Here is a 131,999-nt window from a genome sequence, read left to right on the forward strand (position 1 = left end):
GTTCAACACCTAAATAGACAGCTGGGGAAATATCAAGACCCATAAAAAGAGAATGTTACAGACTTAGATACTCTTTTATACATCAATCAATCCTTTTGTTAAACCAGCAACATTAAGATCTAGTGGAATATCTATTCATGGATGTAATGTCTCCAAGTCTTAAAAGTTTGGATGTATTGATGTAGCCTCTTTGTAATATATATGCTTTGTCTTCTGTCACGCTAGATAGGCCCAGTGGCGGAGCTAGGGGGTGGCTTAGGGGGCTTAAGCCCCGAATCTTTTTTCAAAAGCCCCGAATCTTTTTTTAGTGTTTAAATTCCCGGCAACTCTTATTTCCAATATAACTTCCCCTCGGTTTCTCTATAAATGTCACCAAATGCTCTATTACTGAGGAAATATATCCCTTATTTTCAAAGCCCAATATTGAAAAATAATTTGACTTGCTACACGATCTATGCCAGGTCTCTGGGCTATGGTGATTTCAATGGTTAGATTGATTTGTTTAGATCCAGTGAAAATGCTGCCTTGACAACGCTACGTCATGGCTTCGGTGTTCCAAAAAGCCTCTGTCAGAAGTCTGTCACTTTTACAGTCTGTGATAAAACACTTTGTGTCCATGTTAAAACGTTATGGATATTAGAAAGTTTTTCAAAAGACCACCCAGCTCCGTTCAAGCAACAGCATCGCCCAGTGAACTGACGGATGGTGTTGTTTCAGGTTGGTGATTTCACGTTAAGAGCTTTCTGTCAGTTAGGCAGGCTAACGTCAGGCTACTTGGCTAGCTCCCTAAATGCTTAACGTTAACGTTAAATGCCCTCGTTCGTCGGCGGAAAAGGCAAATTCAATACTCTCATAGGCTAGCTAAGCCTACTGCAGAATAAGAAATTCCAGCTCCCAAAACAAAGTGATCCTCGTCTTGTAATAAATTAAGCTACACTGTTTTGAAATGTCAGAAAAAAACATTTATCTGCCCATGTCAACTTTTCAGTGTCATATGTTGCATAAGCCTACCTTAAAACCTTGTTGATATCCTATCCACCACCACAGATCTTATAATCCAAGAGTCCACATAAATATAAAAGTCATGTTATGTTGTTTTGGCTGCCTAACTAATTATTAACTAAAAAAAAAAACATTACAATGATATATTGAGAGGAAAGGGCCCTTTCCATAAGTGTGTTAATCAAGCACCATGCAGTCTGCATTCATAATCTAGGTGCTTGATTTTATGCACCTGTGTAAAGGGGCCTGATGAAACCTATGAATAATCTTGCTAAATTACAAAATTAATATAATTTAGAAACGCCTATGTCAAGATGATAATGCATTCCTTCTAAAATACCCTTGTATCATGATGACTGGCCATACTGTAATTATATCATAATATTATGTATATTATAGTATAAGATATTCTATATATTTGTCACACAGATGAGATCAGGGAAGAGGAAGAAGGGAGAATAGCAATAATAAACAATAATGTCATATCAAACAATAGCCTAATGAAAATAAACAAATACTATAATATACAAACCATAAGAAACGCTTAATTAACTAAGTACATGCTAAACAGATATGAACAGATATTGCCTCTTGAAAGACCCAAAACTATAATTTTGTGTCACAGTGTAGTGCCAGTCAGATACCTTGAATCTGTTGAATGTTAGTTTCACATTTTTTAAGTCTCAATGTGTCCATTAGTTTACACAAAATTCACTAAAAGTCATTATTTAGCCAAATAACTTTCAGTGTCCCGCCGGCGGGACGGTTACCCCCCTCCCCCACCTCCCCCCAACATTCTAAATAATTTGTATGCACTATATTGCTATGTAGCATAGTAATGTTATACACCATTTCAAAGCTTTGACTCTTGGGAATCCAAAAATGACAACTTTTTTTCATGTACAATCTGTATAGTGCTTTACATTCTCAGATTAATTTTATTATGTCTCAATTAAATTTGATCCAAAATGCCCCCCTCCCCCTCCTCCGCTTTTGGTGATACCCTGACTTCTGGCTGCAGTGTAGCTGCAGCACAATAAGTAGATGCCTCATATTGGGTATTGAAATATTCACAAGAATCCATAGAAATTGAATCTTCATGTTGTATTATCCAATATTAGTTGTACAGATGTATAGTCTATCTTATACACACTAATTGAACCAACAAAGTAAATGCAAAAATAGAGACTTTTTATGTAATTATTCCATATTTTGTGTAGTCAGTCTATATCAGAACACCTGACATACAATCTAAATAGTCCACAAGAAACCTCAAAGTGTTACCTTTCATTTGAGACCAGGATTATACTTCTACACAAAGGGGTTCATGTGCATTTGATTGTCAGTATGCATTTTGGATAACAAAAAGTCCTATGGGGAGTATCCATAGGCATTTTACAAAACGCATGGGCATACCTTGGCAAATAATCTAATAAAATAGTCTAAAGCACTCATATTTTCATTCTATATTGATCAACTTTTGCACACAGCTGGTTGCTAGGGCTTAGTTGTGTTTCTAAGGGATATCAAGTGACCTAGAGGCTGAAATGTGGTCAGTTCAGAGATGCTTGTAATCCGGCAGAAAGAAAAAACTATATTCTAGCCTCTGTAGCTCTTTGTCAGTACATCACACAGTTATCTTGACTGCTTCCTACGAAAGCTACAGGTTCTCAGCTTTTTATAGAGGTCCAGCACTTGATGGTTGACTCCAAAAGAGGTGGGAACAATGCCCTTGTAAATAGGCACAGTGCAATTTCAGGCAAAAAAAACTTGACATTTTTACTGAGAACTATGTAGTTAGGGGGTTATTTAAAAAAAAATTAAATGGGCTAAGCCCCGAATGTTTACAATGTCTGGCTCCGCCCCTGGATAGGCCTACTGTCATTTGTGGCTATGTTTCATGTTCGTCTGTTGATATTGTCATTTGTTGCTATGTTGTTTGTCTGTTGATGCTTTATGTCCCACATGTATGTCTACATGTCGGTCTATTGATGCTATATGTCTTACATGTATGTACTGTTTATGTCCTCCTATCCTTAAATGAGCTGCCCAGGGATGCAAAAAGAATTTCAGCACAAACTGACAAATAAAAGTCTTACCGCATAGTGTCGTATTTTCTTCATTTCAAAGTAAGCCTATGGCATTTTTTCTGAAAATTCAAAATAGCCCCACATCATCACATACCCTTCACCATACGGAGAGATTGTGATGGTTTTATTTCAGTTAGCCTAATACATGATTTGATTTGCATTGAGAGATGATCTTATGGAAAGTATCCCATGCCAATCGTGAGATATGGTGAAGGGTATGTGATGATGTGGGGGTATTTTAATTCCAAAGGCCAGGGGAACTTTATCTGGATGCATAGTATCCTGGATCCATGAAATAACTGGCCTTTAAAAATACAAATCTGCCTGCCTCTATGGGAATGTAACATAGGTATGTATACTTAGCCCCTGCATTTTAAGGAAGAACATTTGTTTATGATACATACATAGATAGATAGATAGATAACACACACACACATATATACACACATACATACATAATTGATCCCCAAGGGGAGGTTCAAGGTCTCAGTAGCATAGAGACATCACACACAACATGCACTTAAAGCAGAAAAAATAATATGTACATAAAAAAACCTCCACTCTACAATAGAGACAGTAGAAGATAAACATGATACTAAAATTGTCAGGGTTGGCGGATAGGACCCAAGTGCAAGACTCCTCCAGGCAGAATTTAGAAAAACACACTTTAATGACTGACAAACAACAGACAGCACTTACAGGGTAAACACAGAGACAATCCGACAAGGTACAGAGACACAGGAGGGTAGAAATACACAGACAATTAACAGAAAGACAGAGGACTGGACGAAACCAACGAGACAATCATGGTAAACAGGTGGAGGGAAAACTAACAAGACAGGAAGCACAGACCAAATAAGGAGATGAGGCGGAGACAAAGACAGGTGACAGGCAGGTAAACACAAAGCACATGGGGAACTAGGCAAACAAAGCACAAACAGGACACTACGCAGACTGGCCACCAGAGTGGCACAAAGTCACTCCATACCGGCAGGATCCTGACAAAAATACTAAATATACTATATAAACTAAATCAAATATCAACATAGTGTGCTTAAGGATGATCAAGCATGACAAGGCAGGGACTGAGCCTGCCTGTAGCCCTCAGTGTGCAGCTGAGGATGATCGCTTCCTTGTTGTCCCTGTCAAGGGTGCCATGGTCGTGGACCCCTCAACAGACACAAGCAAGATGCAATATACAGTTGAAAGGGTGGGGATAGTGCAATATCAGAATAGACTGAGGTTTCAGATTAAAAATAAATATAGTGCAAGGCAGTTCAGTGCAATGATCATGTATTAATAATATTGTATATGGAACAATATTAGACTCAATTTTTTTTGTACGTGTGTATCACATTCTGAAACTGTAGAAATTATTTGTAACTGTAAAAATGATCCATACAAGTAAAATTACAAATATGCCCTACACTTACAGTACAAATCTATTCTACTGGTACGGATCGGTTTTACAGCTACAAATCATCCTACAGTTAAAAATATTTTACCATTACAAAAATATTCTACGCACTAAAAGTTGTCCTACAGTTACAAATCTTTTCTGCAAGTGCACAGACTTTTGCATTGCACCACCTTAGGGATGAGAAGCGTGTCATATGTATTGTGTGTGTGTGTGTGTATCAGTGTGTGTATTAGTATGTATTTGTAATTGTAAAAATGATTAACAAAAACATAACACGAACGATTTTAAGTATTATTCATATGTCCTTCACTTACAAATATATTCCACAGGTACTAAACCTTCCACAGTTGCTGTCTTTCAATTACGAAGCTATTCTGCCATTACGAATCTCTGCCGCTCGCACAAGTATTCTCTGCAAGTATACGAGTACTTTTGAGACGATTCTGGCACTTCCTGTTGAATAGCCAATGGCAATGCTCAGGTTTGGCTAGCCAATCGGGAATCTAAGTTCACTAACCAATCACAGAGCCAGGAGTGTACCAACGTGGGAGAGGGAGTCAAGTAATTTAGAGACGAGTGACCGTCGCAGGAAGTGCATCATAACAAAGGGACACCAGACCCTCTTGTAACAGCTGTACTCCACCCACCCCCTCCATCCATATTTTCAGCTATTGCCATCTGGCAGAAGATTGATGGTCCCAATGGTACAAGAAGTCATTTGTTCCCTCTGCTGTGTCCATCTTGAACCAAGGCAAACTAAAATAACTCCCCTCCCAACTTACTCATGTACCACCCAACTAGGGTGATGACGAGAATGATCAGTACTGAGAATTGCACTAGTATTTATTCATTCATGCTTTTCTTAATTCTTAAAGACACTTAATTTATACTTTATGTAACTATACAACTTAACTTATATTGTCTGTTTGCTGTGTTTTTGTGTTTTATGTCACCAGAGTGCCAAAGATGAATTTCCAGTGTATCTATCTATCTATCTATGAGGTCCACTCTGCTACATGCTGGTCAGTGTAGTCAGCAAGTCCACCGCTATAACACATAATTAGATTATCTTCACTTCAGTTGGATCAGATTCATATTCACCTTGGGGAGCTGTGACCTTTACACCTGAAAGTCCTGCCCCCACCACCACCACAATAAAAGAGTGAAAAGAAAGCAACTCTTTGATTCAACAATGTGGGCAAATAGCCTTAGAGTAACCACATCCAAGCTGCACACACTCACATGCAATCAAACACACAACTCATCAATATCATCCTCATCTATCGGGTCCTGGCTCTGAGTTTATGTGTAGGTGCTTACCTCGACAACAGGATGCCAGACAGGAAAATATATTTAACAATGCTGGTTTATAAAGGACCATGCATGTCTTCAATCATTGGTCAAATTTTATTAGCAACACCATTTCATCAAGGTAAAATCACAACACTAAAGGTTAATCACAACTCTCCTACTAAGACTACCTAATAAATAAAGTTAGGTTAAATAAAACATAGCATGGCAACATTAGTGGCAGAAAAGCACTCTGTAGAGCTCAAGTTGTGATAAGGCAAATGTAGATTGAGTTACAGCTTTAGAAACTCCAGAGGGCAACCCTGAGACAAGTGAGATATCTCTCTTCACAGCCAGGGGTGCAGGTCTCTGTCCACTGATAGTCTGTATGTGACTTTAGAACAGTGGTTCTCAAACAGGGGGTCGCCAAAAATATTGGAGGGGTCGCAAAATGATTTAAGACATTTTCTGAATTAAAGACATTTTTGTAAAGGCTTTAAGTCAAAAGCTGCCATTGACATAATGCCTTTGATGTTGACTACCTATGAGAGAAGACATTTTCTGCCTCTGCTTCCAATGTAGCCTGGCCCCCGCCTCCCTACGTACTTCCCCTTCATTTCTTTTCCCTACAGTACTCCGTCTGGAATAGCTCTCGTTCACTTCGTTTACTTCGGCAACTTGTCTCCAAACCAACCAGCAAACAGAGGGCATTCCTGAGAGCGATTACGAAAGTTGCAAGCCTATCGTTATCGTTGTGTCCCCCGTAGTTAACATACGTCATTACCAAACGTTAGTGATTGAACTCCAATGATTTCAAACTTCAGACAAGCGTCCACCAACCAGGAAATAAACGTTTGCCTTGCCTATGGATCTAGGCCAGACTCTCTGTGAAGTCAGACAGGTATCCAGGCTACTTTCAATGCCCATCTTACAACATTTTAAAACCAAATTCCGCTGGTTAGAGAAAAGGGGGTCGTGATACTTAAAAGTGTAAGACCCACTTCTTTAGAACAGTCAACTAACAGCATTCAAAGGCAATCAAGTACAAGAAGAAAATACAGTAAATCAGTAAACCATTTGAAAAATAAACAGTAAAGTGACAGTAAATCAAAGTGAGTAATTTGACAGCTGCTTTTACAAACCCAAATCAGAAAAAGATGGGATGTAAAACAGAATGTGGTAATATACAAATCTTGTAAACCCATATTTAGTCAAGTCAAGTCAAGTCAGTTTTATTTTTAAAGCACATTTAACATGCACAACCCAAAGTGCTCCACAAACAAGACACATAACAAAAAGACAAAAGATGCCGGATGGAGCGGCGTAGTCGCCAGCGTGCCTGTGACATCAAGACATGACGAAATACATTTAAAAAATAACAAACACAAAAGATGCCGGACGGAGCAGCAATTAATTAATTTAGCTACAAAAAGGACATAGACAACATATCATGGATATTTCATGGAAAATATATGTTAATTTTGAATTTGATGCCAGCAATATGTTTTAAAAAAAAAGTTGGGACAGGGACATTTTTACCACTGTGCTGCTTCACCTGTGCTGCATCATTCAGAGTTGATTGTGCCTTGCCAGATGTGCAAGATGCCCATGCTGTAGGCACTAATGCACCTCCACACCGTCATAGATGTTGGGTTGCGAACTGAGCACCAAAACAAGTTGGAGAGTTTGGATACTTGGATAGGCCCTCATGCCCAGATAAGACAGTGGTATTTCTGCATCACGTCTAAATACAATATCTTCTTTTGCATGGTAAAGTTTACACTAGCATTTGTGAATTGAGTATCAAACTGTGCTCATAGACAATGGTTATCAGAGGTTTACCTGAGCCCATACAAAGATTTTCATTACAGACACAGATCTGGTTTTAATGCAGTGCAATCTGAGGTCCAAAAGACCACGGCCATCCAATATTGTTTTTCAGCTCTGTCCCTTGTTTTTATACAGAGATTTATCTCTGTATATAAAATATTCTCTGAATATACATAAAATATATATAAAATATTCTCTGAATATTTTAATGATATTATGTACTGTAGATGATGAACTCCCCAAACACTTCGCAATTTCATGTTTAGAAGCATTATAATTACATTGTTTCATCTTTTGTCCATATACATTTACACAGAGTGATGAATACCTCTGCATCTTTACTTCTAATAGTCTTTCTGGGATGCTCTTTTTCATATCCAATCATGTTGCCAGATTCCCTAATTAGTTGTGAAACATTCCTCCTTTTATTTTCTTTACCATTACACAACTTTTCCAGCATTTTCTTGGCCCCATCCCAACTTTTTTTTAAACGTGTTGCTGGTATCAAATTCAAAATGAACATATATTTTCAATTAAATAGTAATACATATAATTTTCAACATTTGATATATTGTCTGCATACTTTCTGCATTTAAATATGAGTTTACGATTATCACATTCTGTTTTTTTTTTTGTGCATTTTACACGTCCCAACTCTTTCTGATTTGGGGAAGTATCTAAAGCGCTTTGGACTCACAGTGTGAGGTATGATTCAAACTCAGGCCAACTGATTATCAGGCTAGGGCCACCGGTGCAGGACGAAAGGTGGTGCGGGCAGGACCCCATCAGCACTGTAGACGGGGCAGGCCTTAAAGTCACAGGGCCAGTCCTTCCAGGCGTAGCGCAGGGAGGCCACGTGCTCGGCCCGGCAGCCCCACAGGCTTATGGCCACGGTGGAAGGGCCCTGTGGCACCATGGGAGCAGACATCCAGATCCAGCGATTCCCCGAACTGCACTGCACCTTTTCCATGGAACAACAGACCTAAGCCAGAGACAGAGGAAAAGCATGGGTGGGGTCAAGTGTGTGGTTTAGTGACCGACCTGGGTGGGTAAACTCGTGGTTAGAGGTACACTTTGGAACAAAAGAGTCATGTGGCTGGCCTAGATAGATAGATAGCTAGATAGATAGATAGATAGATACTTTATTGATCCCCAAGGGGAAATTCAGGGGGTCTCAGTAGCATACAGACATCACACACAACATGCACTTACAGCAGAAATGGTAAATATAAGTATAAGCATATAACCAAACTCCACTGTACAATAGAGACAGTAGGAGATAAGAAAAACTAACAACTAAATATACTATATAAGTTAAATGTAAAAAATCCAGTGTGCTTGAGGGTGATCAAGCATGAGATGCTTGTAGTGACAGGGCCTGTAGTTCTGTGTGCATGGTGAGGTGCTCAAGAGAGTGAGTGTCATGGTGAAGGTGCAAAAGTAGTCCAACAGTAGTCCTGTAGTTCTGTGTGTATGGTAAGGTGCTCAAGAGAGTGAGTGTCATGGTGAAGGTGCAAAAAGTAGTCCAACATTAGTCCACCAGTGGAACAGTGCAATAATAAGGTCTAGAGACCAGCATAAATAAATAATATGGACAAATAGGAGAGTAAAGTATAATGTAGACAAGGTAATATAAAAAACTATAAAAAAAACTATGTCAGTGCAAGAACAGGTTGAGGTAATAGGGTTACAGCCATTCAGTATTGTAGCAGAAGCCATTGATCATGTGTGCTAATACAGCATGAAAAACAGTGTAGCAGTAAAACAGTAGTAAAAACATTAGGCTGTGGACATTAGTAAAACAGTAGTAAAACAGTAGTAAAGCAGTAGTGGGCAGTCAGTACTCAAACATGGAGAGGGTGGAGAGAGTACTGACTGCCCACAATTAGATTCACCACTATTAATTTACCCAGGTTTGTCATTAAACCACTTGATTATAACACCTGATAAGTGTTGAGTGCAGTCTCTGTTTTGATTGCCATGGTACCCCTAAACCACTGCTTTCCTCCTCAACATTCCCCAGAAGTGTTACCAGAAGCGACTGGAAGCTTTAAGCTTGTCTGAAGTTTATGGGACAGAAGACTGCATAAGTGGTAAATATTGTCTGGAAATGTGATTTGACTCCATAAAATGATCAAAATGACCTGCAATATTACCAAGCAGTATATAATCTAATGGCACACAATGAATGAATATAATTAATTATTATTTATTATTTATCATTATTCAGTTTAAACATCTAGCAAAACATTGCAAAAACATGCTTTTTAGTTGGGATGAACCTTGGGATGACAATTTTATCCTTTTCTGGAATCGTAGAGAATATTTCAGACCAAATAGCACAGAACACAGTTGTATTGGGGAAACTATCACCTCTCTCTCAGTCACCCAACATATTTTCTGCCAACCTTTAGCAGAACCTCTGGTAAGTGCTCAGTAGCCATACAAACGGAACAAGTTGATGAAATCAACAACTCAGCTTAAGCAAAACACTGCACATGCTGAAACAGAGGCATGCTGAACCCCCCCCCCCTGCTGTGGGTCCTCAGATAATCACCCTGTAGCCTCCACTGAAAGGAAGACCTTGGAGGACCAAAAACAGCTCGCTCAACAATTTCCAGCTATGTACTGTACTGGAATGACACAAAAACAGTACAGACCCTGCTGAAATGACTTAAAGCCAATCACTGGCATCAAACTCTCTGGGATCTCAGCAGACAAATAGAGATAGCTACCTACCTACAGAGAACCAGCCAGTGCTAACACAAGAATATCCCCCCCTGACCCCTTGTGGACACTGCTGGAATGACTGCTGGAAGCAACCTACCTCAGCAGTCATATGGAGACTTTGAACATGTAGACACCAACATCCCACCCCAATTCCCCTAAATACCTATCACCATCCCCACCCCAGCACACGACGTTCCCTGCAAAAATGCAGAGGTTACTGCCAGTAGCCATGCAGCTTTTTACTAGCCCAAGAGCCATCAGATCCCCCAGCCAATAGACAGGCTGAGACCTTCAGCTGTTTTCTCAACTTTTAGATAGATAGATAGATAGATACTTTATTGATCCCCAGGGGAAATTCAAGGGAAATTCATTTTACAGCACCAAAAAAGTGTAGGTCACCTCCACCGCCTCCCCCTCACCATTCAGAAGGACTTTGATTGCAATATGGTTGTATGACATTTTCGGGGTCCCTGTTACATACATTCTCTGCCATAAACAAAGTTACTGACAGTAGTTTTGAGAAAATGCCAGGACCCAGTAAGCCTATGGCATTTTCTATTCCTGTAATAGGAAACCTCTATGCAATGTATCTATAGTAAATAAATAAATAAACAAACTTGCCTTACTATACCAGCCACTTTCATATTCTAACAGTATTTGGCTGGGGGCTAATTTCTTTCCACCTTCAAACATACTTATCTGGAGTGGCTGCAGTCAAACAATTGTCACATAGATCACACTGGTGCCACCACTGCCATGCATACCTGTAGGTTGTGTTGCTTTTGGGTGCCTACAAGGTTAAAAGATCTTGCATCTCAGTTTCTCCCATGAAACAGAATTCATATTCCTAAAAGAGCTAGCCACCCCCTAGCAACGGCGTCTCTTAACCTAACAAGAATACGTACCCAATTGCAACCCTCAGCCAAGTTTTTATGCCTAAGGGAAATATCTACCCCAACCCAACATAGCACTTCAGCTTTCCATAGTCAGTGAATGTTCTAGAGTGGTCTGTTTATATCTATAGGTGCATGTAATGGACCAATCTAACATCTTCCAAGTGTGGAACACTTACCTCAAATGTATCTTTGGCTGGGGTGGCAGAGACGTTCTGATTGTAAGTGAGCATTAGGTAGGTCTCATTAACAAAAACAGAACCTGGGAAGGGACCCTGGTAGGATATACCCTTTTCGCCATAGGCAATCGTCCGCGCACCAAGGGTCAATCTGTAGGCCACATCCTGTTTGAAACGTGGGTGGATGCTTTCAGGGAACCACGTCAGGGGAAAGAATATACTTAAATTAATCTTGTAAGCAGTTCATGGTGTTTGAGTATTTTAACATACCAGCAAACTCTAAATCTTATTTCGACATCTCAGAGAGAAATTTACATGTTTTTAAAAAGTGGGTCACATGGTAAAAAGATAATTTGGGATCTACCTCTACAAAAAAGAAAGAAAATCGCAAAATACACTATGAACTTTGGTACAACTAGAAGGCATGTTAATTGAATATGTGCAAGTTATTGTAATGCTGTCCTATACAAGATGGATGTCTACTCCATATACTTACGTGCCCCAAGGTGAATCAGCGTCATTTAAATCGAGGGCCACGGCCATGAAGGTCCGCTTCATGCGCTCATTAGGAACATAGCCAAAGTCGGCTGTCTGATGCCAACGGATCTCTGGGAAGCCGTCCGGCACATTATCCTGCCTTTCGGTGCACAGCTGGGTGTGGAACCGGGAGAAGGGTCACACTTCATGTTACATAACAAGAGTTTTAAGAGTGTAACAGGAGTTATGGATAGTGAGTAGTGTTTTCTGTTCTGATACTGATATGTTATACGACATCTGTACTACATGTTATCATGATTGCAATGCAGAAAGGGTTGAGTGATTGAAAGATATTGAGACATTTAAGATTTTTAGTCGCTTCTGTAAACACCAGGCCTGACATGAATACACAAAGCCTATATGAAAGGTGCTATATGTAACTATACTGTAGTGAGACAGAGAGTTTTTCTGAAGGACATGTAATAAATACTGCCTGTGACTGTGTGGATATATGTCTGTATGTAAAATGCATGCATGGAATTATAAAATGTCTACAAGTGAAAAGCCTGATACCCAAGACCCACCTGCACAAATCCAAAGGGGAAGTCTGGGGCAGTCTGGCCCCCTGAGCCCTGGTTGAAGGCCATCCTCCAGTCGTCGATCATGCTGGGGAAGGTGCAGTTGTACTTATCGCGGTTGTAGTAACGGTTGTTCTCACCTAGGACAGAGAGCGGGAGGATGGGGGAAAGGAGTTTCATTATTTTATTTCCACTGGATAGGCATTTATGTCTGTACTAAACTGAACTAAGCCTAGTCCTCTAGAAACTAAAAGTTTTTTCAGTGGAAATTTTCATTGCAGTTTTTTCATTTAGTCTAGGAGTAGGCTTAACCTGTGTGTGGTAAAAGGGACCCTTTGAGATTAATCAAGGCCTTGACTGCACTCAAGGAAATTATCACATACTTTAATTATCACATACTGCACATCGCACCTGGCATGACTATATAATACGAGCAGATCTACATATAACAGTGCACAATGGTAAAGTCTCCTATAGGACCGTGCTGGACTCCTGTCCTCATGCAGGTGCTGACCCTTGGTGCCCTCACCTTGATACCAGATGGCACCTGTGATGGTCATGTTGAGCAGAGGGTGGATCATGGCATTCCATGCCACAGAGTTTTGGGTTGGGATTGGTTCATCCCCTATGAAGTCGTTCCACATCACAGAGTTTTGGATTGGGATTGGTTTATCCTCTATGAAGTCGTTGTAACTATCAACAAAAAGTAACAACAACAAAAAACAAACAAAACGAGGGGTCAACATAATGTAATTTAATAAAAGATATTCACTATTCACTGAGAGCTAGTCTACTAAGCCTTTATCCCGGTCTGAGAAATCCGGTTATGCTAGATACTGTTCCATGTATACACTTTATACAGGTTTCTTTCTTTTTGGGGGCTTTTTATGCCTTTAATGCAACAGGATAGTGGAGAGTGACAGGAAGTGAGTGGGAGAGAGAGTTGGGGTGGGATCAGAAAAGGACCACGGGGCAGGAATCGAACCTGGGTCGCCGGCGTACGGTGTAGGTGCCCCAGCCAGTTGCGTCACGGCTGGGGCCTATACAGGTTTCTAATGCAAACGCAACTGCATTAAACCGGGATAATGTGAGCTAATAAAATTGTATTGTTGGAAACAAATATTCATCATGTATACAGGGATGTTAATAACCAGTTTTCTCTGTGTTCCTGTAAACACCATATGCTGAATATGATCAAAATCAGGATAATCCTCATAACCGGGATGCCTAAGTCCATGTAAACACAGTCAATGATGCTGATGCTGAGCTTTTGTATTATTCAGGGATTGTTACCTCTCTGTTGCCTGGGGAATTCCACACTTCTGGAGGGGTCTGCTGGAGGACCACACCTCCACGGGTGTCCCTCCCCAGCACGACTCCACCAGGCCGATAGGGTAATGCAAGGTCTGGTACAGGTAGCGTCCAAATAGCCAGCAGACCGCAGAGTATTGAGTGAGTAATTCTATAAGTCATACACACACACACACACACAAACAAACACACACAGACATACAGAGAGAGAGAGAGAGAGAGAGAGAGAGAGACAGACAGACAGACAGATCTCAATTTCTGGAGAAAGGGTATTACAGTAATTGCCTGAGTATTAGCCATATCCTGTATTTTATTTTTTTGAAGAAAAAAAACAGTGTTTTGACCACACTGGTACAGTACATTAAAACACACCCATGAATTAACCAAAGTTTATGAAACATTACTTTATAATGAATCTGAATCAGATTGTGATTTAATAAGAAAGAAGAATGATGATAACAAAATAAATACATTCCTATTTATAGCTACCTCTGTGTAGTCGGAAATTTGAAAAATAATTGTATAAACCTTGGTTAATAGTCGGAAAATTACAGTATAGCTGTGAATACATGCTGTGACCCTCTGATAAATGTCCTGTAAAGAGAACATTTCACTGAACCAAAATTTGCTGTTTAAGGTAACCTGAAAGGCAGCCAAAAGTGTCACTAAAATTGATGGAAAACACCAGACTGGAAGGCATAAGGGTGTCTAAACTTTATGGAACAGAAGAATGCCAATATTATCAGCAGTATATAAGATAATGTTACAGTATAGGCAGTATATAAGATAATGTTATAGGCAGTATATAAGATAATGTTATAGGCAGTTTATAAGATAATGCGAGGAGTTAATATGAATATAAGATATGAGTTAATATGAATAGTTTTAAATAGTTGGATGTTGGCGATGTAGAGTGATGCTGTCGCTACTAGAGCCGAAAAAACATTCACCGTTTTTTGGTGGATATGAGCAACATGAGCGACAGTGGGGAGGTTTGGATCCAGTGCAGGTGCGGTGAACGAGAAGGGGAGGGGGAAGCTTCAGTCTGAGCTACAGTAGATCCTAAAAGCTTGCCAAAGCTCAGGCCCAGTGTACTCATTGCACCTGTGTGGAGCTTGCAAAAGCTAGGGCCATGTGTCTTCTGCAGCAAAGATGAATGGACCTTGGCACTTTTGGCTGATTGTGTGTGGTGTGACAAAGTGTACTGAATCCATGATCAGACTGCCGTTCACATTATGTGGAGCAATTCAAGATCAAATTAATGATAGGTAAGATAACATTTTATAAGGCCAAAACTTGAGTTTGAAAGGTGTGACCTCGCCAGTACGGAGGTGAGTTCCTCATATTCAACTCATTTTAGGCATAGTGTAAAGTCCTCTATGGGGTTGTGGTTACTGTCAACAATGTGTTATTTGTTGAAAGATAAGTAATTTGCCATTCACACTTCCACTTATAGTGGAGCATTTGGCCAGAGAAACACATGACAATCACATGACACACAAAGAGATCAGCCAGTAGGCCAGACCACAAACTAACCACATCTACAGCAAAACGAAAACACAGCAGCAGACCAAGGGTGTGGCATCATGCAATCACATCTTAAATAAGCTTAAAACGATCTCTCCTGCGTGGTACAACATCCCCCCCCACACATGCACACTTCACAATCACAAACGTTACTTACGTGGTGTGGGCACAGACCAAGGCACAGCGATTCCAGGCAGGTCTGTAAGTTCAACCAAACTCGTCTCCTGAGCAACGTGGAAGAGGCGCACATCTGGGAACTTTGAGGCCATGGCCAGCTCTGCTGAGCTGTTATATATCTAATTTAACAACCAAGACACACGTTGACAGATTGTTGGTAACATTTTAGGGGGTTAAAATAATGTAATCCTTTCATTTTGTATAGTCAGTCAGTGTACCACACTATACATTGACCCTCCCTAAAGCCAGCCCATACAAGGTTGCTCTGAGCCTCTTGTGCAAATATCTCCAGGCCACTCTGAACCGTTCTGAAGTTGAACTGAACTCATTGTTGTTAAGTCTCACTACCGTAAGACCAGGCGAGACGAAAGGGTCCTGACCTGATGGACGGTGAAGACCATGTTGCTCTGTCCTCCACAAAGCCACACATCCCCAAACATCACGTCTGTGAGCATGACCTCGCCATCACTCCCACCCCTCTCCACAGCACTCAGGTTGTAAGGACCTCCCGCCTTCACAGGATCAAGGGTCACCCTCCAAATACCTATAAGGGACATCAGACAAAGAAAGAGGGAAAGTTGGTTGAGACTATAGACCCTTTCATCAATAAAAACAAAAACAATGCTTGAACGTTCTATTTGGGCCCCAATCTACTTCCTCTACATTAAGATAACATATGGAATGTTAAAAAGGAAGTCTTGTGGGGCCAACTATGATGCTGATAATGGAACTCTCTTGAAAGTGTCCATATTCTGTGTGTTACTTCATCTTGGGTACATACTACCTAAACAGTACATGTATAGAACCATTTGACCACTATCTTGTAGTGTACAGTAAACGCTAATGCGTTCTGATTCATCCTGGATGATGGGAGTTCTAATGACTGTGACGTTGGCAGTAACGGAATCTAAACAAGTGGTCAGCAACATCTAGCTGTAAAACTTGCATACATGTGTAAACAGCAATGTGTCCGGCAGACAACTTGTGATCGGATCACCCAAGACGCATTCTAAAACCAAATTAAAACAGACCCCCACACATAGGCACCCACATGAGTGCATTGTCACTTTCTGTAACTTGCTCACTCACACCAGCACAGAAAGGTTTAACTGACATAAACATCCGATAAACAATGGATTTGTATTGAGGGGTGCTGACAAAAATAGATCAAAACTGTAACCTATCGGCGGTGGTGTTTGGGGTTGTATTGAAAGCAACGGAACAACGAAAGTGAAGTCTGTCAAGGAGGCTATTGACACCCATTTCCAACGTTCCAAAAAACCAGGCACAAATCACAATTGCTGGCACAGGGCAGGCTTTACATGATGACATATGAATTTTAACACAACCAGTGGCTGCTCTGATGGTGACATGATTAAACAGTTCTGGATTTGTATTTTGTATGGATATGTATTTTTTTTTGAAAGTGAGTAAACAACTGCATTTACTGCATCAAGAAAGATTTGATTGCAGCACTTCTGAAACGATTCAATAAGAGTTTATAATGCACCTAACAGGGCTGGCTGTAGACATGGGCAGGGGTGAACTGTGCCCATCCAAACAAAGTGTAGGTTTAGAAATGGCATATAAACATGCAATGACATATAATTTCAATGACCTACAATTATAAATTGTTAATTATTATCAATCACAAAAAGCCTTCAATATGGAGAAACATCTGATTTAACTCCCTTTCTAACGTTAGTCAATTAAAGCCAACCAATCACAATACCGGCTATCATCTGTAACCTATAATGAAAGACAGCATGTTTTATGGGTAGGCCCTAATTAAGGCCTATACGTACACATGTAGCTCAGCCATTGAAAAGCGCCATATCTTGATGCCTATACCTTAGTGGGGTTTATTACAAACAGCTGATCTAGATTAGGAATCAGGATGCAGTAGCCTATAATCTAACAAAAACTGATATATTTTGTGAGAAAAAGACAAGATGACATAATATGTTTTCCACATCTCACACCTGTCCATCCCACAACCCTTGTTCTTGGTGACTGCTGTGAGACATAGATGGGGAAAGGATGATTGTAGCTGCGTTCAGCATACAGAGAGTGGACTGATAGAAGGTCACAACCAGTGATGTTGGAGGCTTTGGTGACAACTCTCTCTAATTTCCTCTTGGTGCGACTTTCTGAGCTCCCATACCAGACGGTGATTGAATATGAAATTATGCTTTCAATGATGGCTTTGTAGAAGAGCACCAAAAGGGTTTTGTTGACATTAAACTTTTTCAGTTGTCTTAGGAAATAAAGTCTCTGATTTGCCTTTTTGATAAGGTGGGTGGTGTTAATGTCCCATTTCAAAGCTGATATGTGAGCCAAGAAATGTAAAGGAGTCAGTCAAGGTTATAGGCTGTTCACATATAATAGACGGGGCTTTGGTGTTAGGCCACCTTCTCATGTCCACAACCACTTCTTTGGTTTTTGAGGTGTTAAGATGGAGCTTATTTTCAGTACACAAGATCATAGCCCATTTCACCTCCTTGTGGTACTGGGACTCATCATTGTCACTAATGAGGCCGATGATAGTGGTGTCATCTGCATACTTCAATACTTTGACAGAGTGATGGTGAGATCTCATATCATTAGTGTAGACGGAGAACAGAAGAGGAGATAACACACAGCCTTGTGGCGCTCCAGTGTTGAGGGTAAGAGGGCATGATGTTGACCTTGACTGATTGAATTCTATTCCTCAGGAAGTCCAGTATCCAGTGACACAGAGCTGAGTTGGTGTTCATGGCTTGTAACCTAAAGCAGTGTTTTTCAACCACTGTGCCGGGGCACACTAGTGTGCCGTGAGAGATCATCAGGTGTGCCGCAGAAAATTACCCAAAATGTCACTCACTGGTCCAGAAAAGCAACAGTTGCATCAAAGAATTTATAACCACATGCTCTCATTGATTGTATGATTGCAGTATTTGTGGTATGCAGGCATTGTACAACGGGGGCCCCATATCCAGTATTCACAGAATCATCACATATATCATAGTTGGCCCCACAAGACTTCCTTTTTAACATTCCATATGTTATCTTAACCTTTAAAGGAGTACCGTCACACCGGTGTGACGGGAATGTTGGGAAATGAACGTTCTAAAGAATATCTGGGTTCATTGAATTCAACATAGAATTTTAGAACCTTCAATTGTTGCGGAACTTGGAATGTTCAAAAACCTACACACTGCAGAGGAAGTAGATTGGGGCCCAAATAGAACGTTCAAGCATTGTTTTTGTTTTTATTGTTGAAAGGGTCTATAGAGTGAACTCCTAGGTTAATGGCTTCTTCCACAGATCTGTTAGACTGGTAAGCAAACTGGTAGGGATCCATAAGTGGTGATACTGTGGTTTGCAGATGGGAGAGTAGCCTACCACAGTGTTTCTCAAAGTGTGGTCCGCAAGCTATCCCAAGTGGTCCGCGGGCAGACGTGGTAAAATATAATATAGATGAGTTGTTTGCAATATTGAACCAACTTGTATGTAAATCCAAACTGTTCTGCAACACTGTGTAAGCTACGCTAGTTTAAATCATATGAGTCCTCTGACACAATAAGCAAGGTGCCAAGACAATAAGAAAGGTTGTTCAGTGAGTATGTCTATTGTGTAATATACTGTTGAAGTAGGTCTACTGTTTTTTATTTTTTAGCTAGGTGGTCCGTGAGGTTTCTATTTATTGGTTAAGTGGTCCTTGCCTTGGTCTGAAAAAGTTTGAGAAACACTGGCCTACCACACGTTCAAACACCTTCATAGCCACTGAAGTGAGGGCAACGGTCCCGAAGTAGTTAAGCCCAGTTGTTTATGTTGTCTTCGGGACCAGAATGATGGTAGAGGCTTTTTAACACTGTGGAACGACACACTGCTGCAGAGAGGTGCTGAAAATGTCTGAAAACAGCTGGGGAAAGCTGATCTGGTCCTGGAATGTAGGTTAGCTTACCAAAACGGCAATGCTGCTTTGCGATTGTTGGACTTTTGACAAGTTGTCGTCAATATTCTGTTGGTGCACAAGCAGTGCAAAGATTTTTAAGGCGGACAATCTTTGAGCAGTGTTCAGATTTGCTGTCTATCCGTCTTTTAGGATTTTCTTGGAGCAGATCCTCCACACAACTTCGGTAGCCTAGCCAGTATGTCTCTTAGCTGTCCACTTTCATCAGGCCATATAGGCTATAGCCTACATAATATTTTATATTTTTATGTAGAAAATTCTACATTTATTTTTGTACGGACACATGGTAAAATCAAATGTTTACCGCTCAGAGCACCTTTAAGGGGACATTGCCCAACCTACCTGTTACTGGATCAGCAGGTAAGACCGGACCTGCGACTGCCACTGGCACATTGCCAGACTCACTAATCCGAAAGTAAAACCAGTAGAGCAGGTTACAGCAGCTTTGAGAACCACCGATGGGCTGCTTAAAAATACCCTATTCAATTTCCTGGTAAACCTTCGTGGATGGGGGGCGAGAAGGTTACTCACCGTCTCTCACGGCACTCCTGAATGTCTTTCTGTTGGACAGCCCTGTCAGGTTGACTACAACAGTCGTGTTGTTTGTCCCATAGCCCCATATCACGGCTCTCTCTGGAGCCTTGTGTAGAACCATGTGGTTACCATAATACGATGCAAAACGAAGTTCACCTGGAGGAGAAACAGATCGCGTTGATGTCTACTGGCTTTTTCGCAGCATTTAGCCCATACCTCCTTCTAACTTACCCCCACCTCCAGACTAGTTACCACAAAGCTTAACAGGAATATCGATCTGAATGATCTGATCAAGTTTGTGAAGAATTAGGCTACCATGAACAGTATGCCTAGACTTGTCAGCAACTTTGGAAATAAACAACTAAATACGGTCAGCAACCGTGGTAAAGTTGGTTTTATATTGGACGTTGGATATTCGACACATTCGAAAAATCTATTCACTGACTACGAGGGTCGAGTTTGTGTCAAACCAACTTTAATGTGTTTAAACAAGGCCTGCCTATATTAAACAAAGCTTCTTTTGTCCAAAAACCAATGTTTTGATTTTATGAATTTTTTATGCTGATAAAAGATTTCAATGTATTATGCGGCTTCACCTTTTGACTTACCCATACTAAAACACATCTCCTGAACTCGCCTTACTGCCCTTTCTAGTACACAAAGCTTCTTTTTCCCTAAAACCTACTCTTTGATTTTATACAATTTTTAATGTTAAATGTTTCAAATCTATTATGCGGCTTGCCCTTTTGACCTACCCATGTCAAAACACATCTGATGCACTCGGATTACTGCTCTATATAGTACACAAAGCTTATTTTGTCCAAAAACGCAATTCGCATAATAGAGTAGGTTTTAGGGAAAAAGAAGCTTTGGGTCATTCCACGTCAATTCAACCAGGGGGATATAAAACATATTAATGTTAATAATGACATATTAATGTCAATGGGGCATTTTGCCCATGTTCAGGGTGGAAAATAAAAAAAAAGAAAGATTTGCATAACACAAGTCAAATTGGTGTTTTCAAAAAGAAGGGATCATGGAGAATAAAGAAAAACATATTTAAAAAATCTTTGTATATTCCCACAAGGTGTTTGGGTGCTCTGAAAATGATTACCAAAATGATTTTTCAGACTTGTGAGGTCTGCTGTTCAGACCCTGAAGGGATTTGTTTTCTGTTCATTGCTTCATTGATAGAGTGTTTCTACTTATCTCAGTAAGGAAAATAAATCAAGAGCCTATGTTGAGTACAAATATGTCTTCTGAAGGCTTAAACAGAGCCCAGCCAAAAACTCCAATAAAATTTGTATCAACTTTGAGGGACAGCTATGACCTTGCAGGATTATCCAGACCAAACGTGACGATTTTGCTACATCCTATTCCTATTTATGTACCAGCATGCAAATTTGAGCCTCCTACATGGTTTAGTTCTTGCGCTGTGGGCTTGTGAACTTTGACAAAAAAAGCGGCGAACAAAGTCGACACCCCCCTCCCCCTGTAAAACTGGCTGTATCTTGGAAAGTATTGATCTTACATAAGAGTAATTTTGCAGTGTGTCTCCTGGGTAACATAGGTACACCTGGTAATTTTTTCAGAATTTTTTGAGACCTAAGTGCGTGGGCCCTGGTTGAACTGACGTGGAATGACCCCCTTTGTGTCCTAGAAAGGGCAGTAAGGCGAGTTCAGGAGATGTGTTTTAGTATGGGTAAGTCAAAAGGTGAAGCCGCATAATAGATTGAAATCTTTTATCAGCATAAAAAAATCATAAAATTAAAACATGGGTTTTTGGACAAAAGAAGCTTTGTGTAATATAGTCAGGCCTTGTTTAAACACATTAAAGTTGGTTTGACACAAACTCGACCCTCGTAGTCAGTGCTAAATAGATTTTCCAAATGTGTCGAATATCCAACGTCCATCATAAAACCAACTTTACCACGGTCCGTCACCAGGCCTATGAGCAAAAGTAGAGATATGCAGTTTATTTTGGGTTCGTTTTGTTGACTAATCAGACGTTGCTATGATCAAAATATCCTTCAACTTTATGCACTCACCTGTTAATTTGCATAATGCGATCTAACTTTCACCATCACGGCTACTCACCAGATACTGCTACAGCTGTTAAAACGCTGATAAAACACACACATCCAGACCACAATGTCAGCATCGTGGACTCAGTTGGTCATTTGCTGAATCGTAATAGCCAGATAATTTCTAGATAGGTTCGTGCATAGCCTAGTCACACACAGAGACGCATCGCCTGTTAAAACAAGGAAGTATAGTAGGCACCAGGGGAAATGGAACACTATTATCGGGAGATTTCAAGCTCGAGCGGCCCCTCCCGGACCCGAAAAAACCATACTGGCTATAGGCTTATTGGGTGAATTGTAGCTAAGGACTACACACTGCGCACTGCATTAAAGTGTAGCCTACTGACCGAAGTATCTGAGACAGACTACCAGTGTTATGGTGTGACTTCCTAATGGTGCAAGGAAAACAATGTTTGGTTGATCTTTTAATGTACAAAAATATCCTAGACTTAGAGTGTAGAATATTTTATAAACAAATCCAAATGAGTTGGACATTTTCTATTTGTAGACAAGACAGGGATACGTTTGCTGAAAAAAATACTGGAAAACCTACTGGAATAATTGGGTAATCAGCCAAGTAGGCCATATATTTGTAATGAAGCGATATATTTGTAATGATGTAGCCTAGACCCAAAGCTGCAGCGTCAGGTCTGCAACCAGAGCAGTTTATACTGTCTGAGACATTTGGGAGAGCGCCATCTTGTGGGTCTGTTTCAAATGATGGCAAACGTGTCTTGGGAGGTCGAGGAGTGAGGACCACGACAGTACATTCAATCAATGACTTGTATTTTTCTAAATGAACAAAATCAGGTGGTCTTTGCTCTTCATCGCTGTCCTGTCTGCTCACCCCTTCCCCTTCCCCATCTCTGCTCTCATATAATCACTATTGTCCACTGCCAGGCCCGGGCCTATCCTGAACACTATCACCACTATGGTGCAAATTACCGGAGGAGATGGTTGTGTCAGAGCAGAGGAATTTTATCAGCGACTCTAAACAACTACTTTGCTGTACATTGTCCACATAAAACATTGGCAGTGGCACAGAAAAATCTGTATAATAAACACCCAAGGCTACATTCACTTTGCAAAACATTAACAGGTTTAATGTCAATCTGACTTCCTCCATCATGTGTGTAGTATGGCAAGAATAAAAACAAAAATGGCAAAAGAAAGACAGTCAACATAGAAACAAGTCTCTTGACCATTCCACTCCCAACTAACATTCAAAGCAGTGATAACAACAACATTATCATCAAAAACAGAAAACAGAAAAACATTTCATTTCCATTCTCGGCAATGCAAGTACAGTGGTCATTTGTCTACTCCAGTTACTATTGTAGTTCACAAAAAAGAGGTAAACAAAAACGTCCATCAGTCTTGGCATAGAGTAAAAGATCCATTATGCTTTTGGAAACGAAAGCAAGCAGACTGGCTGATGCATCATTCTACTTCTCTGACAACAAATCACAGTAATGGTCTATCTGAGCCACGAAACAGAGAACAGCCAGCTCCAGAAATCACCGGCCAGGCTCTTCATACAGGCCACGGAATGGAATCAGAGGCAATCCCAAAAGCCACTGGAGAGGAGCCCACCATGTTTGCTCACCCTTTCCTCCTGCCTTTCTATAGCAGCAGTGCACCCTATGAATATATTTGTAATCTCAACCCTTTAACTCTAGAGTCTACCCCAAAATGCTACACATGTATTAAGGATTGTGGGGAAGAATCACCTGCTTCCTGTTTTATTTAAGGCATTTTATGCCTGGGGATTTTTCAGCTTCCTTGGCTATATTCCCCCAAAAACAACACTGCACCACAGCCACTGTTACAAGAGGAGAGACTGTCCAGATATGTCCTCTATCAGTGAGCTATGATGACAACTCAACGACACTTCATGTAAATCCATCCTGGTTAATTAACCCTTTGTTTATCTATGAATGCACCAGATTCCATTTGAGAGGAACTGAAATTGTATATAAAAAAGAAAAGGCACAGCCTCATTACTTTTTTTGCCTCAGTTCCTCTAATTTGCATGCAACAACAAATACAAAGACTAAAAACATGAAGTCACCCTTCGTTTACACAAAAAGAACAAATAACCCGAAAGCGCAACAAGAAAACAATATTACAGGTGCATTTTGCACACCTTATACACATTGCCACATCTCTGATGCCTCCTGAACCTTGATCCACTTTGGTGTGGGCACAACTCTTACAAACTCTTTGGAACGCTAAAACCAGAAGCTTCATGCTGGTATTGGACACTGTGACGTTCAGATTTTAAGAAATGGTGTGTTCATGGACAATTATGACCAGATGTGAAAACCAACTTAAGACTAAAATTTGATTCTATTTCTCTGAGCAAGCAATGTAAGTTTAATTGATTTTCAATTCTTAAAAAAAAAAAAGAAAGAAAGAACTCAACAAACATGATGTAGGCAAGAATGTGTTCCTTTCTCCCAAAATCAACACCAATGATCAAATTAAATTGTCTCTCAACAGAATAAACTTCACACTGAGCACTGCTGGTCGACTGGCAGTTCACAGCCAAAGCGCTTGCGTGCAGCAATGACAGGACATCCCAACAATAACATGAAAAAATTAGTGGTATGTGAGTGTGCTGAATGGGGTTGAACGGCATCTGTGAGGTCCGCTATGCTCACTACATGCTGGTCAGTGTAGTCAGCAAGTCCACCGCCATAACACATAATTAGATTATCTTCACTTCAGTTGGATCGGATTCATATTCACCTTGGGGAGCTGTGACCTTTACACTTGAAAGCACGCCCCCACCCCATACACACACCACAAAAAAAAGAAATAAATAAATAAAGAAAGTCGTAGATTTAACAATGTGCTAGCTGCCCACACAAGCTCACATGCAATCAAACACACAACTCTTCACCAATATCATCCTCATCTAACTGGTCCATGCAGAGAGACTGGTCTTAGAAAGTATATGTTCCCACTTGAATGCCATTGGGTGTTTGTTTGGATGGCATTGTACTGTTGCATAAAAGCTACAGAGTGTTGTCCACTGGGGGCGACTGAAAGGGAATTGTTGCTAAGGGAATAATGGCAGGAGGGCTTGTAACTAGGGGCTGGTTGGGATGAAAGTGACCCTGTGTCCCTGAGTGAGCTTCAAGCTGATGGTAGCAGAGGCAACAGCATTCATGCATGTGGCACATGACATATTTACCCCCCATTTATTGTTGTTGCTTGCTTCATTTACAAGAAGAGGAAGTGGGATACCTGCTTTGAGGGTGGAGTGGTTTCACAGTACACACGGTTTACACTGAAATGAGCCAAAAATGCTATGCCACACATAGGCTGACAGTTGGTGCTGCGTTGATGTATGGCTAGTGAATGGCTAGTGTTTTCCCTCAAAATAATAATAGCTTTGCACACATTCATAAATATATGCTTTGCAAGTTGTTACTCCCTGCAAACACGTATTTGTTAACCTCGTCTTTGCTGCATTGAGTCCTCTATAGATAACCTCTGAATAAACCCTCTTATGTTTTGACCAGCCATGTTTTATACAAAGCATATTTAAATCTACAATCTGAATCAATATGTTAAAGCCCAGAGAGTAATGTACCTCTCACCAGACCAAAGGAACTAGGCCTTTTAGGTGCCCAGACTGCTCATGATTAGTCAATCAAAAAAAAAAGTAAATTAAGTATTTGATGGGGGAAAAATAATGTTCTGAACCGTGAATTGTCTGTTATTTCCAATATCCAACTATGGACTGTGAACCGTCTCACGAGGATTAAACTCACTTAGGACTAAAGATTAAACTTACCCTGGAATGTAAATATAATAATTATAGGTTCACTCATACTGTATCGCTGTATGAATATAACAATGAATAGCTGTGTGTTATTGTACATGTGTCCATATGTATGTGCGTATTTAATGGGAATGTATCATGTGAAAACCTAGCGTGCACTTCTGCTGGATGACAATTTGTATGACGCGACACACACACACACACACACACACACACACAAAGAACTTACATGAAGGATGAACAAATGAGCGCAGATGGGGTGTGTTTGGTAAATAACAAAGTTTTACTAGATAAACAGACCAGCCAAGGCCCTCTGAGGAAATATGGAAACCCTGTTTTTCTTTTTTCTTCCCTGACAAAGGGGGAATGAAGGAGGGATCCAAAAGAAAAAAAACAAACAAAACAAATAATATAATAATAATAATAATAATAATAATAATAATAATAATAATAATTAAGACCAAATAAGTACTATACAAGCACCTCCACTCTTACATGGTCCAGCGAAATGGCTTGCTTAAGACTGCGCCTGGATGTGAGGATGTGGAGGAAAGCAATACAATGGGTGTACATTACCACCTTCATATGACGTGATTCATCAAATCTCCTAAAACTGACGTGTCTGGTGACTGGGAGAGGGGACTCGAAGGAAGCTTCGAGACAGGTGGAGGTGGGGAGCTGATAGAGGGTGTGAGACTGATAGGAATTTAGGTTGTGTCTCTTTGCTTTGTCTATCTTTCTCGCATGAGATGAGGTTTGAACGATCGAGACAAAACAACATTTTTTAAAAAAAAAAAAGGTGGAGGGGACATTGTGAACATGCTTTGATATTTCATTCCAAAACATCAAACTATGAGTCCAGCTCTGAAAACAAAAAAAGAAAAAAAGAAAGTACAAAAAACACAACAGTCACCCGGTCCCATAACAACATTATCAACAACAAAAAGACAATATCTCCCATATGTCCACACCTCTCTGGCCTCACCCTATGGTAGGAGGATTTGGGGGGTGGGGGGGGGGGGTCATGCAGGCCAGAGTGACTCCCATAGGCGTACAGTGCTCCAGTCCCCAGACAGACGCTGGACGATGGGAGGTCCACAAACAACCAGCTTCAGGCAAGAGCTCGGGGGCTCGGCTCCTGTGGAAGATTCCTCATCACTTGTGTTGAGCAAGCACTAAATACCAACACACACTGGAGGATGCAGCTACCCAGGCAGGTAGGCAGGCGGGCTTCAGGAGAAGTGTGACTTACTGCCTGGGGGATCTGAGGTGAGTGTGGGGTTATATAAATAATGGGCCCCTGATTGGTCCTGTCTGTGCCAAAGGCGGCCCTTAGAGTTATATGTGTTGAGGGGTCAAGGAACTGAGGGGGTCAGAATAACGTTAAGGACGTTATTCGCATGTGCGTACAAGAGCCAACTTAAGGGGCGGTGAGAGTGAGGACATGGACTAGCATGCCCGGGACTCATGTTTGTGTGTGATTTTAGGACTAAGAGCTTTATACTAGACTAGAGGATTGCACTCTAGGGTGTGTGTGTGTGTGTGGCCGGTGACTGGGAGTATGCATGTTATAAAAATGTTATGCTTTCTGTGTGTGTGTGTGTGTGTGTGTATCTGTGAGCCATGCACGATGGTAGATTGTGTGTGTGTGCGCATGCGCACACGTCTGAGGAGCTTGGGGTGCATAAGGGGGTTACAAAACTGACCCGCCTCCCATTTTGCACGTTTCACAGGGAGGAGAAGAGAGGAGGAAAAATAAATGGATGCATGGTGAAATCCCCCTTTAAGACAGCACCAATCACTCTCTTTCCTTGCAGAGCCAAAGGGGGTAGGGGGGCACATTGACCTTTTCTAATCGGAAGGTCACGTTACAGCAGAAGAAACAAACTGAGCTGATGCAATTACTACCTATACCACCCTCCACTCCTCTAACTCACACTCTCTCCTGTAATATAATAGTCATTTGTATTCCACTTATAATAAACTTAGTTAAGTATAATAAAGTAGAAAAATATCAGATAACATATACACAGTTAGTTTTTTGTCATTTTTTGTAGTGACTGTTTTCTTCCTTTTCCTTGCATCTCTCTTTTTTCTGTTTTTTTAAGCATGTACATATGTGCTGGACCACTCATAATTCAGGTACAAAGTGTTTTTCTTTTTCTTGTTTTGCCAGTTTCTTTTTCACTTTTAGGTTTTCATATTGTTGATGTTCTGTCCATTCCATCTGTGGATTGGGGAAGACAGAGGGAGAATGAATCAATGAGGATATTCAGCTCAAAGTAAAAAAAAAAAAAAAAAAAAAAGAAAGATCTCTTAAGGTGCTTGCACACTGCCCCAATAAGTGCCATCAGTTGGGTCAGTGTGCACACCATCAGTCGGTTTATGTTGGTGCTTGTTAGATGAAGCTGTTTGATGTGTCTAAAAGAGTTTGATGTGTCTAAAAGTCATTCATTTCAATTACTGTCTAGGCAGTGTGGAACTGGCAGTTGGTTTTCTACACATTCTTGAGACTGCACCACCAAACAACTGCCAACTTTAGAGTCTGGGGTTTATTGGGCATTTTCTGGGCAGTGTGAAGACACTTAGGTTTTCCTTCACACTGGGTCAGTTTAACTAGACCATACCCGAGTGTGATTACTACCCCCTAGCCCGGACCCAGCTGGTCTCTGTTCACATTACATTTTTGTTTGCAGACCTGGGTCCGTTTATGTAATAAACACTAGCTTCTTTTTACCAATATCGCCTGGCAACGTCAAACAGACAGCATTTGAACTGCACCAGAGTTCTAACAAACCGTACCCCAGACCACTGTTTTCTAGCGGTCCCTGGTCCGCACCCGGGTTTGGTAGACTGCGTTCACATTGGCAAAATTCACCGGCTCAAACAAACTCGGGTGCAGACCAAATGGTCTACTGTAAATGCGCCCTTAAGTCAACAGTAGCTCAATCAGGACTTCATTTATGAAAGCAAAACATACTGATTGCATACAGTTAAGAGCAAAATTATTAATACCCCTGGCAAATATTGATTTAATGTTGATATTCTCTTGATCAATGTGTGTTCTGACTAAAAATGATACGGCCACATAGCTAAAGGCTGTAAGACAATGTGGCAGAAACATGGAATCAAAAAAATAAGATTTTCATATTTATTAACATTTCTTTTTGATTGAATGTTGAATGATTCATACCTTTTTTAAATGATCAATTATAATCATTTATGGACATGCCATGTTTCATAAAAATGTTTTTAAAAAAGATGAAAATTCTTTTTTTATTTCATGTTTCTACCACATTGTCTTCCAACTGTTTGGCATTTTCAGTCAGAACAAACTTGGTCAAGAGAAAATCAATATTTGATGGGATGAATAATTCTCTCTCTCTCTCTCTCTCTCTCTCTCTCTCTCTCTCTCTCTCTCTCTCTCTCTCTCTCTCTCTCTCTCTCTCTCTCTCTCTCTCTCTCTCTCTCTCTCTCTCTCTCTCTCTCAGCCTCGAATGTGTGGGTGCAATTGTGTGTGGTGTTTAAGCCTTACCCCCTAAGGCATGCTCCGTCATACTGAGGCAAAGAGATTCCAGCGTGGGGTTGATCTCCAGGTCTGTGCCCGGTACTTGGCATTCTGGGACACGGACGAGAAAATGCGAAGAAACAATATTAAACACAACACTGGGAAAATGGTGCAATTTGATGGCAGTGCTGTAAAATCCCCTTATCGTAACAACAATGCCCTCAATTGCCCCACCCCATAGAACCACAACTCAACCATGGGTTTAAACACTTCTGATATGCCCTGAATTCATAGCTGGCATTTGTAGCACAGACACTCTTAAGCATGCACTCGCTAAACACATACTGAAGTCTTCATGCCCAACTTATATTGGCGTTCTATTTGATTGGTGGTAAGGGGGAAAAATGCCCCCTGATACAGATCAATCAAATTCATCAAATCAATAAATCAAGTCAATGCATCCATCCCTCCCTCCCTCCCTGGTGTGGTTACCTTGCTGCTGGAAGAGGAGCATGGTCTGAGGGGAAGTGTGCACAGGCAGCGAGTGCGTCCTCTGGACAGAGCTGCGGCTCTGGCTGGGCATGCTGTTGCTGCCTCCCGGGTTGGCAAACCACAGGTTCTGTGGACAGAGAGCACCTGTTACTGGAGGGTACCACACAGGCCAGAGGGAAGCCTCAGTAGGTCCCAGCTCAGAGTCTCCCTTTAGCTCCTATTTGATCAATTGAGAGTAGCGCTGATCTGATTGAAAGTACCGTCATTTGCATATTTTATTATAAGGATAAATATTTCAGTGAGCCTGTAAGCTGTTAGCAAATGAACCTGTCCTTTTCACCTGACTGTGTGTGTGAGAATGTGTGCCCACCCTGTCGCCCCTAGTTTGATTTGGTGAGGCTAAGAGTGTTTGTATGGGTTAAGTATGTGTGTGTGTGTGTGTGTGTGTGTGTGTGGGTAACCAACCTGTCGGCCCTGGCCAGGCAGTGCCGGGTTGGTGAGGGTGTGTCGGGGCGAGGTGCCCCCCATGCCCCCTGGACTTATAATGTTCATGCGGCCTGGCGGCATCCCCCTTGGGGGCATCTGAAACTGCCTCTGCCCCCGCCGGCTCAAGCCCACACTCACAGAGCCAGCTGTGGGGAGTGAGTTGGAGCCGTACGCCCAGCTGTGTCACAAAGAGAGAGGGAGAGGCACCAATCAACACACAGGCACACATACACTTCACACAGTCTCACTTCTTTTCTACATCTGAGAGAGAGAGAGAGAGAGAGAGAGAGAGAGAGAGAGAGAGAGAGAGAGAGAGAGAGAGAGAGAGAGACAGAGACATAAGTGAAGGACTGAGAGTAAACTGCATATTGCACCATACAGGTTCAGACTAAGATCAGACAGAATTAGGGTGAATAATATAAACAGAACAGATAGAGAGAAATCAGATACAAAAACAGAAAACCTGTCCCCAACTGCATGTGACATGTGACATGTGACGTGTGTGTGTGTGTGTGTGTGTGTGTGTGAGACGTATTTGGGGGGGGGGTCTCCCTCACCCTTTCTGGCGGTACATGGGCATGTCCATCATGGCTTTCCTGGGGAAGAGGCGCAGTAGCTTGAGCACCTGCTGCTTCCAGGAGGCCAGCCTCTTCTTCTGCGTCTCGGTGAAAGCCTGTGGCGAGCACACGACACGTGCACCTTACTTCCCCAATCCCCACTACTCCCATCACATCAAAGCAGCTACCGGAACACCCAGCCAGCTACACTGGGGAGCTTCACCAGCCAAACACTACCACTCTCTTTAAATATTAGCATAGAATAGAAAAGAAAACCATAATTGTCATAGTACAGGACAATTAAAATGTTTTGGCTGCTCAAAGTTAGATATTAAAAAACACACTTACATAATATTAAAAAAACATATACGAATAAACAGATAAGAGGGTGTTTTGTAAGAGTCCACATGAAGCAATATTTTCATAAAAACATAAGTCATGCGATGATGGGGTCCACGGACATGTTACTCACCTCGTGGGCCAAGCACTTTTCAATGAGCTGAAGGTAACAGCTGATGTTTTCTTCGTCCGGTCTGGACACTAGCAGCTGGGTGCACACTGACCCAGCAAACAAAAACACCTCTTTGTTAGCGCAGGCAGACATGCTACATACTCTTTAACCAACCATCCCAAAAAACAGCCCAACAACCTTGCCCTGTTCAACAATCTCAAGTTGCCATTCTTTCTTTATCTAAAACTACACAATCCATAAGCCAACATTAACAATTAATGCTGGATAACAACATATCAGTGTAGAGAGAGATGAATGACCTCTGAATGGAAAGTCATTAAGACCCAAATATGGAGTAGAGTGGTCTAAGCTCAGGCAGCGTGTTAACAGGAATACAACGCAAAGGTTGTACACACCATTAGGTACACATAATAGGGCTACATCAATGCAGAAAGTGCATCAACATCAAAATCAATATATGTAATAATTTTTTTTTTTTTTATGAATGTTCATCAATTCTAACATTGGTCTTCTGCATTATTGAGTACTACAACTGCATAAGAACCATGTGCATGATGTCAGTTATCTTGCGTACTTCTGGCTCAAGTCACGACTACAGAGATTTTAAAACCCAAAAAAGGGAGTTCAGAATAATGTTAAGAATAATGTTCTCTCATCAGTGATGCAGCTGTGCATGGTGTGTGTGTGTGTGTGTGTGCGACTGACCTTTGCCCATGACGCGGGTGAACTGGCCTGCAATGTCTCCGTCTCCAATGGGCGCGGTGGAGGACTCGCCATCACAGGTGGAGGGGCTGTTGGACTGGAAACCCTCGGCCGGACCATCCTTGTCCTCCCCGCCCTTGGTGGGCACGGCCACTGGGTCCACCTCCCGGGCGCTGGGCAGGGCGTACACTTTGATGGGCGTGATGATGATCTGCTGTAGCTCTTGGAGCGCATTCCGCACGTTGCCTCCCTCCAGGATGTCCTGGGAAAGACAGGGAAAATGATTTACATTCAGCACACCGCAAGGCATTCAATTCCCTCTTCCCAACATGTAACCCATATTTTGACTGGAGAGTGAGGTGTCAGGCTCAATATGTCACCTTTTCTAAAGATTTCAGGACACTTTGCCTCTCACGAAGTTTCTGGATGCTCAGGGCAATCTTGTGCCGTGCACCTTTGGTCACGTTCTGCAGGAAAAAAGTACATGGCATCCCAATTGAATAAAAATACTTTGCATACCAACACGACCACACGCATTTCATATTACAAGCATGTACTGTATACAAGCATGTCATATAACGTGTTAAAAGGCTTACTTAATTCACACCACAATCATTTTTTGTGCCTATCGCAATCCAACCTAAACTTTGTCTAGATGTCTACTTAAGACGTCTACTTAACGGACGTCAGAGCAAGAATTAAGAATTAGGATAAAAGACATTGGCCTTAGGCTTCAGTTCATTATTTTATGGATGACTAGAGCCATACAGCTGAGGTTAATCAGTGTGTGTGTGTGTGTCCTGCCCACCTGAGACTCCAGATGATGCTCGGAGAGGGTCATCATCTCCTCGTAGGTCATCTGAGAGAAAAGCGAGGCATACTTGTGGAGCCGCAGGCTCTTCAGCCACGTGGGCACGTCTGTGAGAGAGGCAACAGGCTCGGAGTGAGGCGTACAGAGCTGCATACGTCTGTGCATATCCCCAGCCTTGCTATATGTTACAGCAACTTTTGAGCAAGAACCTAAACCAGTGAAATAAAGCCTGTGATGACCTGGGTCAGACATATTACTAACTTAAGTAAGCGGTCATAGATAGATAGAGAGATAGAGAGATAGAGAGATACTTTATTGATCCCAAAGGGGAAATTCAAGAATTCTTAAGGGAACATGTAAAGCAATACTATACAGATTAACTATTAATATAAAATCCCAAGTAGGTTTGCAATTGTGAACTTGTGAATGTCCTTAGTTGCTACAGGCCTGACCTTTCATGCCGCTGCCGTCCTCCTGGAAGGTGTTGCGCGCGGAGCCCTGCTCCTCGGTCTGCTCGCTGCCAGAGGAGGCCACGCTGCTCTGGGGGGAGAGGGGCGCGTGGTCAGGGCCTGTCGTGGCCTGACGGCTCCCCTGCAGCCCCTGGCCCTGCTGCTCGTCCGAGGGGCTCAGCCACTCGGAGCCACAGACCGGACCGCTAGGGATCAGAGACATGGAGCGCTTCAGCGGGCTGGGCTGGAGCTGGGTCGGCAAGCCTGGAGGGACCACAAGAACCACAGCGACCCGGGTGAACAGCTGGTCGTCAGCTTCAAAACATCTCGCTAGGGGGTGACTACGGGGGTTATACAAGAGTTCTGGTTCGGGTCTGGTCCATGTATTTATTATGACCGCCACGCAGCGAAGCTTCAGATTTTTTTTTTCTTTTCTTTTTTGCATGTCCAAATTTCCGTCAAGGATTCCCGGGACACTGAAAGACTGGGGTACACGAAACTTGGTGGGCATGTAACCCCACAGGGATAGCATGGAACCATCGTTTTTTGTTTTGATCTGTAGCCCCCCCGCTGTACTGGAAAGGAGGGTAGGGCAGACACAGTTTTCTGTGAATATCTTGAGAACCGTAGGGCCTAGGATGACCAATTTTTTCCGTATGTTTGCCTCCAGGGGTCATGTTAACCCATCCCATGTGCACACATGTGCATAAACAGATACACACGCACACACATACATTCACAGTAATCATACGTATGACACATACTCACACAGTAGACATATGTACGCATGCATGCACATGCACAAACACACATACGCAGGCAAACACACAAGCCCACACACAAACAAGCACGCACACACACACATAAACATAAACATGTACATGCACACATGCACACAATTCAAGAATTTCTCAGAATTATGAACAGGCAAGATGGGGGTGGGGTTGTATAAAATGAATTTTACATGTGAAATCTATGAACTAATCATGTTTTGGTACTTGTTGTCTAGCAGATACCAGTGAGAATTGAGTGTGGATAATGCAATTTAGTGAGACAGTTAGAATCATATAGGCCTTTCAGCGTGATTTATTTTTGTGGAAAAAATGTGCTGGACTGGGCGGCGGTCATATTTTGTACCGCTCGGCGGTACATCTAGTTAATATCTGATTGGACAGGGGAGGTGCTGTGGCGCAAGTGGCCACAGCAGCTGCCTGCTGCCTCGCTGCCTTTAGCTATCGAACGAGTCACTTGCCTTAGCAGGCATCAAGGTACCAGCTATGAACTTTTTTTCAGTCTAGTAAGATAGCAACACAGAACGCTGTTGCCAAGATACCAAAAAGCAGAATAATGTAACATTCTTTCAGCTCACAATTAGATCGAATTAAGGAAGTTGAAGGCAGCATGAAGAATAAATCTGTGCTGCCTTCAAAATTCGGCAAAATTAAAGTGTCTTAGAAGGCAGCATTTTATAGAAATATTTTATTCGGACATGCCTCGCTGCCACCGTGAGCCTCATTCACTCAACTTGGCAACAGTAGCGAGACTATCAATGGGCAGCATTTTTTTAGGGGGGTGGAGGAAGAACAAACAAAAATCAAAACAGATGACAGAAAACTAAATTTGATGTCTTCCCATTCACTCGTCAGATCGCTAAATTGATGTATCAATTATTGCTTTCCATCATTTTGGTCAGTTAAGCTTTATGTTTCATGTGCTTGTGTTAGACGTGCTTTACATGATTAATACGTTGATCACTGACTGTACTGAAATGATGCTCATGTCTCAGACCCTGGTATTATAATTACAATCAAAAGACCAACCTTTGACCCAAATTACACATTATCTACTTAATTAACAGTTTGGCCCCTTGGCTAAGAGACTCATTTCCCTCCCCGGTGACCCACTGACCGGCACTGTTGATGGGCGAGGGCAGACCGCCGGGGCTGTGGAACGGCAGGTGTCCGTTCTGTCCAGCCGGCGAGCTGCACGAGGACGAGGAGGGCGCCTGCTGCTGCTCGTGCCAGGCGTGGGCCGCCTCCTGCACCTCGGGCGGGCAGGCCCACTCGTCCGAACCCTGCCGCAGGTGCCCGTAGTGGTGCCCGCCCTGCTGCGACGACAGCCGCGGAGGCGGAGGGGGCGGCCGCGCCGACAGGTGCTCCTCCAGGTGGTTGAGCCACATGGCCAGCGAGGTGCGGTCGTCCAGCGTGGTGGCCGGGTGGATGAGCGCGTAAGAGAGCAGCTGTCGGCTCTCCTCCACGAACAGGCTGCTCTCGATGGTGTGGCTCAGCACCTTCTGCAGCAGCTTCATGTACTCACACTTGGCCTCACTGTTGCGCGGCTGCAGCAGCGGCAGGTGAGAGAGCAGCAGCGACACTGCCTTCTCCTTGGGCTCCTGCTGCCACTGGCTGACGATGGCTGCACCAGGAGAGGAAAAAGAGAAAGGAGGAAACAGAAAATGTATAGAAGAGAAGGGGAAGAGGAGAGAGAGGAGAGCACCAAAGAGTCCAATAGAAATAGGATAAAAGAAGTAAAAATATTGTTTATAAGAAAATGACAAATTCCTCTGTTTATCTAATGAGGATTATTAAATTAGGACATTTCAATGACTGTTGTGGACACAGAATTGAGTTTAACACAGCAGAGGACATATTAATGCACTACGCATGAAGGCCCCCTGCAGTCTGTGCTCCTTCTGCAGGAAAATGAACTGTGTGTTCAGAATGCATTTCCTAAATGCTGAGAATGCAAACTACAATCCTAAAAATAAATGTATATTCACATATCTCCAATACACACACCTCTGATTTATGCTTAGTGGTAATTAAAGACAAATATACTTGCGAAGAGTTCTCGTGAACAGTTAGTTTAAAGAAACAACCCTACAGTTATACTCCATATAATTCACAGAACAAAACGTCCTTCAATAGCTTGAACACTAACATAAGGAGAATGTCCAAATAAACACATCTCTGTGTCCACGTGTGTGTGTGTTTGTGTGTGTCGTACCTGCATTGTTGGCCTCAGCTTCCAGCACGTGGATCTCAGTGCAGTCGGCCAGCCAGTGCTCCAGGCAGATGTGCAGGAAGCGAGCCTGGGTGCGCGAGACGCGCTTCAGCAGTGATAGCAGCGCCACCGTCTGCTCGCACTCATTCCACGCTTTGAACCAGTCCGTCAGGATGCCCACCTGCGCACCACACAGCAGTCAGCAATGGCACTCAAAAACGTACCTATTACGCTACTGCTAGGAAGTGACTGAGCACTTAGAGGTGATGACTGTTACTTGCATTGCAGGCAAACACATGCTGCTACAAATTAACTTAACAGAGTCAAAATATAGGTTGTGCATGTAACATCCCCGTATCTCAATGCATCCATTTTTATTGTAGTGTAACACTGTATTGCTCCCACTGCAGTTATTTTTGACATTCTCTGGAAGACTACCATTATCAGCTGGCATAATCATGTCTACAATAGTGCACAGTTGTCTCTGAAACAGTCTAAACCAAGGGTTGGCTGATCTTTCTTCCAAAGAGGTACCCTGAAATAATCTGAACCTGAGCTCAGTGTTGATATGGACCGGTGACAACAAGTAGCAGCCACATCTGCAGCTTAGTGCCTCAAAAATGCTCCCTAATGGCACTTACCTGGTCACGGAACATCATGACTGGTCCCTCTCTCGGGAAACCGACGTTGCTGAAGAATGGCGAGCAATACCGCAAGTGAGGGTACGGTGAGGGTACGGCGAGGACCTTGAGAGGGTTAGGGTTCTGTGTTTGGGATGGGGAGATTGGGGGGGGAAGGAAAGGGGGGTGAGGGGAAAGAGTCTCTTTCACTCGGGCGCTGGGGTCCGTCGGGCGAGCCTCCTGTGGGGTCACGCCTGTCTATGGAGCTCTTGTCTCCGGGGGAGGGAGAGGGGTCCTCTCTGGGCAGCTGGATATGCCCCTCACATGGTTCAAGCTGGAACGAGGGCCCAGCTGCAGGAGAGGAGGGAGACAGAGAGACAGAAGTAGAGCACACCACTTTTGGTCCATTTGGGCGGGGTGGGAGACCTGAGTGTCTCTACAAATCAACTTAAAATTCCGTTCCACAATACGACAAAAAGTCTTCGGGAGTCAAAGGTGCAAAAGAAAAAGAAAAACACTGGATTTAAAAGTTGAAAATCATTGAAGATGATTGTTCATTCTTTAAGTAAACAATGTATAGATACTAAGCTTGCACAGCAGCATACACAGTATATACAGCAGGTTAACTGATAATATTTACTGATGGTTGCATCATTAAAGAAGCCCTACAGGGCCGTGGCGAGAGGCATGGAGGGCACTATGCTGAGACACATCTCTTTTATTCAGGTCAGCTTATCATAATGCTGTGCTCAGATAATCAGCTTCATCCCACCACTAGCGCAGAGCGCCTTACTGCAAACACCAGCATTCTACACCTATTAAGATTACACCAGCAAGGTGTAAGCTACTGGTTTGACTGACTTTTCCTCAAAGTGTCTGATGAAACTCTGTGGCAACTACTGATGCACACCACATCGCTTTGACTGTATGAGCACGTATTTGTGTTCAAGGTAGATCAAAGTAGCAGCTATAGGTATCTATTCAAGAAAAATAAGCACTCTGTAGTATCGCTAAAGTGACAGTTGATATGATGTGGTTTGAAAAAAGATGATTTTGTTCCAAACAACACAAAACCAGACAACGGACAATGAACGAAAAAGGGCAACTGTGTCAAAAAAAAAACCCTCCCAGATCAACTCAAGCTAGTGACTGTCTTTCCGCTGGAATCTCCACCACATAACAACATAACGTTTTAGAAGACTTCAGATTCTGATGTGAGGGTCAATGAGAAAGCAGGTGATCATCATGTTTAGCTGCACAATTACCCTTTCACACTCAAGAAACATGCACTTATGCAGCAAGTCCGCCACCAATAAGCATCCTTTTCACCTACGAACACTCAAAACATTCATTCTAAAACTGCAAAATGGTAAAAACTGATCTAATGAATCTGGGAGAATGAACACATTCACAAATCTTTTAAAGAACCAATGAATAAATGGCCTAACATAGTTGAAGACTGAGCAAGGATCAATCATTGTAATTATGTTATTATTTCTAACTGAAATAGTTGAAACGGCAGAATTTCAGTTTATGCTATTTAACAAACACATAGGCTTGAAAGCTTCTTATACATTTCATCCATACAAGTAGACAATACCGTACACTTTCACTTAATATTAACAGTTATCTCCTCATGCAACTACCTCTAGTTAAAAGGCTTCTGTTAATATAAAATTGTAGAGTTGTCATTGCCATATCAAGACATGCTCATTATCTTGCTTATATAATTTAACATTTAACTGGATTTAGAAACAAATATTCGTTTTAAACTTCATAGCAGTAATGGCAATAATTGGGTCTTGAATCGTGCTGTCATCGGGTAACAGACCAAGTTTGTCAAATGCCTTAGTAGTAGGCAACTAAAAGCCCATCTCGTTGGCTCGCTATAATGACAAAACTATAGTATTAGTGAAAATAGCAGATTTATAAGCCAGACTGATAACACTGAAACTGACACATACGAATGTTAGGAACAAACGTTACATTTTAAACGTTACATACTTCTGGCTGCAAACTGTGACTAGCAGCTAAGCGACCGACGTTAGCTAGTAATCGCCAGCTAGCAAGCCAAATGTCCTGTTGAGACTCGTGAAACACAACATGCTCATTATACGATGATTTCAACACCAAGATTAAAGAAGGGTTGTTTATTCTAATACTGGTGTTTTTCCTAATATTAAATGTTAATCAATACAATGTTACGACAAGCTTTGTTTTAGACAGGCAGTCGGCGTCGCTAGCCGGTGTGTGCCACGAAAGCTTGCGGGCTTGGTTAGCTCGCTAAGGTTAGCCATCAGCTGAAGACTAGGCAGGGGCAAAGAAATAACAGAGCAACCAGCTACCGTGGCCACCAGAAAAGATAGCAAACAACCCATTTAACAGAAATCCACACAATAACTTTGTTTTAGTTACTGTTTAATCAATGTCTAAAAAGTCACAAGTAAATACCGGTTTCTAATTTGCATACAATGACGAATAGCTAGTCAGGGTAGCCAATGTTTCCTGGCTAGCTACACTTAACCTAGTTAGCCAGCTCCTTAAACAAATAACACAACCGTCAGATTTACCAACAGATGATTACCGTTACTTAAGGAGTTTGGAAATATCAATACATACGCCACGAGTGGTAAATGTTCCATTCACAAGTAAACAGTTTGTGTCATTTCATTAATGACTGCTTGAACAGCTAGTTAATGTTAGCTAACGTTAGATCTGAAACAAAATCGTTGCTAAGTCTAGCATTTGTTATGACAATACAGACATCTCGACAGCTGTTACCCGTAAATCCAGGAATGAGCGCGAAATATGTATGAACAGGAGTTAAAAGCAACATTAGCTAACTAACACGCCAAGTTATAAAGCATTTAGAGATAATAATGTTTAAATGCTAACAGACCTGGGGTGACGTCGGGGTTCACCGATCCTGGCTGCTGCGCCTACCTTCGGTCTACCGGGAGGCTCTGGTCACCAGGCTAGTCCACCCTTTGCTAGCTGTTAGGCCTTTATTTAGATCCTTGCCCCTTGCTTTTCCCAGTTGTGGATGAAAGGGATTCAGGATTCGTAACGTTATTGTTTTTCGCTAGCGATGCTGTTGGTGATATTCTAGATATTTCCTTTTCAAACAAGGGTTCGATGATCTTCGAGAACTGTTGCTTCCCCGTCGCTTATATGTCATCAGATCCGCCACACTCTTGGATTTCTGCTTAGTTCTATCGACATTTTCCACGTTTAAAAACATATAACTCGTGCTAGCTGGATACCGCTAGCTAACGGATACTAGCTAGCAAAATAGCTATCGTTAACGTTACACCTCGCTTCTTCACCAAAGCATAAGCGAAGGCGAAGATTATGAGCAAAATTGTCCTTGTATATAAAGTTAAGATTATTATCCGAAGACGAAAAGTAAAGTAACATAAAAATGTTAATCAGACATAACGTTTATTTGAGCATAGAAAAATATACAGAATCTACAAAAACTACTCCGCTAGGAACATGACGTAAAGCGTTAGGTGACGTAAACACGTAAGGGAGGAGCAAGGGATGCCGAGTTCCAATCGGCCAGAGACTAGTAGGCCTACATAAACTTTACATTATAAGTTAATAATAATAGTTTTAATTAAAGTTGTAAAGCCTACAAAAGCATAACAATAGTAATATTAACAATAGCAATAACAATACAAACCATAACTCTGTAAGATAATTAATTAATGAATTAATTAAACATTTTGTGAAAGTCCCAAAACTATCACAAGAGCTAAATAGGCTAGGTAACCCATTCCACCGATGAGGAATCACAGAGGAAAAGAGTCTTAGCAGTGACCTGTTAATGGATGGCAGACAGCAGTCACTCGTCTAGGGGTTGTATGTAGTGGGCGAAATGGGACGAAGAGCTAGATAGGTATCAAGGTGCCGGTCCAGTAGGCCTAGTGTCCTGTAGGCCAAACTGAGGGATTTTATTTTAATTCTGACTGCTATAGGAAACCTTTACTAACAGACTAGAGAAGTTACATGTGTCTTTGGCTGATTACAAAACAGAGGTGCTGCTGCATATAAATAATCTGTAATGGTCTCTCTACACAAGCAGGTAGACTAGGCATAACAATTACAATAGTCCAGTTTGGAAAGAACCATGGCTTGCACAAAAAGTTGTGTGGCAAATTGTGCTAGGATAGGATTTACAATGTAGTAACACCTAGTGAACTGTTTATAGGTATAAATGATGTAATTGATAGGGCTTTCCTTGAATGTTGATATTCAATTATTTTAAAAATAGGAATTTCGTGGTGAAATTCTATTTACATGGGCATAGAGCTATTGCTAGTTTAGATGAGATCCAAATTGCCATTGTGAAATTCAACCTCTAACCAGAAGCACAAACATAAGTACACATACACATAGCACTCTTTTATCTCTAAATCACTCATTTAGATGAAGACAATGGACAGTGACTTACGAATATAAAGGGCAGAGAGGAAAATATATTGCATATCTGGTTTGTTTTTTGTTGTTGTTGCTTCTGCTGCTGCTGTGTTAGTGCAAATGTGACATCAAAACACTCACAGTAATGAGAAGCCTATACCCTCCCAATATGCAAATAGCCATCTTATAACTTGAGGATGTCAGTTGTGTCACAAGTCAGAAGGGGAACAGGAGGAAAAAACAGCTTCATAGATCAAAAGGAAGTAGGTCTCAGCTTAAAGACAGAGAAATGGTAAGGATTAATTGCTTTTAAATTAATTGTCCGAAAGTTTTCCTAATTTCAAGTTCCCTATAGATGCCATGGCATGTTATTTTTATGTATATAGTGCATTTTCTCCCATTTTGGTGCACTCTTAACCGTTATAGTCAGGAAGTAGAATTGCAACATGTAGCTGCACATTTCCTGCTCATAAACATATGTTATGTTTTCAGATAATAATATGGAAAGCATCTACATGACACTTTATTGTTGTCTTTGTTCATTTATTGTTTTTGAATGAATTTGCCTAGTTGGAATGTGGGCCTATATGGTTATTGTGTGTATTACGCCTGCTTATGATGGTCAACTCTTAAGTCGTTTTAGTTTAGCTCAGCCAAGACTTGTCACCTGATGTTGTGGTTAAATCTTTAGGCAGATTCTCTCGTAGTATGTGAAGTGGATGAAAGCCTGAAGGAAAAACTGAAGAAGTTCCGTTTCCGAAAAGAGACAAACAATGCAGCCATACTAAGTGAGTGTCTTTCTCAGCAGACTATTTGCTGCATCATTTCCGGTTTTGTTGTGATTATCACAACATGTTATATTTGCTGGGCATCTGAAGAACATTTATTGGAAACAATTCACTTTAATGGCTGTCACTTACACTGTTCTCAAAAGATTAATGATGGTGTTGTTCCCCCTTGTTCAGTGAAGATTGACATGGTAAAACAACTGGTAGTGGTGGAAGAGGAGTATGAGGTAAATATTCAGTTTTTTGCAGGATTAAAATTAAGTGTTTGTCATCAGTGTTACTATTTCTATTCAGGGGTGGACAGTAAGTAAGTACATTAAATACTCTACTTACTGTAAGTGTAATTTGAAATATGAGCATGAAGTACTTTTAACCACATTTGATTCTTTGAATGCAATAATGCGATAGACCATCTTGAAGTTCATTTTTTTTTAATAGTCCATTTGAACTTGGCTCAATTGGCTGTGGTAATGATGGTGACAACAGATTCTTCATCAGAGCATCCTCCATGTAGCCTGAGAGAACCTAGACAAACCAGTTTGCAATTGAAATTTGAGAAGTAGGCCTAGTCTGGCTAGGCTATCCTCCATGATCATTGTGAAATTGGAATGAAATTAAACAATCACCTGACATTCACAGCATAGCTAGATATTTAGCGTGCATCATTAAACAATAAATAATCTATTCGTAATTCATTACATTACATTACATTACATTACATTTGGCTGACGCTTTTTTAACCAAAGCGACTAACAACATGGTAAACAGTAAGTTTTAGAACAATTCTCACAATTTTAGGACAGTTTAAAAAAAAAACACATTAGAGTACAGTAAGAATAAGTGCGTCGGTGAGTGCTGTATTTTAACAGTTACTTGTCAGTTTAACGGCTGGTGAGTGCTAGGATCAGTAAGACTTGTTGTAAGTGTTGCTATGAGAGTAGATGTTCTCTAAAGAGCTGGGTCTTCAGGAGTTTTTTGAAAGTGGAAAAGGATGTCCCTGCCCTTGTAGGAACTGGCAGTGTGTTCCACCAACGAGGAACAACAGATGAGAAAAGTTTGGATTGGCTTGAGCGTACCGGTGGTAGAGCTAGACGTCGTTCGTCAGAGGAGCGCAGCGGTCTGGAGGTAGTGTAAGTCTGTATGAGGGCATTCAAGTAGGTGGGAGCAGAACCGGAGACTACTTTGTAGGCAAGCGTTAGAGACTTGAATTTGATGCGGGCCGCCATAGGTAGCCAGTGTAGCTGGATGAGCAGCGGGGTAACATGTGCCCTTTTGGGTTGGTTGTAGACCAGGCGCGCCGCCGCGTTCTGGATCATCTGAAGTGGTTTCACTGCGCAGGCTGGGAGACCTGTCAGGAGGGCATTGCAGTAGTCGAGTCGTGAGATGACTATTGCCTGAACCAGAAGTTGGGTAGCATCTTGAGTCAAGTAAGTCCTGATTTTCCGTATGTTGTAGAGTGCGAAACGGCATGACCGGCCGACTGAGGCAACATGATCTGAGAAGTTTAGTTGGTTGTCGAGAACAACTCCTAGATTTCTTGCAGTCCTGGTCGGTGAAACAGACAGGGAGTCAAATTTGATGTTGATGTCGTGGTGTATGGTAGGTTTAGCTGGGATGACCAGCAGTTCAGTCTTTGAGAGGTTCAGCTGGAGGTGGTGTGCCTTCATCCATGTAGCTATGTCTGAAAGGCAATCTGAGATCCGTGCTGAAACCAGGGGGTCGTCAGGTGCGAACGGATAATCTGTCCCAAGGATAACTGTCCCAGGTAATTCAATTACCTGGTTTTTGTATTCACAGTGAAAATGTTTTAAATTTGTGAACAGAGAATGCATAATGATTTAAATTATATTTTTGCATCAATTTGAACAGTTGCAAAGTTATGAACATAGGTAAAATGTTTTCGTTGGATGTAACTACAGGTCTGTTCAAGTCCTATAACTGACCAAAGGATGTATACCATATTAATGACAAAATAAACATTACATTATAATACATTAAAAAGGACAAATACTTGTACTTCTGAATATTTAAGTATTTTTAAAATCAAGTACTTCTGTACATCGACTTAAGTACAAATCTGACTTAGCAACTTTCACTTGTATTGGAGTAATATTTGACAAGGTATCTATACTTTCACTTAAGTAAAGTAATTGTGTACTTCGTCCACCTCTGTTTCTATTCTAAAACCAGCTGCAGATATGTCTATAGTTTTGCGTTCTGAGAGAGTGGAAAACAGTAGTGTCCAATATTCCAATATATGGTTTAATGTATTGTGTGTTCCCAAACAGGGACAATGTAAGGCGCCTGGGTTAATATCACTACTGATTGCTTGTGGGGCATCAAATACCATGTATGCCATTGATTAGGGTATAGCCTTGATGTCTTCTCACTTTGGGTCATTCTGTGTCATTCCGTGTCAAATCAGATAAGGTTGTTGCTGCAACGTCTCAGATTTTGTTCAGACCTTGTCTATATCATGGGTCCCAAAAGGAAGGCCTGTCAAATATTTCTGTTCAAATTCTACATCCTCAGATTATTTGCAGCTCTTGAAATTACTTCAGTTTTACACCCTGAAAAACATATTAAGTGGGAAGCAATGTTTGGACATTGTCATGAGAAGTATTATTCAAACGTTTTTGGTTGCGGAAGACAAATGCTCTCACTATGTCTGAACCACAAGTTTGTACTGCATGCTTTTTGAATTGATTTTCTACAAGGCCCTAGATTCAGAGAAAAAGTAAAAAAAATAGTGACATTAAGGGTAGTATACACTTTTGTATGCATTTGGTATCAATCATTATTTTTTATTTTACATACAATATTTGAAGGGAGGGATGAGCTACCTTGTGCTTCGTATATCTTTCGCCTGTATACAGACAAATTAAACTTAAATCTTGACTGAACTTCTTCTCTGTGACTGATATCGTGTTTCACTTTGGTATACTACATTTTTACAGTTCATAGTCTATACCTTATATCAACAGTATCACTCTACTCTAAAATGTGCTAACGATTTTAACACAAGCCAATATTTGTCTTTAGTAATTGGATATGTGAAAATACTATAGATTACATAAACTGAAAATTTGAAAGATTGAAAATGATAATTTACAGATGTTCCTTTGTGGGATATTAATAAAGCCATAGCCCTGTTGATGAAAAGGGAAGGATGAAAGGAAGGATGGGAAATGATCCACATAGCACCAACCCTGTATCTCTTATTACAGGATATTACTCTTGATGACTTGAGGGAAGAGCTCCCTGAACGTCAGCCCAGATATCCTTTTTACCACCTGCTTGTATAGATGATTATTCAGTGATGTCACTTATTGAAATGGCAGAATTTCAGTTAATGCTATTTACCAGACACAAACACATTGGCCGGAAAGATCGTTGTATTCCTCTATACAGCTAGACAACTTAACCGATACATTAATTCAAACTGTTATATTGTAGTTTTACACATTACACATTTTTGTTCAATATTTCATCTGTCTCCATCAGCTAGTCTCTAGGAAGTGCTCTAGTTAAACTAGCACAAGTGCTTAAACAAGTCAAAGAGTGAGTTAATATTAATCTTTGTTAAATCAGAAGCAACCAATAGAATTACAAACAAAGATTTCTTAACATGGTTGAACATTCATTGTGTACAGCTACAAATATAACCATGCGGATGGGCGTGTCTCATACCCACTCTGCTTCATCTTCTCAAGTCCAGTAGGTGAGGAATGTGTGCATGGATGCCTTGCTTGCATGTTTGGGGAATTTGGGGAATAGTTTTAAATTGTAAGTATAAAACATTCTTTTTACAGTATATACCAACTTTAAATGACACACTATATCTGTAATACCTACAGGGTGCAAACCTGAACAACAGATGATGTACGCGGGCAGCAAAAACCGTCTGGTTCAAACTGCAGAGCTGACCAAGGTATACCAACTGATGGTGACATTGTGGTCTTTTTGCTATCCAATCTATATGAAGAGGAAAGTGATAAATGTGAAAATATCCAATTAGTCACCCAAAGAAAAATTTCTTGTCTCGAAAATGTCTTTTCTTTCCTTTTTAAATTGGACTTGGGCTGATCCAAAAGGAGGGCTATTTCTCATCTCCTCTCACACTCCCATGTGTATGTCACTGTGAGTAGCGTCCAGTGAGGAAGAGCCACTGACATGGCTGCACATATCTGCCTGTGCAATCAGATGTTTTTTTTATTTCCCTATGCCACTAGTTGCAGTCCTCCATTGTTGGCAGGCAGACTGGTGGTTAATTAAGTTCTGTCTGAACATTTTGCTTCATAATTTTTCTAATGATGAGTGTGTAGGCTATCTTCTTTAGTTAACTGATCTTTTGAATGAGATTCCATCTTCAGTGAAAATCAAGTGAGGATTCCATCTATGGTGATGGTCTAAGTAATAAGTAATCACTTTGAACAAAAGTGTCTACCAAATACCAAGGTCCAAAATACTCTCAATGTAAGACCCCAAAATACTAATTTCTATTCATTCTTATCTAGCCTTATTTCTCCTAAGGGTGAAACAGATGTGATCTCAATAAGGTGTGATTTGTTTCTTGGGAGACAAAAATAATTTTCAAAACTAAACATTTCCTTTGAGGATATTGATTTTTTTTCCTGAGTTCTACATACCATGTGCTATTTTTAGCTCTATATGTAGTATAGTGTCCCAGTATAGTCAGATGAAGATGATATCCATTGCCTTAAGTGGCTCCACTTCATTTGCTAAAATCCATACAATTGCACTGCCGTGATTTGCTGTATATTTCTTCATCACTTTCTTCTTTGTAACCTCCTCTTCCACAGGTGTTTGAGACTCGAAATGCAGATGACCTGACAGAAGAGTGGCTGAAAAACAAACTGGCATTCTTTCGTTGAGAGGAACAAAACCTCTCCAAACCTTTTGTACAGTATTGTCCATAAAGTATTGTTCTTTGTTTGTTGTTGTGCGGTGGACAGAAGTGATCATTTTGGACTTTAAAATGAAATACCACTTAAACATTCATTTATACAAACAAATAAGATAACTTTTACAAACTTTTATTTTAAACTGTACTACGATAGATGTATCTCTTTGTGTATTTCTTAACCAATGGTTGTTGTAGTAAGAGTAAAGCACAGACAATGATATAAAAAAAAACAATCAGTTTAATATTTATTTACATTGTCCATACACTGCAGTAGACTGTCTCAACTACACTACTACAAAAAAAGTGTATGCTAACAGTATTAGACAATGTGACACTCTTGTTCAAAACAACTCAATTAATTGATTTCTATAGAAAAACCTTATCCAGACCATATGTGAAAGCAGAATGCGAAAGGAAAGGCTGGGGGGAAAAAAAAGACATTTAAAAAAAAAAAATGCGATTGAGCCAGAAACAAGCGGAATTATAATGCAAGTGGAGACTGTGGGAGGTGGACGTTAATGTGTAATGACTCACTCTCGCTGGTCTCTCCACTCCACACACACACACACACACACACACACACACACACACACACACACACACACACACACACACACACACACACACACACACGGTAGACGCCAGGCCAACCTTGAGAGGGGTAGTCTGAAGATGAAAATGACGTGAAATATGCACAGAGACCCCCAGATATGGGTAAAGAGAGGGGAGGCGAGAGGAGGGGACGATGGATGTCCAGATTATGGGAGGCTATGGGAGATGGAGAGGAGACACAACAATCGCCATGTCTAACATGATAGCCTTGTGAGTAGATAATCTGTGGGCCCAAGTGATCCCACAAAGTGATAATAACCCATAGCGATTACTAAATGAAAAACAATATTTCTAAAGCACCTTTCTGACGCATGTCTCATTTCAAGAATGGTGTTTGCTAATGCAATGCTAATGCAATGTATACAAGGGCATGCGTGAGTGTATATGAGTGAATGTGTGTGAATATGTGGTGAATGTGTGTATGCATAAATGAGTGCATGTGTAAAATGTGTGTGTAGATAAGCATGTGTATGTGTGTGAATGAGTAAGTGCGTTTGAATGGATGAGACGAGTGCATCGAGCAAAGGTGCGTGCACGAGTGTGCGGTGTTATGGGAAAGGGCGGGACAGAAGCTGTGTTCTGCCGTCTCAGTCGCTGTCGCTGGCGTCACTTGAGTCAGAGCCACGTTCGCTGCCACTCTGCTGGCCGGCCTCCGAGTGGTCACTGCTGCTGTGCGGCGGTGAGGCGCTCCCGCTCCTCCTCCTTCCGCCATCTTCCTCCTCCTCATCCTCGCTGCCGCTGCTGCGTCCTCCGCCGCCGTCACCACTGCCCGCTTTATCGTCGCCATCGTCGTCGCTGTCGTCGTCGCTCCCAAAGATCTCCTCCTCGTCGGCGCGCGTCTCCCGCGCCTGCCGCTCGTCGCCGCTCTCGCTGCCGCTGCCACTCGCCCGTCGCGGCCGCTTGGCGCTCTCTTCTTCCTCCTCATCCTCGTCGCGCTCGTGAGGCTCCTCTTCCTCATGCTCTGACTCGCTGTCAGAGTTCTCGCTCTCGCTGCCCTTCTCCTTCTCGTCGCCTGAGAGCAAACCAAGGTAAACACAGAAATATTAGAAACAAATCATCAACATCAGCATCAACAGTAAAAGCCCAGAACAGCAAGTAAATACTAAACTTATACCCCATTCAGACAGACTTTGAACAACATTTATTGAGTGTTTATTTAGCGTTTATGGTCCAGACTGAATGCTACCTACAAGTGTAAGTTGAAATGTTTGTTGATCTTCTTACAACCTAATATCATAAAAAAGGTGTCTGAACGCACATACAGGGCATTTCTATGTAAATTTCCATTTACAAAAGAAACTTCTATTTAACCCCAGACAGCCATCGTCACAATAAATAAATTAATGATGCAGTAGTTAAAGTGCTGAAGCCTCACCAGACTCCTGGATGTCCTTGTCGATCCTAATATCATAAAAAGGTGTCTGAGCAGCACATACAGGGCATTTCTATGTAAATTTCCATTTACAAAAGAAACTTCTATTTAACCCCAGACAGCCATCGTCACAATAAATAAATTAATGATGCAGTAGTTAAAGTGCTGAAGCCTCACCAGACTCCTGGATGTCCTTGTCGATGTCAATGTCCTCCTCATCCTCGGGCTCGTGGTTCTCCAGCTGAGCTTTGCGGGCTTCCTGTAGCACGGAGAGGGCACACACATCTATCAGTTTCCTCAAACCAGGCTGTCCATGAAACTAGTGAGCCATCTTGGCTCAACCATGACACCTTAGGCACCCACCCAGCCACACACCTTAAAACCACACGGGTTAGCCTTGTATGGGACAGAGCATCCAGAGTTACTGGATGCTCTGGCACTCAGGACTTATATAACTACTTTCATAGTTCCTTCAGTGAGTCACAAATTCTTCTAGATATTCATATACATTAATGTCCAAACATATACATGTAAAGTCTGAAATGAACACAGGTCACAAGCCACAACACACACTTTCAATTTTTTGTCTAATACTGTTTTTTTTCAATACTTTTTTGCAGGGTTCAGTCAGTCAAATGTAAGACTTGTTAAGACCTTTTTATAACCATTATGATTTAAATGTATGACCTACACGGATTACGAAAAATAACTTCAGTCATTAAAATTCCCTTCCCTTTTTTTGGGAGCACTGCCAGAAGTCTCACCTGGGCCTCCAGCTCCTTCTCGTTCATGTCTCTGTGGTTGCACACCAGCATGGCGTTGGTGGTGGACTGCGCTCCAGCCTTGGCTCTTCTCTTGCTCAGACGTACTCTGTGACCAAGACACATTGAACGGATCAGAATCTCATTCTCAATACTCAGCCTATGTTCCAAGGTAATCTTTGGTCATATCCACACGGTAATTAAATTAAGGAAGAGTATGGAATTTTAAGCCCAGTCATTAAACAAAATGATTACCGGTACTCTTTGAAAACAAGTAGGCTGATTGGTGACAGCAATTATTTGAACATATATATATAAGTATATATACTCTTTTGATCCCGTAAGGGAAATTTGGTCTCTGCATTTATCCCAATCCGTGAATTAGTGAAACACACTCAGCACACAGTGAACACACAGCAAGGTGAAGCACACACTAATCCCGGCGCAGTGAGCTGCCTGCAACAACAGCGGCGCTCGGGGAGCAGTAAGGGGTTAGGTGCCTTGCTCAAGGGCACTTCAGCCGTGCCTACTGGTCGGGGTTCGAACTGGCAACCCTCCGGTTACAAGTCCGAAGTGCTAACCATTAGGCCACGGCTGCCCAACATATTATGTTAGCATAGAATCAATAGCATTGGCATACATGTTTTGCTGTAATTGCCCAGATATGTGGCTCTGGTTGTCTAGTGCAAACAATTTAGAAAAATAGCAACATAATGAACCATTTGCAAGAAAGTAGTAAAAGAGGAAGCTTTTGACTGTAAATGCCAATGGTTCCCACCTGGTCTCCAGTTCGTTGTAGTAGACCCCATCTCCATCTCTGAAGATGAAGAAGTAATTCTCCTCATAGCCCTTGCTGGCCTTGTTCTTCACATTCCAGTTGTACTCCCTGGCAATCTTGTATTCATACCTAGACATGAATGAAAATAAGTAATTTTGGAATTAAAGAGACAACATGGAGTTGGACACACTTTCAAAAAATTTAAATCTGTTGACATCCCCGAGTTGCAGCTCAGATCATATTTTAAAACAGTCTGGTTGATGCAAAATGTAACTCGGACACAAAGTAATAAATGCATCTGCATCATGTATTATATGTTACTGATATTTCCCCATCCCATGTATTTTTGTCCACAGTGTTATTCCTTACAATTCTTCTGGCATGAATTCAATGTCCTCCTCAACGTCTCTCTTGCGCTTGCGCATGGTTTCCTCGTTGGGCAGGAAGTATGCCACAAACTGGTTTCCTTCCTCATCCATCATACCCCTGCAAAAAGACAACAAAAACATTCGGCATGCCAGACCACAGAACATGTATCCCACTCTCCACTCACCAATACTCACAAGTCACAACTGTAAACCAGGATAACACAAAAACTCTACTTGAAACGTTGGTATAGAACTATCAACTGATATCAGATATAAGACCCTGGATAACCTTTTACAATATTAACTAGTCAGTAGAAAAAATAAAATACAAAAGGTGCTCTAAAAGGGGTGTTGAGATGAAAAATGCACTTATCAACTGGTTTATACCTGGAGCAACATTGTATATCACTCTTACCTGATCATAGCCTGAGACATCATATCCACACCAGCAGGGCCAGATATGTCTTTGGGAGCAGGGTCAGAGTCGAAGATGACCTGAGCACACGGGTTGATCCACATCTAGAGAGGGCGAGAAGAAGAAAGGATCAGGAAAGAACCTCCACAGCTGGTTGACTCAAAATCTGGAGAATGTAGTTCAATGTGACATGCATCCAACCCTCTTAAGAAAATTATGAATCTGTAGCTGTGGGTGACTTTTTACAGCATAAATAATTAATACACAAAATGACCAGGAACCAGAATTCAACAACATTCACTCCATTGCACAGATGCAGACATGACTACATAATGAGATAAATCTATATTTCTTATAAATAACACACTAAAGTTCATCAAGTTCTCATGCGGGGTTCAAACCTTAAAGTCAGGGAAGACAGGCAAAACCTCCACTGGAGTGACTCTGGGTTTGCTGTAGTGCTGTGGGATCTGCAAGGAGGATATAAGCAATAAATCTTTGTGATCTGAAAGTCACAACTTTAAAAGACTTGCAATTGGTCCATTTTTGTGGCAAATTATTCTAAATGGTTCCCTTGAACAATGAGTAAAAGATCAAGAGGAAAGGTCCTCACAGCTTTCTGTGCATCTTCAAATGTCTTTTCAATGGCCGCAATCTGACTGTCCCTGTCTTTGTAGATTTCTTCCTCTGTGAACTGCTGCTTGACTGAAACACCAATCCTGCAAAAGACAATTGATTTCAAAGTTATACTTTATGAGGCTATCCTGTATGTCAAAGTTGCATAGCAATTAGCAGATATGGACTTACTTGACTTCCACTTTCTCATTGGAAACGCCATATCTATTGAACTCTGTGGAGATGTACTCAGTCTTCCTCATCCAGGGCACTACCTTAGCATGCTGCTGAGATCTGAATTTAATAAAAACAATGTTAGAGTCAAAACACAATGTGGTATGCATCAGAACAGGCATGCAAAATCATTACATGTTAATTTAACCCTAGCTTACCTCTTCGAACTTGTAGGAGCCTGGATGTCCTCTTCTAGTAGTTTCTCATCGGCTGGGTCAAGGAGAACTGGACAAAATGTAAGCAATATTTAGCAATAATTATCAATTAATTATTTATCTAATCCAGTGTCATCACATATGATTTTATTAGAAGCCTGTGATTAATATGTGCTGCATTGACTTACTGTTAGGATCTATACGATAGGTATCTGGGTTGATGAGGTCAATCGTGACCCCAAGATCGGGTTCTGTCAACAGGTCATGCTTGTGTTGTTTCTCTAGTGAAGTAGCCTTGTATTGTACAAATCTTTTGATAACAGACAAGTAGACTAGGTTAAATATCTGAACTGAAACAACAATTTCAATTTCAGGGGTGTGGATGCAAGGTGTTCCAAAATTCAATCTGATGTGATGTGTACCTGTGCTGATCAAACGGGTACGTGATGAACTTCGGGTCGAAGGGTATGTCAGGGAGGCTGTTGCAGTACTTCACCCGACACACAACGCCAGACCTGTCAAGAATTCAGAAGTCTCGATATATTAGTTTATAACCACTAAATACAGATGGCCTACATTATGTGGTGTACATGATGGACTGACGTTCAGTGATCATGTTATACCCAAGACGTACCTCTCTGGGACGGTTCTGTGTGAAGAGGTCCTAAAAAACACGAAAATGTAAACATAAGAAATCAAGCCTCACAACGTCACTGCGCTGTAATGTTATTTATGTCAATGGTGCGCGCCAGCTTGGTAATCAAGTTACAAAACCCTTTGCTAACGTTAACAGATTCATTGCTGAATCCAAACAAAAATGCCTTAGCTTGCATATGTCTTCGCGGAAACCTGGAAAATTAAGACATGATAACCCTTTGATAGTTATCTTCATGACTAGCTTAATGGGTTCCCACTGAAAGCTGGAAAGAACAGATTTTAGCCTGAAAGCTAGCGCTGGATAGGTAGTAGAATGCTAGCCCACGAGCTAGCTAGCTAGCTAAAGTAAGTTACCTGTGGCCGTCTTCACGTTGAGCTTGAGTTTGGATTGTTGGAGCCATATTCGAGAAGACCGATCCTTCCCCTGGCTCTGGATCGATCAATGAAAATGTTGGCAAGACTTGTAAAAACAAATGAAATTGACAACAAAGCTACAATGCTATTCCATCTTCCATCAGACACGACAACTCGTTGGTACTTGATTCCTTGTTTTGTTTCCGTATGTTATCATTGTTTGGAAATAGCACCACCTACTGTTCTGGAAGTCTCGATCTAATGTTTGCTAGACTAGTTTACTGACTGTATGTTTACTGTTTGTTATACAAAACATAGACTGTATAAATAAGCAACAAGACCTGTTTTAGTACTGCTCATCTACAAAAGTATACTCTGGATAAAAAAAAAGACAGGACCAGTGTTGATAGCCCCAATATATACACCAACATAATCTGTAATGTAAAGGTATCTTGCTGCTCATAACATTCTCTTGACTGCATTTCATGAAATAATCACCTTTGACAAGGGATCAGTCATTGAATATGCAAACCTGGTGAAATTCACACTAAAATTCCATCTAGTGTAGACATCAATAAAACATTAAAGAGCAGCTTCCGGTTTGTGACCGCAGATCTCACTGACGACGACCAATAAAAATAGAAAACCGTATGAGAAAAAAGATAAAACATCAACCAAGCAAATCTCAACTTTATTGCTTTCAAGCAAAACACCCTTGAGTGTGAGTAATATACAATTTAAGTCTCTACAAGGTAAAAATGATCTGAAAGTTTAAGACAGTCACCAATCAAATTATAAACAGAACCGTTGAAACATTCTTGAGGTTTGCCTAAATTCCATTTTATACCATTGACATAAGATTCATCAAGTCTCACAGAGTGTAGAGATGACTCCTTGTTCACACATTCAAATTAAATGTCTATATACACAGGTATATATAATTAGACTGTATACCCTGACCATATTGGACAAAGGGCAGAGGACATAGGCTGGTTAGTGTAGTGTAACTGAAAACGCTTTCAGGAGGAAGGTCCACATTTATGTTAAATCTTTTCTGCTGTCCATCAAATAGATAAGTAGTCCTCCATCCAACTACAAAAGTGTGTCCTCTGGTCCCGTTTGATTTCGAAGGGGGATGCAGGCAGGTCCAGATATGGACATGGATACAGAATATCTTAAATGATGATAAAAGAAATATGAAAGGCCCCATTCTTCTCCCGTGTTCCAATCATGATATATTTTGTTGTACTCTTGACTCATGTCTGCATCTCCCCAGAACGGTCAACTCTAGAAAAAAAAAGTGGTAGATTTTAGATCTGATAAAGTGGGAATAATAAGTAAACACTTTTAATAGACAGAAGTGTCATGGTACCTTTTTCTATTGTGACGAATGACAGGACAGGAGTGTAGTACTAAAGGAGTGTGTCTATAAATCACTTACCTGGTTAACATGTAGAGCATTTGTCCAGGGTCGTCAGCAAACACCCTGTAGGAAAGCAAAGCAAAGACTTCCACTCAGCATGTTTTAATATTTTAGCAGTAGCTGCATATGTGCTTTACAAGAAATGATAGGCTACTGCTTAAATGTGTCCCCATATCATTCATGTCCAAAGAGTACAAGAGTCACAGGAGCTGAGCTCATGTAATAACGTGATTTAGTAAGGGGATACTCAAAGTTGCTCCGGAAAATTAAAGAGTTAAGCTAATGATACACAAGGCAACTTTTTGAGCAATGTGTTGTTGTTCTGGCATATTCCCATTGATATAGGTAAACTTCTTCCCCCTGGAGAACTTTAATCATCAGTATACAAATGATGACTCAATCTAAAACCATTGAAACGGTTATGTGGTTGCCAGCCACACTGCCCAAAAAGTTGCTCCATTTATGAACGTCAACGCACTCACCCATCTCCCCAGTGATAGAAGGCCCTGTCCTGGTAGAAGAAACATAGGAAAAGCCAAACGCTGATCGTCTCCATCCAAAAGATAACGAAAAGGAACCATACAGACGACAGAAGCAGTTCACACACCATCCTGACTGTTAGACGAATGCTGTGCAAAGCCAAGCAAAAAGGATGCCACCATTACATGGAATTACATTACATTACATGAAATTAGGCGAGTTAACAGTTCGCGGCCTCCTAGGTGTCACATTTATCTTCTCAAAGTAATACAGCTAAACTCATTGAAAACACGGAATGCACTCGTTATGCACTTTAGTTCTCGTATGACTCATTAGTAATGTTGCTCATGTCATTTTAACTCACCGTCTTTTTTTCGCCTGGTGTAAAAGTCTTTAGTTAGCTGTCTAAGTCAACCAGCCAACAATCTCAAACATCTGTTAATGTTGGTTCGAATTGCAAACATTAGCTAACATTAGCTAACGTTATATCTTCCAGCAGCCAGTCGTCCAACCAAGGCAAATGCTACTTTTGTGGTATCATTAGTAGCCAACGTATTTTTGTTAGATAGCTACATGTGGAACGTGGGGAAAAGAAAATTAACTTCACCTAACACTATGAAAGATTTCACATGACTAAAAAAGGTTTCAGAAGGTACACAAAACAAAGCAGTGTTGTTATCTCGCAATATCCTGCAGCTAGCTGCATGGAGCCAGCGACAATAAGGAAACTTCCAATATGGCCGCCAATCCTTGACCCTTCAAAATAAATGTCTGCACTTATTTATTTATTTAATTAATAATGAAGAAAAGATTAAATATTCATTGGAAACTGTAATGTTAACAAAGGTAAAGTAAAGTTTACCTAATAATTAAATAAGACACAAAGTTTATGTTTACCTTATTAGGCCTACCTGGTGGATTCAAATCATGTGGCTGTTGTAAAAGCATATTTAAAAGGGGGGTGAAATGGAATGATTATAACATGTACTTACAGACAATATATAGATATTTATGGCTAATTCACCTTTGTAGGTACCAAGCTAAGGCTGAACCAAGTCACATAGGCCTACAATAGGCCTTCACACACCTTTGGTTTGGCACAGCAACTCCAAATGATTATTTTTTACTTCTTTCCCTAACAATGAATGTGATTAATGTAGGGACAGGATATTGCCATCAGTTGAAGCTACATTGCAGCAATATGTATGTCGTTCAAAACTTTACAATAGGCTACTTTACAAACAAATTCCATCTCCCCTGTTGTCGTTAATGGTCAGGCTGTGGAAACTGATCAGAAATAGGTAGGGACTGTGATTGACAACAAGTATAACATTTGAGCATCAGGTCAACAATGTGTAAGAAATGTAAATGTAAAATGTAAATGTAAATCAGGTTTCTAGGCCAAGTATACAAGGAATTTGGTCTCTGCATTTATCCCATTCGTGAATTAGTGAACACACAGAGCACACACAGTGAGGTGAAGCACACACTAACGGAGCAGTGAGCTGCCTTGCTACGGTGGTGCTCGGGGAGCAGTGAGGGGTTAGGTGCCTTGCTCAAGGGCACTTCAGCCATTCCTACTGGTCGGGGATCGGACTGGCAACCCTTCGGTTACAAGCCTAAAGCCAATAGACCACAGCTGCCCCGAAAAAGGGGTGAGAAAGCTCACCAACGCATACTTTTACCATAAACTCAGACATTTTATTATGGACAGCACTTTTATGAAGATGTTTTACTGTTGTTTTATTGAATCTTAGTTTTTCTTTTCTCATAGTTAATGAGTGCAGCAAGATTGCTGGGGCTGTGTTAACAATCCTGCCTTGCATAAGAACAAAGCCCTTATAAAAGCTTGGGGGATCCTGGATGAACCCGTTACCCCTTGTTCAGAGTTTATATTGCTTCTGTCTGGCCGTAGATTTGTGTCAAGAGATGTAAGACAAATAGATACAAGAACTCTTTTATACCCACTGTCAGCAGCTTTTTTAAAATACTATCACTTGAGTTTTTTTTTTTTTTTAACAATTACTATTCTTTTTTGTTCTTGTGTTTTTTAAATAGTTTTTTTAATAGTGTTTTTATGTTAGATTTTTATGTTGTAATGCTGTTTTTGCTTTTAGACCAACAAATAACAACCCAAAATGATTGTCATGATACTGTCATGCATAAGAATTTTTTTTCTGTCCTGGACTCGGTCTTGTCTTGGACACAAACCTCTTTGGACTCGGTCTTGACTTGGTCTCGACTTGACCTGGTCTTGGACTTGTCTTAGACTCGACAAAAGTGGTCTTGAGCCATGTGGGACACCTAAGCTCCAGTGGGTGTGGCTCTTCCCCAAACTAATGAATAGATAGATAGATTGATAGATAAATAGATAGATAGATAGAGATATACTTTATTGAAATTCAAGGTCTCAGTAGCTTAAGACATCACACACAACATACACTACAACATAAACAGGATGATTAAAAAACAAATCCACATGCCTAATAAGGACAGACTAAAATATACTAATGGATCTGAATGTAGGCCTACTAAGGATGTATAAGCATTGTGACAGGGCAGGAACTGACCCTGTGTTTCAGTATGTGGTAAGGTGCTCTATGTCAGGGAAAATATGGGAAAGCTGTAGGGTCTTGTCAAAATTGGATGTGGATTTAATGTGCCTTCACATTGTAGCCTATATGAGGTCCGAAAAGCAAAACAATTTCCTCCATTACGGCAACCCATCCCTTATAATGTGTTCTCTCTGCTGGCTGCATAACAAATTGCCCCTTGGTGATAATAAAGACACCTTGATAGCCTACATTTAAATTTATCTCGTGTTTCGCTTTTATTTTGACGCTTTTCGGCGCCCTATTAACCGCTATTGCCATGTAGGCTATTGTCGCTAGCTTCCTTATGCTTTTTTTTTTCACACGGGAACAGTGTGGCTATCACCGCCACTCACTGGCCTGGAGGCTTGTAGAACCTAATGGCAGCCACTTGCAGCCAACCTAAATTCACCACGTCGGTGTAAAACAAATAATTGGGGAGGACTGATAAAAATGTGTCTGAGTTGTTGTTTGTATTGAGCTTGTATTGGCAAAGTGAGCTCTGAAGCATCAGAAACAATTTTATGCTTTCTCCTACTCAATAGATGGCAGGATAGCCTACAGAATAGCTGCTGATCTCCACAACGCCATAGAAGAAGAGGACGGAAGAGAAGAAGAAGCGGAGAAACTGAAACAACTGTTGTTGTGTGTTGATCATTGAATCGACGGCTTTCTATCAGAATGGTGCCGCATCGACGGTGTCCGTTTTTGTTTTACGTAAATATGTTAAACATGAGTGTAGCTGCGTTAGAGCAGCAAGATGCCCAGTTAGGTAGTAAATGAAAGTGAGAGTGTGCATTTTTCACGTTCACGTTCAAGGTAACAGCTAAGTGAGATGGTCCTTATTGGGCAGCTAACGAGCTAACCGCCTAGTTAGCTACCTAGCGAACTTGTTATTCCTTATAATCTCTATAAAGATTGTAAGTGTACACGGAGTCGTGATGATCTGGATGCATGAATCACAGCAAGAACAGACCAGGATGGGCGAGGTGTTCAAAGGAGATAGTAAGGGAAGATAATACGTTACAAAAGGCCATTGCGGGACCCTGTCCAACTGAGCAAAGTAATAGTTCACGACTAACTGTGATTGTTGTAATCTGTCGACATCCTGTACACTTGGACAGTGCATTGTTGGGATTCTTCAAATCACAATCCCGATAGTGAAGGTAATAAATCAAATTCATGGCCAGCACTTTGAGCTCTTTGCCTACTTCTTAAGTTAACTATGTTACCTTTTTTGCTTTTTGTTTATGACTTGAATGCCAGAATTATTTAACATTAAACTAACATGTAAGCTTAATGTATATATGTATAATATATTTTTTGTAATTTACATAAGTTAATAAAAACTCAAGTGTACATGGTCGCAGTAGCCGAGAATAGAACAGTTATGCTACTGGACTCCATTTACTAGTTGCAGTCATAGAAAATCGTGTTTGCACTGCCACCTACTGGAGTGGAGTAATTCTACTGTATGCAGGGCAAGAAAATCCTTGCAAAATATAATAAAAATATATGCTTACTATAATCCCATTGTTTCCTCTAAAAATACGTTTTAGTTCAACACTGAAAATGATTGTTTACTAAACACAATATTTCACCCATTTTCTATCAAATTAGTTGAAAAGCAAAGTGCTGCATGATTTTCATCATTGATTTTATTCTTGCTACCCTCAAATTTGTTTTGTTAAATAATACAGTGATCCTCCTCAGGACATTACAGCCTAATGAACTCCTATGCTTGGTATGTGCATGTTACAGATGAACTCTGTTAAGGGTGGCACAGTTACCTGGCGGCCACAGCCGTGGCAGGATGCTGACAGTGGCGGAGGGGAGCCTCTCTCTGACAGCGACTCAGAAGAGGAGGATTTTCCTGATGACAGCACTACGCCACTTGGAGACTATATCACACATGGTTAGACATCATTGTGATTTTCATAAGATGGGCCTTTTGATGTATTGTCGTTGCTCTAATTCTGTGTCACTTCTCTTATGCAGGCCTAAAGCAATTACTTGATGCCCAGCAGCTCTGTGATGTCACTCTCCTTGTGGAAGGGAAGAGATTTATGTGTCACAGGTGAGCTGTACCTAATGGCAAAGTCTTTTATGGATATAATTATGCTTGCTTTAAGGCATGGGGCCATTATGTTAATGATGGGCAAAGTGCAGTCTATTATTCGTATGTAATGCCTTGCGGTATCCAGCTCTTTATGTACATTACATGTCTCTTCACCCAGGATATAGTGTACCCACCACTGAAAAAACTACCTGTGCCATAATTTGAATTTTTTTTTTTGAAAGGAAAAAAGACGGATTTGGCTAAAATGACCAAGATAGGAGAATATGGCAACACATGCTTGAAGATGAATTTACTACTCTTATTGTAAATGGAAAGGTATGTCCATTTCATGTGATTTGTACAAGTCTAACTAATGATGGTTAGAGGCTAAACATGCCATTCTTATGGCACCTGAAGAGATATGGATGAACAAAATAGAGAGGGGATGGGGGTCTACACAGGGGGCCAGAGATGTAATGATCTCATTAAGATATTAAAAATGATATAGAAAACCGTTTGAAAAGCGTTTGCTCTTAATAAGGTTTTGTTGCACCATGTTTTCAACAAATGTGTGCGTTTTGGCCCTAGGCTATCATCAGCATGCAGCATGATATTAACCAATAAGAAAAACACCTGCACAACATTAACACCTGAGCATTCCTACTGCTATGTAAGCGAGGGTCAGGGTAGGGGTGGTGGTGGTGGGGTTGTACTGGCTGAGAAACTCCAAGAATGGAACAAGGGAACCTGGGTGTTCCATGTTAGGGAGGGCTGGGTAGAGATATGAACTAAACAGAAGGACTGAAGCACTTGGCAAGAGAATCACTGCATGTTTGGGTTAAATGGAAAACAAAGACCCAGATCTTAATCAGTTTTAAATACAAGACAACTACAAACAAAGCACTGTCTCACAATGAGTGATCTGTGAAGAAACAAGATGAACGCAGAGCACAGAAGTACTCATTCTGAGAGAACTGCGGCAGTGTTTTAAAAACATAAGTAGTTGTTGACAATTCTCCTATTAATGTATATAGTTGGATAACTTATGATGATGGTTGTTTTTAGGGTTCTTCTAGCTGCAGTGAGCCCCTATTTCCGAGCTATGTTCACAAGCCCCCTGGTGGAGTCTCGCCTTACAGAAATCCGACTGGAGGAAGTAACACCAGCAGTTATGGACACGGTCATCCAGTTTATCTACACAGGGGAGGCTGGGCTTAGCCTGGACACAGCAGAGGACCTCTTTGTAGCAGCCAGCCGCCTTCAAGTCATGCCCCTGCAGGACCTGTGTTCAAGGTAAACAAATGGCTACTAATGCATTAGTACTAATGCGTTTTAATGTGACATTCAGGGGTGACGCATGAATAATAGTGATTCAAAAAGCAACAGAGTATTTTATTAGCGGTCGCCCCATACCTAATGCATATATTTGTGTGTATATCAGTGTACCACTATCGGCATTTACATATTACATTTTAAGCAATAACACATTTTTCTATCAGTTGATTATGGTAATGAATGTGTATGCATTCTTCCTAGAAAAAAATATGTAAATATAAGCTGAGTTGTTTCTGTCTGCAGGTTTCTGTTTGAGCACCTGTCTGTAGAGAACTGTCTGGGGATGTACTCTCTGGCCCGCTCACACCACGACCAGCTGCTCCTGCGAGCCTCCCTGCGGTTGGTGGCCCAGCACTTCCCGCGCGTGGCGCGCCAGAGGGACTTCCTCCTGCTGGACCCCGGCACCCTGGGCAGCCTGCTGGAGTCGGACCGGCTGGGTGTGGAGTCGGAGACAGAGGTGTATGACGCGGCACGCCGCTGGGCCGAGCACCAGCCAGCCGAGCGCTACACCCACATGCCGGCGCTGCTGCGGCACCTGCGGCCGGGCCTGCTGGCCCCGGAGGAGAGCCGACGGCTGAACCAGGAACTGGGTCCGCGCGCTAGCGTGGAGGCCATGGGCGGGCCACTGCGGCCCCGCGAGGGCATGTACGAGAAGAAGATTGTGTGTGTGGACCTGAAGCCGCGCGAGGACGACGGGCTGCGTGAGGAGGACTTCACAGTGGACTGCTTCGACCCACGCACGGGCAAGTGGGAGAAGCTGGCGGCGCTTGGCTCGCTGCTGTGCCCTGGCTGCACGGCCATCGGCGGGCGTCTGTTTGTTGCCGGCGGCATCCTGCGGCGCGGCCAGGTGTCGGCTGACGTGCACGAGTACGACGTGGTGGCCGACCGCTGGCTATCGCGCCCGCCCATGGCCCAGCCGCGGGCCATGCTAGGCCTACTGGGCTGCGGCAACTCTTTGTTCGCGCTGGGCGGCTGCAACCGCTCGGCGCTGCTGGACTCGTGCGAGACGCTGGACATGGGCACCATGTGCTGGTCGCCGGGGCCGCAACTGCCCCTGCCGCTGCGCTCGTTTGCCTGCGCCGCGCTCCGCGGGCGCCTCTACCTGCTAGGCGGAGCCACACTGGAGCAGAACCGCGCTGTGGTGCACTCGGGCGTGCTCATCTACCACACGGCCACAGCGCTCTGGACCCGCGTGGCTCTCGACTCTGGCGCCACCTGCCTGGCGGGAGGTGTGGCAGTGCGGGGCGGCGTGTGCGCTGTCGGGGGCTACATGCGTGACGCCGCAAAGTTCTTGGATGGCAACTACACGCAACTGGAGCCGCTGGACGCCACAGGGCGGGTGCTGTTCTTCCGAGAGGGACGCGGCTCCGGGGCTGAGCGAGAGGTGACCCCAAGCTTGGACCGTGGCGGGGGCAGCGACCGGGCACCAAGCCCCGTGGTCTTCCCCGGGCTGCCGCGGAGAATCGCGGCGGGAGGCGTGGCGCGGTGGAAGCGGCGCATCTATGTGCTTGGCGGTGAGAATGGCTCACGCTTCTACGACAGTGTGTACTGCTGGAAGCCAGGCTGGCGCAGCTGGGTACAGAGACGCGAGAAGCTCCCGGGGGACACAGGCGGCGTCAGCCAGTTCGGCTGCACCACCCTGAAGTTCCCGAAGAAACACATCCTGGCCAGGCTGAGGTCCGTTCAGGAGAACAAGGTGACTGACCACAAGGGGGAGGAGAGAGTAAGGGGCCGGAGGAGGAGGCGCAATCAAGAAACGTAGTCATTGCACAGCGAAACCTTTTTAAATGTCTGAATCATGCTTTGAAACCAGTACACTACATTACGCTTGAATGAGGGGGTCACAGAAAAAGCCCAGGGGCTGGACCTTTAGAATGACCCACAGAGTAACCAAAAATGTATTGTTTTGGATTACTAATTAAAAATAGGTTTTGTAGAGACGAACAAAGAATTTTTGCCTGGGTCATTGTGCTCATGTTTGTGAGCAAATTTTATGGAATGGATTGTTCAATCATTTTTGGTTACAAAAAAAGCTTACATAATGCATACTGGTGTCTTACAACACTACGATAAAACACTGTGTCTTAAACATTGGTCGGCAAATACATTTCCTTGCCAAATGTTCAACCCCCTTGAAAAATTTTCTAGATGAAAAAAGATTAGCCTACAGTAATTTCCTGTGTATTAGCCGCAGGACAGTGTTATGCAAGTTAAAAGAAACAAAACCATGTTAATACCATATTAACTGCCCCTGTGTATTAACCTCATAGCTGAAAATTTAGCAAAATCAATGTATAAGCGACGGCTAATAGTTGGGAAATTACAGTAATTTACACACCTGTAATTTCTCAACTATTAGCTGCGGTTTATACATTGATTTTGCCAAATGTCTTCACCTATGAGGTTAATACACGGGGGAAATTAATATAGTATTAATATGGTTTCGTTTTTTATTGAAAACACTGTCCTGCAGTTTATACACAATGTGGCTAATGCACAGGAAATTATTGTAATATGCTTTTGGAAATATGCTAGTACATAAATGTTTATAACAATACAATTTCAGATATGCACAGGAGAGACATCGCGCTCATTATGGGCTCTCTAACAACAAATATCGACTAATTCTCCGGTCATTCCTCTTCGTTGCTGTGGCTTTTAATGATCTGATCAGCAATATAACCACCCACGAAAATCAACAAATTCTTCAGTCAGTCCTCTTTGTTGCAAGTACCATTATGTACAATACAAATATTAAGTCGGAAGATATATGTATGTACTTTTTGTTATCTAGAAAATGTTGATGACTTTCAGGGGGTTGAATATAGTCCAGTGGACAGAAAGGTGAACCCGGAAATGTTGAGTACACCAAAGTTTTATGATGGAAATATATAGTATGGGTTCCCAGCATGCAGAAACTGCCAGATGCTAATTTGCATATGTTGGGCAATTTGTGTAATTGAGCTAATTAGCATAAATTATAAATTAGCATAATCACCTATATTGATCATATTAAAAGAGCTGCTTGGCCAAAATGGACCATGTTAGTATGTTTTTAGGGGTTACTGGAGAGGCTGAGTCCATATCTGACATTTTCAAGATTCAAAATCACTATTTAAACATGGTTTGGTCACGTTTTTACTCTCATTAAGCTGATTTTGCTGAGTTTTTTGGTACAATTTAGACAGATTTTTGGAGGATAAAAATGTTCAGTGTTTAGGAATAATTTGGATCTACAAGTTATTTCTGAATTCCACAATCATTTTGGAAATAGCTATTCACTGGCCCTCTGCTGTGACTCACCATTGAGTAACAAAGAGAAGAACTAGCCTCTACTACTCCTCACTGTCCTCATCCGTTGTCTTGTCGCCATCTTCTCCAGACTCTTCATCCCTGTCGTTCTGCTGTGTAAATATATTGCCACATGTAACATCACTGCCTTTGCAGAAACAATAATTAGTACAGGCCAGGCCTGCAGCTGCACAGCTGCACTTTCCAGATACATGTATACACAGTTTTAACCCAGCTTTGCAGTTACAGCTGATAACATCTAACAAATCAGGAGGAGCAATAGGACTTGAATCGAGGGTGGGCAAGTTCCTCTCCTTTCTTCATAACTGTCTTCTAACTCCCTCCAAACGCGGTTATATCCACAGCCGGTGGATCAGGATGGTCTGCTGTTTTCCAAATCGAGGTTCGTATCAAACCGTGGGTCAAAAATCGTGATACACCAACCTAACAATTCGAGATTCGTATCGTTACAGCCCTACTGTATATCGCTACAGCCCTATCCTCCAAAAATCTGTCTAAATTGTACCAAAAAACTCAGCTTAATGAGAGTAAAATGTGACCAAACCAAGTTTAAATAGTGATTTTGAATCTTGAAAATGTCAGATATGGACTCAGCATCTCCAGTAACCCCTAAAAACATACTAACATTGTCCATTTTGGCCAAGCAGCTCTTATAATATGATCAATATAGGCTATTATGCTATTTTATGCTAATTAGCTCAATTACACAAATTGCCCAACATATGCATATTAGCATCCGGCAGTTTCTGCATGCTGGGAACCCATACTATATATTTCCATCATAAAACTTTGGTGTACTCAACATTTCCGGGTCCACAATGGGGCTCTATGGGCTGTCCACCGGACTAATATATGAGGCACTGTAGGAATTTTTCATGATTCCATTTAAGTTAGTTAAAATCATAGTGATGGACCAGGCAAGTGTACTTTTTCTAAGTTGATGTTATATTTCATTTCAGACCTGTGAAATAAATGCATACTTTGCTTTACATTAAATCAAATGAAGTGTGTAGCTATTTACTTACTTGGGGGATGCATTGTTTCAGGACATACCCAGACTTCAATATTGGTTCTCTTAGATAAGATCAATAACCACTATTTCCATCTCCACACCTTGTTACCATAAAGCAATTTGGTTTTATGGTTTTGTAAATAAAAACCAAAGTCTTACAGGACTAATAGGAAATGTGACATTATAGAATGCATTTATCACAATGACATTATGTGGGATCCAAAATGTCAGCCAGGAGGGTTTTGACCAAGCTCCTTAAACCTTTTGCCAAGTTAAACTGTAAGAATGCATGACCATGCAGACACTACAAATATACATTTTATTAATGTATTTTACAAAACTACTTTACAAACTTACATGGCATTTATATCTAGAGTACAGAGCCAATACAGACATTAAGGAGGTGTTCATTAAAAGGCCTTGTAGAGTGCTCTGGAAAAATGTCCCAGTGATTACTATAGAGCGGATAGGACTGACTTCCTGCAGTTACCTTACCCAGATTTAAATCTTAAATTGATATGCATTTAGGACCTCTTCAAATGTTGGCCCAGTACAATTACAGAAATAAGCGTGAAATGGTCATCTTGTTGGTGTCAACAGGCTCAAAATGTACCAATGCTTTGCATGATTCAGTTTCTCACCACAAAAAACAACAAATTCAGAAACAACTGGAATGGAATTTTTGTTTTGTTCCCATACAGTCTCTTGTACATGCACACAGATGATATCAGAACAACGCAGAGTGGTTCCTCAGTAGTGGTAGACCTTTATCTGATTACTCTCATCCAGACCCAGTTGGACGAGTCCACCGAGGGAGGACGGAGGCCTATAACGGGTAAACAAGGGTCTGCCCAGCTTTGTTGAGGAAAAAAAAAAAAACATTTACAGAACTTAAACGTACAAAAACTGAATGCAGTCAGACATATGGGAAGATTCCATTTGACAAAAATGGTAGTTTTTCACTAGCCTGGTAATACCAGACTCACTACTTCATTTCACTCTGCGAAGAGAGTCTGGTCACTTAAGATAGGAAATGTTTCCAACTCTAGTATAGACCTCTGAAGTTTGCCTACAAAAAAGCTGCCATCTTTGAGATTCGGTATCTGGCGATTTTTTCCTATGGGAAAATAACATGGGGATTTTGAATTATCGCACCTGTTAAACTCTCGCGGGGATGAAAAAGTCTGGAATGCAGACGCTTTCCTGTACACACTTTTGTCCTCTGCCTTTGAGTGGATACTGTGATCTCCGGTACGTGAAGGTGGCACACTTACATTTTTGCTACCCTAGAGCTAACTCGCCAACTAACTTAAAGGATAATTCCGGTGTGATTTTGACCTAAAGTGTGTTGAAACATGATACCGAGTGTGAATGTATGTCTCATAGCTCACCTCGGCTTGTCCCCTGCACTCAGAAATCTGGCGCTAGTTAGCCAATGCTACCAACACAGTGTTTCGTATGGAAGCAACTGAATCCATGCATTTCCACTGAATTATTTTTGGAATCTGATCCCTTATCATACCTGTTAGTTCGTTCTCGTCGCTCGACTTATCGTGACTAAGGAATTTTACCGTTCGACGCCATCTTGAATTTAAAGTACTGTCTGTATAAATCGTCTTGTAAATAATCTACAAGTTCTCTATGTCTCGTTTTAAATGTCAAGGCCCTCGGAAGTCTACCAATGAAGTATGGAGCTACTTTGAGCCTCGTAAATTGTGTAAAACTGTGATTTATTTGCATAGCTAGGCCGATGCCCGAGGCACCACAACGAAACACTGTGTTGGTAGCATTGGCTAACTAGCGCCAGATTTCTGAGTGCAGGGGACAAGCCGAGGTGAGCTATGAGACATACGTTTTCACTCGGTATCATGTTTCAACACACTTTAGGTCAATATAACACCGGAATTCTCCTTTAGTGGCAAGTTGCATCGCACATTAGCTCTAGGGTAGCAAAAATCAAAGTGTGCCGCCTTCACGTACCGGAGATCACAGTGTCCACTCGAAGGCAGAGGACAAAAGTGTGTAGAGCAAAATGTTTGCATTTCCGATTTCTTCGTCCCTGCAAGTTTAACAGGTGTGATAACTCCAAATCCCCATGTTATTTTCCCACAGGAAAAATCTCAAGATTCTGGATCTCCTTATATGAGCAAAGATGGTAGCTTTTTTGTAGGCGAACTTCAGAGGTCTATTGTAAAAGGTATAGACTGCATTTGCGAGCTTTGAAATCATTGGTCCAGCCTAACCAATCACATTGATCAGGGATTTCCAACAATACTTCCTACTTCGCCTAACCTGTACAAACTGATAAAAAACAGCCTTGGCAAACAAGAGAGAATGTAAACCTATCTTTCCTGTACATACATTTATACATTCTTCCGACTGCAATTTGTTTTTATGTTTGTAGGCGTTGCTACTTCCATTTATCACAGCCATTTTCGATTTCAAAACTGTAGTGTCATTCCCGGTCATAGCTGATTGGCCCGTAACCCTTTGTGCCCGATGGAAATGTTTGTGTATTGTTGTGTGCTAAGCTACTAGTACTGTATTCTCAAAGAAAGTTCTAGGTGGGTGTGGCCAGGGTAGTTTTTCACAACCACCTCAAGGCTGAGTTTAAACAGCAGTGCTAAAGCTGTCAACTTTGTGGTACAAATAAATTATGATCAGTTATGATTATGACATGATTAGTGATAAATTATGGGCTAAATATGCTAAACCTATCCATTGAAGGGGTTGGAAAGGATACATGCCAGGATCTTTCCTGCGTGTTTCAAGCCATCTCTTGTTGCACTCAATCAGGCTTTGCAACTGCTGGTCATCCATCTCTGTGGACTTTGTAGACAACATACTCTGCACCTGCTCACTGACAAACAAACCAACAAACATGTACAAAGTTACTAAATAGAGTCATACACAGAGTTTTTCCTTTTACATTTACACTAGAAGAGATACACTTGGGTGGGTGTGAAACAACAAAGGGGGATATTCTCTTCTCCAGAACGTCAAAAGAACAATTATAATCATCTAGCAGATTTATTTAGGCAAGTTCCAAATGATAATTATGAGCACTGTGACAGAGGGCCCCAATCTCAGAAGTAGAAACAGAATATCAAAACACCTACCTTGCTGTAGGAAACCCTGAGAGGTTGTAATTGCCTATCATTGAATAACCTCCACGGACGTTCATGGGAAGCCCTATGACAAAGAATCTTAAGTCAGCTATGCACCTAGGTATGGCATCTGAGAAGATCAAACCATCTGATGATGCCAGAAATGTTAAAAGGCACCACAAAAGACAATTCCATTTATAAACTGTAATTGAGTGTCAATACTACAGCTGTCTTACCCAACTTACCAGAAGATAATTTGTTGGAGGCAACTGAATCCTCACGTTCCTTCTGGAAAATGAAGCTGTTGCCAGCCCTGCCTAGGTTACTGGTGCCAGTCCTGGCAGAGGCCCAAGGCCATCTGGATGCAGACAGCAGGCCAGAGGAGAGGGCCTGTTCCTGAGATAAAGGCACTGATAGGGGTTGGTAGGAGGCCTGAACATTCGGTAAGAGTGGAGCTTTCTTTTGAGACAGAGAACCCAGAGCCTCTAGGACCGTGTTGAGCTGCTCAGAGATGTGCTGCAGGGAGTCAGCTAAATGCTGCACTTTGGCTGGGACAGTTGGATGGACATCTAAATGGAAACATAGAGGTTTATAGACCCTTTCAACAATAAAAACAAAAACAATGCTTGAACGTTCTATTTGGTTCCCAATCTACTTCCTCTGTATTAAGATAACATATGGAATGTTAAAACGTAAACCTTGTTGGGCCAACTATGATGCTGATAATGGAACTCTCTTGAAAGGGTCTATACATTAAGGTAAAAGCTTACACAATAAGGTAAAGGAAAAAAAAAATAGAAAGTACATAGATGCTAAAGTAAACACTGACATTGGAATGAAGTACTACTAACCTGTCCCTTCATGGCCATCGACACTGCTCATGTCTGAGTCTGTGACAACAAATGTGACTTTCCTATCCACATCATGTCTGTACGTGTCATTGTATGAAAACTGAAAAGAGTTGTGAAGAGCAGAGCAACTTGAAATGGACTGGAAACCTAGACAGTAACACTGACTACATAACGTATAAACACTCAGCAATCTTCAGCAAACTTCTTCAGAACCGGGTTCAAACATGTTACAATACACACCATAAATATATTCTTATTTGTCATGACATTGACAGATGGAAGAATAAAGTTGGGCACACCTCATCCACCAATGAGCTCTCCAAGTGGGTGAGTCTCTCTGCTTTCTTCTCTAGAAGACTCTGTCCCTTCTGCACAGTAGCCCTCAGCTGCTCGAGATGATTCGCCTCCTTGACAGAGAAGAGGAGGGGGCAAACACAGACCGCATGGGTGTGAGAGAGACCTCACAATGCATATGGTGGTGCAAAGACCATTGATAAGCCCCAAACAGTCTCTCTGATCCATATGCGCTGCCTACCTGCTGGAGGTTCTTTAGCAGCTCCTGGTTGGCCCCCTCTCTGACGGGGCCTTGGAAACAGCTCGAGCGGGCAGCCATCAGGACTGCCTGCCTCTCACTCAAGCTACCGCTCTGCTGCTCCAGAAAGTTCCGGGCCCTCTGCAGCGACATGCCTTCTGACGATATGTAGTACCTCAGACTGAGAGACAATTTATCATGAGCAATTATGCAGTCACATACCGGTACTCGGAACAGATCACACTGGAACACCTACTCACCCCTCCATACTCTCGCTGCTTTTGGGGAGTGGAGGGGTGGAGGATGCCTTCGGGGGCTCCAGGTCCTCCACGTGTAACGACTGCTCATCACTGGGAAGTGAGGAAGACTCCCGGTCCTTCTTTCTCGTTTCTTTACCCTTGGTGTTGACCTTTGTTTGCCTTTGTTCTGACCTGGAGGAAGAGACTCTCTTCTCTGTCTGCTCCAGGTCGCTAAACACGCATGTCAGAGAAACAAACATTTGAATCATCAGTCCTAGTTTGTGTAACTGACTATCATTCAAAGTTTTTATCAACTATCAAGGTTCGTTATTGTTTGGTCAAACTGTGTTGCCGATTGTGTCATCATATGGTGAGTACAAGCGTGAACTGTGTTGTGAAGATGTCTTGTTGGCAATGGTGTGTTTTAAGGGTGTCGCTACCTGACACGGCGGCTCAGCTGGTCACAGCGCTCCTGCAGCAGTTCCAGCTTCTTCTCCAGCTTCTCCCGCTCGGCCTTCATGGCCTGGTTCTCCTCCTTCAGGCGCTCCTTCTCCTGCCTCTCCAGTTGGGCCTCCTCTCTGGCACGGTCCCTCTCAAGTGTCACTTTCTCAAGATCCTCATGAAGCCCCTCGATCTGTGGCAAAAGGAAAAGCCTAAACATGCAGCAATGATGGGGTAGCTCAACAAACATACTATATATACACACACACACACACACACACACACACACACAGTTCTCTCAGTACCTCATTTTCTTTGAGTCCTAGTTGGTGTCTTCTCTTTTGGATCTCTGATGTCTGTGAGAAACAATGGAAATTACTTTATGAATGAAGTCATTACAAAAACGTCAAACAAATTCAAAGTCAAAAGATAAAAAAATACTCCATACAAATTGGTAAAAAGAAAATACAATTAGCAAAAAATAAATACAATACACAGTACACAAAATGACCAACAACAACATCTGATTTTAGATTGGATTGTTTAAGATAAATAGTACCTGACTAAAGAGCATGGCTTCCTGAGTCTTCAGATCTTTGGCACGTATGTCCAGTTGTAGCTCTAGTTCCTTAATCTCTTCCTCCTGAAGAGCATGAATGAGAATCATGGCATTTCTCTTGAGATTTCTAATGTGTTTTGGGGCTCATTATAATGTTACTCAAAACACACATTGAACATTGAGGGCCTTAATTTAAATTGTAAAAAGTCAATGTTTGAGCAAAGTTTCTCATGCATAAACAATAGCTTCTGTGTGATATGTGGGAGCACCAAGCTGACTCATCAGCGTATGTGCTTAAGGTCTTGCCCATGGCGTTAAGTTAGAAAATAGGTTTTGCCTAGTTTATGAATAAGCTTTAGTTAGTGTAATTTCCCAACTATTAGCCATGGCTTATACCGTACATTGATTTTGCGAAATTTCTTCAGCTATGAGGTTAATACACGGGGGCAGTTAGTATAGTATTAATATGGTTTTGTTTTTTTAACTTGCATAAAACACTTTCCTGCGGCTTATACACCATGCAGCTAATACACAGGAAATTACTGTAGACTTCAGACTTTCTTCATCATTCAAATTAGGTGTATCTGTGTGGTGAGTGCTGTCTGCTGGTTTAGTGGCTACCGACCTTCTTGGAGTACGCTTGACGTGTCCTCTGGACCTGCTTATCCAGCTGGGTTTTGAGTTGCTCGAGTTGCAGGTTGTGTGAGGACAACAGACGATCCCTCTCTCCTTGCAGGGTGGTCCGCAAATGCTCCCTCTGACTGCTCTCCTACACAGACACATAAACAATACAAACAACATACCCAAACTTTAATTTAAGAGATAGGTGCTCTTGAGCAGAGGTGAAAAAAAAAAATCACTGAGAAAGCTAATCCTTACTGTGTATGATTATTCAATTAATTTTAGCCTTAGCCAAAAGAGGCTGAAGCCAATTATAATGGTGCTCCAGGCGACGTTGGGTAACGTAATTTCTGTTGACCTTCAAACCAAACAGAGCTAGCTGGCCCCTCCCTCCCGTGCAACTGAAATTTTACTTAACGTGCATCTCGTCAGTGATTGTTTTCATTATGTATTATTTTAGGAGCCTGGTCTGACCACAGAGACTGCGTTTTTTACAGTGTATTCCGGAGACAGGCAGCTAGTGGATGGTGAGGAGATGTTTCAACTTAGAAACCGCGTAACATTGCTTAGCCTTACCTTTAAAAATAGAACTGTTCATTAAATGGTCAGTAAAGATCCATATTTCATAACCAACTGCAACAAAAGTCAGTACACTTTTCATTCCATTAATTTTTTTACATCTGCCTGCCTTTATTTTCAGATTCAATCTTCCTGTGTGCAGTGTGGATGATACCAGTCCTCTGATGCCAAAAATCTATGTACAGGTACTGTTATTCATTAGCCTGACGTAGCCAGACTTAATTTTATTCAGAATTTGAGCGTTGCACTGCATCATTGGGACGTGATTATGGGGCGTGTTTCAACCGATACAAGGGGAAAGATGCCTTTGCACACAATTGGGTAGACTCATCCAATCCTGTTGGGAGAACAGGCAAAAATAACAAATGAAATGACTAAATCACTGTTTTTTGTTCAGTTTTTTTAAGTTATTGCACTGTCCATATCTTGTACAACCGACGCAATAGCGAAATCTAAACGTCCAGCTTCTCTAGTGACAGCCTTTTTGTTGTAAACAAAATCAACAAAAGTGTGCTCAGGTGACGTGAATGACTAGGCACCATTTGTCTTTTATCGTATAAAGCCCGCCCAGACAATTTGATTGGTACGCCCAGCTTTCATACAGGGATAGAGGCTTCTCAATGGAACAAGTCCAGACCAAATTTCCTGACCTCGCATAGTCAATTCGGGCTGGCTTCCAAGCTATTTATTAATAGATTATTCTTTTCAGCTACTCTTTGTTGGTGGGATTTTGTCGCTACAATGGTGTTCTATTGAATTTCAGTCTGGGAACATGTATAGCCAGGTGACAGCTCAGTTAAAAACGTGCATGGTTTTTGTTGGGTTTCTTTCTGTTGGAAAAAGTGCTCTCCAACCATGCCTTGTGAGAATAGCAGCATATAGTAACGTCTCCCTGACATCTTGGAAATCACACATCTGTGTCCGCACATTCCTACCTTTATCTCTAAGTTAGTATTATGACGTCACTGTGGTAGTCACTATGGTTGGTTGTATCAGTTCTATGAACAATGTTCTTTGCCAGTGTTTTATCAGTTGCAGTTGTATGCCCTTCTATGAACAATGGTTCTCTTAATGCAGCTCCTTGAGTGTGGCCAGAGGCGCTTACCTACCTAGTTTCCAAGGCGAGGCTGCGTAAATAGCTAATAATCTATGGTGTCATTTCTCGAGGATTGCCATTGCACCTTCAGTCAATGGTAGTATGGCTCTTCCTTTACTTGCATTCTTCTGCTGCCACTCTAATTTAGCTTATGTTCAGCAGTCTGCTGATGTTCTTTTACCCTCTATCTGAACGAACACACTCTCACTATTGCAATCTAATTGTTCATGCATGATTCATTGGTGATTTGACGTTCACAGGTTATTTGTGACCTTGTTCATGAAGTTCACTGGTAATCAGACCTGTAGTCAGGTTTGCTGCAGAAATCAAGGTAAACTGACTTCAGTTATGTCGAGTTTGTACTTTTCAATGTGGTCAACCAAACCTTCCAATTATGCATAAGATGAAATACTTAAGTTAAACATAAAACAATGGTTTGTTGTATACTGTAGACGTGGGCATGAAAAACCGCATCAAATGAAAAGCTAGTGTCACTGCCGTAATTGTTCAATAGACAATCTAGGATTTTCACTTACTGTAGACAAGCACATCTCGGTGCTCAGTGATATAAGATTTAGGGATTAGTACAGCATGAAGAATAAATCACACAAGACAACACGCATCATGCAGATCTATTGTCTATCTGGATTTACTTGTAATTAGCCCAGAACCTAGCCTGGCTAACGTCAGACCTGATCTCATTGAGATGGGGTCTGGGAACTAGACATTCATTTTCTCGTATTTGAAACGTGGTTTACGAATGCCTAGAGCCGTTTATTGGGTGCTACGAATGTATATCAAATGCGTTTGTACGTAGCTCATAACGGCGTCGGTGTGTCGTCATCATCTTGCTGCCCTCCCTCCGTTCTGTGATTGGTTCCTTCGTTGAGGTGAAAACGAAGTCCATAGAATCCAGGCTGCCTAGCAGCGTGAATTAAATCGCGCGCATAAGGCAGCATGGGAAAACCCAGGCTACCCAGAACCATTGTTGAAGCACACACATTTTCCTAAACTTGTCGCAGAGGGAAGGCGGACACACCTGCTCCACATGCTCCAGCCTGATGTCCTCCAGCTTCTGACGCTGCTCCTCTTTGAACTGCTCCACTTTCCGGTTGTGGTCCCGCTGAAGCTCATCCCTGATCTCCAGCAGTACGTCTCCAAGCTGCACACACATGCCAACGTGTACAGGGAAAAGTAGAGTGAGCAGACCTTCATGTATGAGGTGTAGTTTTTTTGCGTGCAAAGGCTTCTTTATAATGATCACTGTACAAAATGGAATTTCTGTATAAATGAATTTCATGATCTACATTGTGAAGGAACATTTCTGATGGGTCTAACCTCGGTCCGATACTCTGTCAACTGTTGCTTTGAGCTGCTCGGTACCTCCCTTAGCATCTCGTCGGTCTTCACCTGCAAAGACATGCCTCACTCAGACGTTTGTCCATGCATTGCGCATACACAACTACACAACCTGCCTTCGATCCAGGGCTTAAAGCAATGAACATTTCTGTGCCTGAAGCTATCAGACATCTATGAGGACGTCATATATACTGTAGTCTAATTGCGTACCGACTCACGCCTGAATTCAGGCACAATGCCTAAAAAAACTTTAAGCCCTGCTTCGACCACATCCACCAACACTGACCTCCAGCTTCAGCGAGGCCAGAGCCTCCTCGTTCTTCTTCTGCAGCAGCCTCTTCTCCTGCATGAGCTCCAGCTCCGACTCCTCCTGCAGTCGCTGGAGCTCCCGCCTCTTCTGGGCCTCCAGACGTTCACGCTCTGCTCTCCTCTCCTCCTCCAGAGCCCTCTGCAGCTCTCTCAGCTTGGCCTCATTCTCCTCTCTGGACAAATGACATGTAATGGCGTAATTACTCATATGAACTTAGCTTATCTGACTTGTGCATATCTCGGAAAATTGTGATTGCTTGACACAGTTGTGATTGCTTGACACAGTTGTCATACCGAAATTACACTTGAGTTCACCTACTGATTTCCAATCCTCTACACCAGCGGTTCTCAAACTTTTTTTCCCGCGTACCACTACCTACATACTGACTCGGCTCGCGTACCTCCACCAGCCGACACATAAAAACGTAACACATTCTATTAACGCATTCCAGGCATCATGTTTAATTAGCCGCCCTACATGATTGCAAATAACAAAATCAAAATGTGTAACTGGTCTATGAGTTCTCACACTAAAAAAACACCTTTCCGACATTGCCTTTTCTCGCGTTCCCACTATTGGAAGCCCGCGTACCACCGGTGGAACATGTACCACAGTTTGGGAATCCGTGCTCTACACTACCTCCTTCCTGTTTGGACTACCATACATCCTCTCTCTCTCTCCTCGACTGCACCACAGCGGCCAGTGGTTAATTGTACTGACAAACTCTTCTGGTCTGATGCCAACAGCATGCTCAGATAGGACAGTTCTACGACATGAAATAGTGCATAAAAGCTTGCCAGTGTCTGAAAGGATGTAGGGATGTATACTGACATGAGCAGACGCTGCTGGATTTCTCTCTCCCTCTGAGCGCTCTCCCTGAGCTGCTGGAGCTGCTGGGCCGACTCAGCTCTCAGCCTGGCCTCCTCTTCTCTCCTGTTCGAGTCCAGCTGCAGCCTCAGGGCTCTGGAAAAAACAACAACAACAACAACACAGAATCACTTAAAGATTCCAGCACCTAATGCCAGTGTCTATAGAATAAAATGGCACAGGAAAACACATGCTATTGAAGCAGTAAAACTAGCACTAAAAGCCGAGCGCTCTATTCACACACCTGAGGTTGGCCTCGTTCTCCTCCTTCAGTCGTCGTTCCTCCTCTTTCAGTCGGCGTTCCTCCTCTTCTTCATCGATTTGCCTTGCATCCTCTTTGAGAAACGTTAACCTCTGCTTGTCTTGGTAACTCCACGGTCTTCCATAAGTGATGTCCTCTACAAGTTTCGTCCTTTCGACCCTCTGCCTTGTTTGCTCTGCTACCTGAGTGCTTGTCTCCTCTATCTCACTATTCAACTCCTCTTCTCTTGTTTTTAACTTTTCTTTTTCTTTTAAAATGTCTGTTCTCTGTTTCATTATATCAACTTCCATCTTTTTCAACTTCACTTCCCCTACCTTCACCATCCCTTTTCTCTCCTCCCCCAGTTTTTTCTCTGGAATCTTTAGCTCCACCTCCTCCTCTTCATCTTCCATCACTTCCCACTCCTCATCCTCCTCATCCCCTTCCAACTCAACCTCTAACTCCTCATCTTCTTCTTCCTCTTCCTGTTCTTTACTTTGTTCCTCTTCCTCTGATTTTTGTCTCTCCCCCTTTCTGCTCATCCTTTCATCTACCGACCCTCTGCTCTTCTGCATGTCTGCTTCATTCTGCTCCTCGTGTTGGTCCTCGTCTGATGAGGCGTGGGAGCTCCGCACCAGTCCTCTCCTGGGCGCTGCCACTGGAGAGGCACCCAGCTTTCTCATCCCGGAGCTTCGGCCCTCCTCTCCTAAAGTGCTGTGTTTCATGTGAGTTGAGGAGGCCTGGGACACGTCTGGAGAACTGGCACACAACTGCAGCCTCTGCTCAGCCAGGAAGCTGTCTCCATCTAAACCAAGTAGATACCTGTGCATCAAAACAATACAGAACATCACTCTTGTGACTGAAATTGTTGAGAGAATTGCTTTAAAACTTAAACTGTTTACCATGTTGTAATGAAAGGGTAAGGCTGAAATGAATCCCATTTCTCTGTTTTACCCCTTCCCCTTCATCTTACCCCTAGAAACCGAGTGGCAAGACATACAGTATGGGTGAAAATATTCCCCTTGGAAATGAGACACCACTTAAGTCTTGTCTCACAAAATGACACACAAAAAGATAATAAGCCATTATTATTACCTTTTCCTCTTTCATAACAGGCAGGTCTAGAACCTGTACTACATACAGTATATCTGTAACTAGAAGAAGCACTATATTATATTGAGGGCAGCATATTACGGAAATGCATAAAACCAAGTACTTTCCATTTCCATTTTCATAAATCATCATCATCATGATGGAAATGACACACAAATAAGCTAAACTTCATAGCATCCTGACCACCAGAAATCCCATAATGTTTTTGACCAACCTCTCTGTGAACTTCCCCCTTTCTCTCTGCTCTTCTCTTTGTTCTCTCCCTTTGGTCTCCCTGCTCTCGTCATCCTCATTCTTTTCTCTCTAGAATAAAAACACAACGTGAAATAGCGAGCACAGCATTTATTTATTTTTTTTAAAAGGGCATTTCAATATATATATAAAAACTTGCTACATCAAAACTGCATTTATTGCTGGATGCATCAAAATTCCATTTGTGCATATTATTTGATAAGACTAATTGATTTCTGAACAGTACTTTACAACACAGGCATACCTTGACATCATCAGTGGGTGATAAGGTTTTGCGTTTTTTGCCACTGGCTGCTGTATCCTGTAAAGTAAATACTCTGTTATGGTGCTGCCTCTCCATCTCTTTAGCCCACCCCACACTACTAAACATGCAGAGGACAAGTCCATCTCTACTCTAGCAAATGAGCTCTACCCACACTAACACAGAGACACACTGAAGCCAGGCCAGCAGAAAGGCAAGGAAGCCTATGAGACAGGCGAAGGGGTTGCAGAATGAAACTATAGCATATGGACCTGCACTTCTCAATCCAATCCAATCCAATCTACAAGTGCTAAGCTTCACTGCACCGATATGCATCACCTTAGGACTTCCTATCTTACATCTGAATAGGTTATCCAATTAAAGAACTACTAGAGTTTTGAGGCACTTGCCTCTTCCTTTCTAAAATTCTAAACTGATGGATTGGAGAGTTCAAGTACAGACCTTTGAAAGAAGTCTAAAGCGTCTGGGGCAGGAGTGCAAGCTGAAATGCAAAACTATCTGGAGCCCTACTGGGTGTGTCACAATCCGCAAGCTTCAGACGAGGCCTAAGAGCAAGCCAGGAGAGGCATGCGTGGGGAAAGGGAAAGTGGAGAGGGAGCAGAGCCAATTAACACATGACCCCTACCTCACAGGGCAAAATAGTTCGCTGCACCGTAAGCAATTTCCCCATGCGTTCCATCCGCGGAAGCGACATGAACGGGATTTCTCTCTGTCCACCTCCAACCACTGATCTGGCTCTTTCTTCTCCCTCACAGAGGACCTCAACAGCTTCTTCTTTGCTCACAGATGCATGGCTTTTCTCTGAGTCTTCGTCCCTGGGTGTAAGTGCAGGGCTTTTGGGGGTTGCCCTACCCTTCCCTAGGGGTTTGCCACTTATGAGCCTCTCACTTTCTTTGAGGAGGCTTTCTTTGCCTTGGCTATCTTTCCCTTGTTCACTACAATCACCATCTTCTACTTGCTCTCTTTTAACACAAATCTCTAATATCTCCTCATCACTATCTGACTCCTTGGGTTCTGTTTTAACACACTGCTCTTCTGGTGCGATGCCCTGTTCTGTATCCTTTATTACATCATCCTCTTCGCTTTCTTTAACATTTTCTCCAATTCTGTCCTTTTCTTCCTCTTCTTCTTCGTCTTTTACCTGGCCCCGTTCTATTTCCACAACCTCACTTTCCTCTTCCTGTTCAATGACTTTAGCTTCCTCTGAGCTTTGTACAAATCTATGCATTGTATCCACCTCCTCTGTCCCACTTAATTCCTTCTCACTTAAGCTCATTTCCTGTTTTTCTACATACTTTTCGATTACTTTTTTTTTCTCACTCTCCTCTTCCTCCTCCTCATCTTCATATTCTACAGACATCTCCATAATGTCTTCCTCTTCCTCCTTTACCTCCTCCTCCTCCTCAACACAATCATCACTTTCTAATACCTTTTTGTCTTTTCCTTTCAAAACAACCTGCTCACTTTCACCTTTCTGTGAGATGTTCTCTGAAACACACCTCTCCAGAATATCACTCTCCTCACCACTCTTTTCTCCCCTTGAAATGTTTCTGTCGCTTATGACACATCTCTCCAGGATGTCACTGTCGTCTTCCTCACCATCCACACTACCAACGTCCGGTTTCATATCGGTCTCAAAATCCTCTTCATCATAAACCTCTTCACATAACTCAGCCCTCTGCTTTTCTGTTGTCTCCCTCGTGCCGCCTTCACCCTGTGAACAGTCCCTTAAACTGATATTATCCTCACTCTCCTCTGCTGCTTTCGGGGTTTCACTTCTCTCAACTGCATCCATCACTTCTTCAGCATCTTCTAGTGCACTCTCACTTTTGTGATGCCCAGAGTCATCATTTTGAACAACTTCTTCATTACCTTCAAATACCTCAACAACTTCTTCACTAGGTCCACTGTCCTTTCCATTTGCTTGTTCAGTGTCACTGGATCGCTGTTTTACCTCACTCCTCTCTGCAAAAACAGCAGCCCTCTCAACTTCGCTGGTGATACACTTCTCTATCATCTCACTGTCAAATTCGTCTTCTCTCTTGCTCTCTCCTTCTATACTTAGATAATATCTCTCAAGGCCTTTACTGCTGTCATGTTTCCCTCTGGAATATATAGCAACTACTTCGTCGCTCTCTTCCTCAACTCCTTTAGGTTCGTCCACACTTTCCTGAGCTCTCTTCAACATGTCACTATTATTCTCCTCTCCCCTTTTCTCCTCACAGTTCTCCCCATGACTCATCAGGCTTTCCTGGTCATCTTCTTTACACTCCTCCTCTTCCTCATGACTCATGAACTCTTCACCAGCTTGTTCTTCCTCTGGGATCTCCTCCTCCTCATCCTCAACCTTCTCTTGCCCGTCTCCATGATCTCTACTGCTGTGATCCCTGCTATCTCTCTGTGCAGGTGTGCTAATATGTGGGCCAGTTGTGAGGTCCTTCATTTTGCCATTTGATGGAAAGGAGGAGTGGGGAAGGAACCAGGACAGGAGAGGAAGGATGTGTAAGCGTGCAAAAACATGATCAATACCTTGTTATGTTTGGAGACAAGAGGAGTGACAAAGAAGAAGAAAGGTGGACAACAAACTAACAAGACGAAGGATTGTATGCACATGAGTTAATGGCACATTCCAAAAGTTAGGATCAGAGCACATGTTATAGTCCAGCAGACAAAAGCAACTTGACAAATATGACATCAAAATTTCAAACTTCTTGCTGTGCCGTTTCTAATGAATCCCAGAATCTGAAACACCTTTTTCTCTTTTTTTGTCTTTAAACCAGACAAGACTGGTTTATAGAAACCATTAATACTTTCATTCTTATTATTTGTCTGCTGGGGCTGGTTACACCAAGCGAGCAAGTCTATACAAACTCTCTGGGTGTTTATGTTACAAGATTATGCTCTGTGATGACACTGAACAGGCATGTAGCCAGATTCTATCTGAATGGTACCTCTTATCTTTAGACTCCCCAACCAGCTGGCACTTAGATGAAAGAGTAAGTAGCTAATGCAGCTATCCATCCATTAACTGACCTACATACATTGGACATCTATCATGATGCCTCACTTTCCCCTCACTTGGGTATGATTTATCTCATTGTTGACATAGGTGGCATTTAGAGGCTTTTGCATCTGAACCCTTCATATGTAACCTTAGATAATTGTGTATGGCATCTGCTGATTGCTGTCCTACGACTAGTGTTGTCCACAATTACCTTTTTTGTCTACAAGTAGCAAAGTTTCCCATAGCTGCTGATAGCTAACAACTCTATGTTATTGCCATGGAATTCATGTGGACACACACTGCTACAACAGGCCTCACCCAAACCAAAAGCATTAGGTGAGATGGTGTAATGGGTGTCCTGTCTAACTCATGGTTGTAGCTACAACCTTTTCAGAAGTTATGACCATGTTAGTTTGGCCCATTGATGTAACCAGCTCCTGGAATATAAAGATACTTTAAAGATAGGCCAAATTTACACAAGAGTGAGGAGAGGATAGTGAAACAATGTTGAAGGACCAGAGAGAGCTGTAACGGTAAAGTAATGATAGTATGGAGACGTTAAATAAAAAGGGAAAGGTCCACAGGTTAGGTTTCCATCTACAGCCAGACAACAACATGCCAGGTACAAAGACACAAAACAAACAAAAGGTAAGCATGTTAACTGTCACAGTCGAGATTGTTTAAAAAGGTTTCTTGGAAATAGATACATGTACTTTATGTATGTTTTTGGACATGTGATAAAGTAGGCTACATGGATAGCCCAGTAAATAGTGTAAATAGTAAATAGTGACAAAAAGACATAGATAGAATATAAGCTATTGAATACCTGAGAGCCAGGCTCTGGGCTGTGGTCCCTTACTAGATCTTGTAGCTCTGGTTCAGTCAGCTCTTCAGGAGGAGCACTGAGACTAGCCTCGCTGTCCTAAAGCACAGAGGGGAGTCAAGAAAAAAATCAGGAATGTGAATCTTATTCTAGAACTGGACAGAGCATATATTTTAATATTAGGGGTGAACATCTGCCTAATGTTTTATATTGTAAGTAGTGCGTGTAAGAGAGGTTTTTCACCTATGTCAGCATTATTCAAATTCAATCATTTATTTTTTCAAGTTAATTCAACTTAAAACGTAAAATATTAACTTGGTGTTGTCTTATAGTCTTAAGGAGAGTACATGGAGGAAATGTTACCTCATACTGAAAGCTTTTCCCCAGGGCATCCAAATCAAAATGCAGATTGCGCATCAGTGGGCTCTGGCCTGAAGGTCTCTGAAAAAAATAATAATTTTACATTCAAGACAAGACACCTTCAAGAAAGATGAGAAAATTTGAGAGTTGCTGGCCATTACAGCCGGTACGGTGCCAAAGTCATGAGGCAAATGCGTATAGCCAAAACTCTGTGCTCTCCCTCTCCGGTAAAGTTTTCATGCATATAGAGCTGCTGTTTCATATTCTCTTCGATTGTCCTATATGTTGCGCTCCACTCTTTCATCACTGCTACGGATGCGACCTAGCACATGCAGTAGCAACCATAGAATGTATAAATTAGGGTAGCAATGCACTGTGGCTGCTGTTTGTTCATCCATCATGCTGTATGTGGTAAACAAACAATGTGACAGCAGCCACATATATTGTGTGTCATACACCAACTTCTGCAATCTGGGTATTTACAACGAGTAGTGAGTATTACAACTCCACCCGTGGAATGTTGGCTTGTAAGCATTATATCTGAACACCCGACTTCGTTTGAAATCCATTCCTACTGTAATTGCAAGTACATTTTCCAGAGCTCAAGCGTGAAAAACGGCTAATGACTCCAGGAAGAGATATTTCGAGTACACCTTTTTTAGCTCATCTTGGTCTACATCTGGAAAAATTAAGATTATCAATGGACTGGCTGCTCCAGTTTTAAATCAGTTTGTAAAAACAAATCCACCCACTTACAGATCTACACATAACGCAGTAAAAGGAGACTGTGTAATTCAACTGAGAAAAAGTAGTTTTGGCAAATCTTCTTTTTCTATTAGAGCTGCACATGACTGGAACACAATACCATCCTATATTAGAGACATGAAAACATATGACATATTCAAATCCAATCTAAAGAAGTGGCTAATCAGCAACCAGACCTGTCAACACTGAACAAAACAAACACAATAACACACCGCAGTTTTTTTTTTTTAGGCACATCTGGCCTGTTAACATCGGCCCATGGACAACAGATGCAAAATAGCCATTTTGGCTAATTCTGGCGCATTTACATTTTTATATTTATTAATGTGCACTGTCCATGTCTAAATAAACCTTAAATAAAAATAAATATTCAAAAATAAAAAATAAAAAAAGAGTCCACTGTACATTTGAATATGACCGTCAAAATACGGCAGCCATGCCATGTATCAAGATAAAATACTGTATTTTGTATTTTGAAAAATTGAAAATTTCATACTCCATTGAAACATTTTCAATGCAGTATGAAATGTATCGGTACACTGGTGAGTTAATTAAGTAGACAATGTCTGACAGAAACAGACTTTCTACCTGACAAGCATTCCATAATCAAATATGCTGACCCCCCTGTTACTGACATCCCAATATAACCTTACGGTCATCCAAATAAAAGCTAGTTTTAAAGTAAGTCATGTTCAAATAACTTTTCATTAATGCCTCATAATGATATCCTAATTTACTTTCTTGATGTTCAGCAATAGATAAAAGAGCTGCTATGCTACAGATAAAAGAGTAATAGATAAAAGAGCTGCTATGCTACAGGAATTCGGTTATGTTCATATTTTGTTGCAAAAGATGCATATTTCATTTGTTTATCTTCTTTAGTGCGGATTTAAGTTAAGTTGTTTACATGAGATGAAGAGTTCGGTTCCAAAACGCTATATCTCCATTTTTGAAAACGTTAATAAGTCATTTTATTTAATTGTGTATTTCAGGTAATATTAATGAAACTGCTGTTGTGTTGTTTGGACTAAGTAAAGATAAATTACATTTAAAAAAAGATTCATTAAAATGGAGGATATAGCGTTTTGGAACCAAACTCTTCAGATATTCATGCTATTTCAACATCATTGTGTTATACAGGTAGCTTGACTGAGGCATTCAGATACTTAGCATCGCAACATCAATGTTAAAGAAAGAGAACTTTGATATTTAAGACTTCAAGATGAAAAACCATCAAAACCATCAATAAAATCCATACCAGAACCCAGACTTCTGGTGATCTTTACTGTTTCTCCCTGATTTATTTCTCAAATATAATTCTGCAACCTAATGACTTGTAGGACCAGTAAGGAACTTATGATCCCCATATATTTTTTTTGTTTTCATAAAAAGTACATATATTATCTGTTAAGATTCAATTATAGACCTGCCAACCTTGAAGATTTGTTTTGAGTACCTCAAGCCGAGAAAAAAAAAATGCTCACAGCCATAAAACAGCCATACACGCAAGATACATTTTGGATAGCGACCCATCTTTATGTCGCATATCTATCTAAATTTGATCCAGGGTGAAAATGTGAAACTGAATCTGAATTTACAGAAGCTTTATAACTTTGGCAATCTGTTTTAGAGCTTAATAATCCTGACCTATGCAAAATTGATGGGGACTGATGTGGATATGTTGTCCATTTACTTATCTCTATTCAATGTCTGGTCTATTATTACCTCTTTTCAATCCATTGTTATTAGATACTTCTTTTGTAAAGAAATACATCTATCCCTCATGTTATGCCAACATATTTAATTCAACTGAATATAGGCTACAGTAGGCAGAGGCTTATGGACATCTGCTGTTGTCAGTGTGCAAGCTATCCCTTAAAGGCACCCTTAACAAGATTTGCTCTCGGGGTCCCCCTCTGGTTGAGAAGCGCCATAATAAACAAAGTAAATATGCGTCTTTTGCAACAAAAGTATGAACATAACTCTACTCTATGTTATGTATAATATAGAGGGAATGCACCGACGGCAATCTGTAGAAAAATATTTTGCGTTCTGATATCGGAGATGGGGGGCAGTTTCCTGCCCGAAACAAGAAAGTTCCTAGGTTGGTCACCTCATCAAGACTCATTTAACCCACCGTTGGCCGAAAAAAAAAAAAAATAAAAAGAGGCTCACTTGTCACTTTTTCTCCTACTCTTACCCTCGCATGAAGTAGATCTGTGGGAGATTCTACGCTCCAGGGAGGTTTCCGGAGAAGTTGGATGTTTGTTCGTTTTTGCGTAGTTTTAAGTAAAAAATCGTACCGGCGTACTTTAATGGGAAAATGCGTGGTTGCTATGCAAACCGCGGACAGGTTGGCAGGTCTGCATTGTGCATTGACAGTTGTCTACTTCTTGAGTAAACCTGACAGATTATACACTGTACTCATACCTCCCTGTCTGAGGACTTCTCCTCCTCCTTAAAGCCAGGGCTGAGACGGGATATCTGCTCCAGTTGCTTCCCTTCCAACACACTAGACCCTAAACTGGACAAAGGGCCCTGTGGAACAAAAAACACCATTTGGAAACAAATAACAAAAAATCTTACCAAAATACACTATCCGATGATCTTCACATCTCACATGAAATGACAATGCAACACTCTATAAGCATTCATCTTTACCCCAAGAGAAGTCTTCAGGGGTTCCAGACCATCTGAAGAGAGGAGGGACCCACGAAGAGGCGGAATGGACGTGTCAGCTCCAAAACCCCGCAGAGGTGCCAGGGAACTCAGAGGCGCTGGCAAGGACCCAAGACCAGAGCTGAGGAGCTAAAAGTGTTTGAGAAGACATTACAATGTCTGCTGAGAAGTCTGCAGATGACTCTTTACTATTAATGAAAAATATTTTTTTTCAAATAAATGGACCTGCCACACTAACCATGCCACCCAAACTAACTCCTGGAGGGTTGAGTTCCTGTTCCTTCTTTTTCCCTTTCTTCTTCTCCTTGTCTTTCTTCTTCTTCTCTTTTTTCCCACCAGATGTAACTGCTGTCTTGGACGTGCGCGGCTGGGCCCGCTCGCGCTCCTGCAGCACTAACTGGCGGTACTGTTCATCACACGGGTGGTCCCAGGTGGACTGCCCAGAGGAGAAATTGAAGTAGTACACGTCTCCAGTGACATCCTGGCTGTAAGAGGAGAGAAAGAACATGTCGACTCACTATAAAGAGGAGAAATATGAAACAATTCTTTATCAGAGGCTAAATAATGCCAATGGAGATCATCACAATGGTGAAACTTGCACAAAAAGGGGATCATTAAAGTATCAGCTAACTGGAAACTGGCACACGGTGACACAGTAGATCATGCAAGATATTTCAAGATTCATCTTCATCTAACCATGGTTTCCACTCCGGAGGTAAAGGGGCCACAATCCCCTCTCTCGCCAACCAAAGCAACTCTGGTTCCTTAACAGGATCGATTCCAATTTCTCGTGCATACTCATGAATCTCTGTCGATGGGACAACACCGCAGGTTAATAGAAAGTAATTACATCCAAATAAAAATCTTTTTATTTTCTGAATTTAAAAATTCCAACAGCTACTCCAACTACTCAGATACCTAGTTACCTTACCTTGTTCGGAAGGGATATAGTTTTCATCATATTCCTCCTCAAGGATCAACTGATCTCCAATCTTCAGAGCAGCTGCAGTCATGGTGCCTGCACAGCAAATTGAAGATACATAGCTACAAACTCCAGAAATAGGTGAAATTCAGATCAACTATTTCAGAGGACAATTGAAAAGAAATTAGTTGGGAACAGAACACACAAATGCTAGTAATGTCAAAGGACCCTGTCATTATTATCTATCTATCTGTCTATCTATCTATTGTTGACAGCAGTTAACATTTGTGTCAACATGCCTGGCCTGCTATTGTCCCTACTATTCTAATGCACTGCGTTGCATGTGTTATACATATGTATGTGATGCTGAGCCCACCTTCTTTTGCTGTGGAACACGGAGTGATATATGAAAACAATAACTACTGGAGACATCTATCAATCAATCTATAAACGTCTTAAGGGATAAACTTAATCATTTTGCGAGTCTCAGTCATAGGCGTCATGTCCTCACATTCAATATCAAAGCAATTTTTGTGGAATGGTCTAATTTAGCTCACTCGAGCAGAAACCCTACAAAGTCAGAGGTCAAGTCGCCAGTAGGTTTGACGCTGTCACCTAGCAGCTTCTTTCATGTGTTGGTCAAAACAAACCAGCTCGTTCATGTTTAAACAAAAAGTTGAAAGCTATTAACGTTAGCTTCTGATTGCTAGTAACATCCGTGTGCCCATCATCTGCGGAGTAATTGTAACGAACAATCTTAAACACACCTTGTTAACACTGTGATTAGCTAGCAGCATTACCTAATAAGCTAATTTTCGTTACCTAAACCTCTGCCAATGGATAACCCTGAAGCTAACGGTAGCAAGTTAGCAACACGTTAGCAATTGTTAGCTGAGGTTAACCCTGCCGAGCAGGCAGTTTTACAAAGATAACGCCGGGTCCTTACTAGAAAAGTGGAGTCGCGGACGGTTTATAGTTTCGTTTTCATTTTGAGGTGCCACGTAATAAAAATGCAAAATGAAATACTACACAGAAACAATCATATTAATCCGTATAAAGAAAGTATGCTTCCGGTGTTCGCACATCCCCTTGGCAACCACATCAGTGCGAGGCGTTCTACACAGAGCTTCTTCAAAGTTGTTCAGCCAATCCCAACACTTTTCTTCTGTGAAGATCCCGCCCATGAGGTTCATCCTGAGTGCAGACAGCCAATTAAAAATGACCTTTTTTCTGCAGCGGGCAGAAGTGGTGAGCAAAACCAAAAATATTAGAAAACACAAATCAAGGAGGAAACGTCTAGCTAAATTAAAGTTCTTATCCAGGTACATTCGGTGTCTCTGATGTACTCTGATGTGTGGTTAGAATACTAATATGCATTGTGTCTAATCTAAATGAAACAGCCATATATTTTGACTTTTCACACATTCAATAATAATTTATTTTCTTGTCTGTTAATCATTTTATTGTAAAACCGTAAGAGAACATAATACAAGTCATAACACAAAACAAAAGATACTTTATCCCATTATTAAAGGTGTAACCTTTCTAAATAGTGCAACAGCTGCTCATCACAAGCATGTTCATGATTTACTGATATACAATCAATTCTTGTAAGATCAATTCAGCAATAGTACAGTATGGGAGCTTGACCACAGGAAGGACTCAAAACATTAAAGGCCACTGATTTGGCAAGACACATATTCCCTCTCAATCACAAACACGTAAAAAACAAACATCCTGATTGCAGTTATACAGACAGCAATGACAGTAGTCTCAATGGCATGATTGAAATGTGCAGGGATGTGATGATTTAACATTTATTAATTGGCACACTGAAACCATCCACTTGCCCGGGGCACAAAAGCGTCAGTCGTTCTTTCTTCGCATTTACGTGCAATTAGGTTTGCGCCCATGCAAATGACTGACTGGCACAGGTGAGAGTTAGTCCATGGATTAAAACACATAGATTTTGTCTCTCTGTACGTTGTCAAGATCGTCATCCATAGTCAGCAGAACCTGTAGGGAGAAGTTGAAAGTTGTTGTCAGGATAAAGGCTCTAAGAGATGGGTCAGGTTGGCACAGCATTTGAGCAACTACAGATGACTCACCAGGAAGGAGCCAAACATGGCGATGGAGGAGAGGAAATGCCAGATGTCATGATCATCAAAGAATGAGAGCAGGATGCACTCTCGGTTGTGCTCACGAGACTCAGCAGGAGTTTTCTACAGCAAGACGGAGCATAAACTAGTGACCACACTGATGAATACAGTTGGTTGGTCGTGTGAGTCTTTTATGTTTTGCATGTATCCATGACAACAGACTGGTTAAATTACTTCTAGATTTAATACACAACAATTTAAGTGTTTATATGCAATATTTTCCATACTACATTGCTGACATTAATGTAGTTAAAATGCTGCCGGGTATGGCCATGTTCATTACTGACCTGCCACGTGCTGAGTCCTTGGAAAAAGAAGAACAGTGCAAAGCCCCAAACCACTGCTGTGAAGAGGATACACACCAGGGCCAAGCACTGGATTCGCTCACCACTGCGGAGCTACACACACACACACACACACAAACAAATAATTTAAAAAACATTGTAACATTGTACTTATCCTATGCACAATGACAATTAAGTTGAATCTAATCTAAAAAAAAAAAAAAGGGTAAGTCACCGTTAAAAATGCACAGAATTGTATACTCACCTTCATAATGATGTAAAAGGCAAAGTACAGCAGAAGATTGCAGATGGCAATGGCTAGTAGATATGAAGCAAAGTCACTGGGCCTCTCAATCAGACCATATGCAGCCCTGAAGAGCATTTGAAGGGGTTACTGGATATCTGATTCTGTTCTCTACTGAAATGTTGTTGTTCCACTAATACAAAGTATTTGAAGCAACTATTCATGCATGAAATGCTACTAAAATCTTAACATTAAATGTAATCTTATATTATTTCATTCTCATTCTTTACAGTATTTGTGTCTAGATACAAAGCCATGCCATATACACAGTCAATAGGAAATGTAATTGTTATATAGCAGTGAAGTGTATACTTACAGGGACCAGTTAACAATGTTTCCCATGACAAGTAACACCATCCGGTCCTAGGATAAACAAACACCAGACACAAATACTTTTTAAAGTGTACTCACGGATAATCAAGCATGATTTTTGATCTCCTACAAGTTTTCTTGACCTCCCACATGTTTATAATATTTCCTGAGAAATGTTTTACCAATATATGCGCATAGTTGCTTTTCAAGAAACATGACCAGTCTGATGTTTGTGTCTTACTCACAATGTACATGGGACCACTGCATGTTCTGATACAGTCTGTGTAGACAATGTGCAGTATCCGACGGAAAACTCCGGAATCTGTAATCCACAATTGATTTACAAAAAATGCCTTTTCATATACAATATTTTCTGTTCTGTTACAGCCAAAGAATAGCATTACATGCTAAGCCTAGACTGAATACATATTGATGGAAATAAAATAAAACAGTGTAATGACCTATATATTGTTTATTTTCCTGAAAATATATTGTAAATATATTGTTTGATACACCCTTTTAAAACCAACAGTCATGTGTATGGGCCAACACTGAGGGCACGACCATGTCAATTCTGCCTCTGCTATGGAAATCATGACAAAGAGCTCACCAAGCCGCCAGCGGCCCATGTAGTACAGTTGAGTACTGAGGAGCATTGTGGCCAGGATGTGGATCACCGAGAAGACGATCCAGAAAACAGTGTTCCCTTTTCCAAACACCTACGAGGAAACACAAAAACACACTTTAAACATTCTTCCACACACAGCAGTGACCACTGATATTTAGAAAAATCATTTCATTCCACACAAACTGGCTGTTGTCAACCACAGGCAGTGAACAAAACTAATTCACGATCAGTTTCAGAATAATCTACCCATGACATACAGTAAACTTGTTTTACCAAGGGACAACATTAAGGTGGGGATCACACTGGAAATAACGAAGGGGCAGCGGTAAGCGTAACACAACGCTCACACCATAATAAGTTCTATCTCGTTCCCAAGTAACACAAACTACGCTAGCATTGCGCTTTGAAAGATGAATCAAGTTCAATGATCAGCTTGTTCAACGCTAGCGCTGCCACAGTTCCGCTGCCAAACCATAGAGAACAATATGAAACCTGCCGCTTGCCACTGGCCAGTGTGATCCCCGCCTAATGCAGATGGTGATTAGAAGGTTAAATCAATGCTGCACTTACCACACCCAGCACAGAGAAGAAGATGACTGCCGCAAGGCAGGCATAGGCAGTGTAGGCACTGGCATTGATGTCTGGATGCCTCTTTTGGTAAAGTTTCAGCATACAGAGTCCAGCAATCATGTACATAAAGGATGTGTCTACGAAGGAAAGGGAAATTGATTTCAGACAGAACCCCTTGATCTTTCTAGTGTGATTCCTGCAATGACCTGTTGTGTCCAACTCAAAACAAAAATGTGTGTGTGGATCGAGGTTATAGCAGAGCACTCTGTTTTCTGTCCTGTAACAAGGTCTAGCGTTTTGGTCTGAGCAGTTGTGGCTCCTAAATGTTTCAACTCCAAAATGTTTCAACAACAAAACTAGAAGTTGACTGGGGCAAAGTGAAAAACACATCTTAAATAATCATGCACATGGACAGTTAACACAATTAAGAACTTCCCTACCCCTAAACATCAGCTTGTCGAGCGATAACGTAGATTATGACAGCAATTAAGCAATCGGCAGATTGGTAATACTGTTAACCTGCTTTTTAAATTCAATCTTATTGTTAGCATGTCATTGTTTTGAACAAAAGCATGAAGATATATTTTTTACAACCATCAACACTGATTTACTGGATAACACTGATTCAAATATAGTCTATATACCTACATATGCTTATTTATCATTATTTTTACCATTTATGTGTCAAAATCAACGTTATCGCTCGATAAGCAGTGTAGCCTTCTGACATTCAGCATAAACCGCATACTCAATATAATGATCTCACCAAACTGAAAGTTTGTGTAGTTGGGACAGACATGGTAGCAGGCACTGAGAAGCCCCTCCATCATCAGAGCTGTGCCCATTGCATAAAACAGACCAAAGTGTTTCGGAATTCCACATTCCTGAGAAAGAGAGAGAGAGAGAGAGAGAGAGAGAAAAGAGAGAAACAGAGAGGTTCTATTTAATACTTTATATAATCATAGCGGCATAATGTATGTGTTATATTTCATGTGATGCATGGGATAATCTACATTATATTGCTCTCTGATTTGCTGAGATTCATCTCACCAATGCAGCCAGGTCATTCCGTACAAGCGCGCGGTTGTGTTTCATGTCTCTCTGAAGCACAATGAGGAGGAAGAGCAACCCCAGCATCACGTAACCAACGTTACTCAGAATATTGTTGAAGGAACTAAATGAAAATAATTAAAAATAATTCAATAAATAAACTCAGCATGACAATTGAATGCACTAAAATCAACAAGTGGGCTTCATAACTGCTTCATTAATATTTAATAAACATGTAACATTTTCTAAGAGACAAGTGAAGCAGTGCTTTGTGAAAAGAAAATATATCTAATACATTTTTCAGTGTCGAAGTCTCTTGTAGTACATACTACAGGTTTCCTGGTCTGGATTTCAAGAAAAAAATGTTTTATTTAGCAAAAGCCCTACCAAACAACAGGGAACGAGGGGTTAACAACTTATGTAAATAAACAAACCTGAGTGCTCCCAATGGGTGTGCACACAGGAAGTTGTAGTAACAGATGTCTTGATTTCCTGTCACGTTCACAACCTGTTAATATATATATAAATGTAAATGTATAAATGTATATGTAAATATATATATATATATATATATATATATTTTTTTTTTTTTTTTTTTTTTTTTTTTTTTTAAAAAAAGAAAAAACTATTTAGCATTAGTGTTGTTTGACACACATCAGTTTTACTGTAAAACTGTTTTCACATTGTTTCGGTCTGATGGAGATCGATGAGGAGCCTGAGCTCAGGCTGGGGCAGTCAGCCAAATCCAGTCTAATTATAACACCTACTTTCTCAGGCCAAAGAGAGAATAAGGTCTCTCTATTCTAAGCCCTTATCAAATGTCCTTGCAAGGGGTTCTGCAATGTAACAATCTGATTACTGATGAGGAGTAAAATCTATGTGTAAACCTCCTGTTACACATTAATTATTTATGTATATACTGCAAGGACTACACCATCTAAGTATTTAAATTAACCACTAAATTCACCACTGTAAGATATGACGAGTGTAGTGTTCTTAAATATGTTACAAAACAAGGAGACAGAAGTACCGTCTGGTATGTGATGACCAGCTGGATCACAGGTAGAGCATAGAACACAGCTATGGTGGAAATGTTCCTGTGAAGAAAAAACATCCACTTGTTACCTCACCATCATTCCCTAACTGATCATATTACAAATAACAAGGCATCATTTCACATCAATTAAGGCCTCCCAAAACTGAAGCTCAAGGTTTTGTTGTATATGAAATTAATACCCACACTATTACTGGAATCATAGCGCTAAACATTATGGACATATTGATGATATTGATATGTGCATGTTCTACACATGCAGTTACAATAACGAAGAACATACTGTACAATCTCTGGTCTATTTCCTACCAGTGAACATATTTTCCAATTGCATATTTATGAAATGGTAAATAAAAGGTCCCATACTATGAAAAAATAAATACTTTTTCAGTGCTTTAATGCATGTTTTGGGGTATCTGGGATGGGTAACAACGTAACAAGCCATTCAGAACTTCCATGACCTCAAGCAGAGAAGCTTGTTGAATAAAACCACCAAAATTGTTCCTATCTGGACCACATCTCCGTTTGTGACTGAAGAACGAAAGTGCAAAAAATTGCTTTCATCCTGCAACCTGTTACTAAAATGTTGATGCAAAGCCATTGTGCATTATGCTTGTGTTCGTAAAGGAACAGCTACACAAACAGAGTGCTCTAAACAGGGCTCCTCAGACAGAGTTGAAAAGGAGTTGTGGAGCTATTGACGTGGGTAAAACGCCAAGGAAAATGTCTTGTCCTGAAAAACATTATTTCTGAGTAGAAACAAATCAGCGTTTATTGAGATCTCACCTGTTTCTCCAAACCACTCTTAGTAGAAATAAGGTGACATCCTTTAAACCAATGAGAGTGACATCTGTCATTCCCTTTAACAGCAAGCAGCATTTATTTCTTGAATTTCCCCTTGGGGATCAATAAAGTATTTATCTATGTATCTATCTAGCACAACTTCAAACAGCGCATTGGAATTTTGATGGTCACCGGCGTATTTGAAGGAATCTGCTTGCATGCAAGACCAAATTGAACAGGTATTCCACTAAACCATGCTTTATTAAAAACCTAGCAGAGTATAGCCTACACGCATCTGCACTCCTCTATTATTTGAACTCATAGGCAAAGTGAAACTAACTTCTTCGTCGCTTTGCGTCGTGATGAGAATACACTTTGCGCCGCACTTTTGACCATCATAATAGAGCCCCTTGAGTTGAACTTAAATTCAACTTGGGCTGAGACAAGAGGAAGGCCATTTCTCAGCTGTGAAATTGAGAAGCAGGTCAGATCTCATTTCATTGCTTCCCTATGAGTAAATAAAGAACCTGGCCAAAAACTGAAAGGCCTTGGATTCTGTGGTAACTGGGTCTCTCTCCAGATACAGTGCATACTGGACATTATAGCAAAATTACCACCTTTTGTTACCACTCACCAGAAGTAGATCTGGTACTTTTTGCTTAGGATCCTCTTATCTTTGCGAGCCAGATCTGATACACAAAGGTATTTCTGCGACAGAAAGGGCAAACGAATTTCAGTAGCATTAATTAAAAGACATTTGAATGACATGTAAGATATGAAAAAATGTGAAAGCTTTCCTGAATATGACATCAAAATGGCATCAACATACCTTAGTGCGGACAATGTTCTTATCATAGTCAATGTCTGCCAATGTGTCATAATCGTCTTCTTCAACAGAACTGAGAGAATCCTGTCGACTGCAGCCAACACTCTCCAAAGACCGTTCTAATGGAGAGACATGGTGATGGACAACAACATAGTTGGAATAACGCATGGAGACAGATTTTGGTGGCCAAATCAATATGATTATAGTGACACAAATTAATTTAAAAGCCTAGAATCTTCAATGGCACGCTCACTCAATACCAACTGATTACAATGAATCGATATGAAAATGTGCTATTCTAGGGAATTCCTATGACTGTAACAATGACCCTTTTTTGCAATTTTCTTGTGGCAGCACGTACAAGATATTTTAATAACTGTTGAATCCATTCTAAATATACATTAAGGATAATATTATCTCAATAATATTATCTCATTCAATAATGAGATTCAAATATATTGCAAATTTGTGTGCTTCTGTTGTCCATACCCATGTATCCATAGTGAACTTTAGCTGATTCTATACTGTCAGTAATGGCCTCTGAGCTGAAAGAGCTTCCATTGTCTGCTAAATGAAAGAAGGAGAAAAGACAAAACAGAAGTTAAGGGAAGGGTGTACAGAAAGATGCAAGACGCTAGAGTAAGGTCGGTGATTTATGCCATGTGATATTTCCACACATGACTATGGCTCTCATGGGAGATAGCTCTCAGATTGAGGATAATGTCGACACATGACTTACCGACTGAACCGTACTCATAAGGTAAGGGAGTGACCAGGCCTTTTCCTGCAAAAGGACAGAAAAACACTTAGAAAAATACAGAAGTTATAATTCATACTCCAATAAAAATGACTGTTTAACACTATAAAAGCATTCAAAAAACTGGAGAATTGTTAAGCACATGATGGTTTGTTTTCCTCAACTGACCACAATGTTATCCTAGTTTTACACTGCTCAAATGTTGGTTGATTGGTTGCAAACTTTGATTGATTCATCAAAGAAGGACAAGATATCCATGTTTTCCAGGATCTGTTCACATCTCTACTTGCTCTTAATTTAACTGTAATTTTATTTCAGCTCAAATGCTAAATCATTTTCATAAAATTTGAGAGCACACTTCGTAGTTTTATGGTTTACTTTACTTAATAAATGTTAGTTTTCTTATGTATATTAGTTCATTTAAATTCAGTCAATTATGATTGCCTATGCATTATGTAATGCACATTATCAAATCAGCATTGGAAAATGCATTATTAGAGACAGTATAGCAAAGAAACAGACAAAAGACACTAGTTTGTGAATGTAAAAACCTGTAACCCAAAACAATGCATGCATGCAGTATGTATGTTAAGTAAAAAGACCCTCTCTGAAGCTTTAAGAGACATCCTAGTAAAAATGCTAGCACCTAACGTTGCAGCTCTGGAAAAAATTTAGAAACCACTGCACATTTTTCCGATGTCATCCTACGATTGCTGAGTGACATTTGAATGAGTTGACGGTCATATTCAAATTTTCAGTGGTCTCTTAATTTTGAATAAAAATGTCAACTCATTCGTAAGACACTTGCAATGGTGCAAGCAGCGGGTTCAAGTCCGGGCAGGTGCAAGGCTGAGCCGCATAACAGTTACACAAGTGAAAAGGAAAATGATCTTTTACTAAACATCCTGCTTCAATGTCTGTATATTTAGCCTTCTCCTGCTAAAGTCCCCACTGCAAGTCACCTGATAAGCTATTGATTGATGGAGAAAATCTGTCCAACAGCACTGATTCACTGTTTAATGAGATATGGTGTTGCGTGTTTCTCCTAGTTTAAACATTCCTTTGTGTTTGGAGAGTTTCCTCTTAGAAACGTGTGACTAATGCCGGTTAAAAAAAATGCCGGTATATACATTTACACGCTTTATATGAATGTGACAGATTCAAGCTAAGCAACGTGAAATGCACTTTGACTATTGGTACCTGATGTGTGCACATTACAGCTAAAGGAGAGTCACTTATCAGGGACTTATCAGAAATATTGCAACAAGATGCTTACCCAACAGAGAGGCTGAGTTGAGAAACAAAGGGATTTCAGAAGAGAAACAAAAAGAGTGGAAAGTAGATTTAATTTCACAATCAACAATAATGTAAATGTTAAGAGTATTAAGCAGAAGAGCATTTGCTATTTTACATAAAATTTGGTTTCTGACCCTTCAACCATGTGGAGTTCTAAAATTATGCCACTCAGATAGACACAATATCATTATTTGCCTATTGCCTATGGCTAATTAAGATTACAGTTCCTACAGTTCCTCTACAGAAGCTAATACTTGTCTATGCTGACATGCGTTCTCTGTGCCAGGTTCCTGAAGCTTACCTGTCTCTGCAGGTGACATATCTGGGTGGCACTCCCTCTTATGGTGACCTCTGCAAAAAAACCACCAGCAAAGCACAGAAAAATAAACACAACAATTTCTCTCAGTTGGTCACTTTATCTAATTACATCTTCATTCTATCCTGGTAGAACTACACATAACAGCTGGATTTTCATTTGGATATGGTAGAGGTCATGTACTGTACACATTGGAAAGTGAATCATTCTCTCCATAAAGGTGAGTTACTGAAGCACCTAACCAAACAACACTGGTTTTATAAAATGTAAAATCAATAAAACGTAATGACCTATCAGGCAACAAGGTAACAATATCATAAGCATTAGTCCTTACACAAGGATAGCTATGATGCTTACTTAAGATACTTAAAGACTTAGGACTTAAGTCTAATGTTTGAACATTAGTCTTTCATCAAAATAAGGGCCTGCTATGGCATATATACGCTACATTTCTGAGACATTTCATAGGCCTACTGACACTTATAAAATACAGTACCATGTCTGGAGTTTATTCAGTAGACATCTACCCCAAAAACAAGTATGGACTTGACTCTTACTGTTTGTCTGTTGTGTCATGTGGTTGTATGGACTTGACTCTTACTGTTTCTTAGTGACATGTCACATGGTTGCTGTTATTCTGCTTACCTCTTACTTTCCACACAGGCCATCAGGAAGGTGAGCACGTAAAATGAGAGGAAGATGCCCAGGCAGAAGAGCATCCCCATGACATACACCTCCGCTACAGGAAAAGGAGTGTGAAAAACCAAGCATGTTTGAACTGCAAATTACAAATTAAGGTCTAGTACTTACAAGAAATAACCAGCAGTAACAATGTAACTTACATTTTATAGCCGGGGAAACAACTACATCAAGAGTTTTACTCCGGTTTCCAGGATCCATCAATTGATCTGAAATAGGATTACAGACAGACATCAGCATTTCATAACAGCAGCTATACAGGGGGTATTCTTTGTAATGTAGATAGATTCTTTATTTATCCTGAGGGAAATTTTAGACATGTTACAATGTATGGATTAGGGATGGCACGGTTTTTGAAAAATGCTCCGAACCGTGCGGCTGGCATGTCACGGTTCGGAGTGTGTGTTCGTCGTACGGTCCTACGGTTCAGGCTAGTTATGGCATGCGCAATTGATTCCCATGTGACAATGTGTTTCCCTTTCGCGCAAGAGTAGGAGTATAGTTTTGAGTGCTGCTTGCGACTGGAGTCTTTAGAAATGGCAAGTCGCGAGACAAAGACTGCGGGAGTTGCAGGATCGCCAGCCTCTTATAGGTCTGGTATGTGGGAACATTTCGGATTTGAGGTTACCTATGATGATAGAGTTAAGACGACAGAAAAGACTGCGACTGTGTGCAAACATTGTGCAACACGTGTTCAGTATGCTCTTGGCAACACTTCGAACATGCTAGGTCATATGAAAAGACGTCACCCCAATGTGTCTGTAGACAATTTAAGGAAGAAAGAGCCGCAGGCTACCCAACAACTTCTGTCCTCAGCATTTAAGCAGCCTCTCAGTGATAACTCGGCCAGGGCAATGGCCATAACGAAAGCAATCGGGATGTTAATTGCAAAAGATATGATGCCATATAGTGTGATTGAGGGTGAAGGATTTCGTCAGTTGATGAAAATACTCGAGCCCCGCTACAACATTCCCTCCCGCCCGACGCCGGCACCGCTGTAGTTCCAAAACTATACGACGAGACCGCGAAAAAACTTGTCAAAGAACTGTCCGACCACGCCCACGTAGCTCTCACCACCGATGGATTGCATTTATTGATAGCCACTAGCCAGCATGTTTTTTAATATTTAAAATATTACAGTGGCACTTTTACTTTAGATCAGAACTTTATGTTTCCAAATACTGCACTTTAATTTAAGAATTTAATTTAAGCTGCAAGAGTTACACTTTCTTTCTTTGTGTGCCAAAAAGGGGCATACGTTCCTGCAGATGGCAATAGTACACATTCTGCCTTTTATGCCAAATAAATGAAAAGATTGTTGAAATTATCAATGTCTTCCCTCTTGCTGTATCAAAATCTCAACTGTAGCTTAACGTTTCCTCAGACAATAATGTGCTTTATGTGAAGTCAAATTCAGTTTGTGCATTATTACATGATAACTATTCTTTAAATAGGCCTACTCTAGCCTAATTGTGGATGATTAAGCTATATGCTGAAATATGTTTCTGGAGTGTGAAAGATTAAAAGAAAAAATAACAACAAGAACCGTACCGAACCGAAAACCGTGACCCTAAACCGTGATACGAACCGAACCGTAGATTTTGTGAACCGTGCCACCCCTAGTATGGATGGATACCGATTTTGCTCAATTAGAACCATTTGCATACTTTGGTATATTTAATGTTTTGGATCCAAATTGTGTAAACCAAATTCAGGAAGAAATACTAAATGTATTCAAAATGCAGCCTCTAGTCTAAAGTCCGCAAGTTTTTCCGGTTGAGTGGCGCATGTAGATGCAGCGACTCCTTGCTTCTCCTGAACGTGCAGTGTTTTTTTGTTGTTAAAATGTGTTTTTCGGAATGTTTATCGCATGAAACTACGCCGAACGCATGTACAGCCGACAGCAACTGTTGCGAATACGGGAGGAAAACAACAGTATCGATGTTTTGGACATAAAAACAGAGACGCTGGCTGAACTGGGAATACTTCGCCTGCCTACCACAACATCGGACCCGTCTGCTTCACCTGGCGGCGTCACGCAAAGCGGTGTGCCAGGACAAGGAAGAGAGGCAAGCGAGCTGGCGCCGAACAAGGCTAGCAGCCAACCCAACTTCGCCCAGCAATACCATCCATATTCCTGGCAAGCGTAAGATCACTGGACAATAAGATGGGCGACATTAGGTTGCTAAGATCAGCAAACAAGACAGTGAGTAACTGCTGCGTGACTGTTATCACTGAATCATGGCTCAACGATAACATGCCCAACTCTGCTATACACCTGGAGCAGCTAACGTGCTATCGAGCTGACCGAGCCCTAGCAGACAAAAGACGTGGTGGAGGAGTTTGTGTTTACACACATGATGCTTGGTGCGAGGACGCCACGGTAGTACACAGACACTGCTCTCCACTGGCGGAGTTTATGATAATTAAGTGCCGACCCTTCTACCTCCCCAGGGAATTCACAGCGATTCTGCTGGTCGCGGTGTACATCCCCCCAGCAACAAAACAGTGACAGGAGCATGGCACTGAATGAGCTGTATCGGGCCGTCAGTGAACAACAAAGTGAACACCCGGATGCCTACACAATCATCGCTGGAGACTTCAATCACGCCAATCTCAAAACTGTACTACCCAAATTTCACCAACATGTAAACTTCCCAACAAGAGGACAAAACACCCTGGACCTTGTTTACACCCCACAGAAAGAAGCCTACAAAGCCAAACCCCTCCCCCCACATCGGGCAATCAGACCACATTAGCATCCTGCTGCTGCCCGATACAGACAAAGAGCAAAAGTCACCAAACCGGGTTCTGAAGGAGGTGAGAATGTGGCGGAGGGGGCCGTCTCACAACTTCAGGACTGCTTTGAAACAACAGACTGGGATATCTTCAAAACAGCTGCCACCCACAACAACCACATTGACATTGAGGAATACACAGACACTGTGACCTCCTACATCACCAAATGCATCGATGATGTTACAGAAATAAAACACATCACCACTGGGCCAACCAGAAGCCATGGCTGACAGGAGACGCCCACAGACTGCTGAGGGCCAGAGACAAAGCCTTCAGAGCTGGAGATGTAGCTGGCCTAAGAACAGCGAGGGCTAACCTGTCCCAGGGCATCAGGAAGGCAAAAAAGGATTACACAGACAAAATAACAACACACTTCAAAGACAGCAGAGATGCACAGAGCCTATGGCAGGGCATACAGGCCATCACTGACTACAAGCCTGCGCCACGGAGCTGTGAGAACAACACCTCTCTGCTAAATGACCTGAACAGTTTTTTCGCCCGTTTTGAAGCACAAAATGACACTCACCCACAGAAAACCCCACCTCCCCCCCACGACCAACCCCTGTACCTGTCCTCTGCTAGCGTGAAGAGGACACTAGCCACCATTAACCCATGCAAAGCAGCAGGCCCAGACAACATACCAGGACGAGTGTTGAAGGACTGTGCAGAAGAGCTGAAGGATGTTTTTACAGACATTTTCAACACCTCTCTGGAGCAAGCAGTCATCCCATCACTTTTCAAAACTGCCACCATCATACCCGTGCCAAAGAAATCATCACCATCATGCTTCAATGACTACCGTCCCTGTCCACTCCGCCCATAATCATGAAGTGCTTCGAACGGCTAGTCATGTCACACATCAAAGCCACCCTACCCCCCACCCTGGACCCCTTCCAGTTTGCATACCGAGCCAAATGATCCACGGAGGATGCAATCTGCTCTGGCCTCCATCCAGCCCTCACCCACTTAGACAATAAAGACTCATATGTGAGAATGCTGTTCATAGACTTCAGTTCAGCATTCAATACCATAATACCACAACAACTCATCAGCAAACTGGACAAGCTAGGATTCAGTACCTCCCTCTGCAACTGGCTGCTGGACTTCCTGTTGCAGAGACCACAAGCAGTACGTGTCGGGGACAACACTTCAAGCACTCTGACCCTGAGCACGGGGGCCCCTCAAGGGTGTGTGCTCAGCCCCCTGCTCTTCACACTGCTAACACATGACTGTACAACCACTCACAGCTCCAACCATCTGGTGAAGTTTGCGGACGACACAACACTGGCCTCATCGCCCTTAGTGATGAGGCTCACTACAGAGAAGAAGTAGACCTGCTGGCTAAATGGTGCAAAGACAACAACCTCCTGCTAAATGTCAGCAAGACCAAGGAGATTGTTGTAAACTTTCAGAGAGGCCACAAACAACTGCCACCACTGTCCATCGACGGAGATGTTGTGGAGAGAGTGAGCAGCACAAAATTTCTGGGGTGCACATCAGCGGCGACCTCTCCTGGACCACCAACACAGCATCACTGGCTAAGAAAGCCCAGCAGCCTCTACTTCTTGCAAATTGAAGAAGGCAAGTGCCGCCTCCTGTCATGACTACATTCTACAGAGGGACCATCGAGAGCATCGCCTCCAGCAGCATCACAGTGTGGGGCTGAAGCTGCACAGATCAGAACAGGAAGACCCTCCAGCGCACTGTTAACACAGCTAAGAGGATCATTGGAGCACCACTCCCCTCCCTGCAGGACATTTACACCACCCGCCTCACCCGCCAAAGCACTAATGATTGTCAAGGATACAACCCACCCTGCACACCGAACTGTTCAGCCTCCTGCCCTCTGGAAGCGGTACAGGAGCCTCCGCCCCCGCACCACCAGACTGGCAAGTAGCTTCATCCACCAAGCAATCAGGATGCTGAACACTCTACCCACTCTCCCATCACTGACAGCCCCCCCACTCCACCAGCCAGCCAGGAACCTAGGAAACTAGGATCCTGTCTACCCTAACCCCCGCCCCCAAGCCTGATATACTTGAAATTACTGCATACTGCATATCAATGTAAATATACAGGTCACACAAGCACAAGTTTAAACTTCATGTAACTGTTAAGACTATATAAATATACAACACAACTACCTCTATTTTTTTTATATATATATGTCCTATATTTCTATTCTGATACATACATGTTCTATATTTCAGTCTTGCACTTTAATTTAATGTTTATTGTCTATGGCTATGTCTATAGTATGTCTATGTCTGTATTTAAAGCATGTCTATGTCTGCATGGGAAAGTAAGAAACTAAATTTCAATTCTTTGTATGACCAGTGCATGTAAAGAAATTGACAATAAAAGCCGACTTGACTTGACTAAAGGAACAATGACCACTATAAAGAATAATGTGACACATATTTTGTTCTTTAACTCCCATTCATCTACATTGACTGGAATGAAGTTTACTGCTTCAACTGATAGGAGATGATCATTTCTGACTAAACCACTTAGTGTGTTTAAGGGTCATAAACAGACAGTGAACAGAGTGAGTCACCTGGCAATAGTGGGTAGTACTTCAGAGGACCCCCGCATGCCTCATCTTCAGTCTTCACCACAACAACCACATAAAAACTGTTGCTTGGGAAATCTTTTCTCTAAAAGAAAAAGAAAAAGAAAAATGGACTGTAAGAAATAGGAATGCAATATGTATACATATTCTTCTTATTAAACAAACATTTAGTTAAATAGAAGAACTTTGTCAGAACTCATTCATTCTCAGAATCAACAGGTGTTATCATTTGAATGCAATACTCATTTTCACATAACAGAGGATGGATTGTACACACAATACTGTCCACTTGCTGAGTGCACTTTATTCTTTGAATAATTTAATAAAACATAGACATCCTATTAATATGTACAATTTGGCCAATGCAATATCTCTACTCATTAACAGCAATAGGAGAGTAAGACAGAATAGATGTCGAGAACTTACGCTTATACTGTATGCACTGATTATGTTTACTCATTACCTGTACAGTAATGGCTGCTGTCTTGGTCATTGTCTGGTACATCCCAATGAAGGCAACATTGTTGTCCAAATCGTAGACTGGACACTGTCAAGGTTGAGCACAGGGTATTGGCAAACGGATTATGAAAAGTGTGTCGCTGCTCCACAAACTGAACTGACATCATTATGTAAAGTAGGGTCAGAGACACATGACTGTGCATGTGAATAAAAAAGTGGAAGTGGTCAGAACTGCTTACTTGTATGTCCTGAATGGACATGACTGAGCATGGGAAGTTTGTCTGCGAGTTCACTTTCACAATAACGGAGTCCACGCCATCAGGAAAGTCATATTTGAAATACTGTAGGGGGTTATAAAAAAACAATAGCTTCTATTTACTTTAGATTGTGCAATGGCTGCTGTTAACCAGGTCTGTGTTAATATTTAAGCATCAGCAGTTTTGTCAAGGCATAAACTGTGCTTATATTAAGGCGGCAAGTCACCCTCGGTGCTATCAAGTATCATACCCATTCACACAGACTTACCACACACCCTTAATATTCTAGAAATGTCTGTGCCACTTTAACAATTAGGAAAACAAATGAGGACAACGAGAGGTGGATGACTCTCCTACGCACTGGATGTGGACATCAAGCCATACAAAATATCCAGTGTGCACTTCTCTAATGTTTGTCAATTACACTCATCAATCAAACCTTTCTTGATTGAGTTCCTACCTGAGGTTGGGATGGAGTTGCAGTGAAGCTGAATTTCAGATCGGTCCTAGTGGAGGAAGACAGAAACATGTGAGCCTTCAGTTCCTCCTCTATTCCAGGAGACGAATTGGCACTTCAGCATTTAGATTACAAGGGCTCATTCCAATTTTGAATGGTCATTGTATTATTGCTAACATCTAGGCCTATGTTATCTCCTACTTACTGCAACGTGAAACTGTCCACACGACTGACACTGAACTGGTACTTGATTGTGGAACTTGAGAGCGTAGACACATCCACATAAAAGTACTCGGTCTCTGAGAGAGCACGTGTAGGTGGCTGACACAATGTACGTCCCACTTGGGTGTAAAGGTATTTCCTCTGGTACCTGCAAAAACAAAGAATGGGGTCACACACATACGATACATCTCAATGTCCCCCCTCACAAACTTTAATGTGGGTTCCCATTGACTTGGTGAGGGCTTAGGGCTGTCCCACTGTCCCACTGTGACATTGTGAAGTGCATGAGGACTCGCTCACACCCTTTTCGTGCCTTTCCCTTAACTTCACTTTACTCAAGGGAATAGCCAGCCAACTGCCAGAAAAGTTTGCAACACGTTTTTGGTGTAGTCAATTTAACAATAGGTCACAGGTGCGGTCCAATCCTTGTTATTAGGATTGATGATAGATTAGATAGATAGATAGATAGATAGATAGATAGATACTTTATTGATCCCTAGGGGAAATTCAAGATTTTGTGAAGCCCTACAGCCTCTAAAAACCCAATCATTTAACATCGGAGGTCAGTTTAGTCTTTGAGGGTTCAAGGCTTAGACCTTAAGGGGGGGGACATTGAGATTTACTCATAGAGTAGAACTCAACAGATTGCAAGGAGTTTGAAAACTCTGGAGTAATATACAAAGTAGTTATCTTATTTGCTGCAGTCTAGTGGTGGACAGCAAAAGAGGAAAGGAATGAACTGCTATGAACTATTGATAATAGTTGGCATGTGAAGAAATTGGCAATAAAGCAGACTTTGACTTTGACTTTTGATAATGTACAAGTGAGGTTGACACCCTCTAGGAATTTGCTTTCAGCTTAAGGACGTGTCAAAATAGTTTAAGCAAAATACCATAAGTGTGCTACATATCCTTACATTACATTAGTTGTTTAAGCGCTTATGTGTTATGGTTTGTATAATATTGTTTTATTTTCATTAGGCTGTTAATTAATTTGACATTATTGTTTATTATTGATATTCTCCTTAATGTAGTCTTACCATGTCATTGTTTTTATATTATTGATTGAATGGACTTTTTTGTTTTATTATTGCCTTTCCCCTCTTTTTCATTGCTTATTTTTATTAGGCTATTGATTGAATTGATATTGTTGTTTATTATTACTATTCTCCTTATTATATTTGACCAACATTCTAATCTGTCCCCTGTTCAATTTTAAATATTATGTTGTTTTGTATTTATGTGTCGCTTTGGACAAAGGCGTCTGCCAAATCCATAACCATAATCATTAATGATATGGAATCCTCATCAATGTGTTATTACATGCATAGAGAAGAGTCAACACAAATCCAGTAACATTACTCACAGGCCACGTAGGATTAGGGGGACTTGAAAGGACAACACAGCCTGCTTCTGCCTCACAACAAAAAGGATGGGGCTTTTTGTATTATTTGTCAGCAGATTCACCCACACTCTTACGCCTTCCGTCTGGATAAGAAATAGCAACAAATACGTACTGTGTGTTACATTTGAAGACATCACTTGAATGGTCCAAATATGTATTGTAATTCACATTACGTTACCTTGTTTCGAGAGACCGTGTGGTTGAAAGCGTAGATTGTCTGGATGCCAGTGTTCACTTCATCGTTGTAGGTAAAATCAAACTGCGCATCTTTTTGGACTATCTTATTTGTTTCTGTTGCTAACTCGTAACAGCTAATATTTAAGACTAATGTAAACAGCACGTACAGAGACCGTAATGTAAAATCCCATTTAAAACAAGTCGACAGAAAGCCAGAGGAAGGCTTGTGTCGAGATTTCCAACAGATCAGCATCCCTTCATTGAACTACCTCACCACAGTAACAGCCTGAACCGTTTGCTTTACTAACTTTAATCTATAGGCCTAAGTTAAAATCACAAAATATCGAACTGTCATTTACCAACAAGAACAAGAAACCTTAACCAACGACAGCAAGCTGTCTGGTTGTATCTAAATCGATATAGCTGCTACCCTCACTAGTGGATGATTACATTGAAAGTACAAGTTGCCTGGGTAGATGAGCAAACCGATGACAAAACGTTGGAATTAGACACGACTAACATAAAATGCTACTGCATTTTCAAGACAATCATTTGGAAGCTAGCACCACTACAGATACCTGCTGTAAGACATTTATCTATATGCATGTCAGCCAGTTAGCTAGCAGCAGGCTGGCTAGCTGTTGTTTCAGTCCAAAATCCTGTGTAGCCTACCTTTCCAGCAAATATATAACGTCAAACGTTACCAATCTAGATGATAAGACGTAGATGACGTCAATGTGTTATTGGACGTTTATTAACCTCTCGTAAAGTAACCGTACGACTCAGTTCTTAATGGCATCTTAACAGGTTGATTTCTAGAACTAGCTGTTGTTGTTGTCCCCGACTCACGGCGTAGCTTACGTCGACGTAAAGTACCCTCCAAGTACACCTCGCTGCAGCCAGCGGGAAGGCGAGGCTTGACATCAAGCCCCGCCCACATCCAACTCAGCTCTTTGCCTACGTCACTCCCCATACGCTTTGGCCAAAGATCCTTGAGACCGGCACATCCGGGAACTTGACTCGTGACAAACGTTCCCGCCCCTTTCGGGGGGAAAACAAACAATCCCTCTCATTAACTCCAACGCAAATTAGGGTCAATACACGTAATTCGTACAGAAATCGCAGGAGTAAATAATAACAAAAAATACCACAAATCAATATGACCACTCAATACATAACCACTTTGCCGGTCGTTGACCGTGAAAGATACCTACAAAAGCTTAATTCAATTCATATAAAAACATGTCCCTTCAGTCTCCCGAGTAGGCTACGAAGTGGTGCAACAACCCCACTCAGTGACCAGAAGTGTCATACGGTCTTCTCTTCTAATGGCTTGTAGCCATAATTTTCTTCTGTCAGGATTTTTTTTGAGGACATGGTAAACAAAAGAAACTCAGGAAGGGGTTCTTAGCTGTGTGGTTGGTACATGTCTACCGGTTCACTCTGGCTTGTTCTGAGGGAATGTTTTCCCATCAAAAGGGGCATGGCGCAAACAACCTACTCTGTGTGACGCAGGTCCGGTTGTAAGTATAGAGCAACGTAATTCGTTACTATGGGAGCAAAACGGGACAGTTCCGGTCTGCATAAGTGGGAGTGTCACCTTACGTCACTAAATCAAAGATTGTTAAGGCGGAGCAAGATACTTCGTCGTAGTTCATGTCTATGGGCGCGAAATGGGGATCGAATCCTGTCTGCATAAAGAGGCGTGTCGATGACGTATTGATGAGCATACGTTGCAACCGGCCAACAGCAGCGGCATAAATAACCGGCGCACACCTGATATAAAGTCGATTTTCTCCAGACTGGAATGCTCAAAAATTCTAAAAATGTACCTGAAATGTTCAGAAGGGTTTGAGGATCATGAAAACGTGCCCGAAATTCACATTCCTAACTCTATAGAACCAAGACCTTAGCATATGTGGTAAAATTCTGAGCTATGCCCATAGACTTCAATGGAGCAGTCGCTGCCTCTGCTCTGCATAAAGGGGGATTTTGACCCCCCCTCGTGCGATCCGGGTTCCCGGAAGTGGCTCCTGATGAAATATCTTGCTCCGCCTTAACAATCTTTGACTAAATGATATGAATAATTTAATTAGTCATGTAAACTGAGCTAGCTAGCTAGCTAACGCTAGCTTAAAATGCTATACAAGTGGATGGGAGTAGCTATGGCAATACAGCTATGCGCTAACAAGTGACTAGTAGTTGAAGGACTTCGCTTAAACTTAATATACTGTTGCAAATTCACTTGAGTATAAACTATCCACTTTAACTAATGTCAGTAATGTTATTCAGCTAGTTATCATTTCAAAGAAATTACACTTCTCCGTTTAAAATGTTACCTTAGCTAAGAGGCTAGCTAGCATGCTAACAACTGGACAGTAACTGGCAGCAGCATGGTCTGATATTAAGTTATATTATTACAAATCTGAACGCTAAAAAATTACACTTTTAGGCTTGAAATGATCCCAAACACTTACAGATTATGACAAAATTTTCCAAAAAACCCTCAACAAATCCAGAAAGACATAATGACCAATTTATTGGTAAAATTCCACAACTCTCCATTGACATTAGTGCAGCGAGGGTTTACTCTGGTCTGCATAAAGGGGGATTTCCCCCCCTCCTCCTTGCAATAATCGAACGCGGAAATTGTCGAACGTTTGCGCCTCTCGCTCCGCTTTAACCCTCTCTGCTTTGGCTTTACTACCGACAGCCCAAACTGATGATGTAGGCTAAACACAAATGACATTTCATGCAACCACAGTGAATTTTTCATGTAGGCCTAGGCTAGTTATTGGGGGCCAAGCAGCGAAGCTGCAGGACCCCATTGAGTTAGTAGCTTTTCCTATTATCATTTTTGTGTGCCTGTGACAGCCAATCAAATATGGTGATGAAGCCACCAAACAGGAAGTGGACTAACATCTCTGTGACGCTTTTGCGTTAACATAACAAAACTCGATACCATTAGTCAGGACACTGTCCCAATCACTCACAGCATTTTTTATGCATATACATTGAACACTCTAGCGCCACCACCAGTTCAATGCTGGACATGCGTTCATGCACATGATCCTTGACTCTTTTGTCTGATTTCACAATTGAGGTAGCGTCTGTGTCCTTGGACCATCCCGAGTTCATCGACTCCTATCCCGTCACTTTCTGCCATATTGGTCCTCCGCCATATTGGATTTGGTCCAAACACTACGAAAAGTTTCAGCGGTTACAAACTTGGCGGAGATGATCTTCAGACCGAGCCGCACAAACGATACTTGTCAGATTTTTTAATTTTCAAGTTTATTTGCCCGTGACAGCCAATCACACATGGTGACGATGCCGCCTAACAGGAAGGTGGCTAACATCTCGGCTATGCTTTAATGTATGAAGTCCAAACTTGGTACAGGGACTTGGTATCTGATTGTAAGGACGCACTACGAAATTGGCATCATGTGGCCTCTATAGGGGGCGCTGTAATACAGGAAGTGAGCTTGTATCTCAGCAACGCTTCGGTGTAAAAAGTCCAAACTTGGTATAAGGACCTGTTAACTGATTATGATGACGCACTAGGAAATTGGAATCATTTGGCCTCTATAGGGGGTGCTGCAATACAGGAAGTGAGCTCCTATCTTAGCAACGCCAGAGAATGTCTAATAAGGGGAGAACCTTCACTCTCGGAACTCTTCCGGTGTGGTACTGCATCTAGGGGTGCTCGCGGGCGAGTCCAGAATGAATGGAGGTCTATGGAGCTGTACCCCTCAAAATCCACTTTTCTCGGGATATAATTTTTTTTCAAGTAATTTGAATATTGTATTCGAAAGGGGTTGAGTATTATATTGGTTGAGTATTATATTTTTTAAAGTCACTTAATTGTTCTAAAAAGCCTTTCAAACGTGTCAATGACGTCATTTATTAGCATGATCATAGCATAGCATAGCATCAATGCTAGCGTGTTATGGGCAACAACGACCCAACCTGTAAGAAAACGAAAGGACATGACTCCCGGATTATTTCACTTTTGATTGATAATCCATATCCATTTTGCGAAAAATAAAATAAAATCTCAGGGTTTCAGTTGTTAAATAGGTGAAAACAATAAATGTAGCTATATGTAGCTCCATAGGACCCCATGTATTTTGGACTCGCCCGCGATCGCCATCTAGGTGAACTCTGGTGAACTGCAGCCAAATTCGGTTTGAATGGGATTAATAGAGAGTGGGGAGGCTCTCCGTAGACGGGCTCTGGCAACGCTTTGATGTATGAAGTCCAAACTTGGTACAGGGACTTGGTACCTCATAGAGTGTCCCAGTGACGCCACTTCCATTTGCCTCCATGGGACCTATCTTTCAAAAAATGTTGAATGCCAGTCTATGGTGAAAAAGAAATGATTTTCTGGTCCCGGTTGACTTGTGCCTTGAATTACCCATATGATGTTTGTCAATTTTAAAGACAATTTTTCATGTAAAGACATTTGCAGTTTGTTTCGTAACTATTGAATTACAACATTGTGAAAGATCGTAATTCCGGGGAGCCGGCAAGATGGCCGCGTGATAAGTCGGAAAGTCATCGAGCTCTCAGCACTAATTACCACAGAACGCATATTGACGACTTAAATTTAGATGTTTAGTCAGTAATTAGTCGGTGAAGTGTTGGAAAAAAACAAACTAACTCCATTTGTGAAGAATGACAGACGTAAAACCAAAAAGAAAGAACGATAATAACCACGACGGTAAAGCTAGCGACCATGCTAACTACACGTAGCTAGAACGTTCGTTAGCAATGAGGAGTTTCCCTGCTGCCTCCCTCTCTTTTTTTTTTTTTTTTATACAAAAATCACCATACAAATTATAACAAATAGGGGTACAAGAATTCAGCACAAAGAGGACATAATATCAGAGCATATACATATAGTTCTGTCAGCTTTTCGGCTGTTGAGTCCAACAATAGTGTCCATGTAGAATTTGACTTCATTTTTGAAGGCTGCAAAACAAGGTTTCCCTCCCCCCCATTTACGTTTATGAATATGACATTTTCCCAATAGCAAGAGCAAATTTATCGTAAAGACAACATTTATATTAATGTCTGCATTTTCATAAAAAAAAATAACATTCTTTTTCTGAAGAGTAACATTGCACAACCACACAGCACTACACATATTTTCTAATTCTATCCAAAAAAACCTTGAGTAGATACATTCGTAAAATAAATGACAAACAGTTTCAAGCGCACAACCACAGAAAACACACATGTCAGATAAATCATCTCTGTATCTTTTAAGCAAAGAGTTGGTGGGGTAAAATAAGTGGATTATTTTAAAATAAATTTCTTTGATTTTGTTGTTTAGAACATAGTTATTGTAATAAGACCAAACCCTATCCCATTGAATATTGTCAAAGATGCCAAAGATGTGGATTATAACTTTTACAACGAGGTGTGACAGGGTGAAGTATTATCTGTCTTAACCATTTATTGTTACATTTTCTATTTTTTATGTTAATACCATTCAGTAAAATATCTGTCTGTAGAGTTGATTGCTCATGAGTTCTAGAACCCAGCAATCTCAAAAAACCATCAGGCAGTGCAGCAAAGACTCTACTGTATTCTCTGGGATGTATTGGGATAGCAAATTTGTTTAAAAATTCATTGTAAGTCAGATATTGGCCATTTACATTGATTAATTGAGAAATAAAAATAATGTTGTTGTTTACCCACTTTTCATTAAATATAGATTTATTTTTATATTTGACAAGTTTGTTGTTCCATATTAAGTGTTTATGTGGTGAGAAGTTATGCTTGTAGGTGAGAAGCCAACATAAAAGTGCCTGCCTATGAAAATTGGACAGTTTAATAGGAAGTTTGTTAATATCAAAATTACACTGGAGCAAAAATTCTATTCCACCAACTTTCTGAAAAATAAGATTTGGAATTAAATACCACAACTTGTTTTTGTTTTTAACGTAATCCTTAATCCAGCTCACTTTGAAAATGACATTTGAAGAGTGAAAGTCTAGAACATTTCGGCCTCCCTGATCATATGAGTTGCCCATGACCCGTTTATTTAGGCAGTGAGGTTTGTTCCTCCATATAAATTTTAATAAGGTAGAGTCTATCTCTTTAGAAACAGAATTAGGTACATCCAATACTCTAGCGGGATAAACTAAGCGAGACAAGCCTTCAGTTTTGGAGAGGAGTATGCGACCTTTGATAGATAAGTCTCGCATTAGCCATAAATTAAACCTACTTTTAATTTTTGGGATGAGGGGGTGGAAGTTACATTGCATTCTTTCTAACTGATTTTTGCAAATGACTATACCTAAATATGTAACTTTGTCTGTAACTGGAATACCTTCAAATTCAGTTATAAATACATCATCTTTTAGAGGGAAAAGAGCACATTTCTTAAGATTTAGATGTAAGCCAGATATATTTGAAAACTCCTTAAGACACTCAATCACCTTCTTGACCTGCATTTCATCTTTGAGAAAGATAGCCGTGTCATCAGCTAGCTGACAACATTTTATTTCCCTTCCCAGTATGTTAATACCCTGGAAAGAGTCATTATATAAATGTAGAGTCAATATTTGCATGACTAAGATAAACAAAAATGGAGCCATGGGGTTTCCTTGCTTTATACCTCTAGATATGTTGAATCTATGTGTAGGGCCCCTGGAAGTTTCACTGAACTATTACAATCATTATATAAAGTTTTTATTGCGTTCTTGAAGAACTGACCAAAACCAAAAAGGTCCAAAACATCAAATAATGTGTTATGCTTAACAGTATCAAAGGCTTTATATATGTCTATGAATAAGATCCAATTATTATCTGATAGGTACTCCCGATAATCAATTAAGTCTAAAATGAATCTAAGGTTGTCACTTATAAGCCTTCCTTGCATAAATCCAGACTGACATTCATCAATAATTGAGGGTAAACACAATTTAAAGCTGAGCAAATATATGAGCAAATAGTTTTGCATCATTATTAATTAAAGTTATAGGCCTCCAGTTTTCAATTAGTAAGCAATCTTTATTGGCTTTAGGTATCAAGGTAATTAACCCTTGACACATAGAAGGAGGGAGTTTACCAACATCTAAAGCTTCCTTGAACACACTCAATAGAAATCCAGCAATATGATCTTGAAAGACCTTAAAAACTTCGCCAGTAAGGCCATCATTGCCAGGGATTTGTTATTTTTAACCAACTAATATTCTTTTTCAATTCATCTAAGGATATATTTTGATCACATAGGTCCTTTTGGGTTCGGTCAATTCGTCTTGCCCCATTCTTTATAGAAGAAAGGAAAGGGAGTGTGTCATAACTGTTATCTGGTTCAGTATATAAGTTTCTATAAAAATCTTCCACAAAGTTGGAGATTTTCTGGGGGTCTTCAGTAGATTGATGATTTATCTTAAGTTTATAGATATTATTAATTCTGCCATTTCTTCTTTCTAGATTATGGAAGGATTTCGTGTTTTTCTCACCCTGTTCCAACCATTTACGCCTGGAGCGAACAAAGGCACCCTGTGCCATATTTTCATAAATACTATCCAGCTCTAACTGTAGACCAGATAGCTTGTTAGTATTAACTTGAGAAAGAGAGTCTTCTTCATATATAGCTATTATATCCTTAAGAATTCTATCTTGTAAACATCTCTTTTCTTTGGCTAATTCCTTTCCCCTTATAATTGCTAAGTTACGAATTTGGAATTTAGTATATTCCCAATGTTTACAGAATATTTTTTCTTCTTGAGCTTTATTCCAGTTTTCAATAATGATTTTTATGGCTTTTTCCTTAAAGACAGTATCAAAGATCCTTGATTACTAGCTCCGCTTTAACCCTCTCTGACAGTATCTTTTAAAAGTGTGTTGTTTAATTTCCAAAGGTTGAACTTACGTTTATCCGATGTGTATTCCATAAGTAAGGACAAAGAGATAACTTTATGATCAGAGAGGATTGAAGGAACAATTTTAGTATCCTTTACCTTATCTACTAATTCGTTTGAAACAAGCCAGAAATCAATCCTAGACCTTCTGGATAAGTCTTTATTTGCCTCCCTCTCTTTTTTTTTAATTTTTTTTTGTATTTACTTATTTCATTGTAGTCAAATACAACACAAAATAGACAGAACAAAAGAAATACAATATTACATTAAATACACAACATACAGGGGTACAGCCACAGTCACATTAGGCCAAGGAGGACGGGCAGGTAGGCAGAAAAAAAAAAAACACATTAATAACCCTTTGAGGTCACATACGACTCATACAGAATCAGAGTTCTCATGGCCTTAGTATTTTTTGAGTACCTAATTGAATCAATGTAATGTCTAAACTCAATCATAAAAACAGAAAAAAATGGTTTAGAACCACTGAATTTGCTCCTATGGATGTGGTATTTAGCATATAGAAATAAAAGATTTATAATGAAGTGTTTACCTTCATATTCAGCTTCAAAGTCAAACATACCAAAAAAAATATCCTTAAAACAAAATGAAAAATCTGGGATTAATACTGTGTGAATGAACTTTAGGAATTCTGACCAGAATTTCACTGTGTGGGTACAACTCCAAAAAAGATGTGACACGTTTTCATCAGTGCTATTACAAAATGAGCAGCTGGACTCAATATGCTTGTATCTTTTAAGGAAGGATTTTGCTGGATAAAACCTGTGTATTAGTTTAAATGAAATCTCTCTCACTTTATTAGTGACAATGTATTTGAAAGGCAAGGACCACACTTTCTTCCAAGGGATATTCTCTACTATACCATTCCAGTATGGAATAACATAGGGAATAGTAACAATTTCAGTCTGGAATAACGCTCTGATCTTCCTATTGATCCTGTGATTTTCTACTGAGAAGCATAGACGACCCACAGTAGTATCAAGTAAATTGTTTAGATGAGTAAGTGGTTGTGGGGGAGTATTACCCTTTAACAACATTATAATCCCAGTGGGAATTGCATCAAAAACAATAGCATATTCCTTTACAGTTACTGGAATTTGATAAATTCTTAGGAATTCTGAGTATTTGTATAGTTTACCATTCACATTTGCCTCCCTCTCGCCGCCAGCAAGTTTAAACTGCGTGACGTAATACAAAAAAACATGGCTGTCTTGGATGTGGGCTGGGCTTGACATAGACTGTATGGGGCTTGATGTCAAGCCCCGCCTTCCCGCAGGCTGCAGCCAGAGCCCGTCTCCCTTACTAGACATTCTCTGCTGCAGCCCTTCCCGTTCCGTCTTTTCAACAAATGATACTGTCCCCTTCTAGGCTTCACATGTGTAAAGGCAATAAAACGTATTTATGCTAATAATACTACATTCGTTTTCCTACTTATCTTGTTAGATTATTCTTTTAAGAACGAATTTTCGAAAATCATTCATTGTATCAGTGAACACCCCAGCACAGTAGGTGGCAGTATATATCTGTTCTGCTTCTAGTGCAATCATACTTTCCCATAGAAGGATGGCAGTGCAGCTATCGGCTGCTACAAGTTAATGCTAACTAAAGTGTTTAATTTGACTAGTCAGGTAGGTAAAGTTGGATTACTTTTTTCTTCGAAATATTGAAGACATAGATAGGAGGCATTAGTGTTACATTCCCACTGAACGGTATACCACTAGCATCTAACTGGTACTGCGTTTTTATTGGTCTCCATGTAGCGTCAAATTAGCACTAACGTAGCCAAGCATTTGCTAAAATATCTAGCTAACACCAAATATAAGCTACACTAAATGATCAAACGTTTAAGTAGATAACTTGACTAGATGGCTTTATTAACTTGCAAATAATATATTGTGTAATTCCTAAAATATTAACATTATTATATTTAGGAGTATATATGCTGTGTTATTTTGAGCAACTTTAGCTAAAGGATCTCTTGTCTTTTTATCGCTAACGTTAGCTAGCGATAGAAAGCTAACTAACGTTAACGTTAGCTTGTTTGCTGGCATGTCAACACTCGATTCGTCTAGCGAAATTAACCCAACGTTTGAGCATACGAGAGATAACAGGACCACGGACCACAAATTGTTACCTACTACTCATAGCGCATTGACGTAGCGTTACAACTTAGTTGTAACGTTACACTGTTAATGGCTTTACGTGGTGGAGGAATAGCGTACTGTTTATTAGCTGTATTTAGTTGAAAATGGCATGCTGAATGCAGCGACTGATGTTACGGGCCCACGTATAGAGCAAGGTTATGTGATATTTTACATCTCATGTCGCAGTGGTTCACTACATCGTTTTGGCACTTGCTTAAAACGCTCTCACGTGGTACTGGAAAACGCATGACCTGAATGGCTTAAAATTGAGGTCAGTTTAAATTTACTAGAGGGCCTTTTCTCCACTGCGCAGGCCCAGGAATCATGGTGAAAGGCCCTGGTTTGCCATGCAAAGTTGCAATCTCTTGGCCACAACCGAAGTGAAGTGTTTAGTATAGACTCACAATAGTATGGACTATCTCAATGCATTTTCAGTCATATATTGCATGTGATATGGCCATTAGCAGTGTGCATGTTTTACCACAGCAGTCATGCCTATCTTATGCATTCAGAGCAACAAGCAGTCAAATCTTATTCTGTTAGTAACCAAACACAGTGATGTGTTGACGTCAAAGACAACATACATCTGTTCAACAAAAGTCAGTTATTTTAAGCCAGTGCCCACAAGCATGGCGGGTGATTCTTTTGGGTGCCGTGGTAAAGAAAAGGTATATATTTTATGTGATGACTTAGTTGAGAGCACTTTAGCTAAAGAAAAGTGTTAAAAGATTGATTGACTCTGTTATTGTGTTACATGCTCCAAATGTAAAGCACTTTGAGCTGCATTCTGTGTATGAAAGGTGCTACAAATAAAGATTATTATTATTATTATTATTATTACTTTCTAGTTATTGAATTGATATCCACGGGGTGTCAAGATTATGTGGGTGACATACTTTTCTTTTACTGTAGATAGAAGATTACTGTGATCAGTTAATTGATTCTAATCCAGCTGTTGTTGTGTAATAACAAAAAAGGAAGCATCAGGAATGAATTCTTTCAATTTTAGGAGAGCCAACCCTACTCTCTCCTTTTACTTTTCCATCAGACGTGTTTGTGCCCACCCCAAGTGGTGCCATCATGTGGCAGGAGGCTCGGAGACATGAGCGCAAGCTCCGCGGGATGATGGTCGACTACAAGCGGCGTGGAGAACGAAGACGGGAATATTATGAGAAGATTGTGAGCAGCAGCTTTTCACAATGAGCCTATGTTAAATCCACCCTGACTGGTCTTCCCTTTCAAATATAAACTATTATGTGTATCCTCATCTGCAGAAAAAAGACCCAGCCCAGTTTTTGCAAGTGCATGGGAGGGCCTACAAGATCCATTTGGACTCAGCTGTTGCTTTGGCAGCTGAGAGTCCAATCAATATGTAAGTTAACAATTATGTACATTCTCTCCCAAATGAAATGGGCATTGTGCTACAACCAGGTATCTAGTTAATCACAAGATATCTTAACATAATTGATGGCAGACAAGATCTTGTGTAATTTTCCGTATTTCCACATTTTAATTTAATTTTCCACATTTTTAATGCCCTTGACACAAGAAGTGTCATTAAATGTGGTCACTGTAACTAATATAATATACTACCAAGCTGGACCAACTGGTTATGACCCGTGTTCCTTGTCAACAACACGCTGATGATAGCCTATGGTCAAAATGTGTACGTTTGTTGAAGATATGGTCCAGTAAAAACTTAACCTCACACTCAAGTGTTTTTGACTTCATGAGATTTTCATAGTGTTCCTGGTCAACCATGTTGCACAGTACAATTTCTCAACAGAACACCAGTGACTAAAGCACTCTCATGATCTCTTCTAAATCATTTTTTAAAAGGATGCCATGGCAAGGTGATGTCAACAATATGATTGACAGATTTGATGTGCGGGCCCATTTGGACTACATCCCTACTTACACACCTCCTCTTCTAAACACAGTGTGAGTATCTAACGCCCTTCTGGTATATGTCAGGAATTATATTGTCATTTTATCCCATGGCAGGTTGTCATAACACAGAAACAGTACAGAGTAGGGCTGTAACGATACACCAACCTCACGATTCGGTTTGTATCACGATTTTTGACCCACGGTTCGATACGAATCTCGATTTTTCTTTTTTTTGGGGGGGGGGAGGGGGCTGCCTTAGAACACCAGAGGATTACAATATAATATATGTATTATTTTATATCCTGATATAAAAATATTTTTCTGAATGACTGATATTTATGACCACACACGTTATGCAGATTAGCCTATAGCCTATTTTTTATTACAACTCTACCTCCTTTAATTCAGCTGTCTGGTTGAAGCCTGGAAATATTGTAAACAAAGTAGCATAGTTGGCTAGCTTAGCCTATCATAGTCTACTGATTGGACTGTCTTTATTTAAGTCGCGCGTGTTCATTGAGCAGGAGAGGGAGGGAGCGTGAGAGCGGGGCAAGGAGAGGGGGTTTACTTCTATACTGTTTGGTAAAGTTGCACACACAGTCTACAATGAAAGCAAGGAGAGGTATGAAATTATTATTTATTTATTTATTTGTTTGTTTTTGGACAACGTAGGCTACCGATAAAGCAGGAGATGTGGGTTGCTTTTGCGGCCACGTGAGATGCAAAGCACTGCGTGAAACACTAGAAAGGTGTATCGCGATTCTGCCTTTTCACACCGCGACACAGTATCGTTGATATGAATGTCGCGATTTCGGTTTCGAATCGTATATCGTTACAGCCCTAGTACAGAGCCAGAAATAACTGAGAAATATTTGCTGCTGTTCCAGCTTGTGATTTTTGATAACTCTGGCTATATATACTGTATGTACGTAGTACTGCTGTAATTTCCCGCCTCTCCACCCAGGTTTATACATTGATATTGCAACATTTCTTCAGCTATGAGTTTAATTAAAGCACAATCTGATTCAGATTCTTTGGGCTATTAGGCACTGTGATTAATACATGGGTGTGATCAATACACATTGACACGTTGTACGGTCCATACGTGATGCAGCTAATACAGAGGAAATTACTCAACACCTGTAGTCAATACCTGAAAGTGTTCTGAGGTGTGTTCTCTTGTGTGTTCTGTGGCAGCACCCTGGAGCAGGAGTCTGAAGAAAGAAAGTGTAACTATGAGCGCTACAGAGGACTGGTGCAGAACGATTTTGCCAACAGTGAGTGGCTATCGCTCTTGTGTCCTATTTGATGGCTTCACAGTGTGTTGTTCTCCTCTGACATCATACCTGTCTTGTGGTGTTTTATGGAATGTATTAATTCAGACTTTATTAGTGTAGAAATGCTAATAGAAAAACCCAGCATTTCACACTCTCCAGAGTGTTTTAATTATTTCAATAGCGTACATCATTAAGTGTTTTCTACGCTGATTTGAGTGTCTTTCAGACTAACCTACCTGTATTTGAAAGTGCTGTCCTTGTGTCACTATTATGAGGTTAACATTTCTCTTTTGTCATTTCATAGTCTCTGAGGAGCAGTGTTTGTATCAGATCTATGTGGATGAGTTGTATGGTGGCCTGCAAAGACCAAATGAAGATGAGAAGAAAAAGTGAGAACAGTAGCTTTTCATTTTTAATCTTGTTAAATCTAATTTAATTTTGGCTTGTTAACAACAGGTTTTTTGGCTTGTATCTCCAATTTTTTTTATCTAAAAATCAAAGTATATTTTTCCCCCTGAATTTCTCAGTATCTTCTGTCAACGGATTTCACAGGCCTATCAACAGTTCAGTTTTCCTGTCTTGAATATATTTGATTATATTTTGCAAGATTCTTGCTAAGTAGTTGCTGTCATTATGTGCTTATATTCCAGGCTCGCAGAGAAGAAAGCTTCAATTGGCTACACTTATGAGGATAGCACAGTCACAGAGCCCGATCCTCTGTCAGACAAAGGAGAAGAGGAAGACTCTGAAGAGGAAGACTCTGAGGGGGATGAAGGCATTCCCGACATCGGTAGGCAGTCATGATGTTTGTCACTTCTTTAACACAGAACCACTAAATGTCTCAATCTTTACTTGACTCATTAGTGTGTGGGTGTATTTGTGTCAGATGTTGAAGTGGACGTGGATGAGCTCAACCAAGAGCAGGTGATGGACCTGAACAAAATGGCCACACCTTATGGAATGGCAGAGGGAGACTTTGTGAGGTAATGGTGTTCACATTAGTGTTGCACAGTGCACCGATACTACAAAAGTATCGCAATACCCTGAAATAAATAATTGAAAAAAAAACAATACCTAATTGTATTAGTATCGATACTTTTAAGAATGACCGCGTTCTTTTGAGGTAACATGCGTGTGCGCAAAGCATGCTTCTAGTGCCTCCCCTAGCCTGCGTGTCTTCTCCTCACACAGGTATGCGCAGCTGTCGTGCCTTAAAATGGTGTGGCTGCTAGTTTAAGTGATGCTGTGGCCGCAAAGCAACACATAATAATAGGCTAATATCAAGTTGATTTGCTCACTTGCATCTCAAGTTTGCAGGACACTTATCTCTTCTATGATACCAGAAAGATTTTCTTCGACTTGTTAGTTGTTTTTATTTATTTTTGTGTTGATTTACTTCAATAGCTTAAAACTGTGAGATTGAAGGCTGATTACGCTCAAGTATTTCTTAGTGACAGGCACTCAGTTACACCTACACACCACATTAGAGATGGAAATGCCTAAGGCAAGTGTAATAGTTTAAAAATCAATATGAAGTATTCCACTTCGTAAATATTTTTAGCGACTAGTAATTGCAGAATATAAAATAGTATACATTATTAACAAAATATATACACTTTATATGAATTCCAAAATATATGAAATAGAAACATTTGACATAAGCAATCATTTTCTGTATGTGTGGAGTGTCGAGCAGAATCTAGGATGGCCACTGGTGTGAATGATCACACTATATTCAATATTACCGATGACTTCAAGGTGGTGGGGGCCCCCAAACTAATCCAATTTTTTAAAAGTATCGAAAAAGTATCAAATGCAATTCTTGACTTGGTATCAGTATCGAAACAATAATTTTGGTATTGTGACAACACTACACATTGTCAACATAATGTCAACAATGCCTCTTTTTTGATTGATTGATTTGTTGGTTAGTTTGTTAGTTATTTGCTGTTTTGCTGTTCCCAAGTTAACCGTCATCTTTGCTTGTGTGTTAGGATGCTTCGGAAGGACAAGGAAGAGGTGGAAGCCATCAAACATGCTAAGGCTCTGGAGGCAGAGAAGGCCATGTACTCTGTAAGTCTTAATGTTCTTGTCTTATTGAAGGTAGTGAGTTTAAAGGCACAGGAACCAGTGCTACGAACTTGTAAGCTGATGGCGTGCGTCATAGTATCCCATCTGCTCCTACTGTTGTAGTTTTTACACTGTTAACTGGAATGACATGAAGATGCATGCACACTTTTATCAGGGTCAGCTTTGGTAGGCTTTCTGATATGTTGCTGATTGGATCATAAACGGCCACAGCAACGAAGAGGAATGACTGATTCTTGTTTATTATTGTGTAACATGATCCAAATGTAAAGCACGTTGAGCTGCATTCTGTGTATGAAAGGTGCTATACAAATAAAGTATTATTATTATTATTATTATTATTAATATTATTATTGCCCAGCCCTATAGGCATAGTGTGGTCTGAAATAGTTTCCATGACGGACTGTTTTGCGTGTCCCATGTGACTCTCAGGGCCGCCGCTCTCGCAGACAGAGACGAGAGTTCAGGGAGAAGAGGCTGAAAGGCAGACAGATCAGCCCACCCAGGTAGGAACATACGTGATCTTCAGCACTCAACTCACTTAGCCACGCGCAGCAGCAGTTAGAATTAATCTGAGATTCTTTGTCATTTCAACAGCTATGCAAGGAGAGACAGCCCAACCTACGATCCCTACAAACGGTGAGTGTGTTTTTGTGTTTAACCCCCACACACACACACACACACAACACAAATAAATAAATGGTAATGTAGAGTATGTGCCTCATCTCTTCTTGCTGTTCTATCCATGTACAGTTTATAAAACTGGTGGTGGGTGGAAGAAAGTCAGCCAGAAGCACATTGTAGTTGTTCTGCTCTTTGCTTTATGCAGAGAACATCTATTGTTAAAAACAGCAAAGAGCATGTTTCTTTATTCTCTAAAAACAAAATATGTTAATTGAAACTATCTATGCACATAACAAGAAAATCAAACATGAAGTCTATGCACATAACAACTTGTACATGCAATTTCTTAACACTTAACGCATACCGCGAATACCCAACACCGTTCAGTAGATCTCTCAAAATGCAGTCTCTTCATTGCTCGGTAACACTAAACAATGATCTCCTAATGGGTCTGAACGTGTTGGCCTTGATCTTAATGTCTCTTCCTCTTGCTCTTCCCCCCACAGGCCCCAGTCGGAGTCCAGCTCTGAGTCCCGGTCCCGCTCGAGGACCCCCGGCAAGGAGAAGATCACCTTCATCACCAGCTTCGGAGGCAGCGATGAGGAGGGCGGCCCCCCTGCCCAGGCTGCGGCCGGCGGCCACTTGGCCAACACCTCCAGCAATAAGCAAGAGCAGCACCCCGCAGGTCATAGCAGGGGCTTCCGGTCGGTAGCTTTCCCCTTGGCTTGTCATTGGCTGTGTCCTTTATTAGTCATGTGTGTGCTCCTCAGAGATGGCTCGCCTTGGAAATAGGTTCAGGCATTGCGTAGCTTTAGCGAAGAATTAGGAAAACAAGGCAGAATGTTAATGCAGAGTTGTCGTAACACCTGTGTGAAATGACGTGGACAAAGTTGTGTTTTGGATTGAAATGGTGTGCCACATTTTGATGGATAACTAGAATTTCATATGTCTTGTTTAACTAAGGCCTTCTCTCTGAAACGGCTTTTGTGGTTTTAAAATGTGTCGCATCATCCAAAATATACTTGTCTTCCAATTGTCGGTAGTTTTAACATTACTAATTTTCAACCAAATTAATTTGTGGAACTCTTGGCTCAACAAAAATGCGTAACCTGACATTGGTAATGTGAACTTTTAAAATTGCCAAAGGCAGTTTTTATGACTGAGATTAGCTTTATGAAACATGTATGATTTTCTTCTATAGGACTTTTATATAGGGATTGTGTGGGTAGTATACCTCTATAAATGATGCTCTAGAGCAAAGTCTCTAGCTCTTGCCTTGTAAAAATTGTTGGTATCTATTGTTAATGATCCTTCTTGGTTATCACAAACGTCCTAACCTTTAAAAAAAAAAAAAAAGTGGTAGGTAACGGTTTGGTAGGTTAAAAAGCACACAAATCTTTTCCATTGAGCATGTGAACAGTTTGCTGTTTGCTGTTCAGCACAACCGTCTGTATAAGTAACATCTTTTTTTGTTTCTTTTGCCCCTTGCAGCCGACGTCACTCGTCCTCCAGCCCATCCTCCTCCTCACCGTCTTCATCACGGCACTCATCGCGCTCCTCCTCCCACTCACGCCGCAGCGGGTGGCGAGGAAGCCGGGATAGCCGCTACTCCCGGTCCCGCTCACGCCAGTGCTCCGACTCCCACTCCCAGCAGCGCGGTGGAGGTGGTAGCAGCGGCGGCAGCAGCCACAGAAGACGCTATGACCGTGGACACTCGCGCTCCCGCTCCAGAGATAGGGACAGGGACAGGGGCCGACGATACACTTCTCACAGACGCACTAGGTGGGGCATTCTCAGCCGGAGCTGGACTGGATGATGTTTAACCATAAAGACGACAGAGAACTGCACACGTTTCAGCACATGCACCTACCCATGCAATCAGCGAAACTTTTTGAAAACTAAGAGCTATCCACCTAGAACTTTAACCCAGGTTTCACTCTCAGATAAGCAAGAATAGTGTGAAAATAGGTTTTGTGTAAATACATTTTTTTTTCCCCAAATATAAATTTTTTATAGAGGACTGTTTAAATGTGCTCATGTATCCTCCTTAGGTCACGTTCCGTATCTCGCTCGGCTGACCGTTTTCGGAGAGGCGGTCGGACGTCTGGCCACCATCGTGGTGAGAGTCGCAGTCCGAGCCCCTCTCAGTCCCCTGTCCGGAGCCTGTCCCCGTCCCCCAGTCCCCGCTCAGCCCCACCCTCCACCAGCTCCCTCTCTGACAAGCTGAGAAAGTGAGTGACCAAGGACGCATCAGCCAAAAGCTGACTTTATCATTTCTCTACTGTCTAACTAAATGGTCTTAATTTCCCTTTTCTTTTTTCTTCTCCCTCTGTCTCGCTCTTACAGGGCTGATACTCCAGGTGGTAAAGAGACGGGAGCTGCCAAAGTCAGTAAGAATTTGATCTCGCTGGGTTTCTTGCTAAAGTCAACGCCTCCCTCATCCCTGACAGGCAGATGTGGTTGTAAAACCAGGCCTTTGGAGCCTCGCTCGCTTTCTCTCCCTGTCCCTCTCTCAGAGGCTCTGCTGTGCAATGTCAAATTTTCTCCATTAAGAATTGCTTTAATCATCCCCCAGGCGACCATTATGCCTCTCCCTTCCAGAGCTCACATCCTGAGGACTTCATTTTCTAGAAGAGTCTATGAGCCTGTGTTTTTGTTTGTGCTAATGGTGCATAATCTTGTTTGTGCAATTTTTGTTGGTTTTCTTCTCCATTCTTATACAGTATTTTCTCTTCCTGTCCCATGTTTTCAGAGAAATGACTACTGTCTAACAACAAAACATTAAGCTTGATTAAGATTAGGATCTTATGGTGTACTGAAAAGCTATGTGCTGTTACCATGTTTTACGTCAACACGTTTGAGTGCATGAGACATTTTGTTGGAAGCATTCTGACTAAAATCAGCCAGACATTCTGAGCATCACCCAAACATATATCGGACTTTGGTTGCATAAATGGACAGTGCTTACAGCGCTATTTAAGTATTGACATTTACCAGCTGACCAAATGTCTTTAAACCTGACATTTAGCTATGTTCTAGCCACAGGAATATTATGTAATGGTAAGTCAAAATGCCCTGGGATGGATAGAATGTCTCTGAAATTTCTAGCAAAATATTAAAGCTGAAGTACCTGCTCAGATAAATTGAAGGAGAAACTTGCTGTTTTGACACCGTGTTGTCAGTAGTGCGTGTTTGAGTGATTGTTACACATTAGGCATGGTCATGTGGTCAAGTTTAAAGAGCTTTAGATCTGTGCTGTTCACACTTCTGCAAACGCACCTATGCTTATACAAAATATGAGGCTTTCAATTACCTCACATGCCTTTGACAAACTTGGCCTTGTAGGCCTATCTCCAGAATCAATTTAGTCTTATAGCACCAGTTCCATAAACATTCATCCCTCTTATCTCTAGTCGCTTATTTTGATGCCGGTGTATTTCTTTTAGCCCAAGATGACTCCACAAGAGAAACTGAAGCTTCGGATGCAGAAAGCCCTCAACAAGCAATGTAAGTAAAGCGCATTCAGTCCAACACATCAGATTAATTTGGATTGCGGGGGAACTTTTCTAACAGCTTAGAATTTGACATTGTTAGCATAGAAATGTTCCACGTGCGACAATTTCTTTCAGTAAAATTTGTATTGTGTAATGCACACATTCAGACAAACTGAATACTTAGGTCTGTGAGGGCTGATGTTCTCCAGATTCATGGGGAAATGAAATAGTGTGTCCACCTGAATAGTACTCAGGCTTCACTTGGGCTTCAAAGCACTATAGAAATGTAACATGTAGTTGTTGATGAGGCATGGTTTTAATATCCTGTGTTGTCACTTCCTGTCCCAGCCAAGGCGGATAAAAAGGCTGCTCAGGTGAAGGTCCAGCAGCAGGAAAATAAGCGACAGGAACGCGAGGGGGAACTGCGAGCCATGGCCCGCAAGATCCGCATGAAGTAAGAGCTCTGTGTGTGTGTGTGTGTGTGTGTGTATTTATTTATGTGTGTGTGTGTGTGTGTGTATGTGTTCTCATAGTGGGTTTGTGAATAGCAGCATGCTACATTGAGTGCCCCTGAGGACTCTGTGCTCATATGAATGCTCATTACAGGGAGCGTGAGCGCCGGGAGAAAGAGAGAGATGAATGGGAGAGGCAGTATGGAAGACAGAGCCACTCCCCGTCCCCTGTGCCCAAATATAGTAAGTGCTTTAAGTCCACCGCTTACTTCAGCCATAACACAACGATTTTGTACAATAAGAGAAAGAAAGTGCCGTGAGAAGTAAACAAATCTGTTCCCTCCCTCAGGCCGAGATTACAGTTCCTCCAGAAGGTCAGTGGCATTATGTTGTTTTTTCAAAAGTTGTGACAGTTTGACAACCCAGTTAAAGATGGGTGTAGTTCAGTGTGAAAATAGCAGTCATTATTGACAACCCAGTTAAAGATGGGTGTAGTTCAGTGTGAAAATAGCAGTCATTATTGACACAAAATGTTATGTGTATGATATTTGGTCAGTCTAACTGTGATTTGTCTTGACCCACAGGAGGTCGCGGTCACGGAGTCCCTACTACCGTTACTGATCCACAGAACAAATCTACAGCACTCATCCTGGAGGAACGCACAGGAAACACACAGGACTTTGGAAAACCACCAATATTTTGAATCAAACAAATTCAATGTCATATGTCTTATATTCTGTATTATACCTCCTTATGTTTAACTCAAATTCAGCAGCTTCCTGCTTTTGTTTGTGTATATGTTTTGAAGGAGTAAAACTGCACAGTTTGAGTCCATGCTGTAAAGAATTAGAGGACAATATAAAATGCCCCCAATTCTCCCCTTTTGTCTTCCTTAACAGGTTTAGTCATTGTCAGAATGACCTTGTGGAAATTTTGGGGTTTATATTTTATCAGATGCCAATTATCATTGCAGCGAACCAACCTTCTCTTGGTTAAAGTACCCCGTACCACCCACCCCCCCCCCCCTTATACAGTCATAACATAAATGCCTAATCACAAGGCCCATGTGAAGTGTGCATGTGTTTTATCTGCAGGGAAATGCTAATAAAATACTTCATAACTTCAAATGTGTCTATCAAATTCAACTGAGACATTATTGTTATATTCTGTTGGATCAGTCACCCCTTTATGATGACCAAATCATTATCACCCATAGGTGCCATCATACCCCATGCATGCAAGGTCCACATTTTCACCAAAGACTGTAGCACAAAAAAAACGATCCATTGTAATCTAATAAATTAAAGAATCTAAGAATAACATACAAACATCTACTTGTGACTTATAAAGCACTTGTAAATGGAAGAGGAGCTGGTTAGTTCTAAGAGAATGTGTCATTTCTAATGCTGTTACCTATATAATTTCACCACTAGGTGGCGAACTAACATGAATGTGAGGATCCCATTGAGTTTTTAAAACTGAAGGAAAAGACTACAGATTTTAAAGCTAAACGACTGAAATAGGTTATTTCTTCATGGATTGTAGGGGTGTAAAAAAAACAGTAAAACAATTCTGCAATATAACAAGAGCTCTCACTACTTTTCTTTCTAGAATTAACAATTGGTCAAATAGATGCTTTTTTAAACCTATGCCACCAGAAGACTCAGTTAAGGACAATATGTTAATTCTCAGTACTAACTTTTATTTAAGACAAATTTGTTGGAGCTTTCCTGAGCACGGCAGCAGACTATAAATTGAAAGTCCTACTGTAAAGAGCAATTTTTGTATTAATTCCCTGGAACTGGTAATGTGGCAAGATTGATTTCATGGAATACAAGTGTTTTACTTTTTTTTCATATTAGAGGCTTCCCAATCCCAAGATCCCTATTGTGCAAGTGTCTGTGTGTGTTAATGCTCTGTGAAGCAGTTCAGTGCAGTCCAAAGTTGAAGGTTTGTAAAGAGGTTTTGGTTGAGATTAATTTAAAAGTGGCAAATAATAATGATTTCTGCCAAGCGTTTGAACACAGAATATACCATTATCACACATTTACAGCACTTTTGGGGGGGGGGCTCACCCAATGCTGTGCCAAGGTGTGATAAGGGAGTCTTTAAATTAGTCACCCTAATTCCCATGCAATGTGATGAATGAATAACTTTAGGAAAAGGTGCTAAATTGGTTAAAAAATAATTGGAATTTAATGGTGACGAGTGTGTGTGTGGGGGGTCAGACAGATCAGAACATTCTGGGGGGCATTCACACTCATGCATATGTTTCTATTACAAATCAGTAAAGTGATACACCAAAATCAATACAATCTTGCAATCGAAAACTATGACTGACCGAACAAGAGGGATGGCAAAGGCCATTCTCAACAGTTTTCTTGGGTCGAGGAAGTCTGCATGAGCATCATGCTCTGAGAGAATCTGGATTTAGGGATGTGAGCGCGACAAAGCAAAAATATGTATGAAAAAAATGACACGTTTACCGAGGGCAAAGGGGAAAAAGCGCGAAGAGGCGGGGTTGAGAGAACTTTGACAGGCGGCGCTTCAAAAAACGCTGCACCTTTCTTACGCACGAGCCAAGGTTGTCTCTACAACTTGAAGACAGCGCAGAAGCATACATGAGCTGCCAGTATTTGTCATAGCTTAACCTTTGTTTTCTTCAACTACCTGTCTGATATTCACAGATGAAAATTTGTCCTCGCAAAATTCAATAGAATGTCTAGACGTAAACTTGGCAGTCGACCTCAACACCTACGCGCAATTCAAGGTAAGCCTGGACATATCAGAGACTGCAGTTTTATCCTAATAAGTTGTATCCTATCAACGCAATTGATAACGCATCATCTAGCCTACAGTAAATACGTTACGAACGTTAGGGTAAAACCAGACTTCCTGTCCTGACCTAAGTTTGTTACCTGCACACGAGGCTATCGATTTTCCCCTTCCTGTTCTTATTAAACTACTACGGATTAATTTACCATTTATGGGTAACAACAACGTAGGTAGTGCACCTGCTTGCTCCTTTAATTTATCCTATTTATCTTAAACGTTTTGCTGAAGATCAAGGTCACCGCTCATGCCACCAGTCCTGAGGCAGTTGTTTACTTTCTTTTCTCCCACAAACCTGGTGAGGGAAACTGCCTGCTGTGCTACTTCCTTATTGCACGCATTCATGGTCCTTCTGTCTTGAGTCTTCTTCACTGTTTCCAGCATGTAGCCTATTTATAATCAAATTGGCAATGATTAAAACAAAAGAGAGCCTATTGACAGGTCTCTCAAAACATGGCATTGTAAACAAGTCAGATTAGCAGTAATGATGTCCCTTTAATTTATTTGTTCTCTTTAAAATACTACTGAATTATTTGTTAAAGTTACAGGTATGTTCTGAAATGTTTAAAAACATAGTGTGGAACTATGAAGGCCAGTTGAGCACAGGCTGACCACAAGCTTTCGTTGCTGTATGTAACTGAGCCGCTTGCGGTTTCGCAAACACCCAGCACTCTTCAAACAGGAAAAGTGACATTTTTGAATAACCAGCCGTGAACTTCTGCTTTTCGCTGAACTGTCTCTACCTGCAGCGCGTCTTATGTTCTAGTTAGGGCAGGTGGGTCAGGCCAAGACTGCAAGCAATGGTATCCTGCCTACAGGGCATCTCTTAAATCTTTCCAGTTCAAACTGAAGGTTTTATAAGAAGAATGGTCTCTTTTTTTGATCATCAGATTTACACATGCATATGTTGGGCTACTGATATGTGCTGCTTTACTTGTGGAGATGAGCTGTCAGAAGAATACTGCAAGTGTGATGCACTGCACTGCATTGCATTTCACTGGTCATAATGATGTCGCTAGGCAGAGCGTTGACAGAGGAAGTGGTCAGGTGATGTTTGATATGACAGAGCGAGGCGCTGAGACATCTTGATATGGGTCATGGTGACCCTGGGGAGCAAGACATTTCATGTTTTGAGTGGCGGGGAAAAACGTCTGTAAGAGCCTGACGGACAACAGAGCTGACGGGAAGATTGAGGTGTATTTGATATTCATCACGGCCCATTCTCTGTCTTCATCATTTCCTCTCTATTTTAGATGACCCTGAGCCAGCAGTGTCTCCTTCACTGAACACCTCCTCCCCTCCTAAGACTGTTGGCCCTGATGTCCTGACGTGTGGCCAGTGTGGCCAGGCTTTCCCCCTGGGCCACATCTTAGACTTCATCCAGCACAAGCAGGGTGGCTGCGGCCGCTACGGAGCTGGACACCAGAGCCACGCCCCCCCTTCGCCCACCACCAGCTGCATGCTGAGATGCAGCCCAGGAGCCCAGGTAGGGATGGGGTACGTGGAGCTCAGGAGGGTAATGGACCGGTCCTCCTGGCCCGAAGAGTCAGAACGACATAATGCTGGTGAGTGTGACTCGTAATGTCCTCTTTTCTCTCTCTCTCTCTCTCTCTCAAATGACCACCCTCTGTTTAACAAACGTCCTCCAGTCAGGCTCATTAGTGCAGGTTACCAAGGCGGCAGGTCCTTGGTGACTGAGAGACAGGTGCACTAATTGCGTGGAGAGGGCAGCCGGTGGCGCTCCATAAACTGGCCTCAGGGACAGCCTGCCAAAGTTGCACCTGAGCATCCTCCTGCTCGGCTCTGGTCTCAGGTGAAAGGGACATGTAAACAAGGGTAGCAGCAAGCTGGGCAACAGCATGTACACACACACTTTACATGTTTTTTCTTATGTTATTGTTGTAACACACAGTCAGCAGTGATCTATTGGTTGTGTTTGAAAACCTACATGAGACATGAGTCCAGACCACAGGCCTGTCATATCTCTCCTGATTTGTAACTGGTTCCTCTTTCCCCTGTCTGCATTGGCCTGGGGCCCCACAACCGAAGACTTGGGCATTGGCACCAGACTTGTGCATGTGTGCGTGCACATGAATGCAGATAGAGTTCTGTAGAGTTCCTGATGTGTGGCTATGTGTTTGTGTGCGGAAGGAGTGGCTGTTTTTTGCCATGCATGTTTTGGCACTTCCTTTGTGGGGTGCTGAGTGGTCAGGCCAAACAGTCAGCTTCCTTCCGTCCAAACCCCTCGTGTCTCTTGAGGCAAGTTGTTTCTCTATTCTGACAACTCTCATTTGCATTGGGTTTGGTATGGTAGGACGAACATCATCCTTTATCCACTTTTTGTGATATGACCAGTGATAGTGTGTATGAAATAACACTGAATTCTCCAATGTATATTGCAGCTTTCTGGGTGCAACCGTGTACATCATGTACTGTGTATGTGTGTTAGGATGATCTGTTCTCTAATGATCTGAACAATTTTTAGTACCTCACTCTTATCTCAGTCTGGGTCTCTCTTTCTCTTTTTCTTTCTCTCTCTCTCTCTCTCTCTCTCCCCCTCCTCTCTCTCTTTCGCTTGTTTCCCCTCCCCTCCTTCTGGTGGGGAAAGGAGAAGATGCTTATTAGCGCATCCAGCCAATGTGGAGTTTTAATTAGCAGGTATTGCTTTTGCTCAGTGTGCAAGTGGTACTCTGGGCCAAATGTGAATCCTCACAAAAAAAGCGAGCCTGAGAAAGAAGGACTACTGGTATTGTGTTTCACTCCATCACCCCATGACAAAAGGTCCAAAGCCCCCCGCCCTTGGTGCTACAATAGACACACACGAAACAGAAGGATGGTGGGGAGGGACAACACTTTTTTTTTTAATTCCTATTACAGTCCTATTTCTGCATTTGTGTTTGATTGCTGTGAAGGTGAAGATGGCTGTTTGTGTTGTGAAAATATATAACTATATGATCATCTAAACTGCAAAACATCTCCCATCATATCCTAGTTCACAGTGTAATTGGTGGATGGCTCTTTGGAAGAAGAATGACTATCAACTGCTTTCCTGAATATTTAAAATTTCTTTAATTATCCATGTAGTTTAGTTATCAAACAAACTATGTATCAATTATCTCTGTGCTTTGCTAGGAGAGGGAGAATTTCGCTGTTGTGTAAATGGTTAGGTTAAATTTACCTGTTTAAAAATTTTGCTAAAGGATAGATTATACAAGCCTTTTTTTTTAACATGCTACAATACAGCTTCACACTTCAATCCTTCATAAGATGTTCAGGGCAATTGGACTGAA

At 41.3% G+C, this 131,999-nt stretch overlaps 9 protein-coding genes and 1 long non-coding RNA gene across 22 annotated transcripts in view; 4 read left to right on the forward strand and 6 right to left on the reverse strand.

The window, feature by feature from the left end:
* Positions 1–8,088: 8,088 nt before the first annotated feature.
* LOC125308766 (sialate O-acetylesterase-like) lies at positions 8,089–22,286 on the reverse strand. The gene is made up of 10 exons (XM_048265357.1): positions 22,091–22,286; positions 19,991–20,149; positions 15,885–16,048; positions 15,485–15,623; positions 13,783–13,951; positions 13,019–13,182; positions 12,496–12,629; positions 11,931–12,085; positions 11,435–11,621; positions 8,089–8,614 (listed from the first exon to the last, which is right to left on the reverse strand). Exons 1-10 carry the CDS (start codon positions 22,152–22,154, stop codon positions 8,372–8,374), a joined length of 1,578 nt encoding a protein of 525 aa, XP_048121314.1. The 5' UTR covers positions 22,155–22,286; the 3' UTR covers positions 8,089–8,371.
* Positions 22,287–27,455: 5,169 nt separating this feature from the next.
* LOC125308271 (protein Smaug homolog 2) lies at positions 27,456–40,476 on the reverse strand. The gene is made up of 14 exons (XM_048264653.1): positions 39,870–40,476; positions 36,992–37,321; positions 36,354–36,531; positions 35,256–35,762; positions 33,351–33,611; positions 32,896–33,005; positions 32,468–32,554; positions 32,091–32,349; positions 31,386–31,471; positions 30,914–31,029; positions 30,336–30,534; positions 29,871–29,997; positions 29,406–29,489; positions 27,456–28,097 (listed from the first exon to the last, which is right to left on the reverse strand). The coding sequence occupies exons 2-14, from the start codon at positions 37,007–37,009 to the stop codon at positions 28,069–28,071; spliced, it is 2,061 nt and encodes a 686-aa protein (XP_048120610.1). The 5' UTR covers positions 37,010–37,321; positions 39,870–40,476; the 3' UTR covers positions 27,456–28,068.
* A 768-nt stretch (positions 40,477–41,244) lies between these two features.
* On the forward strand, positions 41,245–47,262 carry gmfg (glia maturation factor, gamma). Its single transcript, XM_048265231.1, has 7 exons — positions 41,245–41,684; positions 42,084–42,180; positions 42,358–42,407; positions 45,408–45,457; positions 45,819–45,901; positions 46,038–46,111; positions 47,004–47,262. Exons 1-7 carry the CDS (start codon positions 41,682–41,684, stop codon positions 47,073–47,075), a joined length of 429 nt encoding a protein of 142 aa, XP_048121188.1. The 5' UTR covers positions 41,245–41,681; the 3' UTR covers positions 47,076–47,262.
* A 65-nt stretch (positions 47,263–47,327) lies between these two features.
* paf1 (PAF1 homolog, Paf1/RNA polymerase II complex component) lies at positions 47,328–53,630 on the reverse strand. Its single transcript, XM_048265230.1, has 14 exons — positions 53,429–53,630; positions 53,052–53,081; positions 52,840–52,932; positions 52,606–52,727; positions 52,421–52,487; positions 52,221–52,322; positions 52,027–52,132; positions 51,815–51,883; positions 51,414–51,517; positions 51,000–51,116; positions 50,631–50,759; positions 49,856–49,961; positions 49,269–49,350; positions 47,328–48,731 (listed from the first exon to the last, which is right to left on the reverse strand). Exons 1-14 carry the CDS (start codon positions 53,473–53,475, stop codon positions 48,307–48,309), a joined length of 1,599 nt encoding a protein of 532 aa, XP_048121187.1. The 5' UTR covers positions 53,476–53,630; the 3' UTR covers positions 47,328–48,306.
* A 470-nt stretch (positions 53,631–54,100) lies between these two features.
* LOC125308418 lies at positions 54,101–56,040 on the reverse strand. The gene is made up of 4 exons (XR_007195873.1): positions 55,696–56,040; positions 55,334–55,480; positions 54,870–54,914; positions 54,101–54,715 (listed from the first exon to the last, which is right to left on the reverse strand). It is a non-coding gene; the product is annotated as an uncharacterized LOC125308418 (long non-coding RNA).
* Positions 56,041–58,428: 2,388 nt separating this feature from the next.
* si:dkey-260j18.2 (uncharacterized protein LOC325231 homolog) lies at positions 58,429–63,563 on the forward strand. The gene is made up of 5 exons (XM_048265614.1): positions 58,429–59,088; positions 59,684–59,837; positions 59,921–59,999; positions 61,047–61,274; positions 61,560–63,563. The coding sequence occupies exons 2-5, from the start codon at positions 59,684–59,686 to the stop codon at positions 63,076–63,078; spliced, it is 1,980 nt and encodes a 659-aa protein (XP_048121571.1). The 5' UTR covers positions 58,429–59,088; the 3' UTR covers positions 63,079–63,563.
* A 2,377-nt stretch (positions 63,564–65,940) lies between these two features.
* LOC125308432 (centrosomal protein of 164 kDa-like) lies at positions 65,941–87,714 on the reverse strand. 3 transcript variants are annotated; one of them, XM_048264948.1, is made up of 28 exons: positions 87,569–87,714; positions 86,632–86,718; positions 86,397–86,508; positions 85,939–86,185; positions 85,683–85,829; positions 85,452–85,559; positions 82,260–82,337; positions 81,900–81,995; positions 78,695–80,506; positions 78,052–78,108; positions 77,770–77,858; positions 76,446–77,264; positions 76,166–76,297; positions 75,311–75,506; positions 75,004–75,075; positions 74,705–74,827; positions 71,995–72,138; positions 71,370–71,453; positions 71,116–71,166; positions 70,810–71,003; positions 70,391–70,600; positions 70,134–70,311; positions 69,898–70,005; positions 69,599–69,698; positions 68,993–69,316; positions 68,760–68,832; positions 68,384–68,500; positions 65,941–66,487 (listed from the first exon to the last, which is right to left on the reverse strand). In XM_048264948.1, the coding sequence occupies exons 2-28, from the start codon at positions 86,711–86,713 to the stop codon at positions 66,391–66,393; spliced, it is 5,850 nt and encodes a 1,949-aa protein (XP_048120905.1). In that variant the 5' UTR covers positions 86,714–86,718; positions 87,569–87,714; the 3' UTR covers positions 65,941–66,390. The 3 variants fall into 3 exon arrangements, with proteins under 3 accessions (XP_048120905.1, XP_048120904.1, XP_048120907.1); XM_048264947.1 differs by having other exon boundaries at positions 68,984–69,316; XM_048264950.1 differs by lacking the exon at positions 78,695–80,506 and having other exon boundaries at positions 68,984–69,316.
* Positions 87,715–88,029: 315 nt separating this feature from the next.
* Positions 88,030–106,987, reverse strand: sidt2 (SID1 transmembrane family, member 2). 4 transcript variants are annotated; one of them, XM_048264772.1, is made up of 27 exons: positions 106,009–106,986; positions 105,792–105,913; positions 104,410–104,574; positions 104,208–104,253; positions 103,730–103,831; positions 103,495–103,578; positions 103,017–103,116; positions 97,804–97,869; positions 97,607–97,700; positions 96,947–96,996; positions 96,626–96,637; positions 95,332–95,376; positions 95,082–95,156; positions 94,596–94,711; positions 94,401–94,474; positions 92,960–93,026; positions 92,364–92,437; positions 91,930–92,053; positions 91,646–91,763; positions 90,880–91,016; positions 90,292–90,400; positions 89,927–90,003; positions 89,686–89,732; positions 89,331–89,436; positions 89,069–89,179; positions 88,731–88,844; positions 88,030–88,638 (listed from the first exon to the last, which is right to left on the reverse strand). In XM_048264772.1, the coding sequence occupies exons 1-27, from the start codon at positions 106,258–106,260 to the stop codon at positions 88,576–88,578; spliced, it is 2,550 nt and encodes an 849-aa protein (XP_048120729.1). In that variant the 5' UTR covers positions 106,261–106,986; the 3' UTR covers positions 88,030–88,575. The 4 variants fall into 4 exon arrangements, with proteins under 4 accessions (XP_048120729.1, XP_048120728.1, XP_048120731.1 ...); XM_048264771.1 differs by having other exon boundaries at positions 95,082–95,159; positions 106,009–106,985; XM_048264774.1 differs by lacking the exon at positions 96,626–96,637 and having other exon boundaries at positions 106,009–106,987.
* Positions 106,988–115,437: 8,450 nt separating this feature from the next.
* LOC125308423 (CLK4-associating serine/arginine rich protein) lies at positions 115,438–127,004 on the forward strand. Of its 8 annotated transcripts, XM_048264932.1 has the most exons (20): positions 115,438–115,536; positions 117,101–117,231; positions 117,327–117,424; positions 117,892–117,993; positions 119,140–119,219; positions 119,524–119,608; positions 119,870–120,009; positions 120,106–120,202; positions 121,214–121,292; positions 121,740–121,813; positions 121,905–121,946; positions 122,438–122,635; positions 123,423–123,713; positions 123,983–124,162; positions 124,278–124,317; positions 125,378–125,438; positions 125,774–125,879; positions 126,032–126,120; positions 126,227–126,251; positions 126,462–127,004. In XM_048264932.1, exons 2-20 carry the CDS (start codon positions 117,133–117,135, stop codon positions 126,496–126,498), a joined length of 1,923 nt encoding a protein of 640 aa, XP_048120889.1. In that variant the 5' UTR covers positions 115,438–115,536; positions 117,101–117,132; the 3' UTR covers positions 126,499–127,004. The 8 variants fall into 8 exon arrangements, 5 of the variants coding, with proteins under 5 accessions (XP_048120889.1, XP_048120886.1, XP_048120890.1 ...); XR_007195876.1 differs by lacking the exons at positions 126,227–126,251; positions 126,462–127,004 and having other exon boundaries at positions 124,278–124,321; XR_007195877.1 differs by lacking the exons at positions 126,032–126,120; positions 126,227–126,251; positions 126,462–127,004 and having other exon boundaries at positions 122,438–122,616; positions 124,278–124,321; positions 125,774–125,796.
* A 1,411-nt stretch (positions 127,005–128,415) lies between these two features.
* znf296 (zinc finger protein 296) overlaps positions 128,416–131,999 on the forward strand; it is a 6,617-nt gene continuing 3,033 nt past the window's right edge. Inside the window, exons 1-2 of the mRNA XM_048264679.1 lie at positions 128,416–128,647; positions 129,963–130,274. Of these exons, the coding sequence (XP_048120636.1) occupies positions 128,596–128,647; positions 129,963–130,274 (364 nt within the window). The 5' untranslated portion in view covers positions 128,416–128,595. The remainder of the gene's footprint in view (positions 128,648–129,962; positions 130,275–131,999) is intronic.

The sequence above is a fragment of the Alosa alosa genome, chromosome 15, assembly GCF_017589495.1.
Source record: "Alosa alosa isolate M-15738 ecotype Scorff River chromosome 15, AALO_Geno_1.1, whole genome shotgun sequence".
Classification (NCBI taxonomy): Eukaryota; Metazoa; Chordata; class Actinopteri; order Clupeiformes; family Clupeidae; genus Alosa; species Alosa alosa.

Excerpts from the sequence above, each read along its gene's own strand:
- LOC125308766 (XM_048265357.1), bottom strand. The coding sequence starts at position 22,154 with ATGCTGACATTGTGGTCTGGATGTGTGTGTTTTATCAGCGTTTTAACA. Across the intron at positions 20,150-22,090 it reads AACAGCTGTAGCAGTATCTG|GTGAACTTCGTTTTGCATCG; the intron begins GTGAGTAGCCGT and ends TTTCTCCTCCAG. Across the intron at positions 15,624-15,884 it reads TGGTCTTCACCGTCCATCAG|ATATATAACAGCTCAGCAGA; the intron begins GTCAGGACCCTT and ends TTGTTAAATTAG.
- LOC125308271 (XM_048264653.1), bottom strand. Across the intron at positions 30,535-30,913 it reads CCCATGTACCGCCAGAAAGG|CTGGGCGTACGGCTCCAACT; the intron begins GTGAGGGAGACC and ends TTTGTGACACAG. Across the intron at positions 29,998-30,335 it reads TGCCTGGCCAGGGCCGACAG|AACCTGTGGTTTGCCAACCC; the intron begins GTTGGTTACCCA and ends CTCTGTCCACAG.
- gmfg (XM_048265231.1), top strand. Across the intron at positions 42,408-45,407 it reads TGGTGGAAGAGGAGTATGAG|GATATTACTCTTGATGACTT; the intron begins GTAAATATTCAG and ends CTCTTATTACAG. Across the intron at positions 45,902-46,037 it reads CATCTTCTCAAGTCCAGTAG|GGTGCAAACCTGAACAACAG; the intron begins GTGAGGAATGTG and ends TAATACCTACAG.
- paf1 (XM_048265230.1), bottom strand. The coding sequence starts at position 53,475 with ATGGCTCCAACAATCCAAACTCAAGCTCAACGTGAAGACGGCCACAG. Across the intron at positions 52,323-52,420 it reads GCTCCTACAAGTTCGAAGAG|ATCTCAGCAGCATGCTAAGG; the intron begins GTAAGCTAGGGT and ends TATTAAATTCAG. Across the intron at positions 51,518-51,814 it reads CTGTCTTCCCTGACTTTAAG|ATGTGGATCAACCCGTGTGC; the intron begins GTTTGAACCCCG and ends CGCCCTCTCTAG.
- si:dkey-260j18.2 (XM_048265614.1), top strand. The coding sequence starts at position 59,684 with ATGAACTCTGTTAAGGGTGGCACAGTTACCTGGCGGCCACAGCCGTGG. Across the intron at positions 59,838-59,920 it reads TGGAGACTATATCACACATG|GCCTAAAGCAATTACTTGAT; the intron begins GTTAGACATCAT and ends TCTCTTATGCAG. Across the intron at positions 61,275-61,559 it reads CTGCAGGACCTGTGTTCAAG|GTTTCTGTTTGAGCACCTGT; the intron begins GTAAACAAATGG and ends TTCTGTCTGCAG.
- LOC125308432 (XM_048264947.1), bottom strand. The coding sequence starts at position 86,713 with ATGACTGCAGCTGCTCTGAAGATTGGAGATCAGTTGATCCTTGAGGAG. Across the intron at positions 82,338-85,451 it reads AGAAGTCCTCAGACAGGGAG|AGACCTTCAGGCCAGAGCCC; the intron begins GTATGAGTACAG and ends TATTTTTTTCAG. Across the intron at positions 80,507-81,899 it reads GCCCAGAGCCTGGCTCTCAG|GACCTCACAACTGGCCCACA; the intron begins GTATTCAATAGC and ends GGCAAAATGAAG.
- sidt2 (XM_048264771.1), bottom strand. The coding sequence starts at position 106,260 with ATGCTGATCTGTTGGAAATCTCGACACAAGCCTTCCTCTGGCTTTCTG. Across the intron at positions 103,579-103,729 it reads TGTCCATTCAGGACATACAA|TGTCCAGTCTACGATTTGGA; the intron begins GTAAGCAGTTCT and ends CAACCTTGACAG. Across the intron at positions 92,054-92,363 it reads CACCCATTGGGAGCACTCAG|TTCCTTCAACAATATTCTGA; the intron begins GTTTGTTTATTT and ends ATTTTCATTTAG.
- LOC125308423 (XM_048264929.1), top strand. The coding sequence starts at position 117,133 with ATGTGGCAGGAGGCTCGGAGACATGAGCGCAAGCTCCGCGGGATGATG. Across the intron at positions 117,232-117,326 it reads GGGAATATTATGAGAAGATT|AAAAAAGACCCAGCCCAGTT; the intron begins GTGAGCAGCAGC and ends CCTCATCTGCAG. Across the intron at positions 120,203-121,213 it reads GCAGAGGGAGACTTTGTGAG|GATGCTTCGGAAGGACAAGG; the intron begins GTAATGGTGTTC and ends CTTGTGTGTTAG.